The sequence below is a fragment of the Ursus americanus genome, chromosome 1 (assembly GCF_024610735.1).
Source record: "Ursus americanus isolate L20-20 chromosome 1, mUrsAme1.1.p, whole genome shotgun sequence".
NCBI lineage: Eukaryota > Metazoa > Chordata > Mammalia > Carnivora > Ursidae > Ursus > Ursus americanus.
The window spans coordinates 73,313,071-73,457,249 of NC_142127.1; the positions used below are offsets into that span (position 1 = coordinate 73,313,071).

General features: G+C 39.0%; 1 protein-coding gene and 1 non-coding gene across 2 annotated transcripts; both read right to left on the reverse strand.

Moving 5' to 3' along the window:
- Positions 1–3,824: 3,824 nt before the first annotated feature.
- Positions 3,825–118,251, reverse strand: FTCDNL1 (formiminotransferase cyclodeaminase N-terminal like). Its single transcript, XM_087862405.1, has 4 exons — positions 117,692–118,251; positions 116,185–116,315; positions 113,407–113,508; positions 3,825–4,693 (listed from the first exon to the last, which is right to left on the reverse strand). The coding sequence occupies exons 1-4, from the start codon at positions 117,718–117,720 to the stop codon at positions 4,680–4,682; spliced, it is 276 nt and encodes a 91-aa protein (XP_087718531.1). The 5' UTR covers positions 117,721–118,251; the 3' UTR covers positions 3,825–4,679.
- Positions 69,973–70,045, reverse strand: TRNAR-CCU (transfer RNA arginine (anticodon CCU)). Its single transcript has one exon. It is a non-coding gene; the product is annotated as a tRNA-Arg (tRNA).
- Positions 118,252–144,179: the final 25,928 nt, after the last annotated feature.

Genomic DNA, 144,179 nt, shown 5'->3' on the forward strand with positions numbered 1-144,179 from the left:
AAGATGTATTTTAAAAGTAATACCACAAGTTGATGGATTGAATAGGAGATATGGAGGGGAAAAGTAAAGAATATATCCTAGGGCTTTTGTCTGGACAGCTGACAGAATGTAAGTACTGTGTGCTGAGATAGTACTGGGGGAAGTGAGTGAGAATCAAGAATTCGGGCATCTTAAGTTTCCAGTGGCTTTTAATACACATTTATGAATTTCATAGTTTTGAATGCTATTATAAATTATATTATGCTTTTTATTTCAATTTCTAATTGTTTAGTTCCAGAATATGAAATCATACCTCATTTTTATACATTGATCTTGTGTCCTGCTACCTTGCTAAACTCACTAATTAGTTCTACTAAGTTTTTTATAGATTCCTTAGGATTTTCAATATAGATAATCATGTCATCTATAAGTAAAAGCAGTTTTGTCTAGTCTGGTATGTATGCTTCTTATTTCTTTTTCTTGTCTTATTACTCTGGTTAGGACCTCCAATACAATGTTGAATTGGCGTTCTGTGAGTGTACATATTTGCCCTGTTCTCTATTTTAAAGGGAAAGCACTCAGCGTGATGTTGTAGAGTCTGTGTAGATGCCTTTAGCAGGTTGATCAATTTTCCTTCTGTGTCATTTGGTTCCTCAAAGAAGTAGATGCCAAGATGGGATTAGATGTGCAAGAGATTTACTGGGTGGGGGTGAGAATGCCTGTGAAAGATAAAGGGGGAGGAAGTGAAGTAGTCAGGAAAGACTTCATATCTGCTGTAGGTTTGACATCTGTGAAAGGAGAGTAGGAAGTACTGGTCTCTAACCAAGTGATATGAACCAAACCAAACCTTCACACTTGACAGGTCTGAGCTCTTGGTAACAATACTTTTCTCAGGTGAGGATTGCTGCCCATGTCCGTTAACAGTTACAACAGGGTAAAGGAGTAGCAAGCTGTGCCTAAGTGGATCAGCTGGGTTCCACATGTTAGACAGCTAAATATTTGAGTCTGACTCTGGAACTCAGAGGAGAAGTCTAGTCTGAAGCTATAAATCTGGGAGTCATGTGGTATAAATGTTTCTCCAGAATTGATTACACTGTATGGAGACAGGGCTCCTTTCAAACCTCAAGGCAGCTGGGAGAGATTTGTGGGGTGGACCCAGACAGTAGCCCCAACAGGAAAAAAATTTTAAATATATATTATTTCTACCTATGGTATTACAGAGTGATATGAAGAATAGAGCAAAAGGCTAAGTCCTGAACATTCTAATATTTAGCAATTGGGAGAAAAGGGAAAACTCAATCAAGGGAACTAAGAAGCAGCATTCATGTAGTAGGAGGAAACCAGGAGAGCATGGTATATTGAAGGCCAAGTCGCTAAGATGTTTTAAGAAGGCTACAGTGATAAAATGGTGTTAGAGGTTAAATAAGACGAGGGTGAGAACTGAACACTGGATCGGGCTAAATGTAGAGTTGGTAATCCAGCAAGAGCATTTTCAGTGAAACGGTAAGAGAAGTGAGGGAAGGAAGCAGACAGGTTGTCATGAAGAGGAGCAGAGAAGGCACCTAGAAAAGAGGCGAGATGGGTGAGAAGATGGGTGAAATAGGTGATGGGGATTAAGGACTGCACTTGTCATGATAAGCACCGAGTGAGGTATGGAACTGTTGAATTACTCTATTGTACACTCAAAACTAATATAACACTGTATGTTAACTAACTGGAACTAAAATAAAAACTTTAAGAAAAGAATAAAGGAAATAGGATGAATTTTTTTTTAAAGACAAGCGTTCTTTTGCGGTCATTCACAGGCATGTGCAGAATGGTGAAAATTTTGAGTGGCCCAATGTGTCCATTGCTACTTGAGGTGAACAAGGCAACACGCTGCATCTTGTTTCAGCTCTGACACTGTAAATAAGTGTCCTTTCACAGCCTATGTGGTGCCACAGTTTTCACATTTTTGTGGTTTTTGTTGGTGATTTCACTGTTTAAAATATCTCTCAATTGTAGTGCTAAAGTGCTGTCTAGTGTTCCTAAGAGAAAGAAGACTGTTACGTACCTTATGCAGAAAGTATGTGTTAGATATGCTTCATTCAGGCCTGAGTTATAGTTCTGTTGGCCATGAGTTCAAAGTTAATGAACCAACAACATATTTCACATAAAATGTCTTTAAAAAGGAACACAGCATACGACAAAGTTATGTGTTAACCAGTTGACAACAATGTTGTGACCAGAAATTCACAAGACCCTAACCCTGTATTCCCCCTAAGAGCAGTGATTTAGTGGTTGCTAAGTAGAAATGACTCTATAGAACGTAACTGTTGCAAATTTCTGAGAATTGACTTATTTCTTTAGAAGAAAGTACAGTATAGTACAAAAGGCACTAGACCAAGAATTTTGACACTGGTTCTAGTTCTAATTCTTCCAATAACTAGGGAGCCTTCAACGAAAACTCTGGCCTCACTTGGTTTCTTCATCTATGAATGGAACTCTTTAAATTAAATTTTGCCAAGGCCCCTGAAGCCCTAGCATTCTATGACCTTGACTCATCAGGAAGGAAATTCCCAATGATAGTCACTTCCCAAGAAAGTGTCTTCTGCTTTAGATCAAACCTCCTCACTCTGTAAGAGGGGTGAGAGAGGGAATAATGTTCTTATAATAAGACAAATGAGCACCATGTTCTAGAGAGTGCCACAGAGATAAAATAAAATACACTGATTTTAAAAAACTGGGAAGTTTTCCCAGGAAAAGAGTTGCTTATGTCTTTGGAAGTCATATCAAAATAACCCCCACATGTTAACAGTACATGTCACATTAAGAAATAGATATTAATGAGGGATTTTAAAAGAAAACAGTCACAGTAGGTTTAAATAGGGTGCAGCCTTCTGATGACAGCTTTGAATACAGAGTGCCAAAATGCAGCCAGACTGAGTGAGGTATGGGCACATTACTAAAAATACAAGGAATACAAAGAGTACGGTAAGGTGGCAACCTGAATTCACACTCAGGGTTTTTAATATCAGAAGCAAGAAAGTCATTTGCAACTCTTTGCTAAAGGATGAGGTTCTGCTAAGTGTTAAGAATACAGGCCCATATGTGTAATGACAGAAGGTGAATATCTTACGGGGGGGTGTGAGGGGGCAGGGAGGGGATTGAAAAATGAAACAAATTCTCTGCATAATTTGGCTTTTTTTTCTTTATTAGAAAAACATTTATAACAGTAACTTGAAAATCAGGAATACAATTTTTTAAAAATAGTTTTTCCCTGAGTAGCCTTTGGTGCTTCGTGTGGACTTCGATACTGGGTTGTAGGGGATCTACGCCCCATCAAGGATTATACAGGACTGGTTGTACAGGACTATACCATTTTGCAGCACCTGAAGTGAGGTTTACCAGCTGGTCTGCGTGGGTCAGAATGCTAGCAGGAAATTGACGGCAAAAATCAAACTGGGATAGTCTCAGGATGGTTTTTAAAGGGACCATTTAAAAAATGGTGTGGGGAAACCACAAAGAATTGGGTAGTCCCCCCTAGGACTAGTAACAGTGAAACTGTTGCCACCCTTCTTCAGAAAGGACCAGGGGAAAGGTGGGCTTCCAGATCCTGGGTTTCCAGACATTGAAATTAATGAGTCGTGGTGAGGAGATCACCTTGGGAGGAGCGGTGACAACTGGTAAATCACCAGCCAGCCCCAGACAAGTCAACAGGAAGGGAACTAAAGAATATATATCTCAATGGTACCTGCCTCCCACCTCCCAATGGAGGCCACCTCCTTGACCGTTGCTCACTGCACAACCAGAAGCCAGAGAGCAAGAGGCCCTGATGATGTGGCCCAGCCAGGAGGATCCAAAAAAAAAAAAAAAAAAAAAAAAAATCCCAGGCAGAATTAGCAGATTACTTTCAAGGTAGAGGTAGTCTGAATACACATTTTGGTTAAAAAAAAAAAAAAGAATGAAAATGTATATCCAACCAAAGCTAAAAATCAATATCCCTGAATGAACCTTAGAGATGCAACAGTAAATCTGAATTTTTTTCAAAATTGTTTAATTTTCAAAAAATTTTTAGTCAAATTCTAATAGGGCAAAAGAAACAATTATTCAGAACTGTCAGCTACTAACTTGCTCCTGCTGTCACTGTAGCATTTGGGATATTAAATTGGCATTCACTTCAACTGGCACTTTTAATAATGTCACTAATCTTTTATACACAAAAAAATATATAGTTCAGAAGAATATTTTGTGTAGCGGGTTTTCTAGAAGAAACCAGATACCTACATTGTACTGTTATCCTTCATCTTCAAAAACTTAACAATGGTTAGCAAACAATAGAAATCATTTCAGTAACTTTTAAAACAATTTATAGTCTCTATATTATGTTTCCAGGGCTGCCATAGCAAAGTTCCGCAGACCAGGTGGCTTAAAACAACACTGATTTCTTGTCTCACACTTCCGGGGGCTCAAAGTTGGAAATCAAGGTGTTGGCAGGGCCACTCTGAGTCTCTGCGGAGATTCCTTCCTTGCCTCTTCCTCGCTCCTGGTGGTGACAGTCAATCCACGGTGTTCTAGGCTTGCAGGCACATCTCTCCAATCTCTGCCTCTGTTGTCGGCTGGCCTTCTTCCCTCCCGTGATTCCATTTTCATATGGTCTTCTTATAAGGACACTAGTCATACCGGATTAAGGGCCCATCCTACTGCAGTATGACATCGTCTTAACTAATTACATCTGCAATGATGCGATTTCCAAACAAGGTCACATTCTGAGGGTTAGGATTTCAAAATATCTTTTTTTTTTTTTAACTGGAAGTTTGCACCTCTTAATCTCTTTCACCTATTTCACCCATTCCCCCATCCCCTCCCCTCTGGCGACCACCAATTTGTTCTCTGTATTTATGAACGTGTTTCTATTTTTGTTTGTTCGTTTGCTTCGTCTTTTAAATTCAATATATATGTGAAATCACATGATATTTGTCTTTCTCTGTCTGACTTATTTCATTTAATATAATATCCTCTAGGTCCACGCATGTTGCAAATGGCAATATTTCTTTCTCAAAATATCTTTTTGGGAGACACAATTCAGCCTGTACTAGTGCAATCAACTCAAAATAATAGGGAATTGCTTCTTAAAGCACTCTTTAATGAAGTTTTGTAGCACAGTAGAACAAATGTGTTTAGAGTTCCCCATTTTTCACTCATTTCTCTCCTTTTTGTCAACCTTAAAAATTCTTTTTTTTTTTCTTTAAAGATTTTATTTATTTATTTAACAGAGAGACAGCCAGCGAGAGAGGGAACACAGGCAGGGGGAGTGGGAGAGGAAGAAGCAGGCTCCCAGGGTAGGAGCCTGATGTGGGGCTCGATCCCAGGACTCTGGGATCACGCCCTGAGCTGAAGGCAGATGCTTAATGACTGAGCCACCCAGGTGCCCCAATCTTAAAAATCCTTTATTGTGTCTGGACCTTGAATTTAAATTGTCATGGGCACTATTCTATCTGATTTAGATTTTTCTTCATGTAAAAATTTCAGTTTACAATACTTTCATATCTAGTCAAGATGGAATACAGGGATCATATTTATCCTTCTGCTTAAAATGTCTAAAACACCAGACAAAACATATAAAACACTCTTCGAGACACTGGGTATCAGGCAGCAAAGGACAATGATCATTAATATATGGGAAACACATACAGGGAGCCCTACAATTGACCCAGCTTACAGCTTACATAGCACAGGGAAAGAGAAGCCGGGCAATGCCCAGAGATCTGCCAGAGGAGAGGAGACGGGGCTGGAAGTTCTCTACCACACACCCTCTCCTAATGGTACTATTAACTCTCAATTTCTTTGCCTCCTTCTCTAAATATTTGAAAGTTCTTGGTAATTGTCTTTAACAGTTTTAACATTTATTCGTACTATCACTACTAATCATTAGTGTGACATCTTAGCCTTGTAGTAATTATTGCACATTTACACTTTGATAGAATTTCAAAATACAAGAAAACATTTTTCTTACTAAAAGTTATACCTAAAAAAAAAATTTATACCCCAAATGCTTACTTATATTTGAAAGGACTGAGATATTAGCAATAATCTGAATGACATGCCTTGCTTGTGATACCATTATTAGCTGATTAAAGAGACTTACCCAAGCACATGACTATTGATCATGCAAAGTTCAGGGATGCCAGAAATGACATTGAAATCTCATTTATTTTGACTTTCAGTAGCTGAAACCAAAACCTCACAGTGGAGTTGGGCCAAATACCAAGACTAAATCAAAGTATGGTATATCCTAACCAAGGAATGAGAATCATATTGACTTTGGACATCAAAATAATTGAATGCTAGAAGTCAATGGAACCATATTTTAAGAAGTCTGAAGGGAAACTATTTTTGAATTTAGAATTCTACAAAACTCAGACTAACAATTTTAAGAATAAAAATGAAGATATGTTCATGTATGCAATGATTCAAATGGTTCGCCTCTCATGTCCACTTCCTGAAAACATTAAGGATACACTCCAGCAATGCAAAGAAAAAATCCAAAAAAGGTAGAGCTGTAGGAGTCAAGGAACAATAAAACAAATCAACGGTTGAAGGAAAAATAATCCTAAAATGAGCTGTGTATCTGGTTCCAAAAACACTATTTCCAAAATTAACCATCAGTAGTATTTGTCTTCTGTTAACACCAGACATGAGTAAAATATTAAATACAACTATGATAATTAAATAAAGTGTAAATGTTACCAATTATGGCAGGGCAAAAGTAATGGTAAAACTAAGAGAAGTCGAAGGAAGAAAGCAGAGGGGACAGAGGAGAGATGAAGGCAAGTGGGGGAGGTTAATTTCTTAAGAAAATTTTAACAAATTCAAATTTGATAGATCAAGAAAGAGGCTAAAGTAATTTTATAGAAAATGGTAAGGTAAACAACAGAATTTACTCTCCTTCCCAGATGTCACATTTCCTCAATAAAAATGGAAACGACATCCTCTAATCATGCACATCACCATACAGACTGCAGAAAAGATTTTAAAAGTCACCTGAATCTCATTTTAGTAATTTAGTGCCCCTTATTTTAATGTCAAACTTTCCAAATATTTGATGCTAAACCTCCAAAATAGAAATCATTTGTAAAAATGCACAAGTAAACACTGCTAAGCGGTTTGACTGTCATTGTAGGCAGTCTTTCTGTCCTGGCATTGAAGGGGACATGAAAGCTCTTCTCTTCCCAAAATACAGCCACTGTTGATTCCCAGATCTCACTGCGGCAGCACTACTCCTGTGAACCTAGCAGTAAAAATGCAAATCCAACAAGCCTATCAACCATCCATACCTAAGAGTAAGTTGAGTTCTCCAAAAAGACAATTTAAAGTTGATAGTGGGGGTGGGGCACCTGGGTGGTTCATGCGGTTGAGCTCCCAACTCTTGGTTTCTGCTCAGATCAGATCTCGTGATCCTGAGATGGAGCCCCGCATTGGCTCTGCACTCCGCAAGGAGTTGGCTTCAGATTCTCTCTCCCTCTCCCACCCACATGCACACTCTCTCATAAATAAATAAATAAATAAATAAATAAATTAATTAATAATCTTTTTTAAAAAGTAAAATAAAGTTGCTAGCAGGAAAGTCTCCAGGTGAGAGAAGGCTTGGCTGAGGAGTGCTGGGAAGGCTGAGGGGCCAGGAAGGCTGGAGGGCCATGGAGCATATAACTGCCCCCCCCACCCCCAGGCACGAAAGGCCACAGATGTGGGAATGGGCAGGCTCAGCTTGTACAGGGTAGTGGAACAGAAACATGGATGCTTGAGTCTCACTGAAGCCATCACACCTTCCCTGGATATCCGTCTTCAACATTTTTTTTTCCTAAGTGGGAAATACATCTCTATCTCATTTGAGTGGCTGTTATTTTGTGTTGTGCCATAGGCAGCCACACCTAAACCTATCTGATACAGAGGAAATGATCTCCTTCAATCATCCTAGCAATGCTAGGAGGTATGTAGTCTCATTACCTTCACTTTACAGATGAGCACACTGAGGCACAGAGAGGTTAAGTTACTTGTCTAAGGAACAGAGCTGAGAAGAGGTATTACCAAAAGGGCCAGGATAGTGGAAAAGAGTAGAAAAGGCTGACAGGTGTGGCTACCAGAGTAAGGACACAGGAATGGGTCCCTAAACCAGCAGATTCATCCACACCCAAAACTGTGTCATCTCTACTGCACGTTTTGTCCATGGAATATTAGTCTTGAATTGCCTGAAGTCTTGAGAAACTTAATACTACAAGTAAAATGGGACCCTCAACTACACAGCCCGTAGAAACGAAAAAAAGCTAGAAGCAACATAACAGATTTCAGAGCAGAGAAGCAGCAGCCTCAGGACACTCTGGATAATTGAGGGTTCCCTTTTAATTCAAGATTGAGCACAAAACACTATTTTCACTCTCCTTTCAAAACCTTATCAATTCCCGTTTTCCTGCTTAACTAAGTAAAATGAGGATAGTGGAACTTTTATTTGACAAATGATAATCCAGAAATTGCTCCAGCCATTACACTGGATAAAATTATCTTGGGAATTCAGAGGCCTGTATCCCAGGCCTATGTTGACCACTGATGCGCTCCCAATTTTAGACATTGCAACCGACATCCTGAATCTCTGTTTCCTCATTTGTTAATAAAGACGGTTGAACGAGATATTTTCTAAGGCCTTTTCTAGTCCTAATTGTCAATGATTCTGAATGTGATTATATCATGCATAAATGAAGAAAAAGTAGAAGGTTTTTGTTCTTTGTAATTTCCTGTGATGAAGCTGTTTAATGGACCCTGTTACCTGGCCTCTTCGTACCGTGAAACAGCAGAGTGCAGTAAAAACAAGTGAGATTGATGGAGGCTCCTGATTATTTAGGAGCTGCTTAAATAGGACTTTATTATAATACTATTTACCATGAGGCCTAAGAAAATTGGTGGGATTAGAGTTACAGCCCTAATAATTTGCCTTTATAGATTTAACCTGAAATAACAGGCTGAAAGGACAAATAAAATTAGCAGTTTCCTGAATAATTCCTGGATAAATGTAAGTATAAAATCCTGTTGAAAAAAAAAGCAACAAGTTGGTAGCTCTGGTTCAAAACAGGCAGAAAGGGAAATGGGTAGGATTACTTGGACCTAATTAAGGGCTTGGCAAAGTTCTGGCTCCTGTTGTTTGCCTTACCTCAAAGCTGTTCTGTTCCTTTTCTTTCAGTGTTGGGTGTCCGAGTGACAAATGTCTTTCTTAGTGGGCAAGCTCCCTCATGTGGAACTTTGCCAGGTATCCAGTAATAAGCAAAATGGTGTGTGGGGGGGGGTGGCCCTCTTAGGAGTCCAACAGAGAATATGAATTTAGCTTGTGTCCTTAACACAATCTTATCCATCCATCCATCCATCCATCCATCCATCCATCCAAGTACCTTCCTTTTGGTAGCATCTATCTAGGGGCTGTGAAACACAAAAATATTTAGAAGCTGTAGAAGATACTGTTCTCTCTCATCAAGGAAATGACTGCCTATATCAATGATATTTCAGCTTCCTATATCGACAGAAGGGTGTTTTTAGAAAATGTTGTTTTTGCATTTGCATATTGGTTTAGGACTAATTTTGACAATTTTAACATTCATCCCTGTCCTTTATCTTTGCTTCCCAAACCTACATCATTGTGTTTCTTTTTCTTTTTTTTTTTTCAGCTTTCTCCAATATTTCTTTAGAATTGCTCAGAAGAGGGGTGTCTGGATGGCTCAGTCAGTTAAGCATCTGCCTTTGGCTCAGGTCATGATCCCAGGGTCCTGGGATTGAGTCCTGCATCAGGCTCCCTGCTCAGCGTGAGCCTGCTTCTCCCTCTCCTCCCCACTTGTGCTCTCTTTTGCTATCTCTGTCACTATCTGTCCCTCTCTCTCAAATCAATCAATCAATCAATAAATAAAATCTTTTAAAAAAATAGAATTGCTCAGAAGAGAGAGACTCTCACAGCATGACACGGGGAGATTTTTTGCTTCCTCAGGCATGGCAAAGCCTATTTTCATTTTCATTTCATAGAAAAATATTACAACCAACAAGTTCTGTTTCCAAGTCTTTATAAAAGCACCTTTCTACTAAGAGGAAACAAACTTCAGTGGTGACGCAGACGTAACTGGTTAGCACTAGCTCATTCCTATGAGGTAATGAAGGCAAGGAGGGCAAGACTTGACTTAGAGCTCTACAAACAGGAATCTTCACTTCCAGGGCAGGACAAATTAAACCTACTTTATCACTTCCAGCGCTTGTCAACAGTGCCTGCACATCCTTGCCCATTTTCAAGGACAAGATCCTGATTACAAATGCAGCCAGAAGATCTACAACTGACACTCTAACATGCTCCTCTGTGAACCACGGAAAAGAGGCCGGCAGCAAAGGCTGTAGCAACACCATCATCCCTGGATTCATTGCTCAAAACATTCTCTTAATTCTCCTGCAAAAACGGCCTAACAAGAGGCGCCTGGATGGCTCAGTTAGTTGAGCCTCCGACTCTTGGTTTCAGCTCAGGTCATGATATCAGGTTCATGAGACTGAGCTCTGCATTGGGCTCCTGCTCAGCAGGGAGTCTGCTTCCCCTCTCTCTCCCTCTGCCTCTCCCCCCACTCATTGCACTCTCTCCATCTCAAATCAATCAATCGATCTTTTTTTAAAGTGGCCTAACAAAATGTTTCCAAAGAACTTTTGAATTGTATGATGCTAATGAAGCTGTCCTTGAGTTCTTAGTTACCTGCAGTAAAAACTGGACAAGACTGGTGAATGTAGAAGAACGTTACAGCATAGTATGAAATTGGATTTGGCCGGTAAGTTACTATGCACTTTAGTTTTCTGGGGCAGCCATAACAAATTACCACAAACTGGTAACAAAGCTTAAAACAGCAGAAATTTATTCTCTCATAGTTCTGAAGGGCGTAAACCCAAAATCAAGCTGTTAGCAGGGCTGTGATCCCTCCAAAGTCTCCAAAGGAGAATCCTTCCTTGCCTCTTCTAGCTTCTAGGGGCTCCAGGTGTTCACTGACTTGTGGTATACCTCCAGTCTCTGCTTCTGTCTTCACATGGTCTCCTTCTCTGTACCTTTTCCTCTTCTCTTCTCTTCTCTTCTCTTCTCATATGAGGACATTTGCCATTGGATTTAAAATCCAACCAAAACCGGGATGATTTCATCTTGAGATCCCTAACTTAATGATATCTGCAAAGACCCTTGTTCCAAATAAGGTAATGTTCATAGGTTCCAGGTAGACATGTCTTTTGGGGGCCACCATTCAACCCACTACACTATATTATTCTTTTAATTGGATCTTATCCACTTCAGAAAGCTTTGTACTGGGTGTTACTTGAGGTCTTCCTGCTCTTTAAGATAAATATGTGATTTGCTAGAATCCTAATTCCATGCCCTGGGGAAGTCTAATCCCTCCTGGGGCTTCTGCAAATTCCTAGAATGGGGTGAGAGGGATGGGCAATAATCTTCATGCACCTTTCAGTTCCTGAGTTGTTTTAATGTCTATTGTTCCTTTCCCTTACCTTGTTGATCCAGAAACAGAATTTGATCTAGTTCTTCAACTAAAAACAGCCAAGGGGCGCCTGGGTGGCACAGTCATTAAGCGTCTGCCTTCGGTTCAGGGCGTGATCCCAGCGTTCTGGGATCAAGCCCCACATCAGGCTTCTCCGCTGGAAGCCTGCTTCTTCCTCTCCCACTCCCCCTGCTTGTGTTCCCTCTCTTGCTGCCTGTCTCTGTCAAATAAATAAATAAAAATCTTAAAAAAAAAAAAACAGCCAAGATTCTTAGATTTTAGGGGATTATAAATAACAGGGGGTAGAACACAGGAAGGCAAATCCCTTTAAATTGAATATAAGAAATTCCTGTTCTCTGGGCGCCTGGGTGGCAGAGCGGTTAGGCGTCTGCCTTCGGCTCAGGGCGTGATCCCGGCGTTATGGGATCGAGCCCCACATCAGGCTCCTTCACTATGAGCCTGCTTCTTCCTCTCCCACTCCCCCTGCCTGTGTTCCCTCTCTCGCTGGCTGTCTCTATCTCTGTCGAATAAATAAATAAAATCTTAAAAAAAAAAAAAAAAGAAATTCCTGTTCTTAAATTCTTCAGCCACATTCACCTGGGACTTGGCTATCATCCCTCTCCTCTCTCTTCAATACCTGCTCATTCCTATTTATTTCTTAGGAGGACAGCTTCATTATCTACTTTCCTCCTTCAGCAAGGCTTGCCCGTAGCGACTTACCTTTGGCCCTGGAGTCTTATTGAACTAGTTTCCTTTTAGGAATAGTCCCAACCTGAGAAAAATTCTGGTATTAGCTATCAAGATCCCAATCCCCTCTGGGGCGCCTGGGTGGCACAGCGGTTAAGTGTCTGCCTTCGGCTCAGGGCGTGATCCCGGCGTTATGGGATCGAGCCCCACATCAGGCTCCTCTGCTATGAGCCTGCTTCTTCCTCTCCCACTCCCCCTGCTTGTGTTCCCTCTCTCGCTGGCTGTCTCTATCTCTGTCGAATAAATAAATAAAATCTTAAAAAAAAAAAAAAAAGATCCCAATCCCCTCTTCCCTGCCTACTATAAATCATTTAAGATCTATTAGAAAAGACCTTCAAGATATTTTTTTTTAAGTTGCATAACAACTAGGAATCAAACTTCTGTGGTAACACTGGAAAACTGCTAATGAACCTTACTACTTTTATTTATACAATTTATTCCACAGCTGCTATTTAGACAATAGAAAAGAAGAGAGGAGAAGTGCAAAAGAAGAGTCTGTATGACGGACAAGAGGAGTTGCCACCATGATCCTCTTGAATCTGATCTGTAATTTGATCACACTAAGGGTGGACTGATTCCCCCATTTAACAATATGAAGCCACAAGTCACTTTCTTCTTTTCTCCAAAGAAAGTGTGAGCCTCTACCTAAGTTTATGAGCTGCAATACTCAGAGTGACAGTAATGAGCAGCAGGACACGACTGATTAATATGTGCTGATTTCCCAGGCTTCCAGCAGCCCTAGACTATCATGTGCTGAAAATGCAAACCCCAGCATGGATTTGTCCCTCCAGATACTTGGGGAGGGGCTAAGAAGGGAAAGACATGAGGAAGCAGCTGTTGCCGAAAATGTGGGTAGACTCTACAGTACTGAGGGTTAAGGCAATCAAGGCCACTGAGAAAACAATCTTTGCTTCCACAGTCAACTACTTTGGGATGAAATGATAGAACAGATAGTTGTCTGGAAAATAAAAACTGGAACATATAAAGAAGATAACTTAAGTAAACCTTTTAAAGAACACAGGTCTGGGGTCACCTGGGTGGTTCAGTCAGTCAAGCATCTGCCTTCGGCTTAGGTCATGATCCCAGGGTCCTGGGATCAAGCCCTATGGGGCTCCCTGCTCAGCTGGGAGTCTGCTTCTCCCTTTCCCTCTGCCCCTCCCCACCTCGTGCTCTCTTTCTCTCTTAAATATATAAAATGTTAAAAAAAAAAAAAAAAGGAACACAGGTCTGACACGTGAATGTATATTTCTAGGATTAGGCTGATTTCAAAGTCCATCCATTACTCAAGTCATGACCCACTGATGCTGACGGAATTGTAGCCTAAAAGAAGATGAAGGAATGAAGCAGCAGACTTCAACAGCCAACCCACCAGAAAGAATTTATTTCCAGAGAACCATAGTTAAAAGATGAAGAAAAAGAAGTTAGGAACAATGCAATTAAATAAATTATTTGGATTCTCACATTTCATCCGTTTGTTAAAATACAAATAGTGCCCCCTAGGAATTTTGAGTTTTGCTGAACCAATTACAATAGCATAAGCTAAGGGCTTAAAGAGAATTTTGAGCAAGTAAGTTCTCCACCAGGAAAGAAGGAAAGACCCCTGAGAAGTCTTCTATGTTGGCTCCTTGCCATTAGATAAGAGCACTGGTCCTTAGAGAGGAGAAACAAATTTGCTCTTAAGGCTCCAGAGGGGGAATCCACAGTTATCCTGGATGTAACAATTCTCTTGCTAACTCATGTTCACAAGTCACACCTTCTGCTCTGTCAGTGTGGACAGACAAGGGTGATTTTCACAGTTAGAACAGTCTCATGTTCACTCTCAACCCCATTGTAATCTTTCTTCCTAGCCCTTATTTTTGACTTCTCTAGTCTTTTAGCCTCCTTGAATTGCTCCATTATGTTCTGCACATTTCACCCTAACTGTGAATACCAAATATGAGTTGTCCTCCAGGAAATTTCTTTAGGCCACCACAAGTGGTTAACACTCCTCGTCTCCTAAACAAGAAGTTAAAGAGTCAAAGGAACTTGGGAAATTCTTGTCTTAGTCAATTCCACAAATATTTATCAAGTACTCATACATGCAAGACACTGTGCTAGGTTCTAGATAAGGGAGAAACAGATATTTGTAATAACACAAAAGTTAAAACAATCTTACATGCAATGGTTAAGCGATCTCTGCTGCATCCATTCTTGGAATGTTATGGGTCAGTTACAAATCAGGCAGATTTACAACTATTGACATGATCGTGTTTCCAGGACATACCGCTGAATGACATGGATAAGTTGCAGAACAAAAGTAATAAAGCTAACACTTATATAGGTCTTGTCATATGCACACAAAACAATACTACTTCAACAGTCATATACGTAAATACAAAGAAAAGGAAAAGTTCTCAAAAAACATATCCCGAACAACTAAACGCATGATTATGGTTACCCAGGAGACTGAGATTAGAAGTGATCAAGGGAAAATTACCTTCCTCCATACTGCCTGGTTGTTTTTTATAGCCAAGGGAATTTATGTATTTACTCAGTAATTAATAACTTTTATTTAAAGGATTAGTAAAAGTCATGGCTCTTCACTTCAAATTGTCCATAACTGAGCTGGGGTGGGGGTGAGGAAGAGGAGAGGGGAGCTATTCAATCTAATCCACAAAGCTGTGCTGGGCAGAACAGTACCTGGGTCAGGTGAGGGGTACAGTTTATTACAAAGAAGGACAGAGAGCATCCCCCAACAATGGCTTCTCTGCAAAGATGTTGTTTGACATGAGCTTGAAAGATGGGGAGGAAGCAAATGTCAGGATGCTGGAGCTGGCGGGCATTTTAAGATAAGGATAGCAGGAGAAGAAGCTAATGGGCAGTAAAGAGAAAGGCAGGCAGCGCTTAATTTGACCGAAGACGGGAACCTTAGAAGGTCTGTGAGCAAGGGATTGATCTAATTAGGGATGCAGCTGAGGAATGCTAATTCTGCTGCCGTGTGAGGTGCCTCTGACTGGACAGAGGCCGAACAACCCGAGCAAGAGCACCTCTCCAAAAAGGTAGCGACAGGAAGAGAGAGAAGAGAGATGGCTGAGAAGTACAAGTTACGGGATCTCGGTAAGAGAAATGGCAGAATCTAAGAAGATGCCAAGGCATGAAGCCCAAAAGAGCATCACTGAACATTTAAATGTGAAATATTCAGAAATATGTCTCATAAATGGAGCTACTGCATCTACGAAAGCAGAGAGAGAGATGGCAGTTGAAAACCACACATGACAAAAGTTAGAAACCATCACTGTCAGGAGCTGAAAGCAGATCTGTAGGACAGTAAGTGGCCGTTTCTTCCTGCTCTGTCTGCCAAAGCACAGCTACTTAAAGTGATGGTCCACGGACCAGTGGGGGTCCGTGAGCTGTTTGTCAGCCTTGTGTGAGGATACAGGAATTGAAATTAAGAGAAAGTATTCAGAAACTCTTTTACCAATTTAAAAAAGAGTAACTTTATGTTTACTTGCTCTAATAACTCTTAAAATTGCACTTATATTTTTGCATGTCTTTCAAGTTTCATTTTTCTAGCAATTCATTTTATTGTATTCTATAGAAGTTTCAACTCACAATAGATTGAAGGGGGAAAAAAACTCTTTCACCAAAAATAGTTTGAGAAGTACCAATATAGATATACTTCACACTGAAAAGATTTAATAGTTTTTATTTGTTATTTCATTTTATCCTGAAAAATATCTTCAAATAAGTACTGGAAGTCCGTTTTCCCCAGTTTTACATGAGGAAAGACCCAGTCCTAGAGGGATTTTATAAATTATCACCAAATTACAGAAAAATGCAGGGGGGTGGGTGAGGGAAGGAGAGCAGGTCTAGAAAGCTGGGTTTCTGACTCTGAGCTAAAGAATTTTTAGTATTCTAGGTTCCAGAATTTCCAGTATGGTATAGGCCGAAATTGCTTTTTAGAAGACAGATGAACCATTTTGCTTTATAAAACATGCAACCTGTACTGCAGGGTTCTCAGCAACAAATTTAAGATACCATTGGATAGAGGCAAAAAGTTTCCAACTTTTACTTTCTTTAACTCAAGGATTTCAGATGAATTTCAAATAGCTAAGGCTGGGATCAACCAATATTTCAATGAATTACTAATGATATTATAGTAGGTGGGATATTTGGAGATGATCAAACTTCCCCAAATATCCCCTTTTCAGATAAACTTTTAGAGTTGATATTTAACTTAAAAGTTATCTTTAAATCAAATTATTCTTCTTATTTTTGCTCTGGGCCTAACAAATCTGGATGACACACCATCATCAAAGGCTGTGAACGTGTTGGTATTTCGCACAGCACCGGAATGACTGGTTCCTGAAAATATAGAATTATAAAGTTCAAATTTTGTTTATTCTCAGAAACTGTGAGAAAAAGGATAGTTTGCTGGAGGATTCACCAAGCTCCTAGACAATGAGAGAATTCCAGTAAAATAACATTCTGATGAACTAGGTGTAAGTGAACTAGGGATATGTAGATTAGATTTCTTTCTTTCTTTCTTTCTTTCTTTCTTTCTTTCTTTCTTTCTTTCTTTCTTTCTTTCAAGATTAAATTTCTTTTGAAACACACACGGTTTTTTAAAATTACATGAAGTTGCTTGGCAAATGTGTTAAATGGATACGCCAACCCCCAAATGTTTGACAGACAGTTGAGGCCAATACAAAAGCTCTGCTTGGTCATTCCTTCCCTCCAGGTATTAACCACAAAGGTATTTTAGACCTCCACCAAGGCTACAGGAATCTAGAATATTCTTAAGCTACTTTACTAGTCAAACAAACCCCATCAACTTGTGCAAAAACTGATCATTTCTCGGGGAAATGGGTCCTAAATTTGAGACACAGAAACTCTAAGAAAGGCTTCATTTTTAAAGGGCAATTGACTGTAGGACTGAATAACATAATCCTAATTTTGACTCTTCAGCTGATCAAATGTTGGTCGAGAGATGGAGGAAAACTACACGCCACGTCATTCATGCCGCACTTCCTTGCAAGCGCACCAACATTAGTGAAACAGATGAAATAAACGCTCAGCTTTATGAGATTCAGTGTACATAAAAGCATCTTACAGACTAAATGGTTGGTTTGATTTATCCAATAGTGAATATTACTCTGCTTTTTTTTTTTTTTACATGTGTATAACAAATTAAAGTTTACAGCTTAAATTATTATCGGGTCCTATTCCATGCTTCCTTGGTTCTTCCCTAGACATATCTTTAGTGACAGGCAGGAGGCATTTGTATCTGTCCCTCAGGTAAGATCTTCTTCTACAGAAATAGGCAAAGAAAACAGAAAATTCGCAAGTGGAAGAGCTCTTGTTTGTCTTTTCATGTTTGGTAGTGAAAGCATATGATACGCTATTTGTGGTTTCTTCTCTCACCGAAAACTGGAGATTTTGAAGACAGCATTCTCATCGGCCGCACTCGCCCCTCCATTGTAATTCCTAGCATTGCTCCAGGCGGAAAGAAGGCACTCAGTATCTGGTGAATATTTACAAATGAATAAAGCAGACCCAGAAGAACTCGCATCTATTTTTCTCTCAGAGACTCACATACGACTGGACAAATCCATCATCTGGTTATGTACACCGCCTTCCAATAGCCTTTCCTTTCACGGCTCTGAATTCATTCAGAATGTTCCAAGATTTCCTGCCCAGCAAAGTTGTTGGAATAACCAGTGCCAACGCTGAATAGCTTTGAGGCTATTGGGAAGTGAGTGGGACAGAAGACATTTTTATCAGTCAAACAGCTCCAGCGGCAACTGCCTTTAAAAAGTGCTTTCTGATAAGTAAAGCTCCCCAAGCCCTGAGGCACTTAAACATTGATCTGTAAATATTTAACAGTGATAAAGAGATAAGCGGAGGTGAGTGGAATCATCCTGCTGATCTTTACATAGCAAAGAGACTAACCACCTGACTCTTAAAAACATTCCTCAGCTTTTGAGTCGGCTGCCTTGCAATGCTTCCCCGAGCCTCCTTGGATCACTGACCTGCCCTAGCCAACCTTAAACAAATACTGGTTTGTCCTCTGGCCTCCAACTTGTTCTTCCAGAACCATGGGGGGGATACTTGACTTGCTTATTGGCTTTAGAACTCACAAATGTGGATGCTAACCTTGACTTTCCTGGTAGAAGAAAATCTTCTCAAGTGTTATCAGCAGCATTTTCCCTTAAATGTGTAAATACCAGTATGCCTATGTCCTTTACTTTGTCTTTACCACTGTATTACAGATTCAGTCCATTATTTAATCCATTCAGCTGCCTTCACAGAGGAATAACAACATTTTAACCTGCTTAGATTTGATTAGGGAAGAAGCACATGCCCTTTCCGCAGAGTCACGCCTGGTGTTGATTTTTATAGCAAAAAACTGGACTAATGTCCCTTAGCATCACAGTGGTGGCATCGCTTCAATCAAAGGCTGTGTCTGCACTGCCGCAAAAGATTCAGATGCCCACTCACTCAGTTCAGACAACCAATCAACCGAGTCAAATAAACAGTCCGGGAAAATAGATGATTTGACTGAGTTCAATGGTTGGTTGACTGACCTGATTAATTCAGTTCAAAGCAGTCATCCAGGGGCCCCTTGGTATCCGTACTGCCTCCTGATGGAACGAATGCTGACCACAACGGACACAGAGAAATACAGGACTGTCTGGCAGAAGGTGATTGGCTGCCAGACTGCTTGACCATAGTACCTGAATGGTCATGGAATAAACCTCCAAACCAGCAACTCAGCTGTGTTCTCCACCCTCTCCAAGGGCTGTGAAGTCCTGGGGAAGGGTGGGAACTCTGGAAACGAGACTGCCTGGGGTGAAATCTCCACTTTGTCGCTTAGCACCTTTCTGACCTGGAGGTACCTAACTGCTCTCTGCCCACAATCTACAATTTGAACATAATATGACTTATCTTAAAGGGTCCGGGTGTTGGATGGATCAGTGAGGTAACATAAAGCACTTAGTAAGTGCTCAATAAATGTTTGCCCCTGTTTTTGTTATTATTATTTAACAGAAAGAAACTTCAAACCAGACAGAGACTTCACAGTATGATCAGAATTTCCCAGCACCTCGGATGTTTTTAAATTTGAAATAATGTATTTCCCAGCAAAGACATTTTCATTTGCCAATAAATATCTTATTTTTCCAGAGTTCTCTAGGTACTCATAGTTTATGCTGGATATATAATATCGACAGAAAGGTTATCTGGAATTATCCTATGGAAAACATTCATATTGGCTCCAAATGACCAGAAATCTTGTGCTAACTGAAATGTATCATCTTTTAGGAATAGGCAGAAAAAATACACTTTGGGTGCTGGGCCTGGGGCCACTGTGTCTCCGAGGTGCAGGGGTGACTTCACAAGGGTGCAGTCTGTGTGGTTTCGTGGCACCCCACGCTCAGAAGGCCCTGCGCTTGGTTTAAGGTGCCACTGTTGTCAATTTGAAATTCTTGATAACTTTTGAACAAGGGTCCTGAGGATTATTTAGATGGTCCAGTCAGGGTGTGACCTGTTATTGGTAGCTAGGATTCTAGAGTGATTCATGCACATCCATAGATCGGAGCCCTTCTGTTAGAAGATTTTAAGAAAATATTGATTAGCTCAGCTGCTATGATACTTGTAGCTGAGATATGAGTTATCCTGTGGTTATTATCCATGAAGGAGCTGCTTCAGATGCCCATGACTGGCTCACAATACAGGCTTGTTAGAGCGACAGAGCGCCTCGGTCAAGCCCTTCACCGGGTTCTCAGACCAGGGGAGGCTGACAAGCAGGAGTGACTTGCAGTCATTTCCCTCATGCGTGATTCCACTCGTGTCAGCTCATTATTCAAAAATGTATTTTGAATAATCTCAAGAGCCTAGAAGTATCTCATTCCAAACACCAGCATAAAGATTTGGATTCTCTGTCCTTCATCCGGCTTTCCTTAGTTCACATCTCATTCTTACACTCTTGACATGATCTCTGTATTATTTTCCTACAGCATGCGATAAAAACCACTGTTTTAGTTGTTTGATTTTTACTGTGTGATTAGTCTAGGGATGACAGAGAGAAAAGCACGTAAAGCATTATTTTATTTGAAAGCCAGAAGCACATAATGTTTATTAATAAAGAGCCTGGTTTACATAGATTTTATTATTATTGAGCATAAAATGGTTTATATTACAAGCAAGGGTGAAATTACTAACTAATTAGCCTGTGAAGATCATGTTTAATGGAATAGATAAATCTAGGGTGTTGCTTTTTTTGCAAACCTTAAGGGTCTGATTCATTAAACATGTACATATGCAGCCTTTATGCTGAAACAGGGGACTGTGATATACAATTCAAGGTCAAATGCTTCATTTTGTGTTCCTCAAAGTCCAAAATCTAGGGCTTTAAATTCCTTAATTCTTACGGTAGTCAGTTTCTTTACACAGCTGCCTTAGTGTGAACACTGAATTCAACTATAAATGATGGCAATTGAAAAAAGCAAAAGTGAAGAATTTAGGGGCCAAATTCTCACTCTCTCGCTCTCTCTCTTTGGGTACTACAGCTTAAAACCCACTTAACTCTTCCAAAGGAACTTTGTTTCTATTAACTTAGAGGATTGCACAATCTTTGTCAACACACCATTCTCATATATTTCAGTTAAATTTTGTAATGGCACCATAAAATGTGTCAGGCATTGCCATAAACTATCAGTCAGAGGAAGCACCAATTGTATGGGAAAATTACTAGAAACCATGTCTTAGAAGGAAGAAAAAAGCAAAATTCTTCAAGAACTTGGAAAAATAATCCTCAATGTTTCCCTATGATGTGTGTTTCTCATTTTAATAAAAATAAAGACCGTGTGTTTTAAGTCAGATTTCAGGGTTTGAAGCAGTGTGGCTCCTTTAATCTCCTGACGAATGCTGGTTCCTCAAGGCCACTGCAGAGCAGCTAGCCTTCCCTCTCTCCCTGCCCCCCGCTGCTCTGGAGTGGGGGTGTTGGTACCCACTGGGGTTAATGCGGCACAGATACACGTGCATGCTGCCATTTCTTTACTTTCAGAAGACGTTCTACGGGTCTAACTTAGAGGATATTGGGTCTGTCGTATATTACATCATTAGTTAAAAGTTGACTCGCCACATATCCTGAATCTAGTCCTTTCATTCAAAATCCAAGTCAGCACAGGTGAACAATTCACTTCTGTTCTGGGAGGCTAGAATGTGCTTGTTTGAAAGAACCAAGGAGCCTCAGCTGACTGAATGATCGATACCAAGTCGTCTCTCGGTTGTCTCTTGCTTGTTTGAACAGCCTTAGGGAGACTACAATAAGCAAAATCAAACCCAAACGAGAAACCCATGTAGCTGCTATGATAATACTGGAGGGATTCTGAGTTACCCTGTGACCATCCCAACAACCCCAAAGGATTAAAACATTATTCACAACGATGATAAGGCTGCACACTGCCATAAAGCCTCCAATGTTCCGTTTTATGTAAGTGCTTTGCTTTAATGTTGGAACTAAGAGCAAATCTAGACTTACCAAGCCATTGGTTTGTATTCAGGAAATTTGTGTTTAGGAAGAACCTCGAATGTTTGCTCTGGAGGGCCTGGGATTTTTGGACACGGGCGGGAGTTTGCAGGCTCAGTGAGTTGGGCCGGCCAAGTTCACATCATTTAAAGATGAACACTGCCCCCTGCTGGACAAAGGCCACATTACTTCCCAAAGAACTATGCTTAAGGGTGAAAAAGCACACTACAACTGGGGAATTAATTTTGATTTTTTTCATCTTTCTTCAGTTCTTAGCTTGACAACTAAATTCAGAAGAATTGTAACTTCAGAGAACCATTATTGCATTTCAAGACAATTTGCTTTATCTTATTCTTGCTACTCAGCCCATTATTATGAACTACCAGTCCTGGCAGAGATGTACTCAAATGAAACAATAAGAAAAACAAAGGCAGCCACTGTGGTAACTGGGGGGCTTTTGAGATAGAACAGGGAATGGAAAAGAGAACTCTGCAAAAGGTTTTGATGGTTGGTAGTTCGGCTGTCGTCAGTTACACCACCGAAAGCTAGAGAGAACCCAAGCTAAATTACAGTGCTCAAGAGAGCTCACAAACATCTGAATCGCTTTATTTTCTAACCATACGTTTTCCCCTAAACTGAGCACCATGACAGAGCTGCCCTGAAGAGTGTGTGGAGCCCAGGTCTTAAGGAGGGGTGAGAACACTACAAGGACACACCATGACATGCCCTCACCCCAACTCCCTTCCTGCTTCCTGGGCTAAACTGAAGTGGGATGAACTCCTCCGGGAACTGCAAGGGAGGAAAGTCCTGGAAACGAAGAGCTGCCTGCTCACCTCACCACCTCAAAGGCAGTGCATTTCGTAGAACCTCTGGGAGCCCTCTTTGGGGAGGAAAACGTGTGGATCAGTGGCTGAGGGACCCTGGAAAGGACAGCTCAGGGTCATCTGACAGGGAGCCCACAGTGTGGGGAGAGGCAATAAGAAACTACTCTCGATTTTGAAAGTCCAATTGTGCAGACTGAGCAAACACGCCACTAGAAGACAAGACGAAGGCCTGCTTTTATTGAGTGGTTCAGCAAATGTTACTGAATGCCCACTATGTACCAGGTTCCTACAGCGTTTAACGAGGACACATTTTGGTAGTTCTGTATAACTCACAAAGTACTTTAACACCATTCTATCGACACAACAACTCCTGGAGACAGGAATGAACTCCCCTACACAAGTGAAGAAATTTGGATTTAAAAAGATTAAATACCTTGCTTATGGTCATGCAGTTAGTAGGTGGCATAGACCCTGTGCTCATCCTACCTTATACATCTCTAGAGATGACAGAGCTCTGCTTCTCAAAGTCACCCTATCAACCTGTGTAAAGATAGAGAGAGAGAGAGAGAGAGAGAGGGAGAGAGCACGCACAATGTGCTACACCAAATAATCAAATAATTCTATTAAATATTCACCCAATTTGTTGATAAATTCCCTATAAGAAGTAGCACTGGCCTTGAAAGCATCAGCACGCTTTGTAAGTAAGAACTAATTCAATATTTTTTTAATCAGCAATCCCTTTGGATTATGTGACATATTTACTGCTGAGTTTCAGAATAATATTATACCTATAGAACAAATTATTATATTCCCTTAAAAACATCTTTCCTTCAGGGGCGCCTGGGCGGATCAGTCAGTTAAGCGTCCAACTCTTGGTTTCGTCTCAGGTCATGATCTCAAGGTCCTGGGATCAAGCCCCTCATCCATCCATCAGGCTCCCGGTTCAGCAGGGAGTCTACTTCTCCCTCTCTCTCTGCCCCTCCCCATGCTTGTGCTGTCTCTCTCTCTCTCTCAAATAAATAAAATCTTTAAAAAATAAAAAAAAATATAAAGTTTAAAAAAGATTCTCTCTCTCTCCCTCTACCCCTCTCCCCACCCCTACCTCTTCCTCTCTTAAAAAAAAAAAAAAGTCTTTCCTTCATAGATGCTAACCCTAAATAAAATATGATAATGTGTCACTCCCCTCCTTAAAATTATTCATTATTCTCTGGAACTGAATGTTAATAGATGCTCAATATAAGAAGTATTCTAAGATCATGTTAGTTTAGAGAAAGCTTCATTTTATATCCCCCCCTTGGTATACTAATAGCTCTAAAAAAATCCTACAGTAAGAACTATTTAATTTCGTTATACCGAACATTTCTCAAACTTATTGGGCCACAGAATTTTATTAACAGAAAATCTACTAACATATCAAGGAACCTGGGAAATGCAGCTTAGGGAATACTGGCTTTCATGATAAGAATCCAGACTCTTCAGCTTAGCACACAAACCTTTCATAAACCAATATCTGCCCACCCTCTCCAGCCTCAATTCCTACCAGTTCCCTCCACGTGCCCTACCATGGACCCAGCTGTTTGCTGTTTCTTGAATTTGTCTTGTTCTCTCCTGCCTACATGTCTTTAAAAAGTGCGGGTCCTTCTGCCTGGAGCATCTTTGGACTTCCTTTTCCACCTGGCTGCCTCCTAGCCATTCTTTCAAGCCTCAGAGCAACTCTTCTCCTCACTGAAGAGCCCTACTTCCCTAACTTCCCCCAGGAAGATTCCGACACTGCCCCTTCCATATCTGCGGCTTTGTGGGTATCTCCCTCCACTTAACCCATCAGTGTGTATTTTTTTCCTCTGTTTCCCCATTAGCTCTTCCAGACACCCAAAGTACTTCTGTTCCCCAGGACTTATCATGATGGCTGGAACACTCATGGAGCCATGCCTGGTGAATTTGTTCTGGGATTTCCTTCTTTATTTAATGTTGTTTCTTTATTATTTTTTTCCTTCATGAAATTACACAAAGTAATTTCATCTCCTCTTAAAAGTCTTGGTGATATTGTTAATGATAATAATAGCTACTATTTATTGAGTGTTTACTATGTGCCAAGCTCCACACTAATTATTTTTACTGGACTAGCTTGTTCAATTATCACAGACATAGTACATGAATACATGATTATCTCCCTTTTACAAATCTGGGAATCAAGGCACATGGAAGTTAAGCAATTTATTCAAGGTCACACAACAGGTGAATGCAGAGCTAGGATTCGTACCCAAAGATTCTCTTAGCTCCTATGTTATAGTATGCTCATGTGTCTATTCAAACATGGGAAAATTCATTACAATAGAAGTAGAAAAAATAAGGCATGAGTTTTCCTCCAGTTCACCAGGGAGGAGAGGGGAGAATCAGATATCCATGGTGCAGAGTAGGAGGGTCACAGCAGCACCACAAACAGGTCTCACAAAAAGCCACCTGTCAGCTTCTAGGGGGAAGAAAAGAGAGCACTGAAAAAAATATTAGAAATACTATTTATTTCTTAAAAATGAAGCAGCCTTCAGGGGTTGCCTCCAGTGCCAGAGGGAAGCTCATCTCTGATTAAACTTTCTGCTGTTCTATGACTGGAGATGAAGGGAATGTCAATGGCAGCTGTATTAACAGTAGTTGGGAACACAGTCATGTGGCAGTAATAACCACAATGACCAACCCAACAGCTCAGATGTGTCTGTCCCCACCCCTGCAGTTGCCCCTTTACAGTGGGGAAACTGAGGCTCGGTGAACCCAGTCACTGCTCAAGGTCATCCAGTTAGTAACACAGTTGAGCTCAAGTCTAGGTCTAACCCAAAAGCCCTTGGAAAGATTCCAAGAAAACCAAGCAGTCTTTTAAAAGCCCACTAGGATTTTAGCTACTTCTGTGATACTATAGTTTGTTTTGTATTTGTTCTTGAATTTTAGCCAAAACCAGACCGACATCTCTTGACAGAGAATATTAAGCTTATCTCTACTGTTGTTCACATAATGCACGAATTCATTGAACACTTGTCCACTGACTGATTAAATGAGGCCCAAGCACAAACGTGTTTGTCGACTGGCTGGAAGCCCTCTGTGACTTTCAGGTGGCTGGCAAAGTCATCTGGGGAGAAGGCCCCAGGCATTTACAAGACCACATTGGAACCCAGGCGCTTCCCCTGCCTCTGCCTCCAACTGGCTGCAAACATTCATTAAGTCTCTTCTCTGGGTCTGCAGCACCTTATTAACAAAATGAGGATATAGATTTCTCTGAGGGTCCTTCCAGCTCTAAATTTCTAGAGTGAGATTTTCAGCATTGAAAGGAACAGGAATTTCCCTAAGGATGCTGACATTACTGGTAACTAATTTGCATTTTGGGTAGTTTACATAAGAATTTGAAAGCCTAAGTACCAGGTTTCCAGTATATAACTTGGCTTTTAAAATAAACGAATAAAGAAATAGATGGGCTCTCTTCCTAATTAACATGCTTGTTGCCTAGGCTTTCCAACCATAAAGCAGGCCTCAGGCTTTATATCTATCTTGTGGCATAACTGACTGCCACAATTCAATAGTAGTAACAGTGCTTTAAATAGGAGCCAGAGATCACAGAAATGCCTTACACTGCCACCACCTTCACACATGACAAAATCCTTAATTTTTAATGCCTCTGCTTTAGGAAAACTCTCCTTGGTTGGGCCACAGAGATGCCCCTGGATGCAGGTGTCTTCACTTCAATCTGAGAGTGGACTGTTGTAACCCCTGTCATGGACCAAAGTGTGTCCCCCCGGAATTTATGCCGAAACCCTAACTTCAATGTGACTGTATTTGAAACAGGGCCCTTATAGAGCTAATTAGTGTTAAATAAGACAAGGACAGAGTGCTCGTCCTATAGGACTGGTCTTCTTCTAAGAGGAGAAAAACACCAGAGATCTTCCTCTGGATATGGCAAGAAGGTGACCGTCTGCCAGCCAGGAAGAGAGACCTCAGGAGAAACCAACCCCACCCACGCCTTGGTTTTAGAACTGCAAGAAAATAAATTCCTATTGTTTCAGCCACCCAGTCTGGGGCACTTTGTGAGGGCAGCCCTAGCAGAGTAATCCATCCCCTGAAAACCAACATTTTGATACCCCTAAAATAACTTCCATTTTTATTCAGGATAACTTGTTTTTCTTATTCCTGAACTTAAGGACTGAAGCAAAATTTGTCAATTCTCCTACCGTTATCTCATTTCTTTCCTCTATCACCACAGCCGTTTGGGGGGGGGGGTAAAGGTTTGATTGTCCTAGAAGAGCTCCCAATAGTATCACAGTTCCAGAGACAGGAAAATGCCCAGTCCTCACAAGGGCCCCTCCATTTTGTCCTGAGAGAATGGTGACTTGCCTCTCAGCTAGCAGCATCTCCAGAGAGATCATGGAAACATGGCCACCTAGGGCACTAGGACCCAGAATTTCCTACAAGTTTATGGGTACCAACCTATCTGCCATGTTCCCACATGCCAATCTACTGCTTTGCCTGAGGACAAAAAAAAAAAAAAAAAAAGGCAGGCCATCTCTCCCCTGCCATGTACAGGTGTCCTGATACTCTTCCACCCGCTCTATCATTCAACAAATATTTACGAACGCCTTCTGTGTGCCGGGCACTGTCTTCAGGGACTTGGAAGATTACAGTGAACGACGTAAGCAAAAGTCCCATCTTCATGGAGTTTACATCCTCATGTAAACCCTTCTGATGAAATAATTTCTAATGGAGCAAAAACACTTTTATTTGATCTTAACACTGCTCTTTGTTTTTCCCAAGGTGCCTTTTCCTACTCTATGGCAGGTTTCTGCCTTTAACCATTTTCTTGATCTGCTCTCCCATTTCCTTAAGAAAGGAATAACGTTACTGTAAGTCCATTTTACCAACAGGGATGTTAAAGGACAAAAGGTAATTGAATCTACTTTTCCCAAAGCACTCACACACCTCATATCAGCGCAAGATTTGGGAACTAGGATTTCTAAAGTCTGGCGTACAAATTAGCCACCAGAAAGCAAAGCACAAGAGCTTCATATTCTTAGTTTCTACTTAAGTCCTGTAGTGGCAGTCAAAATACAAACGAAATTCCCCATAACTTCTCCATGGGGACCCTTCTTGGCTGATTTCGTATAACTCCACTGCACTGGTTCAGACAAAATCAACCAAGGTCATGGCAGTGAAATGCATATTGCACGCTGATTGGGGAACCTGGATGGGAGTTACAAGCATGAACTCAAAGCCAGAACACTGAATTTACTCTGCAATTATTTTATTTTTGACTATAGCAAGTCTCAATCAAAGTGCTATCCTGGGCTCAAAGCACTGTTTTCTAAAAACATCTAAAAGCCAACTTATACTTACGTGTAAAATGTACATATTAAATATAAATGATTCAGCAACATGGATCAGATTTTACATGGTATAAAAAAAATATCTTCTTTAAAGTTAACCAACCAAGAAATTACCTTTATCATATTTATGAATGTGTTTGAAGATAAAGTCTTTTTTCCTTTACCAAAATTCGTTGACAACTGTCAGTATCCCAAGATTTTATGTTAAAGTGGAACAATTCTCTAGGCTGCGGTTACTACCCTTTGTACCTTCTATTCTTTCTTAATTCTTCTGACGGTCATCACATTGCCAGTTCACCATCGCCAAAACTAATACAGTGACAGGAATGCCAGTGAAAGGCAGGGGCAGGGGAGTATGCTTGGGGGTCAAAACAGGATGGAGTTTAATTCCAAGAAATTTATCTTAGAGAAGTTACCTAGACTTAGCCTTCTTCCATGGAGGGACAAATAAGAATAAGTTCTTGGACTGGGTGTACAGGGTCAAGCCAATCTGGTCACTATGGCAAAGCTTAATATCCATGCCACAAGGGCCAGATCACCAGAGAAACCCAAGTCCTTGTCCTTGGACTGCTAGGAGGTCAGCAGCTAATGTACAGATGAAGCCAGACTGGTAGGCATACAAAACAACAGGCACTTTTAAAAACACTACGATTTAGCCACCATACTTCAAGCTGTTTTTCAAAATCAGTTATAATCTTCCTACCAAACGCTCAGAATCTCTTGAACACAAGCAGAAGCCCTAAAGCCTCATGACTGAGACAATGGAAAACAACCTCCACTGAGAATCCCAAGTAGATAGCTAAGGCCTCCCACAAGCAAGGTGTTCTTTGCGTTTATTTTTCTTTGGGAAATCAAATGAAAAGACTCCATTCCCAGCATGCCAGTTAAGGAAGAGAGAATGTTCCTTGTGTTCTGCCAATTCGACGTCCTTCTTAAATCCCTTTCCCTCACTCATCTCGCACTCCCTTAAACCTGTCGGGCCGCCAAGGTCAGATTCAGATTGGTGTGCTTCTGCATTCTGCTGGGCCAGTGTTGGCATGGGGAACATCCTGTTTCAAATAAAAAGGTTTATTCAAGAAAAATAAAATCCTCATAAAGCTCCTTGGACATCAGATGACTCTTACAAAACAACAATTTGATGAATTAAGTGTAAATGAATCAGAAACATGTGTATTAGATTTCCCTCAGAAAACGCATGGGCTTAAATACTCAGAGGAAAGTGCTTGGGAAAACATATTCTGAATTTTCCTGAACCCAAAATGTTTGAAAAATAATCGCAAACTTACTTGACAACTTCCCCAGCCCAGGTCAAGTCGAGTGATAAATACATGTATATAGGTATAGCGCACGGTCCCAGAGACGTTTACAGTTCTGCTGCCCAGGATCCTAACTATGGTATATGGAGTGTGCCGTGAAGACAGGCTGGGAGGCCTCAGGCTTGTCTGTGTTCCCACTCACACAGGGTTTGTTTTTGTTTGGTTTTTCATATGAGAGAAGAACGTTGTAAAGATTTCCACCACCACTCACCCACCCCCTTCGAATCATTTTATTCCCATCGCTGAAACCCTCGGGGAGAATCTACTGTGTGTGACAAAGAAATATGTCTTTTCTCTGTGTTACAGACCTTGGATTGCATCCAGGGCCCCCTTTTCCCCGGAGGCCAGCTCTCATGGTTTATGATTTGCATTTCACTGCCATACACTGCACCCAGCGAGAAGTAGTCTGAACCAGCAGAATGACGAGAGCTAAAAGTAGCAAGCAAGAACTCTCCATTTTCCAGTGCATTCTGCGGAGTCTGCACTGCCAGAAATTGAAAGCCAAATTCGATTTAAAATTTATACAAGCAAAGAACATCAACACGAGCACACTCAGACTCTCTTCTCTTCCCCTTTCCCAAGACCCTTCTTGGCCTGGGAACTTCTAATTTATGTGTAATTTAATTTTGGATTGCTAATTATTATCTTTTTCTGTTTCCCCCTACTCACATTTAATCTTGTCATTTACTCTCACAAGGTCCTTATTTTCCTGAGCTCTCTTTACCCATGAATCTTTCACTTGCAAAATGGAACAAAGTCAACTTCTGGAATGTGAACAATATGAATTTGAAAGAGGAAGCAGAGGGCTCAAGAAGAGTATAGTCCAATATTTGGAGGGAAAAATTCAATTTAGAAGGTATTAAGATACATAAAATATAGTCTATATAGGGAAGGAAAATCTATTCATCCTGTCCTGTACATCATCCTTCTTATAAGTGGTAATAAAAGAGTCACAAGAAAGATTTTTCTTTTAATGAAGTCATCTCTGCTAGCGCTACAAAATAAAACTTCTATTTTGATAACAGAATTCTCTAACTATACATTTGTTTTCTGAACAGATACCAAAACATCTCCATGGGGGAGGAAGTCTTACCAGCATCTCCAAATAAAAAGTAATCTGCTGCTTCTCCTATTTTCCTATCTTTGTTAAAGGGAACCTCCTCTTCCTACACCCCATGTCCCAGAGGCCATAAAGAGTGATCATTTTCTACATTCTTCCTTTAGTTATTTAGTTCATCCCTGAATCCTTCTACCCCTAATCTATATGTCAGTCCATCATCTACACTGCAACCCTAGAGATAGTTCTGAACACAAACCCGAGTGGGTCCCTGCCCTGCTAAAATCCTCCCTTGTCTTCTATTATAGGGGATGGTGGTTCTCAAGGGTCAAGGGGAGGATGGAAAAGAATTACCCAGATCTTCCCAGGAAACTTTTATACTCTGCACCATTTCTGCAATAACTGTTCTTCCTCCTTCTTGACTGGGCAATGCTGTGAGAGTTTGAAAGGGACCTGGGAAGGTTTCTAGTTCATTCGGAGGTAGTCTCTTCTCCCCTTCCTGCCCATATTCCCATCTCCCCCACCACCAAACCCTCTGGCCTGGAGGATGAAGTCCAAACTCCCTAGGGCACAGGAGGCCTTGTAGGAGCTGGGGCCTAACAGACATTCCCTGCCCCTCTGCCTTGCACAGTACCCCATTGCAGTCATCCCAAGCTCCTTGCCCATCCAGACTCTCCATGTTTCCATATTAATAGTGCCTGCATTTCTCTCAGAAATGCTCTTTCTTTCCTAGCTATTTCCCTTTTCTCTATCAAGCCTCATTTACTTCTATTGGAAGGGTCTCCTTCATCACCTGGGCCCCATTGGCCCTTCTCACAAGTGTGTTGCCTATCTTTTTCCCAGTCTGGGACTTTCTGAGACCAGATCTTATGAGTCTTTGTTCCCCCAGTAGATGCTTGATGTTTTTTGAATGACTAGATGCACTCATGTGCAAATAAACAGGTGAAGGAAATCATGGTTGTCAGGGCTACTTGAGTGGATGCATATATGTTTTGCATATATGTGGTAATATTTGTGGTAATATTATATTATTACCACAAATATTGTGGTAATATTGTATTATTATATAATCAATCCACTTGGGCCACTAAATTACCAGAAATAACCAGATTATGGTACAACTGAACTAGTTATTTTGGTTATCTTAACATGTAAATGAGATTTAGCCATTTGCTGACTGAATCTCATATGAAATGAACTCTCTCCCTAATAAAGAGTATGTACCTACTATTACGAATTTAAAAATGCTAACATTTATTTATTGACTGCTTACTATACACTGGGCAGTGTCTTAAGGGTCTTATGTGCACCAATTTATTTAGTCTCACAAAAACTGTAAAAGGCACATGCTTTTATAGTGCCCATTTGACAGATGAGAAAGCTGCCCACAGGTCCCCCACAGATGCCAGCAGGACATGCACAGCCCGTGTTCTCACCCACTAGACTATACTTTCTCTCAGGACACAAGTGGGTATTGTGTGGTTTCTACTAGAAACAGCGAATGATATTTTCCAAAGTAGAGCCATAATTAAACTATCTTTAGCTTCCAACTTATATTCAGATCAAAAAAGACACCACAAATCCCAGTTGCTCTGTCACTAGATCCTGGTACTTCCATTGGTCAGTTTATTCATAATACATAACACACCAAAAATCAGGCAGGAAAAAGTTTCCAACTTGACCAAACTGATTTTTCCCCCATTCCCCCATAAAAACTGTTTCTGAGGTGACCATAACTTAATCATTATCTGGAGAGCAAAAAATATGGGTGTTCCGCAGCTTCAAGGACACTGGGTGCCAGAAATAAGCAAAAAAATGTACTGCAGGGCCGCACAGAATCCCAAGTGAACAGGAGAGGCAGGGAGGGGCCCAGGGACTCTGAAATGGACAGAGTGCCAGGGGCTGACTGTCCACGCATCTGTTCTCCCCTCAAAATCTGAACTTTTGAATAAAAGCTACTACTTACATGCCTGTCAGTATTGTTTATCCAAGACAGGAACTGGACTGAAAGGAGGTGAAAAATTTACTTGCAGTCATGCCATCTTTTGCTAGCTATTCCTTTTGTAACCGTGTCCTATGTTATAATTACTACAAAATAACAATGAAAATTAAATCAATAATAGTTCCTCTTTCATAAATGGTAGAAAGGAAACTTTGACTTCTTCCTATCCTCACCTTCATGGGTCCTACCTACTTCTGAGTGAGTTAAGAGAGAGAGAGAGAAAGACCCCACCCCACCCTCAGTTGAGCCTTCTGGGCTACCAGGAAACCCTATTTCCTTGGCGACTGAATTCTATGCCTAGCTCCTCAGTGGAAAGTGGACCCTTTAACCTCCCTTCACCTCTATCTCTCCATCCACAAAGATCTGAAATAATGCAGGCCACCTGCTTCCCTCACAGGAGAGGTGAGAATCAATGACATTAGGTTAACTCAGTCAGCTTTCTGAAGGGCTCAGGGAATTTGGAACAAGAGACTCTGCTTGGACATCAAATATGGTTTCCTAATCAAAGGACTTGGTCTGCCCATATATCCTCAGAAACAGGGGCACTGGAACACCAGCTTTTCGATTTGATTTTTGAAATGGTGCCCAAAAGAGAAGAGGACAAGACATGACTGAAGGATATGATCGCGGCAACCCTTCTGGTGACTGTCCATTCAACATCTGTCTGAGGGGAGGTGATTACGGGCCCTCAGATTGTCGAGTCCATTATCATTAGCGCATTATTTGGTGCTGAATGCGTTCAAAGGACAGGTCAGGCCACAGATGTCTTTGTTAAATGCAGAGTAACCCCCACTATCCACCCTCCCACTCCAGGCTATGGTAGTGAACCATGGGGCATTTCCCCCCTGCTGCCTACTCTGCCTCTGCTAACATCCACCCCTGGCCCCCATCCCTCATTTAAGAGTTCACAAACTGTTCCTGCCAGTTTAAGCAAAAAATGTTCTGAGAGGTAACAGGGCCACGGTAATTAATTTTGTTCCTTGACTGGAAGGTGAAAAGCTTTTTATTATGTAAATTATAAATGTCCTGAAGGGAAACTTTATCTCCCTCTCACCAATGAGCCCATCAGGCTGCCTGAATCAGGATTTTTTTTTTTATGTTTATTAGTCTAGGGGGGCCAGTTAGGACGTTTCATAGCTTCTAAGTGCTGACATTTATCTATTGCTTTCAAATAAGCCTAGTGGCAGGGAGCCACGGGCGGATCAGTGAATATAGGGGTGGGGGGGCATTCTGTCCACAGACCGGCAGAGAGCAAAGGAGCACCCTCTGAGCGTGCAGGCAGAGTGGGAGCCTGCACTTCCTCCCACAGGGAGGGCTCCTGTCTCTTTCTCCACCCCTGCCCCACCCCCATCTACCCTGCCCAATCTTCCTCCCCTGGGATTCCTCCTCTTGTATCTCATCTGTGCCTCACCACTGCCACCTTGGAGCTGTGCTCACAGCAGGACCTCCCCAGGACCTGCTCTTTCCTCTATACCCCACCAGCATTCCCAGGCATACTACTTCTGCTCTTTGGGGACTATCCGTGCTCTCAAAAGAACAGTGGAACTTTTCTCCCCCAGAGGAACAAATTTGTACACTACGATGGCTATGTGTTATGCCTCACCTTGGCTAGGCCATGGTGCCCAGATTATGGGGTTAAACATTCTGCATGTTTCTTTCTGTGAGGTTGTTTTGGGATGAGATTTACATTTAAATTAGTGGGTTTTGAGTAAAGCAGTTTGCCCTCTGTAATGTCAGTGGCCTCATTCAATTAATTGAGGGCCTGAATAGAACAAAAGACTTACTACCTCCCCTGCGCAAAAAGGAATTCTGCAGCAGATGGCCTTTGGACTTGAACTGCAAGACTCTTCCCTAGGTCTCCAGGCCGCTGGTCCACATTGCAGACTGGGGACATGCAGCCTCCATAATCACATGCCAACTCCTTAAAAATCTATCTATGTATAGATAGAGATAGGAGATCCAGATAGAGTAGACAGAGAGAGAGAGATCCTATTGGTTCTGTTTCTCTGGAGAACACTGATGGATATACATGCCAACGACAATGTAGACCACAAACACCACTCCACTCCAGAAAGTGAGGGTATATGATAGTGATACCAGGACCTAACAGGCCCCGAGAAAGGGTAAGCTTTAGCTTTCCTACATTACACAGTAACATTTCTTGATCCATAGATGGGCTATTGGATAACACATCTGTGGCTACAGAGTACAGCAGAAAGTGGATGGAAAAGAAGCAAGAAGAGGTGAGATGAGCATTTCCTAACTAGTATAGATTTGAGTGCAGGCTCTGCATCCTCTGCTTAAAAAGTAATAAATCTATCTCATTGATAGATAGACGGCACAAGTTCATAAGAAGCTTATCGGGAGAATTCCATCCTCTATCAGCACAATGGTCTAGGTACATGGCGATGGGTGAAATATGCCTTGCTTTCCTAGAGCTTATAGTCTAGTGAAGAATTCAGGTATTAAACAAATAAAGTCACATATAAATGTATATCATGATATCTGCTGAATCCCATTAGAGGAAATAAACCTGTTTTGTTGTAGAGTGACAAGTCAGGAAAGGCATCGCTGAAAAGACATTTTAAAGGAACCGAAAAACAAACAAGGAGTTGTCCACACTGGGGAGAGCACTTCCGGCCAGGCACCAGCAGAGGGGAGCTCCTGGGCAGGAAAGATCTCACTAAAGAGCAGAAGGGGAGACGGGCTGGAGTGCAGAGACCTTGGAGTGGGGTATGGTGGGCCAGGCTACACCACACAGGCGCTTGTCTGCCCAGCAGAGCAAGTCGTGTTTTCTCCAAGTTCAGTGAAAAGCCTGTGAAGTATTTTTAAGCACAGGAGTGACATTTTCCTAATTTATATTTGTAGAAATTATTTTGGCTACCTCTGTGTGGAAAATGGATTGGGGAGTAACATGGCAAGATCAACATGATGGCATTCTCTCTTCTTTAAAAAAAAAAACAAAACAAAAAAAACAAAACAAAAAAAAACCATGGGGCTCAAACTCGCCACCATGAGATTAGGATATGATGAGCCCTGGGTGTTATATGCAACTAACCAAAAACTATTGATGTACTATATATTGGCTAATAGAATTAAAAAAAAAAAAAAAAAGACCTAAGCTGAGGTCAAGAGTCAGATACTTAACCAACTGAGCCACCCAGGCACCCTGACGGCATTCTCTTTTCAGTCTCTTCTCCAACTAAATAAGGGAAAACCTGTATTTACCTTCTTCCCCTTGGCTTGATGCCTTTCAAGCAGAGAGATTCTTGTTTACAGGAGATAGATTTAACTGAATATAATTTAAAAATGGAGAGAACAAAAGCCATTAGGGGCTAAATACTGAAAAAAATTTGTGGGGGTGGGGGGAAAGGGTTGCTAGTAAGATACTAACTTGGGGCTTTTCTACTTTTTTTAAGAGCGGCTTTCCAGGGATAGGGAAGCAGGGAGAAGGGAAAAGGAGATTTAAAGCTATTACTATGGATTATGATGGGATCTTTTTGTATCTATCAAGAAAAGTGAGTTAAGGATCTGAGTTATTTAGTCATTACTGTTGATTGTTGGACAGTGCTTCCTTGGACCCACCATCCGTCCAGGACTGAACTATGTAGGGTTGTAAATTTGTAAAGGGTTGTTACTTTACAAAGGGTTGCTTAAGCACCCAACAGGAGAGCTTGGACTTGGCTGTGACAGAGCAAGGCCTGGGGACCTTCTTGTGATGGTGGAGACAAGAAGCAGAAGAGGAAGCAGAGCTGATAGTGTCCCCAAATAGAGGTTCTCCCTTTCTTCCATAGTGATAACACTTTTATCTCTCAGCATTTGGGTACCCAGAATACAGACTTTAATGCCCAGCTTCTTCTGGAATTGAGTGTGACCACATGGCCGAATTATGGCTAATAGGTGAGTGGAGGGAACAAATGCAACTTCCAGAACATACCCAAAAGGGAAGTGGTGTACCTTCTCCTGGGCCCTTTTCTCCATTTCCATGGACTGCACTGTGGGTATAGTGGTAAGCCATCTGGGATGACAGGATACAGGCAGCATACCAGGGGTGGTGGAGCTGAAGACAGAAGGAGCCTAGGTATTTGACACCATGGTTCCCACACCCCACCAGGCCAAAATGGCTAATGCTTGGACTTGTATGTAAGAAAGAAATTACCTCTTAATTAGGCCATCATTTTAAGCCATTGCCTAACTAATACAAGTTGTACTCTAGGGAGCCTCCAGTACCTTAAAATTTCCCCATACCCTCCCATCCTAGAGGTGGGGGGTTAAAGAACAAGGGTAGAATCCTCCCACAACCCTGTTCATAGACTGGAGGATTTGGGAGACCCGTGACTGTGCCCTGAAGTTTAGACAAGCAGTCATTTACAAAATGAGTCCATGTTCTATAACCACTTCCTTAGTGTCAATTAATTAAAAATTAAAACATACACATACAACTTAAAAAAAAATTCCCCGTATCTCTTTTTTAAAAACAGTTTAAATGCTTTTAGTGTTAGAAAGTTCCACTCAGGCTTTGGAAATCTCTGCAAAAGACATTCTCAGATGGTCGAAACTGGGAAATCCATCATATAGAACATGATATCTGAGTAAAAGGACCTTAGTTTTACTAGTAGCCCCATAAGTGACATCAGAGTTAGGCAGCCTCAGCACTTTAATGCTCTGTCCTTCCATTTCACATTTCGAAAAGAGGGGAACAATAGCAACTTTCCTAAAGAAATATTGTGAGGATTATAGCATCATAGAGACATAGGGTAAAAGCAGACGTCGCCAGGAGCCTGGTCCAAACGCCATCCAACGCCTGTTTCCCCTCCATCACTTCCTTGATGAGAAGGCTGCCATCTGCTCAGAGGCTGTTTCCAGGTGATAGACCTCACTATTATTCTACTTAGCACACTTGATACGTAAAACAGTAAAAATGTACTGGAAGCAATGCCTTTCCTCTGTCACACTGTTTTTCTGTAGAGAGGACATGAAAAAGAAAAGCAGTGTGGCACAGTGAAGGGAGGACGGACTTTGAAGCCAGAAGGATCTAGCCTTGAACTTCAGGTTCGCCACTTATGTGACCTCGGGCAAGTCACTCAATGTGACTCCTTTCAGCTTCCACTTCCTAAGTTATTGCAATGGGTGTTTTAGGGATCACAAATCAACATAAAGTGATACATAGTACCTGCGTGTGGCAATTACTTAATTATTACATGGCTGCTGTTGCTGTTACCGTCCTTTTATCATTATCAGCATTATGGTCATTGTAGGGGCAGTATGGCTAGACTGCCTAGGTACAAATCCCAGCTCTGCCATTGACCACCAGTGTGACCCCGGGTAAGTCACTTAATTTCTGTGTGCCTCCATTTCCTCATCTGTAGATGAAGAGTGATAATAATACATCACATCACACATTTCCTGTGAGGGTTAGGTCTACACAAAGATGCACAGCACTTTGAACAGGGTTTTAGTAATAGTAAGCATTATATGTGCACCTGGGTGGCTCAGTCAGTTAAGTGTCCGACTCTTGATTTCAGCCCAGGTTTTCAGGGTTGTGAGATTGAGCCCTGAGTTGGGCTCTGTGCTCAGCGGGGAGTCTGCTTGAGGATTCTCTCTCCCCCTCTCCCTCTGCTTTTCCCCCTCTCTAAAAAATAAAATAAAAAATAATAATAATTTTTAAAATAGTAAGCATTATATACATATCAGCTTCAGTTATTATTAAGGAGCAACAACTTACAAAATGAGAAGACCTATTATCCAGGAAGTGAGTAGAACCCTTCACATGTTCAAAAATAAAATTAGACATGACTGATTTAGAAGAACAGTTGCACAGAGTCAACTCTTAAATGTATGGTAAATGAAGAAGATCTCAAATGTGGATACTTTGGAACAGTGCCTAAAAGAAAAACCTCTTACGCTTGTCCTTTAGAGTACGTTTGCTTCTCTAAATATGCATTTCATTTTGGTAATATTAAGTGTCTTCAACATGAAGCACTAGCACAGGGAAAAGGAACAATCTGAGGTTTTAAGTGGGTAGATGGAAGTTTAATGTGTGTAAGTTTTCTGGATATATTTTAAATAAAATGACAGAAATTTTTCATTTAAGAATCTTCTCTTATAGTTTTCCCATTGCTAACTGAGCTAAAAACCCCAGGAGAAGCCATGCTGACAGTGCACGGGAGTGGGCACCTGGCTTCCTCCAGTCTGGGCCGCATTCCTCCACCAACCAGCTGGGGGGATTTAAGTGTGTCACTTAACATCTCTGAGCCTGTTTCCTTATGTGCAGAATGAGGGCTTAATTAGAACTCTGAGCTCCCTGCACCTCCTCACATTCTAAGATCCTCCATTAACCTGACCAGATACACGGTAGCAGGCGTGCAGCGCTGCCTGGTTTTAGCGATAACTTTCCTAGGTTTCTTATTCCGTGCACTACCAAGTAATCTCAACATGTTAAGAGTATTTTATCGTAGAGATCTACAAATGAAAGGATATCGTGTCAGTCACAGTAAGCTAAGTTGTGCTGCAGTAAAACTCCCAAGTATCTCAGTGGCTTTCAACAACTCAGTTTTGTTTTCTCTAACACTATGTGTCCATCAAGGCACAGCCATTGAGCTACCCCACGTCTCCATTCCAGGACCTAGGCTGATGGAGCGGTCTCTCTCTGGGCATTGCTGCTCTTCTGGCAGAAGGAGAAGAAACACTCCAAACAAGCTGGCTCTTAAAACTACTGTACGGGAGTTACACACATCGCTTCTGCCCACATTTTATTGGCCAAAGCAAGTCACATGGTTTCTCCTGACTTCAACAAAGAGGGGATGAATAATCAATCCACCCACGGGGAAAAGCATGGCAGGGAAAGAAAATAGAAAGTGACAAACACTAGTACAATCTACTACAGATGTCAATGGAGAATTTATCTCCTGAATTGGAAAATGATTTGCTCCTAAATGGAAGGAAGAAGAACCATCTCTTTGTCGAGGGGAAACATCTAGACAAGAGTATTTGGAACCCAAATGCACAGATATAAGAACACATCTAGGAAATCACTAGCAGAGGAAGCAGTTTCTTTTTTGCTGTTTTGTGAGAAAGTGAATGCCAAACAAAGGGGGAAAACAAGGAAAGGGGTGCTGTTAGGGATGGGGGGAGAGATTAGGAGCTAGGGAAACCCAGACTTGGAGAGATGACACCATTTTCTGCAGCTCCAGGCGCTTCCAGCTAATGACTGTGTGCAAGCAAAATGTGAATGCAAAGGATGCCAGCAAGTACATAAAAGGCAGAGAAAGAAGGATCAACATGTTTTGCTGCCATTTCCAGGAAAGAAATGGTGTCCCCAGCAGCCTCCCACAGTAGATGACCAGAAAAAAAAAGCAAACACAAATAACACTCATTGAAAATCCGAGTCGTGACTACTGTGTTTCACAGCACATCCTCCCTCCAATCCTGGCTGCAAACCAGCCCAGCCACTTGAAGCAGCGTTGGCAGCGCTGCTCTCTCTTGGCACCGGCTACGCATGGCAGCTGGATGGCTTGTAGTCAGTGTAGTTCTGCAGCTGGTGGTGGTGGCAATTGGCAAAAACTAACTGTCCAGATGGGCATTAAATTTTCTTTAATGTTTATAATATGTCAAAAGAGAATAATCCTATGTCAAAGTGGCTTAGAACTTTTACTCAGGAGTTTACAGAAATTCCTTTTTGACAAGACAGAGGTTGCTTTATTTCAACTACATATGTGGGTTGTCTTCCCTTAAAGGTCGGGTGCTCCTCCACAGTGGAGTCTCCTTTGGCTCAACGAGGTGGGGGGAAGTCCAACCTACCCCTTTCTCAGGTTCTCCACACTCTGTTGATCGTCAACCCACATTTAGCAGTATGGTCACAGGATCTGAACTGAGGGTCCAACAGGAAAATAATGCTTTATTCTGGAATTTGTATAATCCTCAGAGGGACCAGTACCATTCAGGTAACGTTATAAAATCAGGAATAAAGTAGTAACTGCATTGTATAGAAGAAAGAATACTGGGCAAAACATTTTCAGACATATAAGACAAGCAAGGAATTAATATCTGAAATATATAAATTTAAATTGCTATAAATCAATGAGAAAAACAAACCAACAACCTATTTTTAAAATGTGCCTAGGGTATAACTTGCAATTCACAGAAGAGGAGATTCAGATGGCCCGTACGTTATAAAATGGTGATCAACCTCACTAGTGATCAGGGAAAAGCAAGATATCCTGCTCCCCAAACACACTGAGGACAAGCTAGAGACTGTCAGTATCGAGAGTGGTGAGCACGTGAGGAAACGAGTACTCTCACAGCTGGGGGAATAACCAAATAGAGCAGTATAGCCACTTCGGAGGATAATTTCTCAGTAGCTAGAAGTTAAAAATACTCAAGCCCATGACCCAGTAAATCCTTCTTCATATCCACCTCCTCCCCCCCCCCCCATCCAAGAGCACTCACAGATGTACAGAGAAAGCCTATGCACTAACATTCATTACAGCAGGATGACTCAAAAGTGTGGTTTGTGGACCTCCAGCATTCCCCGAGAGCTTGTTAGAAATGTTAGAAATGAGGTCGAGGGCCCATCCCAGAACCACTGAGTATGTGGGGATGGGGCGCCTCTGAAGGTTCTGTGCCACCACTAAACTTCGAGAAGTGCTGTCATAACACTGTTTGTAAGGAAGGAAAATGGAAACGATCCATCTGTCCATCACACGCCATGGCTTCTTTATATTTCAGAAAATTACCCAGCAGTTTAAAAGAATGGGGCAGATACATGCCGATCCAGAAAAATACCCAAGATAGACCTATTGCAGAACCACATGTAAATTCTAATGTTAACCATGTTTTTCAAAAACTACAGAACAATATCATCTATTTCTACACACACATTTCCACATACATGTGTACATGTATGCATATGCATAAACACTCAGCAAAATGTCTGGAGAATATACGTCAATTGATAATAGCGTTTGTTCTGGGAGGGATAATAGGATTGGGAGGGCAGTCAAGGAAGACTATAATTCTTCTACCTTCTGGTTTTTCTAAGAAGAACTTATATATGTACGATTTGTGGCACTGTATTTTTAGCTGGAGATCTAGGTTCTAGACCCAGTCTGGGCAGGACCCAGTTGTGTTGTCTTAAGCAAGTGCCAGCCTACCTGACTTCAGCTTCTTAACCTGCTAAACCAGAAACTGGGCAAGTTAATCCCAGAGTCCTTTTACTCAGCTTTATCACGCTATGATTCTTGCCAGAGTTGTCTGAGTGTGAAAATCAGGTTGCTTAATAAATCTGACCAAAGAAATAAAGAGGCACATGCATATCTTGTGGCCCTAGAGGAACTAGTTAATAATCATTTCCACATGTCATCTTAGGACAAATGACTTACATGAGATTTCCTGTGTTTAAATATCACTGTGGCTATGAGAAGCTCTTTATTTTTAAAGTAAAAGTTTAGAGACCTGGTCAACTGCTCCCCAAAATTTTCCAAGGGCTTGGATTTTAACTCAATCTTCAGGACTCTGGTTCCAGTAGCATCAGTGTGTAAAAATAAATAATATGACTGCCCTACAGGATGGATTGGCTCAGATGCTAATCACACATGTGGTGAGCATGTAATTACATGGGGCACATAGATGATGTCAGACTGAAGAGCTACAGGGAAAGTCAGTATCATGTTTCCATCCTAACAGAAAAACTAGAAATTTGTGTCACTCACTCGCATTTTTCAGTTTTATATGTCACTTTTTTAAAATTAAGAAAGAGAAGTCACTTGTATCATGTATGAATCTGGATTGGTTTTGACCAAGATACAGAGAAATCTAAATAAACCAGAATTCCCATGGAGGGGGGGGGGAGAGAGAGAGAGAGAGAGAGAGAGAGAGAGAGGGAGAGATCAATATTGATAAAATAGGAATTAAAAAAAATTATACTAAAAAGCAAAGAATAAGGCAAAACTAATTACAAAACTCAATCAACTTTGCCCCTTAAGAGAAAGTCCTGCTTCCTTGATCAAATGCAGTATTCAGACATAGCAGTGAACCAGAAAGAGCTTTAGAGACCATTAACAACCCCTGTCATTTTATAACCAGTTAATGATAAATTGGGGACTAGAATCCAGTTTTCCTGTCTCTTCAGCCACAGATCCTTCCTGAGTGTAGACAGCACACACATGAATGCCTTTAGCACCTGTACGCAAGTGGATGAGTCAAACCAATTTCATGAGGCAGCTACTTTTGAAAAAGAGTTAAATGCCTTTCATTGTATATCTTTAAAGTTAATTTTTAAGAAGATTCATGGAGGAAAACATTCTTTTATAAATGTAAATAGTATACCTATTATTAGAACTTAGTAATTTTGGATATGGAACAATTTTCTATTAGTCTTTAAAAATAAATAAAACGATACAAGGTGCTGGTTACTCTCCATGAACCATCCTAGACCCACTTTCCATCCTTCTCTGCTCGGCTGTGGTTCCTGGAAGCTGACCTCCACAGCAGGCTTCCCTGCCTACAGACTTCTGCTGGGTTTGTCCAGTGGGAATAAGGCAGGAGAGATTAGTATTTGGAGGAGAAAGCAAAGTGGGTGCCTTAGCCCTCGGCACCCCAGCCCCCGTTCCTGCCCCACCTCCTCACTACCTTGCTGGAAGTGGCCACCTGGAAGTCCCTCTTTCAAGGCTCTAAGCTCTCTCCAGACTTGGTAACAACGGTCCCTGAGTCCCTCACCATCCCTTAGTGGTGTCCTTATCGGTGTCCAGCTCATATCCCTGTAACCAGTCCCTTCACAAAACCCTTTTCAGTTAATTCCTTAAATGCACCATCAGTTTCCTGCCAGGACCCTCACTGCTCACTGCTCAGAGTAATAAGAAGCCTGTAGGTATCTATGAATACTGGGATAAAGCCAGCAACTGGCAAATGAAGTCCCATGCCATCCCTGAAAAAATCCTGGCTCGGGACACATTAGGTCTTGTGCAATTCAAATCTGCCTCTCTTCATGTTCTTCCCCTGTGTTGGGAGAGGCCACCTGCCAGGGACCTGAGAATCTGAGGAGTTCTTGCTGGGTGTGTGGAGAATGCAATGGCCTGGCCACTCTGGACCCAGGTCAGTTGGATGAGATAATGTCTCTCTCTAGGACAAACAGCAATCTCACTTCCCACTTATTACAAATAGAGGGTTCCTGAGCTCAGTGTTCCTTGTCTGGACACAAACCCACTCAGTACTCTGCATCCATCTGGTCCATCTATGTTGCCCCAATGGGATGTGGGGAACAAAGGGAACTGTTCATACTGCTTGCTGTGCTGAGTCTGGCCCAGAAGTCTTATGTCTTCATCAGCATCCATGAAATAATGTTGTAAGTAAAGGGTAAAATCTCAAATCCTGACATCCTCATGTATTGCACTTGGCCACACTGGCTTCTTGCCTTCTGAGGCACATAGCTGAGTCTTGTCTGTAGGATTTTGTACTTTCCATTCCCTTTTTGTGGACTGCTCAGTCCAAAGGTCTTTACATGACCAGTTCTGACTTTTCTCAAGCCTCAGATCACTTGTCATCTTCTCAAAGAGGCCTTCCTTCACCATCTAATCAAGACTCACTGGATCCCCCACCCATTTTATTTTCTTCTTAACATTTTTCACACTGTCACATTATTTTTCAGTTATGTGTTTGTTTAATGCCTATCTTTCCTCCACTAAAATGTAAGGTCCAGGAGAAGTGGTGTCTTTTTGGTCTTATTCTCTATATCCCCAGAACATAGCATAGTTCCTGCCCCCAGAGAAGTAGCACAAATGGATATTTGGTGAGTAAATGAATAATTAAATGAATAAATGGAATAAGGGAACTTCTACAATGTTATACTTTATTAATTATACATTCTTTGACTTTTAGGTGTCTCATCTCTACAGTGGTGGTAAGAAAGTAATATGCTTTCTGTCAGATATATTATATTGTATTATATGTAACATATAATTGTATATTTATATATAACAAATTTCATCTTATGTGTTACATATAACAATCAAATGAGATAATATAACAATATTCTGAAATCTGTGAAGTACAATAGCATTCCTATAAAATGCAAGGTTCAATTTTAACATGAATGAATACATGTGGGGTCAACCTTAATATTTTCTGTTATACATTTACAGAGAGAACATAATAGTCACTAGATGCATGTTCAACTCAGAAAGGGGGTGCTGGAGAAATGAAGGCGTGAGAGAGGCATTTCTCAACACGTCTAGTTCTAAGTAATAACACATCAGTGTCTTCTAACCAAAAAGCACTGCTAAGGGCCCATCCAGCTCTAAGTCACCACAATTACAGAGACATCCTGCAGAGATGACAGGGCTCCAGTGACTTCCAGAGCTTTACCCTCACTAATGAGGTAGATTCCACCAGCCCTTCAGGAAAACCAGGCTCACTGCCCGGTGCTCCATCTGGGGCTTGGAATGTTCACACTCTCCTCTCCCCCAGCATGACTCGTCTGTACAGTTTTGCAAAGCCTCCTGCCATGTGGATCATTTGCATCCCTATGCTATAAAACAAGTCTGATACAATATTACAAGGTGGAAGAGGGCAGAAGTCTTCCTGCTTTAGATATTTATATATAGCCCCCAACAACTGGAGATTCACTGGGGGGGTCTCCACAGAAGAAATGATGGTGACCTCCTCAGCTTCCTTTCAGCTCCCTCCTCCCCTTTTCCCAACGCTCCATTTAGTCACTTCTGTTCCCTGCCTGCATCTGCCTGGCCTCCCACCCATTTTTGGTGGTCCTATCCAGGGATGGGGCATCCTAAAAATCTGAACATAGAGACCATACGGTAGGAAAAAGCCTCATGCACTGCTGAGGAGTAGTTAGAAAAACCTCCAAATGTTGATACCAGTGACTTCATGAATACAAGGTTTTATGGTTAGATCGGAGAAATCCCTGTGAAGATTTGAAGTAAATTATGTGTAAGAGAACTTTCCTCATCTGTTAGGTGACACAGTTGGAGTATCTATTTAACAAATACTGCCAGAGCATACACTAGGTGCCAGGCAGCGTCCAATATGACAGATGCTATTAAACATCACCAAATTATTAAATATTACTTTGCTTAATCCTCACAAAACCCCTTGGAGGCAAGCACTGTTATTCCCCCATTCTAGAGATGAAAAATTTGAGGCACACAGAAGTCAAGTAACCTGCCCGAAGTCACACAGATGACAAAGCAGCAGACCTGGGTTCTGACCCCTGGCAGCCTGGTTTTCAGGGGCCATCTCTCAGCTGTTGTGCCATATGGCCACCTAGATTATCACCAAATCTCATATTGCGCTAACATTCATGATTTGGCTCCCTCGGTGCCTTAGTTTCTGGTATATTCTAACACGTCTAATATTCATAAAATAGATTATTTGGTCAGAGTCCCTCTATCTTATACGCCTGCTTTCTGGATTAGTGTGGGAGACGGGAGAGGGATTCCACTGTCATTTAGAATTCAGAAGTACTGAAAGCTACCGCTTTTCAGGGCCCAGCAAAGTCAGCCTGCTATTTATCAGAGAACTTATTGTGGATACATTAAAGAAAATGTCCCCAGTGGACCCAGGCATGTGGATCCTGGAATCCGGATGTGCCTTCTGTTGTGACAGCTCTGACTACACATGGGACCTTCAAAAACCCTGGTCCATGCCCACCAGCTCTTTCCGGGCCCCACCTTCCCCATCCCCCTCACTAGCCCTGAGACTTTCTCCAACCTGGACACGCAGCACTGGTGAAGTTCTCCTGTGTCATCTAAGTACAACTCTGGGAGCAGCCCAAGGCCCAACAATATGCCTCGGTGTCACTCATGGTTAAACGGCCCACATCTAGGCCTCCCTTCTCCTGTCTCAACACCCAGATCAGCAAGATACAGTCCCAAAAATATTTAATAGCAAAAAGCATTAAATAACAGGATGAGGCATGATAAGCAGGCAACGCGCAGAGGATTTTTAGGGCAATGAAACTATTCTGTATAACACTGTCAGGGTGGACACATAACTCTACACACTTGTCCAGATCCACAGAAAGTACAACACCAAGAGGGAACCCTACTGGGAGCTCCGGCCTCTGAGTGATGACGATGTGTCAGTGGCTTCATCATGGGAACAAATGGACCACTCTGATGCTGGATGCTGATAGTGGGGGAGGCTGGGGAGTGTGTTGGGCAGGCGGAATGTGCGAACTCGGTGCTTTCCCCTCAATTTTTCCACAAACCTAAAACTTCTCTAAAAAAACTGAAATCTATTTAAAAAATAACAACATGAGTTTCTATTTCAATCTCCTGAAGAAGAGGCAAAAAGAAAATCCCACCCTAAAACTACAACCACATGGCACCTCTTTTGTGTCTACCCTAAGACCGCAGCCCGCTGCAGTTCTCCTGCCTTGTCTTCGGGTCCCCTTCTCATCCTCTGTCCCTCTCTGTTTCTCTTTCTACTTACAAATCCACACACAGACATTCACACACAGACACACACAGAGCAACAGGTAAGTCACGTTAGCTTTTCTCACATAAGCCCACTTAGCTTCTCTCTTTACAGTTTTCCTTGTGCCCCTTATTCCCGTTCAACAAAGTACAGACAACCTGGATGGGGCCTACATGAAACCCTCCTTCACATGTCTAGCTGGAAATGCTGTTAATGCAATAAGGTAGCATTATAAGTGCAAATTTGAATTTAAAATTGCACATTGTACAAAAAACTGTGTGATTTTAAAACAGCACAATTTTAGTAACACTAAGAGCTTGGCTTTACACAGATTTTGAAATAATGTGTATCCCTCGCAAATAAACATTTATAAAGATTACCTTAAAATTGATAAAATGAATAAACTGTAAACCGAATTTAGCCATTGCCATGGCTTTAGCCACAGGAGCCTATGAACGGAAACACCCACCATCCTCTGGCCTGACTTGTGGCCTTCAACTACGGCAGCTGAGAATTCCATAAGGGCATTGGATGCAGCTTTTGATGAAACGAGGAAGATTGCTGTTATACTCTAATAATTTTGTTCCTGCTATATAACTTCGGTATCATGGCTATGCAGATAATCACAACACACTAAATTACAGCTTTCATATGGAATTCAAGATTTCATTTTCTACTAAAAGTGTTAGGTATGTTCCAAAGAAAGATAATGTATCCATGTTCAGAACCATGCTTTTCCAGCATATGCGGCCCTGAACTGAAGCGCTGACTTGCCGGTTCATGATGCGTCTGCTAAGTGTACAGTCTGTAGAGAAGTACTTTCCATTGTTCAATAACATGTCCTATTTAATTGCTCTAGTATTGAATAACAATCCCTAAAGAATTTTCACTTCCAGCAATAGTTTCTGACTTTCCTTTGGTGTCTAGACAATAATGATTTACTGAAATGTGTGGGGAGTAACATAAGAAAAGTCCTCAAAAATATTTCATATTTATAGTTAGTGGACTTAGGGGGAGGGAAGACAAAACAAAGCAACATTATGCATTGCTACTAAGTGTCCAGATCAAAATAATTTTGATAGAAATATGATTTAATGATCAAAAACCCCCATGTAAATGAGTTATATTTGATCAAGATGACAACGCCAGGGTCAGAGGTGAGAAGTCTATGAAGTCAAAATACTTTTCTATTAAAAGTTCAAAGTAAAGCAACAAGTAATCCTCAAGAAACAAAAAGTTCCAGAAAATTTGATTCTTTTCCACACCGGGTACCATCTTTTCCATAAGTATTCATAAATAAACTTTTCAACTACAGTTTTCAGAGAACCTTGGAAACTGAGGGTTCAGAAGCCCTTGGAGTCCAATCTTTCACTCCACATCTGAATCTTTAGCCACCAAGCATTAGTGGGACCCTCGGAGTCTACTTGAACCCCTCTTGATACCACTCTACTCCATTTGAGGTAGCTTGGTTGGAATTACGCTGCACCAGGTGACATTAACTCAACGCTGTAGGATAATCAAAGAACTGCACTCATTCATATTTGCACAATCTAAACTTTAAAGCCTCCCGACAGTACAGCCCAAATTTTGGTGACTTTGAAAGAACATTTCCAAAATAAGAAATTTCTCAAATGACAATATTAGTTGAGTTCTGTTTAACCTGAAACATAGATATTTAACATTTGGCCCATTTTCTAAGCTTGGCAAGCAAGGTGTGATGTCTTACTACTGCACTTTCAACAGAGTATAGACCTCCAGGGGGAGGGAAAGAAGACGTCAAGCGTGGCAATGGATTACACTGACTCCAGGACATACTCCAGAAATTGTGAGTTCTTAACAAAAACAAACACCAACCCTGCATAATAGATTGAATTGTCATTTGGTTCATATACTTGCATGCCAAAAAATTCTTAATATAAAATTCTTAAGCCACCATAAGAATTCCATACATCCGACCGCCTATCATCATCGAATTAAAGGAGCAGCAGAGTAAAGAGGTCTTCTACATTGTTTTGTGTTCTTATACATTATTACATTTACCACCTTCCAGACAGACAGAAGTCTTTTACAGTCATCTCAAAGCCTTTCTGAAGGAAGAAGCTCCAACCCCACTTAGTTTTACTAGCCCAAGAAAAATCACAAAGAAGGTAAACTTGCCTTTGACATTTTTTCATCTTCCCCTTTTGAGATTAGTTTTTCTCGTTTGGAAATCAGAGAGAAGAGCATTTAAGGAAGGAGAGGGAGACCAGTTAAAGAGTAATGGCAGGTGTTTGGTGCTAAGAAATGCCCAGAGAAGGCAGGCCCTCCACGGAGCACCAGGTGTATCACGGAGCTCTGGAGGCCTGCCAGGACTAGTTCTCGGGTGAAAAGTGAGAAGTCGACTTGTATCAGTATTTGTTAAGGCTCCAGCATTCCTTCCCCGCTTCACACACACTCGGCTCTGGAGACGGGGGTACGAAGGAAAAGGGACGAGTGGTGTTAGAGCTTGCCCCTCCAAAAAGGGAAGGTCTGAATGGTGGGGCAAGGTGAGCACTCTTGCCACAGCCAGGAAACACCCAGAAGTGTTCTCCAGAGTTTTTCACACGTGCCCAAACTCCTTGAACAATCTGCTGTGGTCCTGCAATCCAGGGACACTGCTCAGTGGCCGCAGGTGCACAATGCCCCTTCCTGACTTTCCACACTCCCTACAGAGAGTTCTCCAGCATTCCTTTGCTTTGTACTTGTGTATCTGTGAATGCTCTCACGGTCCCTGGCTTTGCTGGAGATCTGTTTGCTTTACAGAATCCACTTTCACCCTTTCCCAACTGTGGCCCAGAATTTTTCTATACCATTCCCTGCCACTCTAATAGTAGTTCTAGTGACTCTGTGTCTTATTAGCAAAAAATTCACCTCTTCATACTTGGATCCTTAGTATATTCTTTCCCTTTTAAAGACAGCATTTATTGGTTCCACTCATGAAAGACGATTTTCCTAAGCCCCCCAGAGCTATTACCTATTCATGCATTATCCCGTACCTACCACTTTAAAAATTTACCACTCAGACAAGGACTGGAGTCTGTTCTTCCCTGCATATCTGGGATGGGGAGAATAGAGCCCTTTACCTCTTTACTTCAATATTCTCAGAAAAACCCAACCTAACACAGAGTATTCTGGCCATTGTCTGCAGCTTCACTCACAGCTACATGCTGAACAGAAACGGGATCAATGACCCACAGTTAAAATGATACACTCTGAACCACAAGGAGCACCTGGCAGACAGCCAGAGAACTGCACAGGGCCACGAGCCCTCATTCTGCCGTGGAATCCCGCATCTTTCTAGGTTGAAACACTGGAGTTCTGAATATTCAGACCAAATGCAAACGCACAGTGCACATGCCCAGTGAAGGAGCCGACCTCCTCTCAATTCCCTGACTTTCACGTGCGAGGGACCCTGGATATGCAGTTGTGAATGTATTCCCTACTCTGATGGGGAATGGGAGGCATGTGCATTAACCACCTGAACTTGAACCAGACACAAATGTCAAGATGAGCACTTTATTACACCATTCAGTGTAGTCACACAAGTCAACGTCAGGACAGCAGAGAACAAGAGAGTGATGGAGCACTGTGGCCCATGACAAGACATCACCGTGTGGGTTTCAGACAATGAGTGCGCCATCCCTTCCTGTGTTGGATACATCATTTAGTGCAACACTTTTATTACTACAAAGGAGGCTCCACATAAAAATGTCAGCAGCATCCAGTTGACTCATGGAATTGAGAACTGCATTAGCTGCCGATTTAAATTAATTTTGCTTCTTGAACCATGAAAAATAGTTCTTTGAACAAGAATTCATGACAAATACACATGTGTAAAAGGCTTTTAATCATAATTATTTTAAATACATAAAACACGGTTTAAGACTCTCAGCCTCATTAATTTCTTATGGTATAAAAGAACAAAAACAGTAAATGAGAGAAGTATAAGTCATAATTTAAATGTATTACACATGGTCATTTAGCTCATTAAATGAAAAGATTCTTTGTAAACTCTGGGCTATGGAATAGTTCTGCATTAGCCAAAGACGAGGAGCAATGTTACAATTTTCTTATTGAGAACCAATGTTTTATGTCATTTAGACCTACAATTCAAACAGCAGAATCGGAATAATGTAATCATTTCATAATACCTTGGACTTCCTCTTTCAGAGCACTTAACTCTGCAGAGTCCCAAAGAGCAGGGGTCACATTCCCAAGACACGGCACACAGTAAGGTCTTAGTAAATATCTCAGAGGAAATGGCCTTAGGTCCCTCTGGGAAAAGTACAGATGAGCCACTGCCACGTATATTTGCCATGGTGTTGTGGATCCTTCCTTCCAGGGACTTGGCCTCCCATCTCAGGTCTGAGAGCTGGCCCATGTCCAGACACTGGTAAGGGATTGTGACTTCTTGGGGGGATGCTTGTCCTCAGCCTCCTTGATCTCTTTTTACCGTATAGACTGAAAGATTCCTTTGCTGAGATTATCTAGCTGTGTTGTAGTAATCATTTCCATGGTTCCACATGGATCACATCTCCCTGCCTATTACTACCACCTTGCAACCTAGAAAGGAGGATGGCCAGCTGGAGACCCAGGGAAAAGTTGATGCTGAGGTTCAAGTCTGAAGGTGGCCTGCTGGCAGAATTCCCTCCTCTTCAAGGAAGGCCAGTCATTTTCTATTCAAGTCTTCAACTGACTGGATGAGGCCCGCACACATTATGGAGGACACTGTTTTACTCAAAGTCTACTGATTTAAATGTTACTTTCATGTTTAAAATACCTTCACAGAAACATCTAGAATAATGTTTGACAAAATCTCTGGATACTGTGGCCTAGTCAAGTTGACACAAGAAATTAAATATCATGCTTATATGATGAGCAATTCTGTGGGGAACAGGGCTCCAAAGCAGATCCAAAAATCACGTGAGAGAGTCTGGAAAAGGGACTGGCTTGGGATCTCAATGGTGGTGAGGGGGTGGGGCCAGGGTGAGGGTTCCCACAGTCAAAGGTTTGCATGGTTTGATCCTCCCTCCAGCACCAAAGGAGGTAGCACACAGACTTCCTTAACATGGATGTCTAGATGTGGGGTGCAAGGGAAAGAGAGAGGGGTGAAGCTTAAAATATGTTAGCAATTACACATCAGGAAATGGGAGTCAGACTGTGTTACAAAAGGGAATGCAGATTTTAACCAATTCAATGTTTAAGAAAGTAAGAGGTAGCAAACTCAGAGGAAGAAATATTAACCAAAGTAAATTTAAATCCTACTAGATGAAAACTGCAAACATGAGCCACTTAAAAAGGAAGTCCACTTGAAGCTTCCACTACACACAGTGGAAACTAACCCAGGGTATTGGGGCACCTGGGTGGTTCAGTCAGTTAAGTGTCTGCCTTCAGCTCAGGTCATGATCCCAGGGTCCTTGGATGGAGCCCCACGGTGGGCTCGCTGCTCGGCCGAGAGCCTGCTCCTCCCTCTCCTCCCCACTTGTGCTCTCTCTCGCTATCTCTGTCGCTATCTCTATCTCTCTCTCTCTTTCTAAATAAATAAAAAATAAAAAGAAAGAACCCAGGGTATCATAGCTGGCAACTGGAATGCAGCCAGGCAGTACATTTCTAGGTCTAGAGAGGAGCTAGGCCAGATCTCCCTAACACAACGATTCTTGTTCTCTCCATATTGAGAGCATTTTTGATGGAGCAACAACCTAAAAGCCAGTATGTTCCTAGGTGGGGAGGAATGAAAAAATTGGGAATGTAGTAGAAGTGTACAAAAATGGAGAAAATCTCCAACCAGTGGGATTACCCAGAAAACTCCCATATAGTCTCTAACTTTGCAGAGAACCATTTTGTATTTCACATTACTTAAGGTAAAATATCAGTGCCCTCCATTCCAAGTGTCTAAGAGCACCTGAGAGCACTTTAGGCCCCTTTAAGCCATTACAAGACTTCAGTGCTGCCTTCCAGGGAGCCAGGAGGGTGGTGAAATCAACAAGCCTATAAATTAAGTCATGAGTCTTATTTTCCCAGCAAAGCAAGTTCAGAATGTACCACATAATTCTCCAGGCTTGACATACCTCCATTAAAGGGGATGCCCACTGAGTGTGGGATTACAAAAAGAAATTACAGATTTTCTAATAAATGCTTCAAACTGCCAAGAAAATCTGGTTCTCAGGATATTTTTTTCCTTTGCGGCTGAAAATAAACATGTTCATTGCTTTATAGTTTCCTGAAATGATGACATTCTAGTGTAATTGCAAATTCTTGTGACAGGCAAACAACTTCTACTGACTGCAATGATCTATGAAGTGCATTTATAATGGTTCAGAGTGGCCTTATCAGTAGACACCAGTATCAAGTAATCATCACAACAATTTTTTTGCTAAAAAGCACTTGGTCATGTATTTTCCCATCACATTATAACTAAAAACTTTTGCTCAATTTTTTATTTTTCCAATGCTCAGTCTTAAATGACACCTCTGCAAGTTCATGAGTACAAAGATGGACAGTAAAACAAAGACTGAACATAGTACTGCTTTCCTTATTATTTAAGAGAAAGTCTAAATGAAATATCCACTACTACAGTCAAATCATAGCTACACGGAGAATGAGGGTTTTTTTTTTTTTTCGGTAAGTTGGCTAAATCATCTGAGCCAAAGATTTCATTAATGTTCTCAAGTAAAATTTCAAGGCGAGAACTATGAAGTTGAAGTGAAACATATTCTAGAAGTGTTATTTGGTATGCCAAGGAATCTAAACTTCCCAAATTTACTGGACAATATGTAAATGTTCTTGCCAATTATCTAGGGCGGGCGTAAACACTTCATATGGAAGATCTACCCATCACCCACATTCACACTCACGATTCCAATCTATAGTCCTCTCTTGGACCAAAGAGATGCTGGAGGCTTCGGGGTCTGCTATTTGATAGCAGAACAACAGCCCAAACGTGTTGGCTGGGTCCTGCAGCATCTTCGGGATACAACTCCTCTCCTTCCACAGGCCCAGAACTTCCCTCGCCAGGTTTCGCTGTAAATCACCACATTACTGGTCTAGCAGCCTGTGGGCAGGCAGGGTATACATTCTAAGTGGGGTGCATATTGGGCTGCAAAAAAGACTGCATCGTGTTCAAGGGAGAAGGGGATGCCAACCTTGGACAGGAAGGAATGGACCATTTCCACAGGGCTAAAGAGTGCAGATTAATATGGGGATTCAAGATTTTCAAGTGTATCACCCCATAGGTCTCTATTCCAAATCTCAGGGTCCCATTCATTCCCAGCCAGGGCCCTAACCTCAACGCATCCAAACTCTCAGGGTTGATGAATCTGTGTGATGTTCCACAGCCCTTATTAGTTAGGTTCAGGTTCTGATCCTTAGCCTTTTCTGCCCTCCTACTATAGGAGATGAGAGCGTCCCTACATGCTAGCAACTAGGCTCACTTGGTGAATAATTACCCTCTAAACATTGCTCCAATGTACCCTGATATATTGTTCCAATGTATCAATGGCTCCCAGCAATCTGATTCCCAAATCCTTGTAATTACTACTCTCAAATTCCAACGGTGCATTCATCTACACATATTCCTTCCCTGCTCACCACTAGGTAAAGTGTATGAACTGCACCAAAACCGTATGCCAGAGGGCTATCAGTACGCCATCTAACACCAGCAATGGGGGTCCTCACTGTCAACCAGTGGCACATGAATCAGCTCCAAAATCTCTGTTGTAGATTGTGTTCTTTGGGAAATAGACTCTGAGACTCTGGGACTTGCATGCAAGGGGTTTATTGAGGAACACTGTCAGAAACACTGTCAGGGGTAAAGGCAGCGGGATTAGGCAGAGGGAGTTTAAACGTCCTGCAGTTGCAGTGGAGGCCTCAGCCCATCCACTGGGGTTAGAAGAGGGAACTGGAGCCAGGAAGCTCCCTCAGAGTTGCTCCAGTTGAAGCAAGGAGGCCAGGGCTTGGTAGCACATGCCAGCCAGTGGTTGTGTAGGTTCTTCCCAAGGAGGAAGCGTGACTTGGGCAAGGCAACTCTGTTTGTCTGGGGACAATTCCCAGGAAGAAACTCATCTGTGAGCTATGAGCAACCACCTGTCCTAGCAGCTGGGAACCGAGGGTTCCTGAAAGGGAGCCATGAGTGGGTCAGCACCTACTATGCGATTGAAGAGGGGTGGGTAGCCTGAGAACAGTTAGAACACACAGAACACATGCCCAGCTAGCTAGAAGTGATGGAGAAGCCTGATATTCATTTGAACAAAAATAATAAAAGTACTTAAGGCCATTCATCTGAAGCTCAAAACTAGGATTTCCCAACTATATAATGACATGGCAAGGTTGCTCACCACTGTTTCCTCTTTCATGTTCCCCAGCTTATCTCTTCTCTGTTCTGCTTCTTTCACTGTTAAAGCATATTCTTGTGTATTTTCACAGATCTCAAATGTAAGTCATGTGAATTATTATATATCATCAGATACTTTTCTTTCTATAAAGGTCTCTGAATCCTCAAAGATTCTTAAGTTGTAGTACTTTTCATTTATAACCTGCATATTATTTCAAATTACATTTTTGTAAGGTTTTAGCTATTACTGGCAGTAATTCACATGATGGGATTTAATCACCAATAGAACAATAATGTTGCCCTAAACAATTTTTGTGTTACACCCCTGATTGGGTAGTTGTACAATGACCACAGGCATGAATATTGTCTCAATTCTTGTCTAGGACAATAGGCTGCCTCCAGCCTTATTCATAGTATATAGTTGGGGGGAGGGGTATGGTGGCTCCAGAACTTTTAAAGAGGATGTCACTTAACCTGTGTCCCAGCTGCCACATCACTTGATTAAAGTTTACATTTTTTTTTTTTGGCTCTTAAGTATTTATATATATTCCCACTTAGCCCTAGAGACCTCTGAACTTTCGGAATCCCAATTCCATATTTTTATTTGTGACACAGTTACTACCAATATTAAATGACATCTAACTGGATTCTGAGTATCACAAGATCATCTGAGTCTACAGTCACAATTTATAAAACGATCCTTCCTACAATACCTATTTAATATACATTTGCCATGTTTCCTTTTTTTTAAGATTTTATTTTATTTTTGAGAGAGAGAGAGAGAGAGAGAGAGAGAGAGAACGCGTGCACACGAGCATGAGCGGAAGAGGAGGGGCAGAGGGAGAAGCGGACTCGCAGCTGAGCAGGGAGCCGGACTGGGGACTTGATCCCATGATTCCAAGGTCATGACCTGAGCCAAAGACAGACGCTTAACTGACTGAGCCACCCAGGCACCCTATACATTTGCCATATTTCATCAATTTTAAGGTACATATTTCTTCACACTTTAATGTCTCTGAAATCAGGGTATGTCATCAAATTGCTGTCAGCCAGCTGTCAGTCTTGAAACATTACCATTGTTTGCACACTGTATTAATTTTCTATTGCTGCTGTAACAAACTGCCACGGGCTTTTGAGTCTAAAATGGGTCTCTCTGGGCTAAAATCAAGGTGTTGGCAGAACAGTATTCCTTATGAAGGCCCTGGAAAAATGCCTGTGCCAGTTTCTAGAGGCTGCTCTCTTTCCTTGGCTCATGGTCCTCTTCCTCCACCTTCAAAACAGGTCAAATTCCTCTCACATTGCATCACTCTGACTTCCTATTCCACTTCCCTCTCACGCATTTGCAAATCTTTTGATTAGGGTGGGTCCACAGGATAATCAAGGAAAATCTCCATATTTTTAAGGTCGATGTACTAAGAAGCTTAATTCTATCTTCAGTGTTAACTCCCTTTGGCCATGTAACCTATTCACAGGTTCCAGGGATTAGGACGCAGATAGCTTTGGTGGCCATCACTCTGCATACTGTACAGTGTATATCAAAACACGCAGAACTGGTGTCAGAGGTTTGGAAGAACATCTCAGAGACAATATTGAAGCATTCTCTTAAAATATTCTGCTTTTCCAAGACACTTAATGTCACAGAGTATATTATGTGGGGGGGGGGGGAGTGAATACCAATGATTATGATCTGAAGGTGACTCAGAAAAGTCACACTCTGTCTAGGAAGAAGTTTGGGGGAATAGCTCATCTAATTTATTACATTTATCCATTCCATTTTATCTATGCACAAGAATAATGTATAATTAAAAATCTCTATCTAAAGAAGTCCAAAAGCACTCAATGACTCCATCAAACATAATTACATTTGTATCATAGGAGTCCCAGAAGAAGAAGAGAGAGAGGGGTGCCTGGGTGGCACAGCGGTTAAGCGTCTGCCTTTGGCTCAGGGTGTGATCTCGGCGTTATGGGATTGAGCCCCACATCAGGCTCCTCCGCTATGAGCCTGCCTCTTCCTCTCCCACTCCCCCTGCTTGTGTTCCCTCTCTCACTGGCTGTCTCTATCTCTGTCGAATAAATAAAATCTTAAAAAAAAAAGAGAGAGAGAGAGAAAAGGGAGCAGAAAATTTATTTGAAGAAAAACAGCTTCCCTAACCTGCGGAAGGAAACAGACATCCAGATCCAGGAGGCACAGCATCAAAATCAACAAAACCAGACCTACACCAAGACATATTGTAATTAAATTTGCAAAATACAGTGATAAAGAAAGTCTTTTTAAAAGATTTATTTATTTATTTATTTATTTATTTATTTATTTATTTATTTTAGAGAGAGAGAGAAAGAGAGTGGGGGAGAGGGGCAGAGGGAGAGAGAGAATCTCAAGTAGACTCCCCCCTGAGCACGGAGCCCAACAAGGGGCTCAATCCCACAACCCTGAGATCATGACCTGAGCCAAAATCAAGAGTTGGTCACCTAACAGACTGAGCCACCCAAGGGCCCCAAGAAAAATTCTTAAAAGAAGCAAGACAGGGGTGCCTCAGTGGTTCAGTCAGTTATGGGTCCAACTCTTGATTTTGGCTCAGGTCATGATCTCAGAGTCATGGGATCAAGCCCAGGTTGGGCTCCATGCTCACCAGGGAGTCTGCTTGAGATTCTCTCTCTCCCTCTCTCTCTGCCCATCCCCCTGCACACTCTCTCTCTTTAAAATAAATAAATAAAAAGCTTAAAAAAAAAAAAAGAGCAGCAAGACAAAAGAAGTCAGTAACTTACAAGGAAAAACCATAAGGCTAGCAGGAGATTTTTCAACAGGAACTTGCAAGCCAGAAGGAAACAGTATGATACATTCAAAGTGCTGAATGGGAAAAATCTGCAGCCAGGGATACTCTATCCAGCAAGGCTATCATTCAGAATAGAAGGAGAGGTAAAGAGTTTCCCAGACAAACAAAAACTTAAGGGAGTTTGTGACCACTAAATCAGCCCTGCAAAAATATTATAGGAGACTCTTTAAGCGGAAAGGGGAGACCAAAAGTAACAGTATAAAGGTGGGAAAAACAGAAACAGAAAAAAATACTATTTCTGTAAAAAAATAAGTCAAGGAGCTCACCAAAAAAGATATAAAATATAATAACATATACCTAAAACATGGGGAGGAGAGGAGAAAAGAATGTATTCAAACTTAAACAAGCATCTGCTTAATGTAGACTGCTATATGCAGAAGAGGTTATAAACAAACCTAATGGTAACCATATATCAAAACCACTAATAAACATGCAAAGAATAAAGAGAAAGAAATCCAAATATATCACTAAAGAAAATGAGCAAAACATAAAACAGAGAAAGACAAGAAAGGATTAGAGAAAAGCTCCAGAAAACAACTACAAATAATAAAATGGCAATAAAGACATATCTATCGGTAATTACTTTGAATGTCAAAGGGCTAAATGCTCCAATCAAAAGACATAGAGTATCAGAATGGATTAAAAAAAGAAACAAGACCCATCTATATGCTGCCAACAAGACCTAAAGACACATGCAGACTGAAAGTGAGGGGATGGAGAAACATTTATCATGCAAATGGATGTTGAAAGAAAGCCTGAGTAGCAATACTTATATCCAACAATCTAGACTTTAAAACAAAGACTGTAACAAGAAACAAAGAAGGACACTATATAATAATAAAGGGGAACAATCCAACAAGAAGATATAACAATTGTAAATATTTATGCACCCAATGTGGAAGCACCCAAATACATAAAACAATAACGAACATAAAGGAACTAATCGATAGTTATACAATAATAGTAGAGGACTTTAATACTCTACCTACATCAATGGACAGATCATCTAAGCAGAAAATCAACAAGGAAACAATGGCTTTGCATGACACACTGGACTACATGGACTGAACAGATATATTCAGAACATCCCACTCTAAAACAGCAGAATACACATTCTTTTCAACTGCATATGGAACATTCTCCAGAATAGATCACATATTAGGCCACAAAACAGGCCTCAACAAATTCAAGATCGAAGTCATACCATGCACCTTTTCTGACTACAACACTATGAAACCAGAAGTCAACCACAAGAAAAAAATCTAGAAAGACTACAAATAAATGGAGGTTAAATAACATGCTACTGAACAATGAATGGGTCATCCAGGAAGTAAAATAAGAAATAAAAAATATATGGAAACAAATGAAAATGAAAATGCAACAGTCCAAAACCTTTCGGATGCAGCAAAAACAGTTCTAAGAGGGAACTACATAGCAATAGAGGCCTACCTCAAGAAGCAAGAACAATCTCAAATAAACAACCTAACCTTATACCTAAAGGAGCTAGAACAACAAACAAAGCCCAAAGACAGCAGAAGGAAGGAAATAAATGATAAAGAAACTGAAACAAAAATAAAGACAAACAAACAAACAAACAAAACAGACCAAAGAAGCCAGAAGCTGATTCCTGGAAAAAAATAATAAAGTTGATAAACCTCTAGCCTGACTTATCAAAAAGAAAAGAGGATCCAAATAAATAAAATCACAAATGAGAGAGAGAAATCACAACCAACACCACAGAAATACAAATAATTAAAAGAGAATATTATGAAAACCTATATGCCAACAAATTGAACAACCTAGAAGAAAAGAATAAACACCTAGAAAAATATAAATTACCAAAACTGAAACAGAAAGACATAGAAAACTTGAACAGATCAATAACCAGCAAGGAAATTGAATCAGTAATCAAAAAACTCCCAACAAACTAAAGTCAAGAACCACATGACTCACAGAATTCTACCAAACATTTAAGGACTTAATACCTATTCTTTTTAAACGATTCCAAAAAATAGAAAAGGAAGGAAAACTTCCAAATTCATTCTATGAGGCCATTATAACCCTGATAAAAGCCAAAACCAGATAAAAATATCACCAAAAAAGAGAACTACAGGCCAACATCCCTGATGAACTAGATGAAAAAATTCTCAATAAAATACTAGCAAACTGAATCCAACAACACATTAAAAAAATCATTTGCCACAATCAGGCGGGATTTATTCCTGGGTTGCAAAGGTGGTTCAATATTCACAAACCAATCAATGTGATACATCACATGAATAAAAGAAAGGATAAGAACTATATGATCATTTCAATAGATGCAGAAAAAGCATCTGATAAAGTACAACACCCATTCATGACAAAAACCCTCAACAAAGTAGGTTTAGAAGGACTATAACTCAACATAATAAAGGTCATATATAAAAAACCCACGGCTAATATTATCCTAAATGGGGAAAAACCGAGACCTTTCCCCTATAGTAAGGAACAAGACAGGGATGTTCACTCTTACCACTTTTATTGACCATAGTACTAGAAGGCCTAGCCACAGCAATCAGACCACAAAAAGAAATAAAAAGCATCCAATTCAGCAAGGAAGAAGTAAAAGTTTCACTATATGTAGATGACATGATACTATACATAGAAAACTTGAAACAATCCACCAAAAAACTTCCAGAATTGATAAACAAATTCAGTAAAGTCACATGATACAAAAGCAATGTACAGAAATCGCTAGCATTTCTATATACTAATAATAAAGCACCACAATGAGAAATGCCATTTACAACTGCACCAAAAACAGTCAGATACCCAGGAATAAACCTAATCAAAGAGGTGAAAGACATGTACTCTGAAAACTATAAAACACTGGTGAAAGAAATTAAAGATAACACAAAGAAATGGAAAGACATTCCATGCTCATGAAATAGAAGAACAGATATTGTTAAAACTTCTATACCAACCCAAAGCAATCTACACTTTTAATGCAATCCCTATCAAAACACCAACAGCATTTTTCACAGAACTAGAACAAACAATCCTAAAATTTGCATGGAACCACAAAAAAACCTTAAATAGCCAAAGCAACCTTAAAAAAGAAAACCAAAGCTGGAGGCATCACAGTTCCAGACTTCAAGTTATATTACAAAGCTGTAGTAATCAAAACAGTATGGTACTGGCACAAAAATCATAGATCAATGAAGCAGAATAGAAAACCCAGAAATGAATCCACACTTATATGGTCAATTAATCTTTCATAAAGCAGGAAAGAATATCCATGGGAAAAAGAATATTTCTTCAACAAATGGTGTTGGGAAAACTGGACAGCAACATGGAAAAGAATGAAACTGCACCACTTTCTTACACCATACACAAAAATAAGCTCAAAATGTATTGAAGACCTAAATGTGAGACCTGAAACCATAAAAATCCTAGAAGAGAACACAGGCAGTAAATTCTTTGACACTGGCGATAGCAAACTTCTTTCCAGATAGGGAGGCAAGGGAAACAAAATAAAAAATAAAGTATTGTGACTACATCAAAATAAAAAGCTTTTGCACTGCAAAGGAAACAATCAACAAAACTAAAAGACAACCTATGGAATGGGAGAAGATATTGGCAAATAACATGTCTGATAAAAGGTTAGTGTCCAAAATATATAAAGAACTTATAAAACTCAACACCCCAAAAATAAATAATCCAATTAAAATATGAGAAGACATGGATAGACATTTTTCCAAAGAAGACATACCAATGGCCAACATACACATGAAAAGATGCTCAATATCACTCATAATCAGGGAAATGCAAATCAAAACTACAGTGAGATATCACCTCACACCTGTCAGCATGGTTAAAATCAGCAAAACAAGAAACAACAGGTGTTGGTGGGGATGTGGAGAGAGGGGAACCTTTTTGCACTGTTGATGGGAATGCAAACTGGTACAGCCACTGTGGAAAACAGTATGGAGTTTCCTCGAAGAGTTGAAAATAGAACTACCCTATGATCCAGCAATTGCACTACTAGGTATTTACCCAAAGAATACGAAAATAATAATTCAAAGTGATACATGCACCCCTATGTTTATAACAGCATTATCTACAATAGCCAAATTATGGAAGCAGCCCAAATGTCCATTGACCAATGAATGACTAAAGATGTGGTATATATATATACAATAGAATATTACTCAGCCATAAAAAGAATGAAATCTTGCAATGACATGGATGGAGCTCGACAGTATTATGCTAAGTGATATAAGCAGTTAGAGAAAGACAAATACCATATGATTTCACTCATATGTGGAATTTAAGAAACAAAACAAATGACTAAAGGGAGAAAAGAGAGAGAGAGAGGCAAACCAAGAAATAGACTCTTAACTATAGAGAGCAAACTGATTGTCACCAGAAGGCGGTGTTGGGGGAATGGGTTAAATAGGTGATGGGACCCAAGAAACGCACTTGTTGTGATGAGCACAGGGTCGTGTATGCAAGTGTTGAATCCCTGTATTGTACACCTGAAACTAATATTACACTGTATGCTAACCAACTGGAATTTAAATAAAAACTTAAAAAATAAAAATAAAATAAAGAAATAAAGAAGTCCAAAAGCAATCTCTACGTAAGTACAAAATAAAAATTCTAAGTGTTAAGAAGTATTGGGTCACTGAATTATATAACTGGCAAATTTTTTTTCCATAGTACAGAAAATAATGTTATGACCTAGATTCAATGGTATCTTAGATTGAATAAAACACAGTACGCATCCACAGACAGCCTTTTCATATTGACACAAAAATATAAATTATATGAATGTAAATGTACACATTTATATTTTTCCAAGGACATAATTTTGTCTTGTATGCCTGTGGTTATAGTGTCATTACCACCAAATGTAACAGGATTATAAGCACTGCTTTTTTTTTATGTCTTGTAAGGAATTTGATTACTGCATTAAATAATAAGAGCCAAAACATTATGAAAAGGTAACATGAACACAAGTTTGCAGATAAGGTTCATAAATACAAGGGCTAAGATGCTATAAGAAGGAGAATGTAAACAGTGTCCTGTAAAAGACAGAAGGTTATTTTTCTCTCACGTAATAGTGCTAAAGTGAGAGGCCCTGGCAGGGATGCAGCTTCTCCCGCAGGACTATTCAGGGACCAGCTTCTTTCCAGCCTGTTGCTCTGCCCTCCCCTAGGACAGCCCTGCCCTTGGCAAGAAGCAGGAGCTGGCAGAACTGTACTTTATCTGAAGAAAAGGCAAAGAGAGGAATTCTAGGGAAAGGGACTTTTTTTTTTTTTTTTAAGTAGAAATTTTAACAGGGCATACGCTATAATCACAATACAATAAAATTAAAAGTAAATAAGAGAAGGGTGACCCAAATCATCTTAACAAGTTGGGACATCTAGAAATACTGTCTTAAATAAGCCTTAAGTAAACCCTGAAGATGAAGTAAAAAGAGAAACTAGAAACCATTGGGTCATAAAGACTATGAGATGTAGCAGGATCTTTGCAGGAGAAAATTTAAGGCTTTAAATTATTTGTTTTTACAGAAAAAAAAGCTTAAAAATAGAGAAGTGATCCCTCTAAAAAAAAGGGGGGGGGGAATAACCAGAATAAACCTGGAGAAACTAGGAAGAAAGAATGAACAATAACAACAGGTGAAATTAATAAAATAGAACACACAATGTAAAGGATAAATACATCATAAAAAGTTCTTCTTTGAAAAGACCTAAAATGTGATTTAAAAAAAAAATTCAAAACCTTGATTAAAGATAAAGGAAAGATAGCCAAGAAAAAAAAAAGCAAAAAGATGTTTAATAACCACAGATACAAAGAGATAAAAAATTATAAGAATACTGTATATAATTCCATAGAAAAAGAGTTTGAAAATCTAAAGGAAATGGATGGCTTCCTAAATGATTATAAATCACCAAATCAACCTAAAGAGTAAAAACTTGAATATGGCAATTACCACAGAAAGTACTATCATTTTGAAAGAGTCACCAGGGCAAAATGGCTTTATCCAATCTTTAAACAATTATAGTTGTGAACTTAAATTAGTCTAGACTACAGAAAAAGATGAAAGCTCTCAAATTTATTTCATAAAGAGGCAGAAACTTAATATCAAAACCTAGTAAAGATGGTAATACAAGGAAAAAAACTATAGATCAATTTCACTATGAATATAGGCAAAAGTCTCAACAAAGCAATTGCAAAAATAAAATCAACTTGCCAAAGAACTAGTATAGTATGACCAAGGATGGTTTACCCAATTCGGAATGCAAGGTGGCTTAATGGTAGGAAATCTATCAAAGCAATTCCTCACATCTACACATTAAAGAAGAAAAATCATTAAAAACATTAATAAATGTCAAAATGTTATTTGATATGACTCCGAAGTCCTCTCCAATTATAAAAACTAAGGATAACAGCAATAGAAAATAACTTACAGTACATGCTTATAAAAAAATCAAGAGCATATATTATTCTAAATAGAAAACATTGCCACCACCTTAATTAAAATTAGGAACATAGCAGATATGCTCAGTATGTTCATTATTATTTACTGTCTTGGTGATTTTTAAGGAAAATAAATAGCTGACCTAAATATTGGACAAGAAGATGTAAAACTGTGTATTTTGTGGGTAACATGAATGCATGGCCAGGAGCCTATGAGAACGCAAGTTAAGAAAAAAACTCGGGGGTGCCAGGGAGGCTTAGTCAGTTACATGTCTGACTCTTGATCTCGGCTCAGGTCATGATCTCAGGGTCATGAGATCAAGCCCCAAATGGGGCTCTGCGCGGAGCATCGAGTCTGCTTGAGAGTTTCTCTTGCCCTCTCCCTCTTCCCCTCCCCCATAGCTTGCACTCTCTCTCTAAAAATAAAAAAACTTCAAAATTAACAAAATTGGCAAGACAGCTGGATATAAAATAAATATCTAAGTATCAACATCTTTTCTTCAGTTAGGGATCTAAAAATGAAAAAAATACTCTATTTGCAATTGCAACAATAAAATACATAGAATAAATTTTCCTAGAAAAATGCAGGACCTGTATGAAGAGGACAATAACACTACTGAAAGATATCAAATAAGGTCTGGCTAGTGGAAGGACATACCAAGTTCTTGGTTGGAAAGACTTAAACCATAAAAATGTCAATTATATCTTCTAATGTCATTCAATTAGAATTTCAACAGGGTTTATTTTGGGGCAGTGAGAGAGGGATTAGATCATTTTATTTTAAAATATTTTTGAAGAGTTATGAAAAAAAATTTTAAACTTGTGTATAGCATAAAATGCCTGAAAGGCAAAGAAAGCCAACAATGGATATAGAAAAAAACATATTTGCATCAGAGATGATATACAAAGGGATATATATAATATACAAAAAGATCTCACAATTTGATATTTTTAAAGGTAAATCTAATAAGTGGGCAAGGATATGAATACACAATTCTAAAACAGATATAATTTTTCAATAAACATATCCTTTAAACTCATCCAACAATGAAACTTTACACCTATGAGAGGAGAAAAACTAATGAGAATTATAATATTTATCGCTGGTAAGGACACGGGGAAAAGATACTTGCAAATACTGCTAGGTATAAATGTAATGTGTTACAGTTCCTTTGGAAAGTAATATGGTAACTTCTATAAAAGTTTAAAATACATAATATATTCTTTGACATTACAGTCCCAACTTCTTCAAATCTATCCCACAGAAATAACACCACCACCAGTAAGTGAGGACATACGTATAATGATTTTTATTGAAGCATTATTCATAGAAGGAAAAAAAATGGAAACAAAGTAGTTAAATAAATTATGGCCCATTCACAGCATGGAGTATTAAGTAGCCATTAAAAGGAATAAATAGGAGCTACTGTATATCAATTAATTTGGAAGGATTTCCATGAAATCCTGCTTTGTTTCTGTACACACATATATAGGTCTGTATATAACTGTATGAAAATGGAGGGAAAAAAAATAAAAGACTACACACCATTTGTTAATACAGATTACTGGGATGGGGTAGGAAGAAAGGAAAGAAGGGATGTAGGAGTCCAGCAAAAAGAAAAAGAGAAAAAGAAGACTTTAAGAATGTGTAATATGATCAAATTATACATTTATGTTAAGTTATAAAACTGTATGTGTGTATACACTTTTTTAATAGGAAAATTTAAACGTCACCTATTGGATTGTGATTGAAAAAACATGTAACTGAATTAAGACCCAGGGGAAAGACAACATCATAAAGCACTACAATTTAGTCACTATGGTAACTTGCAAAGTATTTTTGCAGAGCTGTTCTCACAGCTCCCACACGTACAATCAAAACAAATATGCTAAACACTAAACTTTAAAGAGAATTGGTCATTTTATGTGTTGTATTAACACATTTAATAGTGTCATTGTACATAATGTGAAATTTATGTTAAATCCATATAATATTATATAGTCAGGACCATCTATTTTGTTTACTTTGATGACTGGTTTCCAAAGGACTAATAGTATAAAGAAGAACTTTTGATGCAACAGTACAAAGTAAGGAAAGAGACCACAAGCAAAGGTAAGGTGTCCCTTTCAAATACACACATATACACACATCCATGTATGTCTATATACCTATTTACATATACTATATGGCACAGTGTATGCTATATTTGTATATACTATCAGCTTTTAACAATCCTATCCCTTAGGTATGTTAATTTCCATAATGGTACTAAAAGAATGAACTATGCTACCCCCATTTATGTATATAAATGATGTGGAGTGATTTCAATTATGAACTTTGACTTTTTTCTCCTTACAATCTTATACATAAAAAAAATGCACTGCAAATTTTCTTGAAAAGGAAAAACCCAAAAATAATCTAAAAAGGATAGAAGATGATATTTGGGGAAAATTATTTTTTTTCTATTATACTTGATGAACTGTTATCAATTTTCACAAATACTTGAAATAGTAAGTCCCAAAGCAGTTGTGCAACAAAGTCTCATAAAGTAGTAGGTCTTTTGGTAAATTTAGAAATAGTTGATACTAGATGAATCACAGACCTGACCCCTGAAACAAATAATACATTATATGTTAATTTAAAAATAAAAAAAAAGAAAGTACAAGGAGGATTATTTCCCACCAGAGATCTCACTTCTGTCCAACTATATCTGATACTCTCTTTGCGTGAAAGTCCCTGTCTCCTTCTTCAAATTTTACCTCCTCTTTCAAGAAGCCTTCCAGACTCCCTCCACTAGAGAATTTTTTGCTTTCTATCTATCCTCACTTACTACTGGTACTATAATGAGTGGTTTGCATATTCTTCCCCCTGCTTGGCTGTGAGCATCTTAAGGGGAAAAAAAAATAAGGTCTGGCCCTTTCTGGCCCTTCTGTGTTGACTGCACACATGCTTATCAATGGCCCATTTCTGTATCACTTATTTTCCATTTCTGTGTTCTTGCTCATATTTCATTACTTAATATTCTCAACCTTTTCAGCAATCTGTGTTTCCTACAAAACTGTTTGTCTTTCCCTCGGATGTTTTCTTGTCTCTACAGTCCATTTATGCCCAGCATAGAGATTTATCTCCTTCTTGTGTCCACACACGGCTTGAAATTGCTCTCTAATTACTCCATATGTGCATATTTCATATCCAAAGCAAGATCCTAAACAGAAATCATGGGGACTATCTAAAATTTTTCAAATATCCTAGTACCAAGCATAAGTAATTTCATCATTGATTCTGGTTAAATTAAGGAACACACCCTTTTCCCCTCCTCTCTCTAGATTCTCATTGTACCATCAAATATGTTATTAAATTTATAATTTTCTGATTTGTATTTAATGGATGGATTAGGGAGCACACACACAAAGACAATGACTTCAAAATGCATCTGGCATCATACAATGGCGACAGCAGACCCTGGGAAAGTGATGAAATACGCCTTTCTCTACCACCCCAGAAGAGAAGCCAAGCTCTGTCTTCCTCGAGACAGCCCTTGCTCCTAACTGCCACACTTGTACATGGGGAACTCACATCTCCAACTGCCTGCAAGTATCTCCTTAGAAACATGATGAAACTATTCTGGAAATGATACATGAGGTCGAAAGAAATAATAAAAAACCAGGTGAAATATGAAAAACAAATAACCTAAGGCATAATTCTTGTCTAGTCTTCCAGAGAAACCCTCTGAGAGTTGTTGCGAGTTGCCTGGGAATAGCTATGGGAGGGGGATATATACTTGACAAGGAACTGACAGGAACTTAAAATATATATGAACATTCATCCTCAATCTTAAAAATAATAAAATTACCAAAAACAAACTAGAGAATAAAGGGGGGATAAAGTATTTTAAGTTTGGTGTAGTGTATTTATATAGACATTTTGCCCTTGTGAATCTCTACCACAAAGTCTTAGCTACTCTTCAAAGCTAATCATGATTTCATTACAAAGACAATTAAAACTCTAAGCCAGTTTTTGATATAGACTTTTTCATTAAAAAAAAAAGCAACAACAGAGTCCAGTATCAAGATGTATGTGTAGCACACACGAAAGAAGGCAGGGTCTGAATAGCTGTGGGAATGATATTTATTCCCCCTAAACATATGGCATTGACATCAAGAACTTAAAACTACTTGGGCCAAGACCTAAAACCAGCTGTAATGTGAATCTGCTAAAGAAGTAGAGAAAATTGCTGTTTTGCATTAAACTTCAGTTTCTTTCCAGAGCTATTATTTTAACAGATACTCATTATGTGTGCACTTCACTTCGTTATCACTTCTTCCTCTGCAAGGTTAGTTCAAAGTGTAGGACCAAAATCTTACAGAAAGCAGCAGCATAGAGAGTAAGATCTGTATCTCTAATTAAGCCGGTAGAAGATAACTTTTCCATACATCAATGTTCAAGTGAATCAGTAGTCCAGCTGATGCATCTTAAATAGATAGAAATCTTTACACTTCATCACTGAAAATACAGATGCCCTGAAAAGCGTATGGTTCTGGATAAATAATGATGGATATTAATCTTATCATCTATTTGAATAGGGATTAGTAAAGTTGAGAGCTGGCAAATTTTTAATACATTTTCAAAGCTGCTTAAAGGAGCTGTTGGTTTTTACTCATAATAGTGGGCTGGCTATATCTCCGTAGAAGATCCAGCATTCCTAATAAAGTACATAAAAGTTTAAAAATAAAAAAGCTTTGTGGCCAAAGCAAATAGTTCTCATTTGAGAGGAGAAAGGAGCCACGCATCATGGGGATCAGTGGCCCTACGTGTCCAAACTTACAAGATAATAGTCACGTTTCCACTTCTCTGTGATAGAAAATCTTGCTTTAATGAAGCCAACCAGAGGTTGGTAGCAATTTATTTTTCTGAATTTTTCCAGTATAAAATTCAGCCTTTCTCACTAGTTAAGAACATCAATATCTGTCACATTTAGACGCTATTTAAAAAATCTGTTCATGTTGCCATTTTCCCATGCATTTTACCCTCTTGGAGAGACAATGGCATGCACAGAGGGACTCCGGTATAGGACTGACCCCAGATCATATGCTGGCTCCACCATGCAAAGCTCTGTGGGCCTGAGCAAGTCAGTCAATTCGGTTAAGCATCAGTTTCCTTATTAGAGAAAGAACATCATAAAAATTTTGACCCAGACTGTTACAAAATGCCCAACTCAGTACCTACCATACAAGGTACTCAATAAATAGTAGATGATAAAACTGTTTTTCCAGGATGGTATGTACTGAAGAATACTCTCGTAAGTTGTCTCTTACCCACTTGTTACGCTACATCAGACATGATCGCTGAATAGGAGGTGACTAGAGGGGAGGGTTTTGCCTGCTTTATTCTAGCTGTCTTACTGCCTTGCCTTTCTTTGCTTACTAGCACACTCTGTTCTTTCTGTCCTGTCTCTGCTCAAAAGGCATCTTATCAATGAGACCTTCTCTGACCACCTTACAAAAAGGCAAACACACTCCAGGCCTGATTTTTTCCTTTTTCTTTTCTTTCTCTTTTTTTTTAAAGTAAGCTCTATGCCCAACACGGGGCTTGAACTCAAAACCCTGAGATCAGGAGTCACAAGCTCTACCAACTGAGCCAGTCAGGCCCCCCTCAGACCTGACTTTTAAACAAGACTAAAAATAATCTTACTCTTTCTATTCTTATGTGCTACTTACCAACTTCTGACAATTTTTCTATTTCCTTGTTTATTTGGAGACTATGGTTAGGCAGCAAGCTCCCTGAGGGCAGGGAGCTCTGCTTTTTAGACATACAATAGATCCTCAATAGTTACTGAAAAAATACTTTTCTGGAAAGAATAAGCTGCCTTATTCTGGAAATGCCAGAAGACTGGCACCTCTTCCAAATCCCCTGTTGGATCTCCTTCAAAGATGGAGACTTTCTGTGCTCGCCTTCAGGACAAAAATGACAATGCAGCTTGAGGAATGCTTGTCCCTCTGATCTGTCAGTGCACTCGTCTATACCCACTGTCACTCATTCTTCTCTTACTTGTTTGGATAAGTGCCATCTCTTCTAATTTCAAGTTTTTAGGGAAAAAGCACCATGTCTATGTAACTCTCTACCACCACTAACTTTTAGGTGCTTAGCAAATGTTGAGAGGTGATGATCTTTGCTTTGTGGAAGACATGCAGCCCTCTCAATTTGGGCCTTAAGGACAATCTCTAATTTCTAGAAATGGTACATAACACGTTGGGAGGTATCTTCAATCTCTTCCAGAGATTTATGTTATGAAAAGGATACAGCAGAACATGTGGAAATGATTTTAAATTAAGTGATTTAAAAATTTTAAACAGGATTAAAAATGATTTTTTTACAGTTTTTGTTACTATTATTTAAAAATCTTGTATAAGTTTGTCATGATGACAATAAAAACAATGAATATATCAAATAATTCAGAAAAACCAACATTTCATCTGAATTATTTAGAACGTTGCACCAAACTGCTACTTTCCTACGTGTCATATTAAATAATGAACTAAAAAAATCAATAGTAATCAAAATATACTCATTTATGGACTTATCCCCAAACTGAAGCATATTTCCCTAGCAAATAGTACCATCACTGGAGTTAAAATATGTGAACTATATTTATAACACTCACAAATTGTATACTACTTAAAATTGACTTTATTGAATTACAATTAAGAGACTATTGACCTTCTGGATGTTGAGTGCACTTGGTTTTAACTTTAAACAATCAACTCTAGGTCAGTCATTTCTTCAAGTCGATGTCCAGATTTTAATGGATAATTGAAGATTTCAGGTCACATACTCATAAGCTGATTAATTGTGATTGACACAGTCCCTGCTGCTAAAGTCTGGATCAATGGCAAATTTACTCATATCACTAAATTTGTTCATGCAGTGGTTTCCTTTTGTTAAGTACTATCTTTTAAAAAACACACACACACAGCCCAAATGCCCTTCTGGCTCAGAAAACAAGCAGTAAATACTTAAAAGCCTTTTAAATGCCTAATCCGTTACAAAGCAAACTGTACTAAATTGTGGGAGTATCCGCTTTAAGCCCTGACTGACCAACTCCGCACCATGAGATCTAAATGTTAGCAGTACTACTCCCTCTTCTTGCAGCTTCTCAGGGAACTGGCACTAAATATTCCAGAAAAAAAAAGTAAAACAAAAACAAATGCTACATTTTCTCTTATTAAATATTAGGATCACAACCACAATTGCAGCAATAGAACATTATTGATGTGTAGTATGTAAGCTCATAAGATGCAGCAATCATTTTTAATGAGAAATATAATATTGAATAGTGATGAAAGATACACTTTCTATTTCATTTTCAATCTATGCTCATTAACAATAGTGGAGGCTAAATCTTATTTAAGTAGAAATGAATTTCAACATACAGGATGAATGAATCAATTTATACCACAGGTGAAATTCCATGAGATAAACATATATTTACTCGAAGTAAGTAGAAAACTACATATTCTACTGTCTGGGTAGGAATACCTGAAATTTCATGCAATTTTGAATGCTTTAATTCTTTTTTTATTTACTAAAAAGTCACACACCCAAAATGCTATTTTAAAATCAAAGAAATCTGTTCTGAATCTCATTTTACTATTTAATAGAGCAGCTGAAAAATGACTTAAAGATGTGGCCATATGGTGTGAAAATCCAGAATCAAGGAAAGAATGAGATACTATAAACATGCAAAAAGCAATAAAAGGAGGCAACTCTGAGCTCAGTTAATGAAAAGCTGATGATGGAGACTGTCTTTTATTGATGACATTTGAGGACAGTGACTCACTGGTGTTTTCCAAAACACGAATTCTGCATTTCAAGTGTTTGAGAGATTCAGCTAAGTCTCTTTCCCTCTGCCTGGGATTGTTTGTACAGAAAGACTCCATAGAATAAATTACTGAACCTTCCAGCACAGCTCAATTAACTGAATAAAGCAGGGAGAGAAAGCTCCAATCTGGTAGCCACAGAACAGAACCTGGCATCATTTTTGCTTAAAGAGTTTACAAGTGGATCATGGGGCATTTAAAAGACAGCCTGAATTTAAGAGCAGAGATGACAGGAAGAGGTGTGAGCACTCAAGCTCACACTTCATCCTCTGCTAATGTTTCCACGGGAAGTCAGAGTCAGGTGTTTGCACTCTGGAGTCATTTTACTGCCTGTCTTTATGAAGAATTTTGGTGTCTCCACCCCGTTTCCCCAACATCACACATAAGCTGAGCCAAATTTTGTGTTCCCTAGAAGTTCCAAACAGCTCCTTCCTTTAAATACACCTTGGCAACGTAAGTCGACTTCATGTAAGAAAACCTCAGGTCAGTTGATAAGTGATGAAACCATCTACGCCTAGAGAGCTGTCTAGTTCTGACCCAACATGAGGGCTCTGAATTCAGTTATTTGTACATTAATTTATTCAACAAAACTTTTCTGATGCCAGACATTGGAATTACCAAGGCGAACAAAGCAGTCTCTGTTCTGAAAGAGCTCACAGTCTAGCAAGGAAAACACCCTTGCAAACAAAATTTATAATAAATGCATTAAGTACACCAGCCAAGGTGCATAACGTTTTCAGAGAAGACTTCCGAATTGGGGAATGCTACGGGTTCTGCTGAGTTATAGTTTACTCATGTCCACAGAGCAATTTTAGATTTAACTTCTCAGGAAACATGTGGATGCTTTAAAGCATCTGAGACGTTTCCCTTGCATCCTTGAAAATGTGACCCTTCCCAGCCAACCCTTCCTCTTAATTCCAGCATGTGGGTGGCAGAGAGAGATCAGAAGGGACTGCTCTGAGGTTGACTTGCAGAACAAGGAACTTAAGACTCTGCCCCTTGGCTCTCCCAAACCACTTGGTGACAAGACAACAATAAAGGAAGAATAATGCTAACAGTCGCAGGGTTTGCTTACACATTAACAACTAACTATTGCGCTCAACCATACATGATCCCACAGTCAAATAAGTCAGTAGCTGGGGAAGTTGGGAAAACCACAACGAAAAGGCTGAAAGCCCCACAGTGTACCAATGGTGTTTTCATACAAATAGATGACATCCTCATCAGTTGCAAGTGCTGAAAACACAAAGAATGACTGAAAGATAGGAGGGGTGGGCATCTGAGAAAGGAAAGAGATGTTTTTGAGAGTGAGAGGAAATCCTGACACACCAACCTGACCCCTTTCTCCCAAATCTCTAGGTCTCCTTTCAGCTAATGCTCCCTCCTGCCTGGGGAATCTGGCCTCATTCCAGTGGCAGTGCCCTAATGTGCTACACCAAAAATAAAACAAAGGATACCATTCATCTTATTTTTCAACAACTGGTTTCTTAGTTTGGAAGAAAAACTTGGCAATCATAAAGCTAAGTTTTTTATTTTTATATATTTTCTTCTTAGTGTCAAAATAAACTGAAGAGAAAAAAAATTGCCCAATGGTAAGAAAAGAAAAATACACAAAACCCTTCAGAGCTTAGTCGGCCACACACTGCCATTCGACTGACACCAAAGTGTGGAATGCAACACTCTCAAACTCTCCCAGTCCAAAGAGCCGCCTGCCTTCTGCTTCCGTAAGATGTGGCTACTTAGGGAAATTCAAATAGGCTCCCAGTGTTAACTATGTTGCATATTTACTTTAATCAAAGTGACATTTCCCAGATGGTGTCATCCAGAAAACCTCATCTGAAATGGGGAGCATAAGAGAACTAAGTCGCACATTCCAGGGAAAATTGGATACAGGTGTTTCCCCATTTTAAGATGACTCAGTTTACGAAAATACAGAACTATGAAATGGATGCACTTATGGCCTGAAAACCACCATACCTACCACCTTGGAAATGGGTACCTGGGACCCAAAATGGGTACCAGACATCTGTAGGAGGGAGTGAATGAGTAAATAATAACAGCTCTCCAGGACCAACTGCAGAACCCTAACTCTCTCGGGGATGAATTCTGAGCCTAGTGTTTTGTGTTCCCGGACGCCTCCTCTGCCTGGGAGGAGGAAAAGTGAGCAAATGTGTGAAGCATGAAGCTGTTCTAAGGTGCCTCTGAAAATTAGTAAACCTACAGGAACTAATTCACCCACTATACCCCATGTTGTAAACAAAACAGCTTCCTTCATGGAGGCTGAAGCACAGTGATGACATTCTCTTTAATAATTCAATAACTGTGATATAGGCTATGAAAGAAAGGACAGAGAAGCATGATGGAGCATATAACCTAACCTGGTGGTCTTACAAGACCTTTTCAAGGAAACGTCTCATTGCTTCAGAAACTAGAGAACAACGTGTAAAAACCATGAACTGTAGAAAGGCCAGACCTAAACCCGGTCCTACAACCTACCAGCTGTATGGCCTCAACGTAACCTCTCTGAACCTGTTTCTGAGCCTGTATATCAGGAATAATATCAATCTCAGATGGATGTTGTGAAGATTAAATAAGATAATGTAGGAGTCAAATAACCCACATGTATTCAGCGCCCAGGTGCAGGTCCAGGTTCGGCCAGGCCTGAAGCTTGTACAATGTTGAGTGCCATCTTTAAGAAAAATAATCATATGGTGACAGATGTTACTGGACTTGCTGTGGTGATCATTTTACAACATATACAAATATCAAACCAATACATTATACAAGTGAAACATAATGTCATGTCAATCAAACCTCAAAAATAAATGAAAAATAAAAAATAAGCTCATAAGTGAATTTAGAATCAGAAAATAAATCACAATAAATTACACATTTTTAAAAGCAGAGAAATATTATCATTATTTTAAATTCCTAAAAAAATAACATGACATTTTTATGAATTATTCTATAATACTTCTCTACATGTTTTCCACATTTTTATGGCTGCATACCTTTTGATCACCTATTCAAATGACAATGATTTGTCATTTATATAAAGAGACTATAAAGCGAATTCATTCTTTTTTCTAGAATGGTTGATAGAAATCCATTTATAATTATTAATGTTTGAAATGCAACTTCCCACACAGGCACACTTGCTCTTTGTAGTTCTTTTTTTTTTTTTTTTAAAGATTTTATTTATTTATTTGACAGATAGAGACAGCCAGCGAGAGAGGGAACACAAGCAGGGGGAGTGGGAGAGGAAGAAGCAGGCTCATAGCAGAGGAGCCTGATGTGGGGCTCGATCCCATAACGCCAGGATCACGCCCTGAGCCGAAGGCAGACGCTTAACCGCTGTGCCACCCAGGCGCCCCCGCTCTTTGTAGTTCTAACAGAGATTTGTTTCCTCCAAAAAACAGGAATTTTGAGCAGTTCTATTTCATATGATTATCATGAAAAAAGGAAATAACCTAGTGGATTTACAGTTGCATACACTACATGAACACATATATTTCTGCAGGACAGAGTTTCTGTTTTGGATAGGCATTATTAAGAACCACATCCTTTGCTTACAGTTTTATGCTACTAATAATTGGAAAGATTTTCCACAGACTAGCCTGTTTTTCCTCCTGAATCTTGTTTTTCCTCCACAATTTATGTATTTCTGGTGCTGGCACCAGAGAACACATTCATTTGTGACAACCCTCTGGCCCTGCTTTGTGGTGAACCATCACAGAGGGTGAGAGGATTCCCGGAGGCCATTCCTCCACTGGAAGACTTGGCACTAACTTAACTATGTATGGAAGGGACTATGAACCACATACATACATCCTGCTAAATCCAAATTATTCCCAGCTCAACTTCCCCTGTAACTGGGTCCAAAAACGCCCATGGCCACTCCTAGAACCAGCTATGTAATTTGTGGGACCTGGTGCAAATGAAAATGAGGGTCCTCCTAAAATGATTCGGAATCTCAGAGACAGCAGAGCACTTATGCCAAGCACAGGATGCCGTGCCGCTGCCCAGGCTGCACACCCGTGAAGCTGGCCCTGGTCACTCTACTGCCACCAGTCAGGAGAGGACATTTAATGGAGAAGTATAATTGGAAAGAGACAGCAGTTTCAATAGACTATGGCTAAAATAGCATGCGTTTGCCAGTTTTACAAAATCATACAATCTTATGAGCTTATTGCCTGGGCCTGTCCCAAGCCTCACAAGGGCTTCATGCAAGTGATGGTACCTGTGGCTTATGTGTCTTCAGCATCAGGGGAAATTGGCAGCACTAAAACATAGTAGGTGCTCAATAAATACTGTGAACGACGCCTAAGAGACTGTGCCGTCTAGCCAACAAGACAATGAGAGATGAATAAAACACTGCCACAACTCAATGTGTCAAGTCCAAAAAACATTACTGCATAAAATGTGGGGATGTAAAATCACAACAAAAGAAATAACCCAAGTGACTCTATCCAGTCAGGCAGTCAGTTCTGGGGTATCGGCTGCACAAGCCAAACCCACCTGGTCCTAGCTGCAGTTTTGGCACCATCTGGTGGCAATTTTCCTCCCTGATTTAAACACCGAAAGGGACTATTTTAGATCTGGAATCGTGGCTGACTTGGCTCTTTCAGGACAGTGGGAGTGATTTAAGGAATCTCCTAATTAATTGTAGCAAGTTTTGTGCCTCAATCTGAGAAATTCAGTGGGGAGAAATCTAAGGCTGTGAGCTTCATCCTCTGCTTCCTTGCTCGATGAGGCAGGACTGTGTCCGGTAGCACAGAGTCAGGCCTGCATAGGAGGCAATGATAGTCCAGGGGAAGAAGCTATGAAACTAGATGCTGATGCGTCTTCCAGATACAGGAAGGAATAAATGGGCAAGAATTCAGTATATTCTAACTGTGTAAAAGACAGATCTGGATGAAATTTTAAGTGAGAAGAGAGTGTAGAAGTATTGGAAAGAGTCTAAGGTCTGGAAGAAATGTCAGGATTCTGAGGTGCACTATCCTACAGAAGCACCATAGAAGGGGAGGATCAACCAACTGGATGTCCAAATCTAACTGGATCACAAGAAACTACAGACAAGAGCTGACTAGGCCTAAGAGGAGAGGCCTGGAGCTCTGAGGATCTGGGTTCAAGGGTACTGTGTTCAGGGTTAGAGCAGCGACATGAATCTACAGGATATGAGATATGGTAAGAAGAGGCTGCTGGTCGACCCAGTGGGCTAAAAAGAATGTGGGGAATTTTATTACTTTACAGGCACCTACTCCAGAGAGTTGGGATAATCACATTAGAGCACCTGACACTTACTAGGAACTCAATAGAAGGTAGCCACAACTAATGATGCTAAAAGAGTTCACTAAAGACTTCTGTTCCCATCTGTTTCTATTTTATCTTCTTTTACCCTTGTGAAATATTGGTGTGGATATGTTGAAGGAAGATGAACTATGAAACACAAGTTTGGGATAGCGAGTAATACCAATTACCAAAAATTTCTTTACACTCACTAGAAACGATATAGTTTTATAACAGTAGGTCATTACTAGACTATATCAGTAACAATGATGACTTTTTTCCAAACAAGTTGGTCTCCATGAAAATATAGGCAGCTAAGAAGTTAGGAAACAGTGTCTGGCTTCATATGGGGTTTCCTAAGAAAAAGCTAATAGGATGCTACACAGAAGCTTTGGAAAAGGTGTTTGGCTGGGAGCCTACCATCAGCTAAAAAGTATCATCTACCTGACAGGGGAAGATGGGTACAAAGGAAAGACACATAACAATTATAACAGAAAAGAATTTAAGTTTTAAAATTATATTAGTCTACACTTTTAATTGTAGAATAAGCTATTACATGAAAGGCATTCATTTGAAAACTCCTCCCGATAGTTTACCATAATACTTCTCACCCTACCCCAGATCAATATTCAGACTCCCTATTAGCTGAAGGAACAGCTAGACTGTCAAAGGGAACATAGGAAATAATGAAATTTTGAGAATAAAATGTTAATGAGAAAAGGAAGGTGAGTAATCTTCAATGGGCTGTTTTTAATTAAACTATACTCAAGCTGAATATTTTCTGCCTTATTCTCCCTTCCTTCAATTCAGTCTACTGAGAGATTTATTTCTGACAGGATTCAGTCAGGGAAACAGAAACCCCATTAAGTATTTCAAAAGAGATAACATAAAAAATTGGTCAACCAAAAGTTGTTGGAGAACTAAAAGAGCAAAGACAGAATACGGTGCTGCGGACCCACAAGGGCAGGCAGCAGTACGCCCTAAGGCTGCAGGTACAAAGCGGGGAGGCTGGGGCTCTCAGAGCCTAGAAGCTAGAGGAGAGCCCTTGCCAAGTGCCCAGAGCCGGGGCTCAGCGGCTGCGGGGGCTTCTGAGGAACAGGATGAGGTCTGTTCTGAAAGTGTCAGGAAAAATGCTGGAACCTGGAAGCAGGAGCTACTGTCAGTTCAAGAGTCACTGTTGCGGTGGGGCTGCCAGAAGCAGGGTGCAAAGAGGAGCGCACAAGCCCCTGTCGTCCTGCAAGTCTGCAGCCTCCCCATCCAGCACCCCGGACTGGACTGGCAGAGCCTAACAGGAAAGCAGCTGGCCAGGAAGGAAGAGGGCTTGCAGAGTTCCAGAGGTATAAAGCCGCGTATGGAAGGGTGGGCGTGTGGCTGAGAGACAATAGCTGGACGACGCACACACTACACATTTAGAAAGAGAAATTTATTCCATGTTTAGGTCTCTGACTCACATCTTAATTTACAACAAACTAATTTGCCTCAAAATACTGCAAACAGGGACAAAAGAAGTGGTGGGGTTATCCAATGTCAGACAGAGTCCAACAGAACCACACTCGCCAGGACCTTTTCTTATGCCTTAGAGAAGTATTCTCATTTTGTCCTAATTGTTCTTACCTATGAAAAATGGGCTCCTACGAAGCCATATACAGGCCTGCTTAAAACAATAAGCTTTTCTAACCCCCGAGCACAACATACTCCGGGAGCATGGTCTGGATGCTTATCAAACAAGTTCCCGAGCTGTTCTCTGAAGTTTCTGGGCAAGTACAAACAACAGAGTCAAATAAATGCCTTTTAAAAGCAAGGCAGTGGAGCACGTACCCTGTCAGTGAGATCCTCATATCCCCACAGAATAAACAGTAACATGAGAATATTTATACTAAACAAAATTGTATATCAAGCCTGCTTTGGCTCAGCCAGAGGGAATGATAAATTCCTTGCAGATCTCTCATAGAGTGGTCCTTTGTGGGCCATGGACGCCACTTCCAAGACAGTACAAACCAATTACAGAGCAAGTCTTTTCATTATGTTGAAGAATGAAAATATCACCACCACCCCCCGCCATTTTGTTTTATTTTGCAGTTATATTTTAGTTAGCCCACCCCCTGCCCCTTATGTTGAAATAATTTTAATTTATTGTTGAGTCAAGCCCAAATTCAGGTTGGAAACAAATGACAGCCCTCCCCGCAATAATGACATCAAGAGTCCTTATCACCCTCATAACCGAGCTTTCTGCTTTCCTTGTCCTTCTAAGAAACTAAACGTTTAAGTTTAAAGTGGGATAGAGGAAAAACACCAAAGAGTTGATAAACTGTAAAATCTATTTGCCCACATGGATTTTGTTCTATTCACAACTGGCACAAGTCACAGGCAAAGCCCTCTGGTAGGAGCCGGAGGTTAGACAGACTAGGAAGCCGCACTCCATACAATGTCCACTTTGTGGTCCACTGAAGAGAAAAGTACTGCCGAAACATTTCCACAAACTGTCAGTTTGTTTTTAAGAGGCCAGTAGAGAGAAGGTTAATATGAGTCAGGGTATTTCTTAGCTCATTTTGTCAGATTTTCTCAACCTAACTTGGTAATCTTTAGTTGTTACAGATCCATTCCAACTACTTCCGCCAGCTCCCTCATAGAAAGAGCTAGTGATACATACTGCATCTGTCCATAGGGTAAACCTTCAGGAACTCACAGCTGTTTCAGATTTTCTAAAGAACCACGGTGGGGCAAGGGAGATGGGGAAGGAAGAGAGAAAGACAATGGAAAGAAAAGGGGAATTAGAGTATGAACGGGAGGTAAGAAATGTGATTTTGCTGGTTTTGAAAATTATTTATTTAACAGAAATAGTAAATTATTGCTTTTAAATAGACAGCTGAATCAAAGGCCAAATTTAATTAACTCTATTTTAAACCATTAACTAAACCTCACATGCAGTGCCAGAGTCCATCATAACAGATTAAAAGGGAAAAAACAGTCTTATGTGTTTGTATACTTCAACAGATATTAGAAATTTGCCAAGATTTTCTTTAGAAATTATCTTACTCACATGTTTTAACTCTGTAAAATTTATATATACTTTTTTAGTAATTAATTGTGGTAAAATATACATACCATAAAATTTACCATTTTAACCGTTTTTAAGTACAGTTCAGCAGCATTTAGTATTCACACTGATGTACAACCATCACCACCATCCATTTCCAGAACTTTTTTCAACTTCAAAAACCAAAACTTGGTACCCATTAAATGGGTGTTTGGCTTTATGTAGGCCTTACTTGAAGCCAGTGGCCTGGAATGGAGTGATAGGAACCTGAAGAGGCTAATTCATATAACCGGCAAACCAATCAACTCCTCCGACAGCCCCAAATGACTCAGTGGCATCAGGTGCTTTTACCCTCTCTCCTCTGTTTACTCTTGATGCCCAAAACTGAACCAAAGCTCTACAACAGATCTGCAAGAGTATGAATAATATATTCGTTTCCGCACTACAGTCTACCAAGTATTTCCATTTTATTCCCCCAGAATACAGCCCTTGATCAAGGCGGGAACTATTTTCCCTACTTAATAGGTAATGGAACTATGACTACATGGAGGGTGAGAGCAAGGACCAAAACCCACGTTCTCTAATCCAGTGCTCACCCTAGTAGGCCATGTGGCCTCTACCAAAGTAAGAGAAGAACGAAGCGTTTCTGCTTCTCAGCTCTCACAGACTGAGAAACTGGCCCATCTAAATGGACAGCATTTGCTCTCTTCACCACAGCAATTAAACTTTTTTATGACTGGAAACCACACTCAGTCCACCATTTCTCTATCTTTGTTGTATTTATATTGACAGTGAAAAGAAAACACCCACAGAATCACAATTCTGGAACAAAATTAATGCAATCATATTCAAGAGTCAAATGTAAGTTAAAAAAAAGATTGGTGAATAAATTCTATAAAAAGATTGAGTTCAACCTCTTTTTTATTCTTTTACTCATTAAAATAAATTCACATTATCTGTTCTTACTAGACAAGACTATAATCTTTCTTGCTAAACAAAATCTATGGAAAAAATTCATTTCTTTGTGCCTTATGGAGAGAAAGCACCTTGTCCTAAAGCAATAAAAATACTAAGGATTTACATAAAATTGCCAGAATCAACAAGTGGCTTCTTTTAGTTCACAAAGAGGCTACATATTTTGATTTCTTTCAAATAAAATTCTTCTACTGATACCCTTCTCTTTGCTCAAAAGCAATACATTCCCTAAACCTTCAGATTTTCCATTTAAATTCCAAAAAAGATAAACACAATTCCTTGAAGTCATGCCCAATACCACCATTCCATCTCCCTATATAAACATTAAAAAATTAGACAAGTCTAGCTTTTGGAGTTACCTCTAAAATGAACAATAGGTCATCAAAAAAGTAGGAAGGTAAAAACAGACAATCATGCTTTGAAAAAGGAATTTTATTTTCTAATTCTCCCCACACTTCAGTCACTTATTACTTGATCTTTTAAAGTGTACGTTTTAAAAAATGATTACTCAAAAACTGAGAATTGAATACAGACCTTGGGAATAAAGAGCTCAGGAAAATCAAGTAAGTTGAATCCATTTTTAGGTTTGTTCACGATCATTAAGGGTAGTTCAGCAACCATGGCCATTTTATCTATCCAATTCAGGAAGCCTTCTAATGTACACAAGGACATCAACTTGATACAGAGTAGGTTCTCATGAAGTTTTAACAACTAGAATACCTTAGGGTGATTACAGTCTATACACACCTGTTTTTGTTGAACAGAGAATTTTCCACCACACAGCTACAACCAAGCTCTTTGTATCCTCCTTTCATCTTCATTGACCAAAAGAAAACTTTGTCATGATTTTAAATTCCTTAAAATTTAAGTGAAGCCTTAGATTGGATCACATGAAAATACCTTCCTCCCCATAACTTCCAGAATTCCCCAATACTTTCTTTTATAGCATATTCGGCACAGTTCTTGCATTCTTGGGGTGTAAATCCCAATTAATGCTCTTCCCATAGTATCAATTCCCTGATCACTCACCAACTTTTTAACTTGAGCTTCTATATAATGAGGATACATAAGAAAAATGATCCCAAGGTCACTGTAAGCCATGTATTGAGAGTCTTCTGAGGTTTCTGTAGCTTCTGGGTCTCCAAAACGCTCTACATTGCAAGCTATCTCAATTTTCCCTTCATGAGAAAAAGTCATTGTTTGGACACCCTTAAATCCATTGGCATTTGAGCCCCGAATAGCACTCGGGATTTCTTTTCCCAAAGCCAAGTCTTGAGAGTCTATGGTAACACTGCAGCTCATCACATATGGACGATGCCTACATCATTAGAAGAGCGAGTTAATCAAGCAAAGCAAAAGCCTCATTTTTGAAGAAGCCTCATTTTTGAAGATTCTATCCTTTAGCCAATTTCAATCCAAGGAACTTCCTTTACTTTATTTAAAAACAGTCAAATATTCCTCATTATCAACTCCACAATTTTCTAAAGGTCATTTATTTGTTTGTTTATATATAACAGAGCTATATTTGAGCTAAGGCAGATACTTTTATCTACTCTAAAAGTACCTGAAAGACACTTTTTCTAGAATAGTTAAGAAGAGCCCAGACCTTCCAAAATATCAACAGAGAAAGGAAAGCACACTTGATAACTAAATATCAACAGCAGCAAAAACCCTTGGCCTTTCATGCATGTCCAAGACCATTTCCACACAGGTTGAAATTCGGTGCCAAGCCTCAGGGTCAGGGGCATAGGAGTAATCACACTATGTACCCATCCTCCTCCCCAAATATACACCTGTCACCACAGAGTTACGTTAACATCTGATTCAAATTAATCTCAACAATAGTCTTGACTAGGAAAAAAGGTTTCTAAAAAGTGACATAAGGCCTTGGAATTGGGAAGGGCAAAGACACTTGTGTCTCATGACAATGTGGATTTGGCAGGCTTTGGAGTATTATGTATACCTTCTTCGGTATAACCTGTTGGAGGCACCTCTTTCTTCCTTTTCCAGCTTCCCAAGGGACTGGGACTGTCACTGCCACTCTAGAGTCCTGTTACTCTAGAGCCCAAGGGCAAATGTCCCGATTTTCCCTGCCTCAGGGATGGTGTAGCTCATGTTACATAAATAGCCCTGCTCTAATTATAGTTTACATTATAAGATGGACAACTTGGTTAAATTAGCATTGGTATAAAAAGCTTAGGTTTGCAATTTCTCCATTTTGGGGGAACTTAACATTTCTAAAAGCAAAGTTAACTAGAGATTGATGGGGGATAAAAGGCTGACCTCATCTTCAGCATATGACAATTCCTTAGCTACTACTTCAACATTATTTTACTGCCATCGCCTTCCCTTGCTACTTTCAAACTTATTACTCATGATGTCAGTCTCCATCAGAGATATCCTGCTGAGTTCACTTTCTCCCAGACAGCCGTGGTTTGGGGGTTTTGCTGCCTAGCCTGTGTACTTTCATACTAATAGACGTTTTACGGAAAATCAGCACACGGAAACCACATATCATCTTTTTCCCACACATGTACATAATGAAACATTTCAACTCCCGAAGCTGGGCCTCCTCCTACTGGGAATTCTGCAGGAATGAATCAGATTACATTTCTCCATAATGCTGATTTCAAAAAAATTAAATTTCCTAACAGTCAATACATCTCTCTCTCATAATTTCATATACCAATCACTTACTCTAAATATCTTTGAGAATTATATCGGTTTTAACATATCACAGAGTACAATTGGAAATTTTTTTGTCAATGCTAATGTCATTCATTAACAAAATATCCAAGCATGGTTTCTCTCTCCTCTGCCCCTCAACAGGTAATGTTACAAATAGTCCTATTTCCTCAAAGCTGATATACATACCCTACTCTGACTCAAGAAGTGGCCTCATCTTTACCATATTCCCAACAAATAGTTGGATCACACTCAGATTTTACTAAGGAGTATATATGTACTGGGTTATAGTAAGAACAACTATTCAAAATACATATTGTGCCTATTGTGCTTTGCTATTCTAGAACTTTGATCTGCCAATCAACATTCAGATATTCACATGTAGTTTATCCCACTGGGGAAGCAAGTTTCCTTTTTTGTGTTGTTGTTTTTAAGATTTTATTTATTTGAGAGAGAGACAGAGAGAGCACGAGCAGGGATGGGGGTGTGGGGAGCAGAGGGAGAGGAAAAGGGATAAGCAGAGTCCCCACTGAGCACAGAGCCTGATACAGGGCCATTGGGTTCTATCCTAGGGTTCTGAGGACGTGCCCTGAGCTAAAGTCAGATGTTTAACTGACTGAGCCACCAGGTACCCTAGGGAAGCAAGTCACTTTCAACAGAAATTCCTTCATAGAAACCCAGTGCTCTTCCTTCCCACAGTACAGTGTGGCATGGGCCATTCCATTCCGTATAGCCATGGGACTTTTCCTAAATCTCCCACCCAGTAAATTCTAAAGGGCCTTTTATCACCACATGCCTAATAACTACCCCTATCTTTTTTTAAGAGAGTGGGGGTGAGGGGCAGAAGGAGAGGGAAAGAGAGAATCTTAAGCAGGCTCCACACCCTGAGCAGGGCTTGATCTCACCACCCTGAGATCGTGAGCTGAGCAGAACTCAAAAGTCAGCGATGCTTAACTGACTAAGCCACCCAGGCATCCCAATAACTATCTTTTCTAGAATTTGTAAAGTTGATCATTTGTGCTAATAAATGAATTCATTGCCTAAGATAAATTATTAAAAATTTAAGAAGTTTAGATGTTAAGCCTAAAGTGCTAGAGTTCCATAAAGGATACACTTGTCCCAACACTGATTTACTTAATTAAAATAAAACCCTATTTTAAAAATTCCTACAAAAGCATAGTTTAAAGTTAACTCTGAGAAAAATAAAATTAAACATCAGAAATAGCTTTTACATTCTTTTTAACTAAAATAAGAGGTAACCACTTAAACAATACAGAATGATCATTTTTGTATATGCCCTTGTTATTTGTATTTTAAATTACGTTAAACTTTAGTTACACAGTAATTTATTTTGTTTTAGTGCTTTACCTTATTCAAGCAGTGAATACAGAGACATTCAATGAATCTGAGAAGTTTCTGAGCTAATCAGGTAGTAGTTTCTTCCCTGTGGGGTTATGAGGCCACGGCCCATTTCTCCCTTGAAAAAAAGAGCAAGAAAGAGGGAGAAAAAACAACAACAACAACAAAAAACCCTGCTTTCTGCACAAAGGCATGCTTTCCAATTTCCTCCACTTAATCCTTCCCAAGTCCAGCACCAATATGGTGATCCAATTCTGAAGAATCAAATTCTTTAAATTCGCTTAAATTCAGCAGTCCCATTGACCTTATTCAAATGCTGAATTTGATTTTTTATGCTAATTTAAACTTAGTGAGAATTTTTAAATAAGGGAGATAATTAATCCCAGCAAATCGTATTTCTAGTTAAATGTCACAATTAAAGTAATTTCATTTTTTGCTCTAAAATTAGAAACCTGATGTGAAAGTTTGTTTCTCAGTTTGCGGTTTCGCTCCGCTCCTGCCTCCCGCAGATTGGCACTGGGCTGCTCTGGCGGCAGCATGAATCTCCTCACTGCAAAGCTGAAATTCCAATTTTATTCCAACGCAACTGTCAAAACGCCCTGAAGCAAGCTAAAAACAAGGAAAAAAATCTTTGGTATGATTTCACTTTCCATGTGTTCTTTAATGAAAAATTTATCATTCTAAATATTGGTGTTTACTCCTAGTTAAATACTTTTTTTTTTTATCAAAAAGAAAAAGAAACTGAGATTCAGTTGCTATTATTTCACAGGGAAATATAACAGGCCTGATGTTTTCCTGACAATTCTGTTATTTTCTTGTGTGGAAACACTGTATTTATCATATACTGTATGGCTGGTGATTCAGATATTGTAGAGACCTTATGGTGAACTGATATAGATGTAAACTCTTTATGCCAGATTGTTTAAGCAGAAAAAACCCAAATGCACTTAATTAACATCTGATGTGTAGCTTTTGCAAACACAAATGCAATATTTGTGTTTGAGCACTGGCAGTAATGACTGTGAACTATGCTATTAATGTCTGGTTTAAAGATGCTTGTGGTAGGACCATGTCTGGAATAACACAAATAAAAAACTGCATTCAGACAAAACAATAGTGAAGAGCCCATTAGAAAAATGAAAAAGCAGTACTCAGAAGAAACACATGTATTTTTTTCCCTTTAGATCAAAATTATTTTCAAAAATAGTTCCAGGCACCATCATCTTCAATCAATTAAAGGTGAAAAAATTCTATATATTTTCCTCTACAGAAAGATCTTCATTTTAAGGGGTCAAAAGTTGCTTAGGGATGTCTTTAGAAGTTCCATTTATTTTATTAAGCTACTCTTTGATGGGTAGTATCAAAACATGCACAAGGAAAGAGTCAAGATGGTGTTTCGGAGTATTTTGCATTTTTATATTTGAAGAGAGAACTTCAAATTTGTGGATTGCGTTACAGTTTGAATAAAGAGAGAGACTCTTGTGGACCGAGGTGCAACTCCCTCACTAAATACGTTTTTACTGAAATCCTGCTGGGTGCCAAGAACCATGCAGATTCCTGGGCATAAAAACACAAAGAAGGTTAAAATAAGATAAAACCTAGCCTAAGTGTGGTCTTTGTTTCAGAGTAACTAACACAGTAACAAACAGACTCGGAACTCAAGTTCAAAAACATAAATAGTTATTACACCAAAAGCAATTAGTCATCGTTATATATCGGTACTTTACATTTTTGAGAACATGTACTAAAGGGAAACCACAGCTGAAACAGGACATTTGATGACTAAAGCCATAAAACTCAAACATAATTGCTAAGTCTGATGCTCCCATGGCAGGAAGAATGCAGGACTCTTATGCATGTGGCTGGATCCACAGAAAATAAAGCTAAGTGAGAATCTTATGGCCCTGGGCTGGGAGTGGCTTCCCATGGGTCTGAATTCAAGGTCCACCTCTTGAGGACACTGCCTCTGCTTAGCCGTCTTCCTGCAAAATGACTAAGATGCTTTCCTGCTCTGTGAGGAATTGGGAGCCTCAATTTCTCAACTTTGAACCCCTCCGAGTAACAATAACTAAGAAAGGAAATTAGAGAGGTAGGTACACATTAGCATTATCAGGGCATGAAGCCAGCCCAGGTGAGGGGGAAACCTCAGGTGACTTGCCTGCTCCCAGGTATTCCATAGCAGAACAGCTCCCTTCACCAGTTCATGCGGAGACCAGACCTAAGTCCTTCACATTTTAATCACAGGTTACATACTTAATTACACATTGAGACCTTCATCTTCCATCATCCCAACTAAATTTACAAACAAACACAGAAAATTATGAAAACAGGTTCTTTAAAACAAGACTCATTTGGGGATGCCTGGGTGGCTCAGCCGGTTAAACATCTGCCTTCAGCTCAGGTCATGATCCCAGGGTCCTGAGATCGAGTCCCGCATCAGGCTCTTTGCTCAGCAGGGAGCCTGCTTCTCCCTCTGCCTGCCGCTCCCACTGCTTGTGTGCGCTCTCTCTCTGACAAATAAATAGATAATTCTTTTTAAAAACCCACAAGACTCATTCTAAAATTAGAAATTATTTCTCAAAGGCTAGGTAAATTTTTCGTGTGGACTAAATTGGGTTATTCAACATCAAGAAAACTGCCTGATGCTGCGCTTCTTATTTACAAAGAGCAAAGTAAGCAGGGGCAGCTCTCAGGAACCCGTTTAAATAACTAGATGGAAGTTCCTGATTCCAAGATGTACCAATTCCCTCCAACGACAATTCCTGAGGCACCATATGAAACTACAGCTCAGAGAATTGTCCTTGTATTTTTAAACAAATGATGCATATATGCAAAGCCAGTCATACAACATATCATCCAGGAGTGTTTAAATTATCTCACAAATGTTTAGGGTTTTTAAATATATATGTATAAAGTATTTATTTATAGACCTAAAAGTATCAACTATTACTGCTTCGCTCTTATTTACGTTCCCTATGAGCCGGCCAACTACAAACTTTCGAAAGGAATTTGGCTTAAAAGATTTTGTGTGTTTGGCACTAACTAGGGCTGTTAATCATTTCTGAACTCATTTTTTTCTTTTCTGTTTATCATATTCTTCGGGAACTTCAAAACGGAAACCCGTTCCCTCGTAAGTCCTGCCTTCACTCAGGCACTACGTAGGACAGTGAGCTAGACGTGTTCAGCTGAGAGCCCCGAACACTTCTATTTAATTTTTTTAAGAAAAAAAAAATAAACACAGCAACAATGTGTTGAGGCTTTTCTGTTTTATTGGGAGGAGTGAAAAAATATGCTGCGAAACACTGATGTAACTTTAAAAAGTGAGAAAAGTATATAAAGCTGTTCAATCTAAAAACAAGGAAGGAAATTGCCATTGTTTGGAACTAAATTCACTGAAAAACTAGATGAATAACATCTACCCTAATTACAAAAGTGTTAAAAATTCTACTTCAATAGATATTACTGTAAAAAAATTAAAGCATTTACTCCTTCCCACATAAAATTTTTTTAAAAAAGGGAGAACTCACACAAGCATAGTCACCTAAGATTTCAGTTAATCATATTCCTTAAATTTGAATTACAATCTGGTTTGTGAAATATTAGAAACTGTTTATTCACATCCCTTATTCACTGTTCCTCCTTGAAACATTTTATTTTTCTGCTATTAGCATCTGCTTCCAGCCCTGTCCAGGCCACCTTGGCTACTCTTGTAATTTTCAAGTTTTTTCACAAACTAAGATTTCTTTTTTTTTTTTTAAGATTTATTTATTTATTTATTTATTTATTTATTCGACAGAGATAGAGACAGCCAGCGAGAAAGGGAACACAAGCAGGGGGAGTGGGAGAGGAAGAAGCAGGCTCATAGCGAAAGAGCCTGATGTGGGGCTCGATCCTGGATCGCCGGGATCACACCCTGAGCCGAAGGCAGACGCTTAACCGCTGTGCCACCCAGGCGCCCCACAAACTAAGATTTCTACCACTTGTCAGGTGATAGTAGCAAAAAAAGACATGGGGAGAAGAGTTGTGCTAGTTTTTCCTTCTTATCTTGAATCTTCCATCTAACCCAAACTGAATGAATGCACCGAAACCCAGGTTTTATAAAACTGACCATTGCAAAACCTTAATAATTATCCTTTATGAAGATGATAGAAAATAATCACAAAATTGATTCAGAGAAATTGTGAAAGTAATTTGGAAGCATTAAGAATTTAAAAATGTTTTTCTTATAAATGTATGAGATAAATAAAATACATACACATATATTTTACAATACTGAAATCATACTGTTCATACTACTTTATATTCTTTGGCCTTGACACTGGCTATCCGCTCTTCCTAAGACTCTTCACATCTTCACATGGCTAACAGTCTTACCCCTTCAAGTCTTTGTTCCAATGTTGCCTTCACAATGATGTCTACTTTGGATTATCTCTTTTTTTTTTTAAGATTTATTTATTTATTTGAGAGAGAGTGCATGAGCTGGGGGTGGGGCAGAGGGAAAGAGAGAGAGAATCTCCAGCAGACTCCACGCTGAAGAGGGAGCCCAATGCAGGGCTCAATCTCACGACCTTGCGATCACGACCTGAGCCAAAATCAAGAGTCAGATGCTTAACCAACTGAGCCACCCAGGCGGCCCCGGATTATCCCATTTAAAATCAAAATTCACTGCTTGACTGAGGGTTTTAGAGGGGAGGGGAGTGGGAGGATGGGCTAGCCCGGTGAAGGGTATTAAGGAGGGCACATATTGCATGGAACACTGGGTGTTACACGCAAACAATGAATCATGGAACACTACATAAAAAGCTAATGATGTACTGTATGGTGACTAACATATCATAATAAAAATAAATAAATAAATAAAAATGAAAAAAAATCATAATTCACCTCCATCCTAGAACTCATGATGATGCCCCTTATCCTGTTCAATTTTTCTTTTGCCTATACCACCAATCATTTTTCTATCACACTATATAATTCATTATTTTTTAAGCTTGTTATTTATCATCTGTCTTTTTACTCCCTCGCCACTGGACTATAAATTCAGGGCACGTAAATTCTATTTTGCACAGTGATGATAGTGCCTGGCACATACGAGGTACGTAATAAATATTTGTCACCTTAATCCATTAATTACAAATCCTCTCTCTACATTGTATTGTATTTTCCATATCGCTAAAAATTCTTCCAAAACTTCACACTTAATTGCTTGTACAACGATCGTTCATATGGATATGCTATAATCTATTTAACCATTCCCAAATCCAGAACATTTACAATGTTTCCAGTATCCATGGTCATAAGTAACGCTTTGATAAACATACTTGTAGACAAGTACATGCACCTTTTATGATTTCCCTGGGATTTATCACTAGAACTGGAATTCCTGCAAGGCAGTTCTATGCATTTTGAGAGCTGTTGATACATATCACTGACTCGCTTCCAGGAGGTTTTTTTTTATACTACCACTAGCAGTATGAGTGCCTCTAAAGACATCTTTCCCAGAATTACACATTACCTTTAAAATACCATCTTTAAACATTTTTGTGCCAATTTTGGCATCTTAAAGTTTTAATTTAGGATTTGCAGATGTTTACGAAATTATTCATGTAAATCACAGCTCTCTGTGTGGAGTAAAATAAAGAAGAAATTAGAAATCCCGAAGGGTTGTCCATTTCAAATCAAACTCTGTAGAATAGGTGAGGATGGAGTAGAGACACAGATTATCTCAACCATAAGCAATTCTCTCATAAGCCGGGGAAGCAATATGCACTTTGGCTTCAACAAGTACAAACCAAGTTTGTTCCTAAGAGACTTAATATGACATTGAATTCAGATTTACTTTTACTATCATGTTAAAGTTCTTCCCAAATACTGACCCATTCATTCTCACTGCACTACAAAAACAAGAATTCAGCTTTTCAAGGGTTTGCTTAACCTAATGCTAAAGCCAGTTCTTCTGTCCCCCAATACTGGTAACCCTATTTCTAACTCCTGTGCACCTGACCAATCCCAGTCACCTGGCATAGCAATGACTTGGTCTGCGGTGCATTCCTTCAGGCTTAAGTGAGCTCAAATTAGAAACCAGGAAACAGATTTCTGGAAGTTAGAAAACTTACACTTCTACATTTGTGAGACAAATTGTGGGAAAATATGTGAGGTTCAAATTGGCAGGGCGCAATCAGTTTCTTCCTTTTTTCCATAACTAAATACTGAAAAACATTTATAATCACTCTTTAATAAATCTCTCCACAGTGGATTTTAAAAATGCCCGTTAGGGCACTTGGATGGCTCAGTCAGTTGGGTTTCTGCCTTCAGCTCAGGTCATGATCTCAGGGTCCTGGGATCGAGTCCCTCTATCGGGCTCCCTGCTCCTCGGGGAATCTGCTTCTCCCTCTCCCTCTGCCTGCCTCTACCCCCTGCTCATGCTCTCTCTATCTCTGTCTCAAGTAAATAATAAATAAAGTCTTTTTTTAAAAAATGGCCCTTTAGTATCATATCTGGTACTTAATAGACATGATTTCAACTTCACAGTCTTGTGAGTGAGATAAAATTATTATGTCCACTTTATAGATATGGGAACTGAGGCTTAATGAGATTAATGGTCAATACACAACCAGGCCAAGATTTGAGCATAGCCTCACAGCCTATGCTTTTTTCACTGTTCTACTGTACTAGATTGTAGATATCATTTGTTTGAGAGCAGAATTCTGCACAAGGCCTATATATAACCGCAGCAGAGCTGTGCCGCAAGGAAATGTGCCAGCCCACCTCTTGCTCCTTGGGTATCTAGTGATAACTGCTAGGTAGGTATTAACTACCAAAATGTTACCTAATGTGATTTAATTTGTGACCCTCACAGAAGATAATTGAGAATGGAAGAATTAAGTCTCAAATAAATGGCACTGGGCTGGAGACGTGCAGGGAACAGGGGCTGGGTTTTGAAGAGGGGCACTGCCTTTTCCTAAGTTCAGCCCTAAGCACAGGGGATGACTAGAGTAGCAGAAAGAGGCAAGAGTTGGTCAGATCCAAGGAAAGAAATATCATTCCCAGTGTTTGTTCTCTCTGTTCTAGGAGCTTGTTGCCTAGAAAAGCTTTTTGCCAGGGTGGCTCTAGAACTGATTTCAAAGCCGTAAGCATCCACTTGGCCACTCTGGATGTTCAAGTACTGAAAGGTTTTCCTACCAGCTCAAAGTAGCCTCTGCTCAGGTCCCTACCCCTCAAGTGTCCCCATCACACACCAGGATACAACCTCACACTCGTAGACATAGCAGCAGACCCCCAGGCACCTTCCCCAGTGTCAGGAGCTGCAACCATTCTCCTCACTGGCCATGCCGCAGGGCTCATTAAAGATCCCGAATATCACCTTTGGGGGCTCTCATCGAATATATTACCAGGGCGTCTAGCTTCTCCGGTCAGCTTATAAAGGCATGGGTGAGAGCAAAAGCTAAGAGAAGACCCTCACCTGATTCGAGGAGCTACCCCAGTTGTAAACCTTTCTGCTGATGTGGGAGAGACCAACTGAAGGGGATCTCAGGATGCTGATAAGTTTAAAAACAAAAGCAGGACAAAAACATACTGAGAACCTGTTAAACCATATCTTTGGGTGGGCAGGTGTTGCTCCCAGGTCAGATTCAAGAGCACTGAAATCCCTCCCCGTAAACCAGTCCAGTCACTTCCTTCTCTGGACAAGACCGCACTTCTCAGGCAGGTGGGCCTCACCAAGGAGAAACACACTACAGTCAGAGATATGCAGGACCAAATTCTCAGCAAGGACCGTGAACAGGGAGAAATTTTAACAAAATTAAATTGAAATCAAACCCAATAAAAAAGTAAAACATAATTTTTTGTGATAAAACACATTTAACATAAAATCTACCATTTTAAACAATTCTAAGAGTACATTAAGTATCCTCCCATCACTGTGTAACCATCGCCACTCTACCATATAATTAATATAATTTTTAAAAATCAAAGTTTGGGTATAATTAATTTTCCCTTGAAGTTAGTCTCATGATAAAAGTTTGTCTTTGTACAAGGAGGCTAAAATCTCCAACACATTACAAATCTAGTTTCACATGGAAAATTCATCACAAGAATCAACGAAATTGGTGCCTTCAATTTTTAAATAATTTTATAACAGCACCAAATTGTGTATATTGTTAAGAAAAATAAAAAGTTAAGAGTAAAAGGGCCAGATCTGCAATTGGAACCTGTAGCTATATGTACTATTAAATTAAAATTTTCATTAAAGTAATTGGAAAGGAAAAAGTGAAATTGTCGCTATTTGCAGATGACATGATATTATATATAGAAAACCCTAAAGACTCCATCAAAAAATTGTTAGAACTAATAAGGAAAATCAATAAAGTTGCAGGATGCAAAATCAATACACAAAAAGCTGTTTCATTTCTATACACTAATAATGAACTATCAAAAAGAAAAATAAAGAAAACAACCCTGTTTATAATTGTACCCAATAAAATACCTAGGAATAAATTTAGCCAATAAAATGTATATTGAAAATGAGACATCAATGAAAGAAACTGAAGACAATACACAAAAATAGAAAAGATATTCCATGCCCATGGATTGGTAGAATCAACATTCTTAAAATATCCATACTACCCAAAGCAATCTACAGATTCAATGTAATCCCTATCAAAATTCCAACTGCATTTTTCACAGAAATAGAATACATGATCCTAAAATTTGTATGAAACTACAAAAACCTTGATAGCCAAAAAATCTTAAGAAGAAGAACAAAGAAGAACAAAGCTAAAGCCATCATGCTCCCTGATTTCAAACCATATTACAAAGCTATGGTAATTAAAACAGTATAGTATTGGCATAAAAATAGACACATGTATCAAGGGAACAGAATAGAGAGCCCAGAAATAAACTCACACATATATGGTCAATTAATTTAGGACAAAGGAGCCAAGAACATACAATGGAGAAAGAACAGTCTCTTAAATGGAGCTGGAAAAAATGGACAGCCACATGCAAAAGAATGAAACTAGAGCACTGTTTTGCTCCATACATAAAAACCAACTCAAAATGGATTAAAGACTTGAATGTGGGGTGTCCGGGTGACCCAGTCGGTGGGGTGCCTGGGTGACTCAGTCAGTTGAGTGTCTGACTCTTGGTTTCGGTCTCCGCTAAGGTCATGATCTCATGGGTCATGGGATTGAGCCCTGAGACGGGCTGCACGCTCAGCAAGGAGTCTGCTTGAAGATTCTCCCCCCCACGGCCCTCCCCCAACTCACAACAGCACTCCCTCCCACCCTCTAAAATAAATAAGTCTTAAAAAAAAAAAAAAAAAGACTTGAATGTAAGACCTGAAACCATAGAATTTCTAAAAGAAAACTTAGGTAAGTTCCTTGATGTAGGTCCTAGCAATGATTTTTTTGAATCTGACACCAAAAGCAAAAGCAATGAAAGCAAACATAAAGTGGACTATATCATACTAAAAAGCTCTGAACAGCAAAGAAACCCATCAACAAAATGAAAAGGTAACCTACCAAATGGGAGAAAATACTTGCAAATCATGTATCTGAAAAGGGACTAATATCCGAAATAAATAAGGAATTCACACGGCTCATAGCAAAAAAAAAAATCTAATTTAAAAATGGGCAGAAGATCTGAAGAGACATTTTCCAAAGAAGAGTTACAGATGGCCAACAGGCACATAGAAAGATGCTCAACATCATCAATCATCAGGGAAATGCAAATCAAACCACAATGAGAAATCACCTCACACCTGTCAGAATGGCTATCATCAAAACAGCAAGAAACAACAAGTGCTGGCGAGGATGTGGAGAAAAGGGAACCCTTGTGCACTATTGGTAGGAATATAATTTAGTGCAGTGCTCCCTTTGGCAGCACATATACTAAAATTGGAATATAATTTAGTGAGGCCACTATGGAAAACAGTATGGAGGTTCCTCAAAAAATTAAAAATAGGACTGCCATAAGATACAGCAATTCCACTTCTGGGTATTTATTCGAAAAAAATGAAAACACTAACTTGAAATGATATCTGCACACACCCCCCTCTTCATTGCAGCATTATTTATAATAGCCAAGACATGGAAGCAACCTAAGTGTCCACTGATGGATGAATGGATAAAGAAATAGTGTCCGATACACACACACATGTACTATTTTTCAGCCATATAAAAGAAGGAAATCTTGCCATTTGCAACAATGTGGATGGACCTCAAGGGCATTATGCTAAGTGAAATACATCAGACAGAGAAAAACAACAAACACATATGATCTCTCTTGTATGTGGACTCCATCTAAAACAAACAAACACCAAACAAACAAAAAACAAGCACATAGATACAGAGAACACATTGGTGGCTGTCAGAGGTGGAGTGTGGGGGAGTGGAAGAAATAGGAGTCAAAAGGTAAAAATAAAAAATAAAATTTAAATACATAAATAAAATATAATTAAAAATTAAGTTAAATGTGGCAGTAGCCACATTTCAAGTGTTAGTAATCACACATGGCTAGTAGTCTTCCTATTGGACAGTGTAGACATAGAACATTTCCATCATCACAGGAAGTTCTATTGGGTAAACACTAAACCAGATATTCTGTAAGGAAGTCCAATATTTCAACATTATTGGAGGCTACTCTGAATGACAACTTGTTTTCATCCTCTTCCTCCATTCCCCATATCTGGATTTTCTGTCTCTAACCTTATCTTCCAAGGCAGATTACAGAATTGCTTTCCAATCTTTTCTGGAGAACTGCCCCAGAAGACTTCTGTTTGCTGCTGATGGCATCTTTTTATGGGTCTAATTACAGTCCCCTGTAAGCAAGGATAGAGATAACATACGCGTGTGTGTGTCTGTGTGTCTGTGTGTGTGTCTGTGTGATGTATAAAATTTAGGTATTTAGAGAATTGTGGCATTGCCTTGGGGTGGCAGGAGTGTGGGCCTTCTTTATTCGAAGGTACATTATGGAACAGCAGAGGCTAACTACGATGGGCTTCTAGCCACAATAAGCACAGGAAGTCTAACCAACTGCAATTTTAGGGTTTGTTATTTGTTTTCTGTTTCTAACGTAGACTGCCATGTTGATGGGAGGGGTAAACTGTGGAGGATACTAAAAAACATTTTGTTCTCCTGGGTTGTATGAAATCTTGGGAAATGCTCTTTCTTTGAGTCAGGTTAGGACTCCAGCATTGGAAACTCATGATGTTGTACACACCACAAAGAAAATCTCCCACATTTACTAAGTGATCTCTGCTTCTTTGACAGTACATTAAGATACTCCAGGACACAGCCGGTGGGTGGGGCCAGATGCCTGGGACATGTACAGCCAACTGAGGTTTAGGAACTGTAAAATAACGTTTAGGCGGTTAGCTAAATTCTCCCCTCAAATCTGGAATGCCAGGGGGTGGGCATTGCAAGAACATTTAGGAGAGTTAGGATATTAAGACATCGTAACATCTGACAACTCTCCAAATTGTTCTGATCACCTGTACCTGCTCCACCATAACTCAAAACGACTCACACTTTGGCTGCTGCAGGAGCCTAAAGCACAAACTGTGATGCCTAAAAAGTCTCCTACTGAATAGTGTGACATATTTTCTGGCTTTGCCCAGCTCTCTGCCTATCCAGGCCAGCACCTCCATTCGGAACTATAGTTCTGGAGCACTGCATAAGTTTATAAGAATGTCTGCAAAGAAGGATTTTTGGAGCCTGGTAACCTAAAGGGCAAAGCAGTGGGAGATATCTGCAGTAGCGACCCCCAGCTGTTAGTCAGCAATGGGGGCTCAAGGGCAAGGGTGCACTTTGGTTTAGTGCAAATCGCATATGCTTTTTTGAAGCCATAAGATATCAGTTTGAATACCATTTCTGCTCCTTAATAGCTATTTGGGATCTTGAACAATTCACTTGACATCTCTGAGCTTCAACTTCTCTGTCTGTAAAATTAAAAAAAAAAAAATGTTTTAAAGCTTCCTCTAAAGCACCAACTCCTTATCTAGAAATTTGGCAATTAAAAGGAGTAGGAAAAAAGCGTTTATCCTGCCTTTCCTGTAAAAACTGTGTTTCGGGGTAGCTAGAGAGCCAGAACTGAGGAAAGATTTTTTTAACAGAAAAAATCCAACTACTAAATGTGCAAGTAATGAAATAATTAGAAAATCATCATTTTACAGCCCCTAAGAAATAATTGTTTCAGACAAAAATCAACAATAGATGAAACCCTCATGAAAAGCCAACTAGGACCAAAGGCAATTCATCTTTGAATCACCAGAACTGAGATAACCAAACATTATCAGTTCCTGTTACAGTGCATATAAAGCTCTAAGCCTACCTTCAAAGAATTTTTGCCAAAAAAAAAAAAAAAAATTGAGCTTCAAATCAATCAAGCCTCTAAATCTAACTTAAATTTTATAAAAAATATGAGAGATGAAGATAGAAATTAAATGATACCACAAGGGAGTAAACAAGCAGATTCAGGACAACTGACCCAGTTTCCGTAACCAGTAAGGGCTGGAAGAAAGGGGGAGGGCAATGCAGAGGGACTGGTCTAGATCAACACTGGTAGAGATACAATGAATCAATGCTGTGCATGGAGATCCAGATTCAAATAAGCCCATCACAGGAAGACATGTGCCCGGATTATACACGGGATACTAGATGGTGCCAGAGAATTCTCATCTTGCTGGGTGTGATGACACTGTGGTTATATAAGAGCATGTCCGTAGTGCTTAGCAACATATATTAAATACTAGGGGTGAAATGAAATGATCTTTGGAACTTGCTTTAAAATACATTAGTAAAATCAAAGGAAAAGAAAGGAGGAGGAGGAAGGTGAGAAAAATAAAAGAAGTAAAGAAAAAAAAGAAAGTAAAGAAATGACTCCATAGAATGAATGAAGAAATTAAGCTTAAATAAGCTAAGAAAAGCACCTGGCACGCAGCCCGCTGCACGGTACTCAGTAGACGTTAGCTTCCTTTCCCCTTGGCAAGCCCACACCACTGATCTGAATTCCGAAAGTTCTGAATACCTTCCTGGACTGCTATGTCCGCACCTACTAGAAACCGGATATTTTAACAACGCTCCTCTTCCATTATGTCTTCTACACAAAATCAGGATGGAAGGAATCCAACTTAAGTTTTGTTTTTTAATGAAGCCAGAAAAGGAAATATTTCATTATTCAAGTACAATGAAAAGACAACCAAAGCCAAAATGATAGTTAGTAATAGAGATAGTACGCTACACTCTTCACATTCAAGGAAATAACATTTATGTTTCTAATAATTGCAACTTAAGGGCCCATGGCAGGTGGGTATTTGTAATTTTGCTGAAAAGTAAATTTAGATTGCCTGTATTTTAAAGAAAAGCATCAAATTTAGTCAGAAGCTTACTAGCAAGTTATTTTATTTGTGAAGTAAATTACATATTCAAAAGAGCTAGTTTTAATTTTATCATTTTATTTTTACAATTAATCTACGTTAAAATCACCCCACGTAACTTCAAATGCTCACATCCTGCAAATCAAACAGGCCTTTTGCAGAAGATAAAAATTCTGCACACTTCAAGCTCAACCCAGTGGGAACTGACTCATTGGTTTTCAGGTAAGTGGGTTATTATTTAAAACAACAGCTCTGTGTGCATTTTCTGTAAAGCCACCACTCCTTCTCGAGTGAAGTCAAATGCTTCCAGAGCAGGGACTTTTAGCACTTGCAATGAACCCAAAAACCCAGAACGTCTGTACTAAGAATCCCTACTTCCTGTTTGTGCTCTCCGTCCACTAATATTCATTTCTCTCTCTCTCTCTCTCTCTTGTTCACAGAGTGTTTTACAGCTTTTATAGGATATAACATCAAATCTAATCTACTTGTATTATATAGTTAATTGTGGACTTTCGCTCCTCCATCTAGGTTTCATACTCCCTGAGGCAGTGCCTTGAAGTTAATCAACATTTGTTAGGTTGAATGAATTGAATTTGGTTCCTAAGCCCTTTGCAGGTATTGGATACTGCAAACCCGAAAGAGAGGGGTCCATTCCAAACATACAAATGACAGTAAGGGGTCACTATGCTAACAAAGTGAGAAACCATGGGATCCATTTTCCACCAGTATTTTCATGTTTTCTAAGCTGTCCTCAGAACACTAGTCCCATCAGCAGCCATCAAAGCCACCTGTCTCTGAGGGGCTACTTGAATCATTCAGTACTATCAGACAAGGCAAACATCTGAATCACCTTGTGCAGAGAGTATGATGTCACCGTGCTGTCTTGAAACAGGCAAAGCAAAACTCTGCAGCTTCCTAAATTGCACTCTACTAAAAAGCAATATTTTTTCATTTTTCTTCCCTTTTTGACGATCTTTTCCCACCATCATTAACAATTCTGATCTTTCCATTTTCACTAGGTTTACTTTGAAAAGGCTGATAAATGACAATATTTTTCAATATATTTTTAACCCTCATGGTTGGCTGACTTTATTTACTCAAAAATGATTTTTAGCCATTTCTATACACATACATTTATTCTCTAAGTCTCAAATTTAGAGATTTCTATGAGTTTGCTTATACCTCTTTGCAAAAAGAGGACTATGCGATGAGCTGTACCTCCATGCAATGAGAAGCTTAAGCTTTCTCTGAGCCTATAACAGACAAAAGTGTGGCCGAAATGTAGTATTTCAAGAGAAGATACAATAAAGTTGTATGTAAAGACAGTAGTTAAGAATCTGCTCAATTAAATGGATATGCCTGCCTTATACTAATACACACTTCATGCCTACAGTGGTATTTACTATTGTCCTTTTCCCTTCTGCTTTTGTTTCTTTTAGGAGCAATTTAGGACTTCTGATATAAATGGAGTTAAAATTTAACCGTTAAACAGACTTGCATTTCTGCAGCTCGAGGATTGTAATGATGAGCCCACTTTTGTTACACTTTCAATAGCAGCCAAAAGGCACAACTAGAAGAAAACTCAGGTCTGTCATTCCCTTCTCTCCAGGAACAGATAAATTTTCTTTCATCTGACCCATGGTATGATATGTGGTTTATTATTATTATTTATTATTATTATTATTTTTAAACCAGAATTCTAGTGATACTCAAACAAGAATCAAATTTTTTCATAAGTACATAGCAATCAAAAAGAGTATTTTTCAACCCTGTCACCTCATACCCAATAACAAGTAAAGGGAAAGCAGCACAGAATCTGAAAATTAAACGGTGCTAGACTTGAAATCTTACAAGCGTCCTCTAGTTTCAGTCTAGCTCTCTTAATATAGCCAAGATTTTTGTTTAGTTGATTTTTTTATTTATGTATTTTTTAATTAGAAGGGAAAAAAAAAAAGATTCTCTACCAGAAGCCATAAAAATCTCTCAGACGGTAAAACAGATAGCCCTAAAAGTTTTTGCCTAAATTCATACACATACCTAAAATAAAGCTGGCCCATTCATCTCACTCAGTCCTTTAAAAGAGAAGTCATTTGAAAAAGCAGCATAGTAGTGTGATGCCGCACTGCCTCTAATTAAGTGCAGACCAGGAAAAAATTATTCTTGGTTCAATCCATGGTGGGGGGCGGGGGTGAGTGTGTGTGGAAATTTCTCTCTTTGCAATTCAAGATTATTTTAAAGATAGACCATTTCTTTTCCAATATCTTCATCAAACAGAGCTGTTAAGAATTGTCTCCCAACCATCCATCCCCAAAGAGCACGAAGTACCCAGTGTTCACCCCATATGCTCGGCTTTGAAGTGTGAAGCTGGGACGTCCCACTAGACTCTGCAGCCGCCATCAAAGCCATCTCACTACGACCAGCACTGAGAGTTAGAGCGCGGGGCCCTAACCGCTCCAACACAAACACTGCATTAACAAAGCAACCACAAGATTCCTCCCCCACACGGCTAGAACTTGAAGAAATGTTTACCATATGTACACATGCACGAGATACGGAAATTTATTATGCTAGAACATCACTGAGAAGTACATTAAACATGCTGACTAGAACTGGATGTTATTCTAAGGGACTGAAAAAAAATAAAATGCAGCTGATCTTTATGATGAAAGAACAGAAACATCAGGCTGAAAAATGAGATCAAGTGCAATTTCTAAATTGTATTTCTACTGACACAGTCTGTTGCCTGTTCTTTCTTGAAGTAGCAGAGAACAATTTGGGGGGGAAACAAAACTCTATGGCACATCTCTGGATGCTACTGTTTACTCTGTCATATTTCATTTTTAAAGGACAAATAAGCTTACAAATAATGATACATTGACAAAAGCATCTATGATTCAAAATGAATAGGATTTACCAAGAAAAAATAATTACACTTGTGTCTCTGAGTTGTCAATTTATCATTGGCATGGCGGTAAAAAATAAAGTGCAAAGAAAAAACTTGTTACATGCTATGGAAATGAGGTAATGAAGAAATGAGGGTAAACACTTCATTGATTTTTATGTAAAAATTAATCTGTCAAAATATTTTAAAATCTTTGTACCTAATGACTCCATTCATTTAGAGAAATTCTTGCATTTGTACACAAGAAAGACTATTCAAGAATGTTCACTGCTGCATTATTTGTAGGAGGGAAATTTGAGAAATAATCTGAATGTCCACAAATAAAGACATGTATGTATATGCGTATACAAATAGTGATATATTCATACTATGATACTATATAGCAACTAAAAGGCATAAACTAGAACTATATGTAATACCAAGGATAGATTTCCAAGATATCTTGCTAAATGAAAAAGTTCTATTTTGATAGCATTTATATTACAAACACACACAAGCAATACTATATTGGGTTTATGAGTATATACATATATGTAAACAAAAGCATGGGGAAAATTCTGAATTCAGACTGCACATTATATCCTCACACTATAACCTGGCAGGGGGTGGTTGGGAACCAGGAATGGGGATAATGGTCAGAGGTGAACTTTAACCTTACATGGAACACTTGAAATTTTGAAAAAGAGAATTAATAAGAAGTCCTAGGCAAGGTCTAATAAATAAAAAGTTGTGTGGATCCTTCACTCTGCTGCTGTCTTGATGGAAAAACATGAGCTTCTTAATATTTCTAGGCCTGTTTTTCAGCTATAGAATGAAAAAATTCACCTATCCTCTATCTTTATTAGAAACATTAAGAATTATAGGCCTCCAAATTCTTCATATATCATATACTTTCATGGAGAAATAGGTATCCATGAAAATATATAGTATATTAGTAGTTTTGGGGTACATTTTATATGTGTTTTCACATCCAAGAATCCAAGAATTTTGTTATTTCCTTGTATACAACATATACTTTTATAGAGACATACATGCAAAACTTGTTATTCCCATGTAGGGCATATGCTGAGATAATTACCACTTACTGCAGACATGATATCACTCATTGAAAGAATTATACTTTCCTGAGTGCCCTAGCATATGTTACTTGTGTTGTATTCAGTAATATGAATGTTTTAATCTGTCCTGTGGTGTTCTCCAATTGTTTTGGGTATGGATTCCATTGCCCCATCTTTCTTAGGGGAAGGTACTCCATTACACTTGCCTGATAGTCACAATAGCATCACCATGTAAATGGAAAGATAACAGGCACTCCAATACTATCTGGATGTTCACAAATACCTCTTCATGTAGCTTCATATCATTTGTCTGAAATAGGCACTGAATATTATTTTGCAAAGAAGAACCAACAGGAAGAAGCTGTCTGCTATAGAACTTAGAATTTTAGAGCTGAAAGCACTTTAGAGATCTCCTGCTCAAGAGGTTTTCAAACATCTTGTCCTGCAATCCTTTTTCTCAAAAGGCACCTTATTTGGAATCCTGGTAACACAAAAGGGAGACCAGGGATCCACTTCCTTTATGGAGGAGGGCAATCGCCTGGGCCCCCAATGCTCAGCACCCTGACCCACAAGGCCACAGAGAATCGCTACAGTGACAGCCACTTACTGGCGGAAAGCAGTGTACAAGGACCTTTATATACAGGCATGACTTCTCATAATCCTCCTGGCAGGATGATACTATCCCCCACTGAATAGAGCAAAACCAAAAAATGACTATAAAAGAGACTAAAAAATTTTCCTAACATCAGCTGGCAAATAGGTAGCAGATCTGAAATTTGAACTCAGATTTATTCAGCTCCAAAATCCTTATTTTGACCACTTACGATTTGGCTTTCCTGTCTAGCCACCCAATGTGATATGATCCTTTAGTTTATGCTGATCAAAAAAACACAGCATATATGCATACATCTGTCATGTGTATGTGGGATAGAATTGGGCCTGTCACTTTCTTAAGATTCTCCCTCTTAGTAAGGACCTCTCACTCTCTTTCAGGGGGCTACTGAGAAGCTGGGGCTGCCCCAAAGAAGAGTTCAGAATGTGACTTTATTTGGGAATAGGGTCACCGTAGATAAAATTAGTTAAGATGAAGTCATATACAGGAGTAGGGTGGGGTCCTAATTCAAAATGACTGGTGTCCCCCTAAAACAAAAAATAATTGATCTAATTAATAACAATGTTATAACCATATGTTGTTGTCATTACTATTATCACATGCTCCATGTCTCCTGAAGAAGCACACCCCACTTAACCAATGGAGAACAGGTAGATCGGCTGGTGGATCCATAAGGGTATGGACAGACTTGGATTGATGTAGCTCATTTTACAGGCCCATCAATGTCACTAGCATCACTATGTCGTTTCTTCAGAATTTTCTAATCTTAGTGACTTTGACATTGGTAGTCACTACAAATGCTAGGAAGCAGGGATAAAAAAGAAAAGAAACTCAGGAAAAGAATTGCCAAGGTCAGGGGGCCCCTGGGTGGCTCAGTCAGTTGAGCATCTGACTCTCGATTTTAGCTCAGGTCACAATATCAGAGTCATGAAGTCAAGCCCCGAGTTGGGCTCATGCTCAATGCAGAGTCTGCTTGTCCCTTTCCCTCTGCTCCTCCCCCCACTCACACATGCACACTCTCTCCCTCTCATAAACAAATAAATAAATAAAATCTTAAAAAAAAAAAAAAAAAAAAAGAATTTCCAAGATCCAGAGACCTGGGCTCAAAAAGTTAACTTTGATATCAGTGACCTGTTATAAATCCGTTATTAGGTTCACATTCTCTGAAACACCATCAGCAATCACATAAAATCAATCTCTGGGTATTATAAGGAACTACTCAAAATCAGAAAACCTAGAGCCCTTAAATTTTGAGAGGCCCCCAGGGCTGCATTTACTAGTAAGTAGTGAATGTTAATGTCTCCCACAATGACCCATGGCTTCATCATAAAGTATTCTGAGATCCTTTAGAGGTGCGGTGGGAGGCCTCCCAATTTTTAACTTTAAATCTTATAAGTGACTTCTAGATTAGGGAAGAATTATAAGAAGTATGCAGTCAGGCAGCAAAGATTTCATGCACTCAACCCATTCATCCCAAGATTCTTATAATATGGTCATTTTTTTGGTCAATATTTGAGATAAATCCTATTCAATATGCTTCAAGAGTGAAACAGGGAAGGAGGGAGAGTTAATACAAGGATGTGTTATCAAGCTAGTCATCATTGTGAGAAACTGGGTCTTGGCCTTGCTGGAATGGGCCTCAGAATTGTCCATCTCAAGGACAAAAGATGAGAGTATGCATCTACCAGCTCAGGTCCCTCCCTGGTCATGGCTTGCCCCATGGGGTAACTTGCTTGGACTTCAGGTTACCGCAGAGTCAAAGCGAAAGAAAAGAGTGCAGGTTTTTCAAGTATGGTTGGGTTCATCCATAATTGCTGTGGAAGAACAAATTAGTTTATCCCACTTCAACCATTTGGCCTTATCCTTCCTCATTAGTACCTCTGTTTATATTAGTAGATATAATCCTGTTGCACTTATTAAACCTGTAGTAATATGCATTTACTGGTAATTCACCTTTGTAGTTAAAATGTACTAAATCAATCTTAATATTTTAAGTACTTTCCTAATGCACAATCCCTTGTTTTTTCAGTTTTCTTAAATACAGTGCCAGTATCCTTAAAATTCTCAAACTAAATGCTACGCCCTAAAACTATTTTAACATATGCTCATAAAAACAACCACTGTTTTTAATGCTATGGCAATGAGGGCATTGCTGATGGTGGAGAGAATTATATCAGAACCCAGCATCTAAATTGACTAATCTCAACCAAATCCAGGGCTGTTTCATAAGACAATCTCCATAGCAACTAGAGAATCAGGGTAGAAAATTCTTGAAGTGGAAAGTTGTGCCTGATTTGCCAGATCAGCCCATGTTTTGACAATCTGTAATAAGGTAATCAAAGGGTCTCAAGACTATCACACAAGTGTTGACATCGTGTGAATCTGTCATGGCATGTGTCCTCCAAGTTATAAAAATACTCAAAAAAAATCTAACAAGGCTGATATTTCTAATCAAATTCATTAATGTTTTATATACTTTGAGGTAAATCAAAAAATAAAAATCAATCATGTAGGAGCTATTTCTTTATTCATGTAACTTACTTAGCTAGTACTTCATCTTCCCAGTCTTCTAAATAATGTCAATTTAGATGGCATTGTACAAACATTATTTCATCTAATTAGTGACATAAAACAAAAAGCAGGTTTCCATATCATTTATAAAATTCATAGCTATTGTCCAGACTTTTAAGGCCGAATGTTATGAGCCTAATGTAAGGTAAGCCCATTGTCACTGGCAAATCGTAGGGAGAACTTGCCTGAGCACCTTCTGCGCTGACCCCTCCCCCACATTTTTACTTAATCCTTCTCATGAAGATTTATGTGTGAATGGGAAACAGGGTCATGTTTCAGAAACACTGGCTCCCACATGTAAAAACACTGAGCAAGGAAGAAGGGAAGAACATACAGGAAGCAGTATAACCCACTGCAATCCTTCAGAGAAAAATGCTTATAAAAAATTTATAAAAGCCCAGAAACTGAGACTAAGTATCTTCAATATTGAGTTGGACATCAGACAAAAGAATATGTTCCTGTAAACTTACCACTGATACCAAATTAGGCGAATTAAGTGTTCCTGAATGATCCAAATTAATTAAAAATCATTGAGAAGAATTACAGAAGTAGGGACTTCCAAGTAAAGATGAGAGTATGGATCCTTATGTTTGCTTTCACTGCTTCCCAAAATCCCAGGAAAAAGACAGGAAAGGGATACTTTTTAAAAGCAAGGACTCACTCAAACAAATGGAAGAGAAATGGAAAAGGAGGCAATAGCACTGGAACTTGGAAAACAGATATATGAGTGGTAGGTGATTTAGCAGACCCAAGGCAGCAAGAGGAAGAGCAAAGAAGCAACCTGACTTATGCCACACTTGACAATGATCAGAAATGGCAGCCTCACTCTGGAAGGGAAGATAGAGGCAAAGCTCAAAACAGGGAGGCTCGTGGAAAGTCTGTTTAAGCAGCAGTTAGATGCTACCCAACCTCCACATAGATAGGCAAGTGCCCTGCCCCCACCCTGGCTGAAGACACACGAGGCATCTGGCACCGAGGCATCTGGCACCAAGGCATCTGGGCTGGGGAATACTGGGCACAGCTGAGGGCAGGGATGAGTAATGAAAAGAGGGGAGCTAAAAGAATACTTACAAACTAAATGCTGAGACTCTATCAGCCCTCTTCTACAATTCATTTCCTAAAACATGGACATCTGTGTCTACCCTCCAGGCTGAAGACTGGAAGATCCTTCTCTAAGGAACTTGAACAGCCCAAGAGGAAAGACCAAAAGAATACTGACAAAGTGGGTTCCCCAAAGAAATGATCTAGTCAGAGGAGTCTACAGCTGACAAACTCCACCTATATACTAAGAGTATTCATTCAGTCTTTTGGTGTCCACTCTTAGAGTAAGCAGCTAACCAAAAATCATCAGATATCCAAGGAAAGCCTTTAAAACAAACAAGCAACTTGGGGGTGACAGTGGGGGTAGAGATTGAAAAACAGACACAATGCAGGAAGAAGAAAATATCAAAAATTATCCATTGATACTGCATTCATGAGATATGGTCAGGATGTTATTTCAAATAATAAGATAAAAGGACCATTCAGAGAGTGTATAAAAGCATTTGGAAACGAATAATAGAAGAAATGAAAGATTTACTGAAGGCTTGGCATATAGAGGAAATTTGCCAGAAAGTATTATAAAAATATAAAGTGATGGGGAAAACAAAGAAAATAAGTGTAGAGAACCAGTACAAGAGTTCCAATATCCAAATATTGGAGATTCCAGAAAGAACTGAGAAAATGGAAGAAATCATCAATGGGGTAATTCAAGACTTGTCTGGCACCAAGGAACAAGATGTCAAGGACTCAAAAGGCCTAACACATATCCAGCATAATAAATGAAAACAGACCCATACAAAGGTGCATCACAGAAACTTCAGAACACTAGGAACAAAGTGAAGATCTTACAAGCTTCCAGAGAGAAATGACAGCTCACACACAAAGATTAGGAATCATAATGCCTTTAGAGGTCTCAATAGTAACATAAAAATAAGAATTCAATAATACAGTGTCTTCAAAATAAAGGAATTATTATTTCTAACCTAGAATTTTATACCTAGCCAAACTAACAAGTGTGATGCTAGAATAATAGCATTTTCAGACATGCAAGGTCTCAAAAATATACTCCCTCCTTCCTTTTTAAAGGAAGCTAATAGAAGATACGTTCCTCTAAAACAAGGACATAAACTAAGGGGGACAAAAAAAAAAAAAAAAGAAGATATGAAATTTAGGAACCAGTGGAACCAGTGTATCCAACATGGAGAGAGATGCAGGGAACACCCAAGATGATAGTTAAGGGAGATTCCATGATGACAGTTATCCTCAACAAATTGAGGGCAACCAGTCCTAATTGGAACAGGTCAGAGAGGTCTAGAATATGGTTCTTTAAGAAGATGAAACTGATAGAACATTCAATACATGGAATGTTTTATCTAAATGCATGGAGAGACGCTATTATTAACAGACAAGTTGGGGTTAAGCCATTGATTGGCATATAAAAAACTAAGTAAACAAACAATCAAAAAGATAATGATCTATTTCAGCCAAAAGAAAAAGTTGTGCAGAAAGGGTAAAATAATAACAATATTCTAAATACTTCATTGTGAATAATGTTTACATAGTTATAATAATGTAACCACTAAATATTTATCCAAATTTTGACATAACTATTTGGAGAAGAGGGAGGATTAGGAAGAGGGTGTGAGTGTGTGCATGCTGGGGGTCATGGGTGGGTGGTGAAAGGAAGCTAAATTTTCAACTTCTGCAGGGAGAAGTCAATAGACAATGCCTAAAACTAAAAAAACCAAGAAGCACAATATGAGTTGGTATTTAGATATCTGGAGTTTAATCCTAAATGGTAAGACAAGAGAGTTGAAAGCACTTGGAGCTGGAGAGAAGGAAATTAAAGTGATAGGGAAAAGGGAGTTATGTAGGTACTTAGGGTTTTGGGAACAAACCCTGTGAAACAGTCAACTTTCAGCCACATGTGCATTTCATTTGGATAATAACAAAGAGGAAAAAGGAGGAAAGAGGAGAGAGAGGTAAGGACACAGGGAGGAAAAGGAAAAGAAAAAATTTTAGAGACATAATACAGATAAAAATGAAAGATAGGCTGAGAGATCAAATGTGGTTTTTACTGAAAAGGAAAACAAAGTCCAAACATTTTTGGAAAAGTATAAGCTTTAAATAAATACAGACTAGATCTCTGTGTCTCCTAGCTCTCTATTTTATATCTAATTGCCAAATGGCAGCATATAAAAAAGTATTCAATGGTCTTTCCTCCCAAATCCCCTTTCTTCCATCATTTGTAAGTGATGACACTTTCATACCACTACTTTGTTCCCAGCCGCTCCCCCCCCACAAAACATCCCATTGGTTCTCTCCATTCTCTCCACTTTATTATCTAGGGCACCATCACATTTCCAAACTGGTCTGCCTGCTTCCTGTCCATCCTTTAACATGCAGACAGAGTAAGCTTTCTAAAATTCAAAGCCAATCACAGCACTCTTGCTTAAAACTCTTCTGTGGTTCTCACTGCCTTTAGGATAAGGTTTGAACTCCTTAACCTGGCATATATGACTTCATGTTCTGACCTCTACTACCTCTGAAGCTTCATTTTTTAACATGCCCAGGAATGCCTCTCTCATCCCACCCCATCTCTAAGTTCCAGCCTGCCACACTGAAGTCCTTTGCAGGTCCTCAAACCCAGGATGCTCTCACATCTGAGCCTCCACATCGCTGTGCCCATTAGCCTAAAAGTTCTTCAACGAAAATTATATGCAAAAGTATGTGTGTCTGTGCCGATGTATGCATACACAAATGAACATGCATAAAACTTGCAAATGATTTTGACATTATTTATAAGGCCCCTGAACACCAATTTTGGACCCTACTTTAAGAACACATTCCTTAAGTTATAAGCAAGCTTACAGCTGCTATAAAAAAGTTCTGAAACACATTATTCAGAATATTTGCATATAAAGCATACATGAATTACACATATCAATATTAGCTATTTTTCATGTCACTGGAATGTTCTCCATTGCCCTTCCTCCCAAAGAAAGTTGGTTAAATGATTATCCTAAAGTTAGTTTCTGTGAGAAGCAGCTGCCTTAAGTGAAAAACATCCCTTCACTGTTCTGAGAACAGCAAGATCCTAGAATTTGAATACTTCTACCTCAAAAGAATGCCTGAGCATGCTGTTAAGACAAAAACAAAAACAAAAACCTTTAAAAAAATTGAATGATATTAGATGAACAGCTGTGTAGAAAGGGGAATGTAAAAATAAAAACTGCATGTTGCAGCATCAAAATAGTAACCATATACAGTATGACTGTTTTTAATCAGATGAAGATTGAAGCTATTACATTTCAAATCAAATGTTATAAATTAGTTCAAGAATGCAGCTGAGCTCTCATTTAATTAGAAATGTCCATGTTTAAATCATGAGGTACAGTAGCTGCCAATGAAGCAAAAGGGCAAGGGGAGGGAGAAATACTGTGTCCAGACCCTCCGATTGTCAACTGTCTCCTACGCAGGATGAACATCTGGGGGTGGACTAGTCCTGATGTAATGAAGAACTTCATGTACTAGTTAATTTGAGATTTAATGTAATTGAACATAATTGTTTCGAAGACAATTAAAATCATTATTCTGGTCTAGACAATTCTGAACTCTTCATTTTTGTGTGAACCGTATTTTCCCCCCACGCTGAATTTTAGCCCTTTTTGGGTAAAAAAGTACAGCAAATTTGGGGCCAGGATTCCCCTGGGAAATAATCTTTGATTGTCAAGTCACATTAAAATGCAGCGTAAGCAGTGAGGTGCTCCTCTGGAAACAAGTCTCTTTTCCTCTCGCTAGTACCTGTTGTAGCTCAGCCAGAGTCCAAATCTACAGCGCCAACGTTAGACAAGCCAGCGTCCAATAAAACTGAGGCAACATCACACAGGGATTTCGGAGGTCACACAGAGAAGGATGCAATTATCCTAAGGCGGACTTTCCCCCAAAGGTTATGGGCCTCTGCATCTCGTAATTAACCACGCTACAGCTAGACAGTGCAGGCGAAAGGTCTTCCTCTTCTCCCAATTTGCCTAATTCAAAAACACCTCAAGTGACACAGCTCAAATTTTCCAAATTAAACTCACCCCTGGGGCTGAAATCAAGCATGTGACAGTTCAGTTCTAAAGCAAATCTTAAAAAGAGTTGTGCATAGGGAAAGAAAGAAAAAAAATCAGAGGAAAAAGGGGTAGGAGTTAACATTTAAGTGGTTTTTCAACCTCATCATTACCCCTGCTCAAGAAAATAGGACACAGATGGGCAAAACACACCATTGTTCTGCCCTGAAGAGCCTAAGGAACTCCTTAGAAACTACTGTTGTTTCTCATGATCTATGGTGAATCTGTAAGGGACAAAGTGGTTGATCTGCCCCATCCCACGGCATTTAGAGTTCCACAGTGTTGTTGGGTGGAAAGTGGAAAGATAAGTCACAGAGGCACGGTATGCACTGCAACCCATGAGATCCTATTGTTGATGTAAGTCTTCAAGGTCAGCTCTTCCCAGGGAGTTGAGGAATGATTATATTATTACAAACTGTTCTGAGTTGTGAAAAGTGGTTTCCAGTCAGGAAGGACACACTTCCCTAAACCTTCTCTTACTTCTGGCCACAGCTCCACACTCGTTCCCTTGGACACCAGAGAGAAGGTAAATGGGAAAGAGGTTCACTGCTCCCAGGCAAGAGAGGATCCCCTCTCGAACCTGCAGAGTGATAGACTTAAAGGCCTCCAACCTGGCAACCAGAAGAGAATTGCTTTAAAATGTGAAATTGTAAACAGCAATCACTAAACTTTTACTTGCATCTGAAGAAGTAGCTATAATTTTACTGAAGCACTAGTTGTTTTTCTTTTGCAATCTGTATAGGAGGTTTTTTAGCAAATAAAGAAAAATAAAAGATCCAACCATCTCCCTGCACCTCACCTCCCAATTGTCATAAAGTTTCACATTTCTGCCAGCTCTTTATTCCCAAATTTGGAGGAATTATGCAATGTTCATTGGTCTTAAACAACTTTATATTTTTCAGTTGGTTACTTTAATTTTTTTCAATTTTATCAAATTAATCTGATAAAATCCCGTGTTATTTTCAGAGTGCTTTATGAATAATGACATTAAAATATACACACATAGGGGCGCCTGGGTGGCACAGCGGTTAAGTGTCTGCCTTCGGCTCAGGGCGTGATCCCGGCGTTATGGGATCGAGCCCCACATCAGGCTCTTCCGCTATGAGCCTGCTTCTTCCTCTCCCACTCCCCCTGCTTGTGTTCCCTCTCTCGCTGGCTGTCTCTATCTCTGTCAAATAAATAAATAAAATCTTTAAAAAATAAAATAAAACAAAATATACATACATACATTTTTCTGAAGCATAAGTATTTGATTTTGCTCTTGTTCATAATTAGATTTTTTTATTGAATCATTATATCTACGTACATATTATAGACTATACTAGATATATACTATATAGTATATAGGATAGACTATACTATACACCTATACTACTACTACTCTGAGTTTTCATTAATGCAGTATGACCATTTTAGCAATAGCAATAAACAACATGGAAGCAAATTTTACGTCCTATGATTAACATTCAAGATAATCTGTCCTACGTTTGCTAGAAGTTATCAGTCAGCTCTTTGCTCTCCAAATAGGCCTTTTGAAGGAAGAAACTCTGCTAAGTTGAAATCAGGTTTATTTGAAAATATTTTGAACCCTTTACTAAACAATATTAAGATAATATAGCTTTTCTTAAAACAATTACGATCCTTCCAGTTCAAGTTGTCCTATTAAACCCGACAACATCCCAGAGACATGGAGTTCATTTCATTTCAACCCATGAACTAACTTAAGATTTTAGGGTCCTGACCCAAAACACAACTGTTTGGTATATTTCATTCCATTCCATCTTATCAGTGAAATCAAGGTTGACTTCAACACTATTACTTCACAGGTTAAAACTACAAAAGGTTTCCTTAACCACATAAGATATGGGATCATCATCTTCAGTGAAAGAATATTATTAAATCTTGGACCCCAACGTTCATTTCAATAAAGAGGAAATGGGAAATGTTTGAGATATACATGTTCAGAAGAATAATGAAATGAAGTTTTGGAGTACACTCTCTCGAGTATTCAGATTTATACAGGAAATCAATGATTAAAGAGCATTCAGGTCTACCTGAAGCTTATCCTTCATCAAAAGGCATATACAAAAACAAAGAAACTGAAATCTTACCTAACTCATTAATAGAAGCTGCTATAGTAATGACTGATCTGATGTAGTCTTGATCAGAAAATGAAAATACATTGAGCATTGATACTTCAGGATATTCCTGCCCTGCAAAGAAAACAACACATACATGCAAGAATTTTTTTTTCTGTGATGAAATCCTAATCATCTATTTCTTCTGATACAATTAAATTTAGCTTGATAGAAAAATTCTGGGATTTGACCTCTGCAGTGACATTGACTAATCATGAAATTCACTGGTAGTAATGTCTACTTCTTACAGCATTACTATATAACCAGATTATAGTTATAACTAGATATGTTATCTAGTTAGAACAGTTCAGAGGCTCAGTTCAGAGGCCAGCATTTGGTGTCTATGACAGATCATCTCTTGGACTTGCTACTGGGCTTGGCAAAGTTCTCTCAACTCAGTTTAAGATGGTAGCCTCTTCTTTCAATTGCCAAATCACACCACTCTAAATTCTGGTCCTTCTCAATCTCATCCTCTAGGCTTTGTCAATTTTTCCTTCCAAAACCCACAAATCAAACTGCCTGGATCAAAATCTGACATCTGGAAAAGCTAAGATAGGCCAATTAGTGCCTGAAGCACAGGTTCCTGGGATGAATGCACCTGTCTGTTAGAACCTGTTCTGTCTCCACCATCTCCTTTTCAGAGGCCACCAACAGCCTTCAGATGTTAACGACTTCCAGCTTTTGGTGGCTTGTGACTCACTCGAATGTGTAACCTGAAGGAGAAAGCTGCCATACACTTGTATGGCACCCGCGCATTACCCCAAAGTTATTTTTAAAGTTTACAAGCCTGGTTCAGCCTCCTTAAAAGTCCCCCTTAAGCCTACAAAAGCAAATTCAAAGTGAAGGACAAAAGTTTTCAGGCAGTAATTAAACCGTTAGCTATGCTATTATACCTTTGTTGCCCTGTCCCCTGGCAGTCTAACAATTAATCTTTTCAGAAGAGAGGAAAAATAAGTTACACACAGGAACTACAGAGTTTATAGCAGCCCTACGCTATTAATTTTAATAACATGAAAAGATAAACATATGTCACTCACTCATAGCCAAATGAGCATCTACAGAGCCCTGCCCTGGTGTACGTCTAAAATTTATAACTCAGGTTCCTTTACCTAAGACATTTTAGGCTATTTAAATATTTTCATATTGCTTAATCAGAAAAAATACAGATGACATAATTTTATTCCACTCATTTAAAAATAAATGCATTTAAAATATTTGTAAAACATCAGGTCATTTTCTTAGCTAGTGCCACCTTCCCTCATCTTTAAAACCATAAAAGATGAAGCAAGAACAAGACTATACAACCTCTTATTTTATGTATTTTTTCAACATACTCTAGCTCCTGGAAGAAAAGAGATGATTTTATTTTTTTATCCTAAATCTTCCTCTGAAAAGCTTTTATTCTCAGTTTCACATGATACAATTGAATCAAATGCTAAAAGAATGAAACACTCTCTCCTGCAATTTCTTAAGCATGCATAGAGAAAAAAAATTACTGCTGGCAGGAGGAACTGTCAGTATGAATCTCAGCAGAAGTAAATTGTTTGGTATTTGTAATGGAGTATAATAGCTATAATTCCACTTGAGCTGCTGCCACTAATAAGCTGATAAAAACTGTGAGTTGAGACCCAAGTGTCCATCAGTAGATGGCTTCCACAAATGTCTCTGCACAGTCACTTAATCACAGAGACAGGTAACCCAATCCCATTAGAGGTACTGTGTCTGACAATGAGGGGCCCAAGCTGGCTCTTCCCACAAAGAGAATGCAAAAGCACAGCTGCATACTGATTCCAGGAGTTTTCTTATCAGTAATTATTAGGAATTTTCTAAGACGTTTCCATCTCCTGCAAAGTTGTAAGACAGTAACTTCAATGTGCTCATGATTAGAAATGGGCTAGGGAAAAATACATCTTGCTCGTGAAAAGTAGTCACCAAATCAAAACTGACTCAGAAATTAAAATATACTGTCTCGAATGCTTTAAGATTGTGACCCTAATGCTCACCTGTTGCCAAAAAGTTGATTTAATAACAAAGCATTTCTACTTAAATGATTAGAAGTCCGAATACACTGTGTTTTGTATGTGTGTGTGTGAAAACAAAAACAACTGGTATCCAGAACTGTGTGTCATCACATGAACATTTTAACAAAGGTAAAATAAACAGTAATATCTCTCATTGGAAATACTGGCCCAGGGAGTAAGGAGGCTTGAGGTCCAGTCTTCTGAATTGCTGAGTGATCTTACACACATCACTTAAATGCAATTGCCTACGAGTTTTTATATGGAGAAAATGGAGTAGAAATAATAATGTTGTAATGAAAGCATGGGCTTTGCTGGCAGGAGAGCTTTGAAAAGTAGCTGGTATTTGGCAAGTTTATTTTTTATTTAACCTGTTGAATAAAAAGCATAATGTACAATTATGCTCATTCTTTTAATGATCAAATGGCCCACGAGGGAAACATTACACCTTTATGTAAATACATCCTCCTTAGGAGCCTGAACTCCTGAACAATGTTCATCTCAGACACTCTTCTCCAACGTGAATAAGTACACTGCGGAGCTTTTGGAAAGAGCACATGTGCACATATGAGTAACTGATCTATCTCAGTATCCTGAGTTTTGCAGAGGCTGTAACAGCCCAAGAACAAGAAGGAAAGTCTAAGAAGAAAGAAGAGTGTTCTATAGCACTGTCTGCAGAATACAAAAACCACTGTACTCATACATATTCGCTTCAATTGTCTGTTGTTCCTACCATTTTCTTTTTTTTCAAGAAGAGCTGCTTTTGCTATGTTCTCAACAACGTATTTTCTTCTGGCTTCTGAAATATTTAGTAAACAAGCAGCCAAACGGAGCCCCAGTCTGGAAGAAGACATGGTGATTTTTCTAGAATAAGAGAAAAATTATTGTTCATTTTGGTCTCTATGGCTCATTCATATTTTCATGTTCATTAACCATAAAGAAATTACAGTTTTTTGGAAACCAGGCAGTCATAATATGAACACTTCACTATTTTATTCCTGGAGAACACCTAAAGGAAGAAATCCTCAGATTGGGTCAACCAGGAAACCACGTGTATGTTGTCATGCACATATGAACCTACAAACATAGTGACAATACTAGAAAATACAGGGCAAGTTACTCATCCTGAATTGTCATATAAATGAAAATATTTGTTAAAGTATTTTATTCCCTTTTAAACATCATCTTCCTTAGAGTATCCCTGTTTACAAGGTCTATCCTACTTACCAAATAAGCTTGATCCTCTTGTTAAATGAAACTTACTAGGCAAATGTAGATAAGAGAAATGAAGAAGATTCTTATAAAAACCACTTTTCTGGCAAAAAGAAAAGATATCTCTATGGGCCATGCTATAAGCAATATATGAACAAATAAAAGGGACTAATTTAAGTGCTGTAAGTAACAACTATTTGACTAAATTACTCTCATAGTTTAATCCCCAAAGTTCCTTATCAGTTTAAAAGATCAGGCCATATTTTGGTCTCTTTTAAATATTATAACTAGATATGGCCCTCATGAATTCATTCAACAAATTATTTCATAAGGGTTATTTTGTGTCAGGCAATGTTCTCAGGGTGGGGAATACTGCAGTGAATGGTGTCCAGGTTTGAGACAAACGTTAAGCTTATGAGTTTAAGCTAAACTGTGCTCTGGTGCAAATAGCAGTACTGTCGATGCATAAATCCTCTGGCTTCTGTTCACTAGGATTGTTCATTGGCCTAATCGTCCTAACCTACAGGGAATGCAGGGCTCCGTGGCTAGTTTAGGTTTCGAAGCAACTTTTCATATTGTGACCATCATCTCATGATTGAAAAGTCATAAAAATATGGTCATTAGGTTTTTGTAGACATTAATAACATCGTTGTAATAAAGCAGCTCAGACCTCTCTCATTTCTATGTAAACAAAAAATTGCTTTACACAAGGGGTGTGGGCGTCTTCTGGCTTTCATTTGTTTTCAGTGTGTTTATGTAGCTTAATTGTCTCATCAGGCACTTTCCCAACATAATTATGCTTTTTAACAAATGGTGTTTATGGCAACCCCTAACAGTGCAAAAGAAAGGATTAGTTTCATCCTCTCATTCCACATTTTGATTCCCTGTGGACAGTTAAATCACACAAAGATGGTGTTAGAAAAATCTACCTTCACAGCAAAAACTGAAATTAGCGGCCACCAGGCTTTTGGAGAGCAGTCAGGCTTGTTAGCAAAAAGGGTAAGTGTTTCTTTGCCTCTTCCACTTACAAAGTAACCCAGAGCAACCTCGCAAACATTCAGTGGTTTGGAAGAAAGCGCTCCTGGTCCGCCCATCCCTCCAATCACAGTTCGATTACTTCCGGCCATAAACCAAAAACCTGCCTCCCGGGGAGGAACTAGCAGGGCCAGCGCGGAATGGAGCAGTTCGCGACAGTTCCGCCAGATCACCTGCCTCCTGCGCACGCACCGCCGTTCGCGCTTTTAGGGCCGCAAAATAGGCTCGCCGAGGGGGCGGTAGCGCGTGCAGCGGTTGGAACCCGCCGCTGGGACTCCCTGCGTGGCCCCGCCCCGGTTCCGGTGTGGTGTGGCTCAGGGCCACGTGGGCCGAAGGCTACCCCGAGGAACTCGGCGCGGCCCTGGGGCAATCCCCCGCCGCCCCGCGAGGCCCGCCGGGAGCAGCGTCTGCGAGCCGCGGGACCCGGCTGCGAGGGACGGCCGGCGAGGGGACTGCCCGGGACCGGCTCTCGAGCCGGCGCTGGCGCCCGCAGCTCCGCACTGGGGAGGGAACCGACCTGCGCGCGCGGAGGGGCAGCGGGATAGGACGGCGCGGAGCCGGGGTCGCCGCGCGTGACGCGCGCAGCTTCCGCCGCCGGCCCCGCCCCCCGGACGCCCCGCTCGCGCGGCAGTCCGCCGCGCTTCGCCCTGAGAACGCTCGGCGGGTCGCTTCCTGGCCTGTCCCCGGCTGCCCCGCACCCCCGCAGCCCGGCGGCCCCGAAAGCTTAACATTCTGCTTGGAGTTGCCTCCTCGCCCCCTCTTCTTTAGCTTGGGATTCTCCACAGTTGTCTCTTGTAAATTAATGACTTTTTAAAAGGGCATTAGAACCTAATGATGAGGTCATTACCCATTAATCATACACCCAGCAGGGGGCTCTTTGGCGCACACGCAGACGCACCCTTCTAGTAAAGTCTGTCCTGGGAAATACTGCCCGCAAGCGCTTGTGAGTAGGAGCTGGACCCACCCCAGGACAAAAGCAGTACTAGCACCTGCCCGTTCACTCGAAGTTACAAGCAGTATGAACCAGGCATTAAGCATTTCCCTTTTTTCTAGGCCAGTGAACCTTGAGAACACATTTCCCCTACAAAAACCTGGTTTTTTAAAAAATATATATAGCAAGGATTAAATGTCACCATTTTGATCCAATTTCTTCCTGAAGTGAAATAATCACTAAATAACTACTTTGACAGAATAAATTAATTTTTAAATCTATTTTTTATTTTCTAATTATACTTTTTAAACACAGATTTGAGGAAATTAACATTTATGTGGACATTTGGTTTCTAGCCTAATGTGGCATAAAAATAAGTAACATAATGAGTGTTAAAAAAAATCAGGTTCATGATGCTTCTCACATCATCATCATTGTACTTAGATGTCACAACAGTATTATGTGCGATTGTGTCAGATCCAGCCTTCTCCATCTCGGAGTGTTGGCAGGTAGGAGGGTTGTTGGCAAGAGGAGGGGTGTTAACCTCAGGATCCTGGATTCATTCCAAGGCTGGTAATTACATTCTGCCAGCCAAAATTCATCCCATAATTTTAATTGGATAAATCCTTTCTGGCCTAAGCTACTGCTATGCCTGTCAAACTGTTGCCACATTTCACCCCAGAGGTGTCTGTGTTTTAGTTGCAAGAATCAGTCCCTTTGAGGTTGGCTTATCAATTTAAATCCTCAAAGTGCTTTGGGATCCTGTGGAATTAAATATATATTTAGGTATTTTTTCTACGGAATGTGCCATAGAAATGTGTAAAATAGACATATACCCATGTTAATGCCTGAGAACCAATACCCATCTAATGTCAGCAGATAATTTCAAAATAATTTAACTAGGTGGATGTCCCTAACTTTCTCTTCTGTCCTTTTGAGAGCTTTTACTGACCATAGCATTAGCTTCCAGGTTACAAAAAGTACTTCAGTGTCCAACATTTCCTTCCAAGGGAAGACAGTGGAACTGAAGGCCCTGTATCTCACCCTTCCAAACAGTCCTATGAGACTACTTGCTACAATGGAAGACATAGTAACATTACATCTGGTGTTATCTGTCCTTCCAGAGAAAACAGTGTGACACGTAGGGGCTCGTGGTTCTAGCTGTAACAACTGCTAGAACTAAAGCTTCTTCCCACGTCTCCTAATTCTCTCTGTGAGAACGTCTTTCCCTTTACAGGGCTGCTGCGGTGTTAAGATAACATTTCTGAAAGCATCAACACCCAGCGCTCAGTAAACCTTAATCCCTTTCTCCACTCAGCTGAGGTCAGACAGAAATGGAGAGAAGGCAGGGTCCCAGTGCTCTTTGTGGACGAGGGCAGCATCTGCTCCTGCCTCAGGAGTGTAAGCATGTCTTTTAGGAAAAGACAAGGAAACGGATACCAGCAAGTCTGATGAAAAGTTCAGCAGTAAAATTGAAAGTCTCATTTTGCTCTTTTCAAGAATTGAAAAGTATGGGATGGCTGGGTGGCTCAGTTGGTTAAGCGTCTGCCTTCAGCTCAGGGCATGATCCTAGGGTCCTGGGACTGAGTCCCACATCGGGCTCCCTGCCAGGGGGGAATCTGCTTCTCTCTCTGCCTGCTGCTCCCCCTGCTTGTGCTCTGTATTTCTCTCTCTCTTTCTGACAAATAAAATCTTAAAAAAAAAAAAAAAAAAAGAATTGAAAAATACCCTTGGTGTTACTTTTGCTCAGTCACATGTAAGCCTGCCTTTTTTGTTATTTAAAAGAGCTCTATGTCACATTTACAATGTGTGAGCATCAAACCTCTCATTAGTTAACTTAGCATGCTTTGGGGGAGTTTTTCATACATTTTGGGTGAATGTGTTATTCTGACTACATGTTTCTCCTGCTAAGTCCACATTCAGGGACTTTGATCGTTAGAGTTCCTGTCCAAAACCAAATAAGCACTGAAAGAGAGCATAGCTACAAGTCCCAGTGTCAATTTTATCTGTGAGACCTGTTTCCTAACACTCCCATGGGTCCTTGTGAGACGAAGATAGTTTTCTATACCCTTTATTCTCATTTTTGCAGCCAGAAAAGCATAGGTCTTACAGGAGCTTCCCTGGCCCATCAGAGCTGAGGTGTATAAAAGGGAGAGGTTGTGCTCTAGTTTGGCTCCGCAGAGCTACGGGAACAGAGCACTCAGGCGCTGCTTGAGCAGGCCCGGGATCAGGGTGAGGGAGTGAGGCATTCACCTCACATGCAAAATTTAAGTGGGTGCCAAAAAACTTGGTAATGCAGTATCCTCAGAAGTCAAAATTAATGCAAAATAAGAAATCCGTGGTGAACAAAATAACAACATTTTAAGTAAAGACAGAAACCTACCCCATACTTGTCCAACCCGGTCACCCTCCGCTCACCCTGATCCCTGCCCTGTGGTTGCGTTCCCCTTTGTACCAGTCTGTTCCTGATTGAAGGGTTACGAGAAAACTGCACCACTCTGCCCTGCCTGCATCCTTTCTTTGGGCCCCCAAAATGGGCAACAAAACCAGAAATGTCAAGGGTAGAAATTTCCAAGCCAGTGGTTACATATAATTTATAGTCTGTTCAAGAGTTCTCTAGACCTCCATATAGGGGAGAATTGGCCAACTTATCTCAAGAGAAGGCAAACCCTTATTAGAACAAGCAAAAGAATCAACTCTATTAACTAAATACATTTCCTTACCTATTATCTGACACATGTCAAAATATGGTAATTAGAAGCTTTCCTATTGCACTTAGGAATTTTGAAATAATGTTTTAAAGACCATTTTAAATTAATGCTACAAGTCTGTTTTCTATCTTCATATTCCAGCACTTACCTCTGTTCAGGAAAACATGAGAATTCCCCTTAGAAAGACAGAAATCTAATTCCTTTAAAAAAAAAAACATTATTTAAGCGAGAGAGAGAGAGAGACAGAGAGCGAGCACGAGCAGAGAGAGGGACAGAGGGAGAGGGAGAGAATCCTCAAGCAGAACCCCTGCCGAGCATGGAGCCTGACTCAGGGCTCAATCCCAGGACCTGAGATCACGACCCGAGCCAAAATCAAGAGTCAGCTGCTGAACCAGAAATCTGATTCCTAATGCAATTTTTTTTTCTTTGAAGATTTTACTTTCACCCTCTTTTTGCCTTATATCAGATTTCATTCTGCATTCTTTCTTCATGAAATGTAAAAAGATTTTATTTCTTCTTTCATGTAAATGTGGTCTAATAAATGAATAATTTCAAAAAGTGACTTTAGTTATCATTCCAGGACAAGTTAAATACAGAAGTGGTTTTAATTACTTGTTTAAAACTGTTTGAATCATGTGATATTATGAAATATCTGTTCTATTAGTCATTTTCTAAAACAGCAATTGGGTTTCACTGCTGCCATTTTTAGTTTGTAGTTATGCTCGTAATTTATTTTAAATGAGTAAAAGGAGCTTCATGTCCAGAAAGAACTTATAACAACTAACAGAAATACCTCCATTTCCCATACACTGCTGCCTTAATTGTGGGAAACAATCTCCAGCCATTTTTGTCTTAATGAAGGAAGAAAAAAACTCACAAGATTTCCAGAATTAACCTTCTTCACCTACATTTTTGGGAAATGTCTTTCTCTTTACACAATATGATTTGGTTGGCTGAATTTATCATAAAAGACCAGTAGACTAGAATGTAAGCATAGTTATTATCTTCAGCTGGAATCACTTGTTATGCATTCTGTTCAATCATACTAGGAATATCTCAGTAACTAGCCAAAAATTAAAAGTTTACAACCTATCCCCACCTTAATTTATTCTTTGCCTTTTTATACCATGTACACCATGTTTTATACCATATATACCTTTTATTCCATGTGGTCAGTCAGTTGTGCATTCCTTTATTATGGAACCTAGGCATTGAATGGAATGAAGTGTCTCCTAGGGCCTCTCTCCAACGCTGTTTTTTTTATAGCTATTAGTCATATTGCAGATGAAAAACAATTCCTAAAATAGACTTTGCATTTTTGCTGAAAATTTGTTTTTAACTTATGGGACTACATTAGAATTATTCTTAAAACTAAAATTCACAAAATGTATCTTATTATATCCAGAAAAATGCTGGGTATGTTCAGAAACATCTTCCCCTAAGTAACATGAATTTTGGTTGTGTCGTGAAGTTTTGTCAAGAAATATTTACTTTAAAATGCCCACCACTGGGTGATGACTGCCAATTTTCATTAAGAAAGATAATATATCTTGTGACAATCCCAGTAGTGGCCAGTCATGCTCTGTGCAACTGTAGGCACTTCTGTATTGCTGTCATTTAATGTCCCATGTAAATGCAAGAGAATGTCAACTCTTATTGATACCAGGAGAGTAACCTCCTATAGGCACAGGATTCAGAGACCTTGGACAGAAGCATTCTTGTGATGTCTGCATGTCCTGATTCACATGTGTATTCAGAACCATTCCTTTCTTTGAAAATGAGCCCTTTGGGAGAGAACCAGTTCTGCTCTTGGTCAGATCTCTAAGCTCTGTCTCTGCAGGACGTTCAGACTGAAGGTTCCAATGATGTTTTTCTTGCTGATTTGTCTTGTGTTGCATATCTTAGTGTTTGAAGGGATTCACTTTTTAAATGTAATTTTTCATTACATTTAAATAGAAAGTGTCTAATTTCTTAAGAACAAGTGAGCAAGATTAATTTGTTGGTGCTGTTGTTCTTAATGTTATCTTTATCCTACCTGTGCCTCTCAGTTATTACGCAACTCTTTTAGCTTGAAGTTCTCCGTTTTTTGGAGAAGATTTGAAAATACAAATTCATAGAAGTTCAGGTCAGAAAAGACCTCAAAGATCATCTGGCACCTCATCATAACCTTTGTTCAAATGATGTCTGATCTTAACAAAAAGACAATAGGGGTGGAAGCGGAGTTTGTGATGAAGCAGGGGGAGGGGTGGGCGCCGCGGGACACCCCCACTCTTTGCCCCTGCCACTACTTCTTCCATGGCCCCTCCCTGAACCCTAAAGTGCCTCTGAAAACCACCAACTAGCTCAACCACTTTTCTGGGGCTTGAAATCCTTTTTTACCACAGCATATAAAGTTCTCATCTTTTGAAGATTAACTATCTTGAAACAAGTCTATGATGCCATCTCAAAACACGAGCACTGTGAAAAATCCACACTACTTTAAATTATTGGGTTTTAATGATAATTTCTGTGGTGGAAAGTAAACATGAACGGATATTCAAATCTGAAATGATCCGTCAAAGGTCTTCATTAATACTCAAGGAAGTATGATACAGAAACCCGGAAGGATCGTGATTGGGGGAAAGAAGAAAAAAGGGTTCAAAAAGATGCAATCAGACTGTTATAGTGAGACAACAAGTGAGGATGAGAGTGGCTTAGTTCCTGTCTCCCAGATCAGTTCAGAAGGCTGTAACACAGCTCTGCCTTTCCCAGTGCCTCTGTCAACTTTACCATCGATATTTTCACGTTTCTATTTGGGGTACAATGATGGCAGTGTTTTGCCACAGGAGATTTCTGTATTCTATTTAGATATGGGGCCCATTTTTCTTTTCTACCTTCCCCATCCAGTTTTTTTTCTTTTATCTCATGGTATGTCATTTGATTTATGGGCTAAATTCGGAATGACAGCAGAACTGGACTAGAACAGGGGTTTTAGCTACCTATATTTTAAAGCTGAATTTAAATTACAAATATAAAATATTAAATGAGAAATATAGTATTAAAAATACATTTTATAAATCATAATCAAATTATATCAAATATTCAGTTGATAACTACAAATTTTACTCAAGTAAAATTCAAACAATTGTTAATCTTTGGAGTCTCTTCATTTATTAATGTACAATATAAAAGACCCCAGTGTTTTATTTCCCTAAAACATTCATATTTTTTTAAATTTAGTTTTTATCTTTTTAAAGATTTTATTTATTTATTTGATGGAGAAAGAGAGCACAAGCAGAGGGAGTGGCAGGCAGGGCAGAGGGACGCAGAGGGAGAAGGAGAAGCAGGCTCCCCACTGAGCAAGGAGCCCAACGCTGGGCTCAAGCCCAGGACGCTGACATCACAACCTGAGCTGAAGGCAGAAGCTTAACGGACTGAGCCACCCAGGTGCCCCAAAACACTCATATTTTTAAAGTAATTACTCAAATTATAAAACAGATGTTAAATTTCTTATATCTAGTTAGTTTGTCTAAAATTTATTGATAAAAGCAGAGAAGGTTAAGGAAAAAATATTTTAAAAATCTATCCCAGGTACAACCAAAAGTAGTTATTGACATAGGAATTAACCAATTGGAAGACTATACTCTCCAGAATAACTTGATCTTCTCAAGTATGTCCAAACACCAAATAATATACTAATAGGAATATATTATATTTTGTTCATTATAATGAAAGCACATATCTGCGACAACACAACTTAGTGTATAAAGATATTTTCTTTATAGATATTGTGATTTTTACTGATAGTTGTAATATCAGTGTAAAAATATACAGCATTTAATATATCTAATGGATTGAGTTCAAAATTACAAAATGTAATTTTATAACTAAAGGCAACCTGAAACATATCTCATCAAATACTTTAGGGGTGGGAAACCCAGACATAAAGAGGTAAAGTGATTACCACATGTTTAATATCATTTTTCTATTTTAAGTTTTGATTCCTGGAGGGTGAAGTCCAAGGCCCTCCTCAGCAGGACCCCATTCTACCTTTTTAAGAGTTTCACCTTCCCCTTTTCCAACCTCCCTCCCCTCTCTAATTTCATGCCACAGCAGCATACCGCTTTCCGAGCACACTCTGGACTACTGTGTATCTCTGGGTTAGCTTGTGCTTTGCTCAAAATTTCATTCTGTGACCACCATAAACAACCTCCATCCCTGTGAAGCCTTCCTGAATTCTGCCCTCTTCTCCAGTACTTACCATTCTCTTCTGTGTTCTCAGAAAATCCTACATTTAACACTGAAACACTGATCACATATCGTTACAGTATTTCATAAGTGTCTCTCTTCCCTGTAAGATTAAACAGGAGTAGGATAATTTTTGTCTTTTTAATCCCTAGACCTTAGTCTGGTCTAGAATCATACTAGGCATAGTAGATGCTTTGTAAAAATTCATTGAAGGGGTGAATATGTACACACAGAAGTCAATGAATGTGTGAACTAATTAATGAATGAGCAGACAAACCAACAAAGAGTGAACGAATAGGTCAAGTTCCTCAACCTGGGCACCATTAATCTTGGGCAGGATAATTCTTTGTTGTGGGTTAAGTCTTTCCTGTGCATTGTAGGATACTCAGTGGCATCTCTCACCTCTACCCACAGGTACCAGTGGCAGCCCCGTCACCCAAGCTGTTACGATCGAAGATGTCTCCAAAGCATTGCTAAGTATTCCCCCGGGGTTGGAGAACAGCTGAAATACAGGGAAGCCTGGCTGAATGCAGCAATTTCAGGTGGAGGGCAGAGATTAGAACTCTGGTCTCTATTTCAGTCCAGAACTTTCTCCATTACGACTTAGCCCTGCTAAGATCCAAGTTCAGTTCTTAAACTTCTCATAAGACATTTTTAAAACCTGAGACAAATAACAAAATTTCAGAAGTATAATTTTCTGGGACAAAGTATTAAAATAGCAACATTAGGAATAAAGACATGCCTTCCTTATATCAACTAATCTGGCTGACGTTACTTTTTTTTTAAAATGGCATTTACCTGTAGTCGATATTATTAAGTGGTACTTATTTGGCCCCACCTAAAAGTTGCTCCTACAAAGCATATGGTTTTCAAAAATTTTCTAAATGCCACATCATAGCACCATCTTGTGGATTTTAGAGGAATTCACTGATTTCAGTTTAAAATGTCTAGTTACTTCTCCAGAAAAGGAGACAATAAGAATAGAAAAACTATTAAAAAAAAAATTGGGACATTCTTTTCTTATTGAAATGTTCTACCAAACTCTGAATTAGGGACTTCCTAAAGTTTGATTTTGACTTTGGTATTTGGCCAAAATTTCTAGTCGGCTTCAACTACAGCCTCCCTTTAGCCTTTGGAAAATCAAACAGACACATACCCATGTCTTCATCATCCTGTCTGCATCATGCACAGTCAGTAAAGCAGGGGCGTAATGCCAACAAGGAAGGCCATTCTAAGGTTTTGGCTAACATTTGAATATTCACTTTGAATGTACAGACATAACTTGGAACTAAAATTTCCTTATATGCCGGAAGTATTGGAAGAGCAAAGTGTTGCAAAATTAGGGAAGATTGTGAAAGCTGATAATGTTATATAGAAAACAAATAAGAATTTTTAAGTTGTTAAATTGAGAAATAGGGAAATAGATTGACAGAAATATGAATATTTGTGCCTGTACCATCAAACTTTAAAAATTCCATTACTGCATTTTTTACGGTAAAAGTGTAATTGTGATTACATTTCACATTTCTTCCTGTATCCAAGAAGTTCATTCTATGACGATATCTAACTTCAGCCTCTGACAAGCGTTGTAATACTAAGCCGTTTGGCATTCAGCCTAAATATGTATTTATATAAATCTATTCTAAATCTAAAAGGAGAGGACAATGAAAAGAAGGTAATATAAAACATAATAGATTTGAAGTTTCATCTCTTTTTCAAATATGTAAGTTTTCTATTCTGACTTGAAAGAAAATATTCAGCACAAACGACCAGGAGGACCAAATGCTCAGAGAAGTGGGGGAAGCCTACATGGGATTACTGATATGGAAGAAGCATTTCTACTAATCACATCTGCAATTAAATTCTAATTTTATAGACAAAATATTCAATTGGTTACAATTCTTATTTGTTTTTCCCATCCCAAGACGCAATTGCCCTCTCTTCTCCCTGCGAAAAAGTAAGGACAGTCGTACACTAAAAGGTTTTGTTACCTCATCATCTCCTTTGTTCATCTCTTCAAATGGAAACACCAAGAATTGCTAGCCAGGTTCAGTGGGGCGCATTTTGGTATCCAAAGTCCATTCTTCTCTAAGTTTCCTTTATTTCGGAAAATGGGATAAGGCAAGGGTGTTAAAAAGAGAACTTTTCCTGCAGGAACTTTCACGTAATTGTTTTGACCCCAATGTAACTATTTTATGTTACAGGACAGTAGACTACTTTGCTTGCCTGTGTGCCTTAAAATGGAGCCCCAGCAGGTGGAGAATGGCCATGGATTCTAACAACCACGACGGCAATAATTGTTAAGGCGTTTAGGTCCCACATTACCTCTGTAAGAAAATAATCAATGTTATGTATAACACATTTTTTATTTTGAATTGACATAGAGATGTCCCTGATTAGTAATACTGCATAGTGGAAAAAACTCTGGACCAGAGATCAAGAAGCCATGTTTTTATTCCAGCCTATCATCAAGTGTGTAACACTGGACAAATGACTCAGGCTCTCTGCTCCTCTGTTTCCATATCTGTAGAATGAGGGAGTTGGAAGAGGGATTCTATCATGTCCTTTCCAGTTTAATAGGCTAAGTTTCTATGACGTGCCCTATTGGGTAGAAACATACCCCAATCTGCATATTCTTTCTGAGACTGGGTACCAAGGGATCAGTTAAGCAGTGTTGCCCTGCACAGTTTAGGAACCTAACAAGACCATCTCTAACTTCTTCTTCTAGTGATTAGAGGGAAGTTGTTTCTTTTTTTAAACTTTTCTCAGTACCATTTATTTTCCATATATACATCTCTGCTGACAAGTTTCATTTTACTTGTAAATATTTCCTTCAAATTTCAGAAGAGGACTCCTAATTCTACTACTCGAAAACTCTAGTTTCCAATTCTCTGAACTTTCCATATTTTATAGACCACAATCATATATCCTGTCAACAATCTATTCCTGAAGAGGGCCTGCAGAGCATTTACTCCCTGAGGTGTAAGTTTTCCACAATGAAAACAAGATCAGGTCTCACCACATGGTATACTGTTTTCTTGAATATGTACAATAGCCATTATAATTTTAATGATTAGGAAATCCATCTTTATCTTTATTTTCTTATTGTTCTTGTCTTGGTGTAGTTTATTCTGGTTTTGTTAATCTGGTGGGATTTTGGGGGGCATGGGGTGGGGGTGGGGGCGGCTATTACTTCAGGAAATGGCTTGATCTTTCTAAACCTATCATTTTATCCTGACCTGACACAAAAACCATTCCTGTGTAGATGTGATGCTTCTCTGGATGTTTCCCAGCTCCTTTGCTGTTATCGTATTTAATTATGTCTTCCTAGAAACAAGTAAGAACCTCTGAACTTTCTCTTTAATACTATGGCCATTTAACAGATAAATGAACTTACCTTAATCCAACATTTACGTATTCCCAATGATTCAGGTACCTTCTGTTTTCATTGCTGCAATTATCATTTCAGTATTTTATACATTTAATTCAAAGGTAAAACAAAAACATTTGAGAGGAACTTGGTGGGTTCCTTTGTGCTACCTTGATCAAACATGGTTTTGGTAGTGAAAATCCACGTGCAGTATTCACTGGAATCAAAAGTACTTGAGTCTGAGATTTAAATACACATACACACACACACAAGTTATCCATTTGAGAACTGAGATTAGTGTAATAACCTGGAATCTGACGCAATAGGAAATAAGAAGGGATAGCATTTTTTTAATTAAAAAATTATTTTAAGATTTATTTATTTGAGAGAGAGAGAGAGAATGTGAGTGGGAGGGGCAGAGGGAGAGAGAATCTCAAGCAGATTCTGCACTGGGCTCCATTGCACGACCCTGAGATCACGACCTGAGATCACAACCTGAGCCAAAACCAACAGTCAGATGCTTAACAGACTGCACCACCCAGGGGCCCCAAAGGGATAACATTTTTACCTACTGCTAATGTTATACCCTGCACTAACCTGTCACCTACTGAAATAACACACTAACTGCATAGAACCAGAATCCTGAGGCGTCTAACGTTGAACATTAGGCAATAGTTGTGGCAAAGGTAATGAGCCATTTAATCTCAAAGTTAGGCATGGTTTTAAATTTAAGCTATAGACACACCATAATGAACAGTGTTGGGGCAACCAACATAATTCTTTGTTTTTTTTTTCTTTGTTATCGAACATGAAATTATATTCTCAAGTATTCTGGCAAAAATAATCAGTCAAAATATTTTTGGTAAATGAACTTCTTACCATTTGTCTTTATTAATGTCTTTATTAATACCATAACAACTATTTTAGTGTTTTATGGCATTTACTAATGAAAATTCTATTTCTATTTAATATTTAAAGAGAAGATTTTCACATGTTTTTTCTCTTCAAGTTATCATATACACATGTTATTTTTATCTTATTTACAAATTAAGCACATTTAAATTACTAATCTACTTTTAAATTTTAAATGAGAAATGCTTTTTAAAAAAGCAACAGGAATTAGACATCGAATGCCCAAAATATTGAAAACATAATCCCTTTAAAAATATCTACCATCTCTCTCTTCCTCTCCTTCTAATTCAAACTAGTTAGTTTCCTTTGAAGATGTCTTTTGCCAATGTTTCTGCAAACTATTTTTGTTTGAAAATTTCAGGGTGGAATAGTTTTTTAGATGAAGGAAACTGTATTTTCAATTACAGCTTATAAAGTAAAGAAAACCATAAAGTTCCTTTGGCATCAGTTTGACTCAAGGTCAAAATTAGATTTCCTCTTCCTATAATATTTGAATTATAAACCTCTCTTCTTGTAAGTAGATTTGAGAGGTCAGCTGGAAACTGCAATATATTGTATGCATACTAGAGTTATGGTACAATTCGAAGTGAACAGCTCACTTAATTTTGGCCTTCTTCCGTTACAGTAGTGATTTTTCAGTCTTAGTACCAAACATACACTGGGTGGGTTTCAATTGTACAATGATGCTGTTGTATATTTTCTTAATTCAATAACAAGATAGGCTTAAAAATTTTCAGATTAAAACTATTAAAGATTGGAATCATGTATTTTCACATCAGGCTGTGTGGTGATAGTGATAGTTAATAGTGCGAAGGAAGGTATTGGGGTCTACTATGCAACAGATTAAGTGCTATGAGAAAATAAATAAGGTACCTGTGGAGAGATAATTCCTGCCCTTGAGGACCCTGTAATACATGGCTGTTTTTTTAAAGCTTTCAAACCAAACATTTGCAAATCAATCTCAATGAAAATTCTCTTTGAGTAAGAAAGCATGGGAATTGGGCTAGAAAAATTACCTCATTTCCTCTCATCAACTCCTATTTGAATGCATCACATTACTTATGATGATGCCTAAAGATACACTGAGAATTCAAACTCATTTTACCTTAATTACTTAATATATATTAGACTGTTTATTTATGAAGTCACAAATCACTGAGCTGAAAAAGACCTGAATAAAATCCTCTGAAATGGCAGGGAAAAAACATGTGTCCCTTGTTAAAGAATTAGACTTTAAGAGAAACACAGAATCATTAAAGGGTTTGCTATGGTCTGAATATTTGTAACCCCCCGAATCTCATATGTTGAAAACCTAATGCCCAGGGTGATGGTATTAGGAGGTGGAGACTTTGGGGATGATTAGGTCATGAGGGTGGAGTCTTCATGAGTGGGATTAGTGCCCTTACAAAAGGATACAGAAAAGTCTGTAGTCTGTCACCTGGAAGGGGACTTCACAGAACCCAACTACACTGGCATTTTGATTTCAGACTTCCAGTCTCCAGAACTGGGTGAAACAAATTTCTGTTGTTTATAAGCTCCCCAGTCTATGGTATTTTTTTAAAGATATATTTATTTATTTTAGAAGCAGAGAGTAGAGGGAGAGAGAATTTTTTAAGCAGACTGCACCGAGCACAGAGCCAGACCCAGGGCTTGATCTCATGACCCCAGAGATCACAACCTGAGCTGAAACCAAGAGTTGGTCACTTGACCGACTGCGCCACCCAGGCACCCCTGGTATTCTTTAACAGCAGTCTGAATGGACTAAGACAGGGTTGTGAGGCCAGAATCTAAGATTAATTTTATTTGATAAATAAATCTGGCTCATGCTCAAGCAATGAGAATAACACAGAAGCACTACAAAGTAATAAATTCCAGAGCCTGATGAGAGGGCCACACCTAAGTCTTCTGCAAATGGGCAGCAACAGGTAGGTTTGCAAGGCTGTCTTGGTTACTGGTTACCTTCCCACTAATCTCCTTGACTTCCTCAGCCCTCATCCAACTGCGTGGAAAGATGTGCTGAGGACAACTTGGGCTTTGTCCATGCTCCCTAGCTTTCCCCCCAAGATTATTAAAAACCTGATATCAGTGATATGGTAATGATTTCCATCATAATTTATTGCATCTAGAGCTAAAAGTAATTTTTCGTCATGAAGACAAATCTTTTTAAAAATTTTCTTAATCTACATAATGTAAGTAGGCCTAAGATTAGACTACCTACATGTTAGACAATATAATTGTTTATTATGTCATGCTTAAGTGGAGGGTAGTGTGTTTTCTTGACTTTTAACATTTCAAGCACAAAAATAGAGAAGAGTATAAAGGATCTCATGTACCTAGTTTCAACCACTATCAAAGAAGTGAATTTGATTTTATCTATACCTCATCTATTTTTCTTTACCCCCCACCTTAGTCCTAAAAGTATGATTTTATTTAATCTTATTTTAATGTTTTTAAAAGATTTTATTTATTTATTTATTTGAGAGAGAGCATGCGCTCGAGCAGGGGGAGAGGCAGAGGGACAAGCAGACTCCCCACTGAACATGGATCCTGACACAGGGCTCAATCCCAGGACCCTGAGATCATGACCTGAGCCAAAGTCAGATACTTAACCAACTGAGCCACCCAGATGCCCTATCAAAGTATGATTTTAAAGGCAAGCCCAGTTATCATATTTCATCCATAAATTTAAGAAGGGATTTTGATGTCAAGAGATCACTGGTCTCTCGATGACTTACAACTACTTTGGAAAAATTCACTTTGCCCAAGTGGCCATTTGCTCTCAAGAATCCTTGATCCTAGCCACATGTTCTCTCAAACATCTTCAGTGTGTATACTTCCTACACCACTCACTGTCAGTGGTATTACCTTCAGTTTACCCATGATTCTTAATGTTAATATGGCAGTTTGATTTAAAAGGTATCTAGACAAATCACCACTCACCCATTCATCTATTCACTCATTTATTCATTCAATAAGTATTTGTTGTTCTAGACACCAGAGGTACAGTGTTAAGCAAATCAAATAAAGAACTTGTTCTCCAAACTTATTTTCTAGAGTTTTGATAAAAAGGCAATCATTACGTGGAAGAGCACCTCTTTACAGAAGCATTGATGTTCCTGATTGCACTTTATTTTCCCTCTGGGATACTCTTTACACCCTCGCAACAAGCCCACACTTTTTATATAAGGGTTCACAAGTTTTACATATGTCTGTTGCCACCCTGCTCCCCCAGCTCCCACTGCCTGTCCTACAGATTGCTCCAGGAAGGTCTGGAAAAAAATGTGAATGACAAAATAAAGTATTAATAGGGAAAAAAGTAACCTGTGTCTAAAATGCATGGCTTTGAGAATGAAATTTCTAAATAATTACATGACAGCTTTCAGGAAATACGTACGTCTCTACATAAAACTGTATAATTTAGTAACTATGATGTGTTATTTTAAAATGAATGACTGCGCAAAATCAGTCCCCTTACATATCAATCTCTAATTTAAAAAACTGATGTTAAAAGCTATAAAAGTTATCATTGTTTTTTGCAACATGGAATACTATCTAATTCAAATTCCTTTAGAAAGCCATCTATAGTACTTTGAGTTTTTGTTGTTCCAAAATTGACTTTCTCTCTGGACAGGTACTTTATAGAGAAAAACTCAATATCTAAGCACACAATATATACCTGTCCTTAAAAAAAAAAAAGCAAAACAATAAGGAATCATAGAAGTTTTCTCCCTTTTTAAATTCCAATTAATCTGGTTTAAGCTTATTTTTATTTCCTCAGTCAACAAAAACTAAATTGTAATATGCTATAGGGCATCTTCTGCCATTGCTTCCTTACAGATTGAGAATAGAAATGGTTTCTAATTTTAAGGATCGAAAAGATTTAATAACTGGATGAATTATATTTTTAAATTCCCATTAATTTATTTTCAAATGAGGAAAACCCACAACTCTGAGAACTGATTATTATGGGGGGAAAAAAGGCCTTGATTTGTAATTGTACCCAAATATGAAAGCCTACATTTTGTAAGCATAAAGATTACATTCTCTTCAAAAGATTTGCAAATTCTCATAGGCACATAACTTAGAGAATGAGAAGATTGTAATTTGAAAAATTACAGATTTCATTGTTTTTTTGATGTGTGAAACCTATAAACAAATATCAAGAGATTGTATTGCAAGACTGAAAATCCCTTGTTTAGTTTTGTAAGGGACATTGCCCTCTGTGGGTTACAACCCTGACTTAAAAGAAAAATGCAGAGTAATGCAAAAGACACTCTAATCACTGCATCTAATTACAAAGAAGAATAACACAGTAAAAAAATGTAAGTATCCTTGGGCAGGCGTGTGGTCTAGTGGTCAGAGCATGAGATTTCAAGTCGGTAGTCTACATTTCTATTTTAAACACTACTTCTAAATTTCTCCATGACTTTGGGCATGACATGAACTTTATTTTTAAAAACGAATTTGAGATTCATGCTTGATAATTATAAAGTAGTCTTTTAATCCTCTGTTGGAGGTAGAGATCTAATATTATAAAAAATTAACAGAGGGACAGGTGTTTTCTTGACTTGGTGATAAAAAACTTACTTGACAGAAAGTTCAGGTAAATATTAATGAATTCAGAAATGTTTTCTTTCCCATTTGCTGGTAACACTGCTTTGCCCATATGTTATTTCAAAGTTGGTTCAAGGCATTATTTAATAATCAACTCACTGAAATGGTGACTAATTCCGATAGCTTTCCTCTAAATTGCTCCTTTGCTTTTGAGGAATAGTAGTCCTCAATGGAGCCAACGCTGCTCTTTTTATACTAATTGTTATTGTCACTCTAAGGAACTTGTACTCCACCGCGATGTGCCTGCTTTGTATTTTGTTTATGTGTAGTGTTTTTTAAGTGTTCCTCCAAGTGTAATAAGTACAGACAAATTACCATGTAAGTTTTCTTTAAACTACTGCTAGATTTCTAGGGATGAATGTAGGTAAGTGATGCAAATTCTAACATACCTCGATAAATCAGTTAGCACAGTAATTTTCACTGGGGGGATAATTAACATTTGAATCCAAGGAATGTGACCTGACTTAAAGGACTATTCCCTTCCTTCCTTCCTCCCTTCCTCCCTATTTTCCCTTTTCTTTCTTTTCTTTCGTTCTTTCTTTCTTTCTTTTTCTCTTTCTCTTCTTTCTTTCTTTCACTGAGTTTCAGTACTCTATGAATTTTTCTGAGTACAATAATATTCTTGTATGCTTTTTAGTCCTTAGTTTAGCTAAAGAGTATGTTTTATCATGGGGAGAATCTGCCCGGGCTAAAATAGCCAGTATACAAATTAGAAACAAAGAGCAAAACCAGGAGTATCATGGGGTATTAGTATAGCATGCAGTAAGGTTATACAACATGTGGCCAAAATCTCAATTCCACAAGAACCTTCAGTGTCTGATATATTGCACATTTTCCAGGCAAAAAGTGGTTTTTTAAAAACAGCAATTTATCAAGATAATGCCTCATGAAGGGAAATGGAGACCATTATAAGGCAAAGTAAAACAGCTTAAGGAAAATCTTGTTTTATGTTTCCCTGATTAGAAATGCAGTGTCAGAATGCCTTGCTAAAGTACTTAAAGCACGATTATATGGTCTAAATCTCAGGTGAGAAATCACTGAGTTAAAGGATCAAATCCTGACAGGGTCAGTTTGGTCTTCTGGCATTATATAGGAGGAAAATTAGAATTGAGCTTTCATTAAATATGTCCTCTGGGGGGGATCTTCGAATGGAATCCTTGTGTGGTGGCTTGCAGGAGCTCTAATAGCTTCAGAGAATGCCTCTGGATTTTAACATTTATTTATGGTAAATTTAAAAAGGGGGGAATCCAACTTAGAAAGATCATGAAATTAAAGTTATCTATTTTTTAAAACCTGAACACTTAGGAAAATATTAGTAGTTTCTATTTTAAATGCAGAAATTTAGTCCTGCATTAAGTCCACTGAAGTCTCAATTCCCGCTTGGGCCTGTTCAATGCATCTTGCAATCAAAAACAATAACAGGAAAGAGAGTAATTTCTTAAAATTTGCTGCTTTAGTTATAAAACACTAAATTTCCCCTTTTTAAAAATCAAACTATTTGATTCTTCGTGTTCTCTATGTGTTTCCAAATCCAACCCTCCTTTACCTACCCACTCCCTAAATATACAATGGACATAGATTAAAAACAACAACACCTCCTAGGCATGTGATGCTGTCCCTCTGAGAAGGGTAAGGTGGAAAAAAGATTTGTAAACTACGGGAATAAATTCTGCTATAACAGAATTAGGTACAATGGGTCAACTTCTAGAATAGGGAATGTAGGGTTTTCATTTCATTCTTCAGATGTTTTTTTAAGTATCAATTATAATGATAAACTGTAATTCTGTGACTAGCTTAGTTGATACTTGAACTTTCTCCAAGAGTTCATATTTCCCCCCATTAGCCCCAGTTTTATCCAGCATTACAGCATAATACTTGCATTCCAATTCTAAATCTGCTAGAGTACTTTATATGGATATAGGACATTTGGCTTGGTGCAATAAAGCCAGAAACCTGGCTGGAAACTTTGGGAAAACAGAGAGTTCCTTTGTTGTCTCAATGTATTACTCATCCTATAAAATTCAAATTTTGTTCTTGACATAGCAAAGTTATCTCTAAAAGGTGACCATGGAATCAGAAATAATTATTTTTACAGTGGATTTATGTCATTTTCAGCTTGAGTTTATTTCAAATTTGAAGTGTGCTACAAACTGTAGCTAACCTCCTGTTTGATTGTTAACCACAAAACAGAATTTTAATAGTTATAACCGAGAACCTATAAAAATGGTAACATATGCATTAATTATTATTAAAATATTACATTCTCAGTGTTGATTTATGCTTTTGAAATAATACCAAGTATATATAGCTTGGTTAACCTTTACAATCATTAATATTTACATGATCGAATTTTATAAAATCTAGAAAGTAGTTCAGGGTGTTATGGATAGACATTCAGAATCAGGCTTTTCCAACCATCCTCAATATTCAGTTTCCAATTTGTGATTTAAGCCACCACCTTCAATGCACCTCTAATTACTGCATTCATAGTCTGGGTAGCAGGAAGAAAAAAGGAGGCATTTCCTACCCAGAACAATTCAGGGCAACTTTCATGACTAACACGTGATCATGATTCTTTGACATAGCTAGTATATTCATAATTTTTAACTCTTTTGTCATTGTATTTGATTACACATTTTCTACGTTAGAAGATAATTTTCAGGAAAAGGTAAAATCATGATTCTCACATGCAAGCAATCTTGAGAAAGAACAAGGCTGAAGGCATCATACTTCCTGATTTCAAACTAAATTATAAAGCTGTAGTAATCAAAACAATATGGCATTGGCATAAAAACAGACAATAGATTAATGGAACAGAATAGAGAGCCCAAAACTAAACCCATGCATACACAGTCAACCAATTTATGGCAAAGGAATCAATAATAGATAATGGAGAAATAAATGGTCTCTTCAATAAATGTTACTAGGAAAACTGGACAGCCACATGCAAAAGAATGAAACTGAGCCACTATCTTCCACCACACACAAAAATCAGCTCAAAATGGATTAAAGACTTGAACATAAGACCTAAACCATGAAACTCCTGGAAGAAAACACAGGCAGGAAGCTCCTTGACATCAGTCTTCATAATGATTTTTTGGATTTGACACCAAAAGCAAGGCCAACATAAGCAAAAATAAACATGTGGGACTACATCAAATTGAAAAGCTTCTGCACAGAAAAAGAAACCACCAACAAAATGAAAAGATAACCTACTGAATGGGAGAAAATATTTGCAAATTATGTAACTGATAAGGGTTCAATATTCAAAATATATAAAGAACTCCTACAACTCAATAGGAAAAAAACAAACAATCCAATTAAAAACATGGGCAGAGGATCCAAACAGACATTTTCCAAAGAAGACACACAGATGGCCAACAGATACACGAAAAGATATATCACCACAATGAGATGTCACCTCATACCTGTTAGAATGGCTATGGCCAAAAAGATAAGACAGGGTGCCTGGTGGGCTCAGTTTCTACTCTTCATCCTGGGGTTGTAAGTTCAAGCCCCATACTGGGTGTAGAGATTACTTAAAAATAAAGTCTTTATGTATATAAAAAAAAAACAAGAAATAAAGTTTAAATAAGAATGTGGAGAAAAGAAAGCCCTTTTGTGCTGTGGGTGGGAATGTAAATTAGTGCAGCCACTGTGGAAAACAGAATAGACGTTCTTCAGAAAACTAATATAAGAGCTACCAAATAATCCAGCAATTCTGTCTCTGGGTAATTACCCAAAGGAAACAAAAACACTAACTTGAGGGACACCTGGGTGGCTCAGTCGTTAAGTGTCTCCCTTTGGCTCAGGGTGGGATCCCAGTGTCCTGGGATCAAGCCCCACACTGGGCTCCCTGCTCTGCTGGGAGCCTGCTTCTTCCTCTCCCACTCTCCCTGCTTGTGTTCCCTCTCTCGCTGGCTGTCTCTCTCTGTCAAATAAATGAATAAAATCTTTAAAAAAAACAAAACAAAACAAAAAAAACCCCCACTAACTTGAAAAGGTATCTGCATCCCCATGTTCACTGCAACATTATTTACAGTAGTCGAGATATGGAAGCAACCTAAGTGTCTATCGATGGATGAATGGATAAAGAAAACGTGGTACATTTATATAATGGAATATTATTCAGCCATAAGAAAGAAAATCCTACCATTTGCAACAACATGGATGGACTCTGAGGGCATTCTGCTAAGTGAAACAAGTCAGACAGAAAAAGACAAATATCTCTGTTATATGTGGAATCCAAAAAAATAAAAAAATTAAAGTCATAGATACACAGAACAGATTGGTGGTTGCCAATAGAGGCTTGGGGGTGGGTGAAATGGGTAAAGGTGGTTAAAAGTTACAAACTTCCAGTTATAAGATAAATAAGTCCTGGGAATATAATGTTCAGCATGGTGACTATAGTTAATAATATTGCATTATAGATTTGAAAGTTGCTAAGAGAGATTTCTCATTATAAGAAAAAATTTGTAACTATGAGTGGTGATGTACATTAACTAAATTTATTGTGGTGACCGTTTCACAATATATACAAATATCAAATCATTATGTTGTATACCTGAAACTAATAAAATATTCATGTCAATCATATCAATAAAAAAGTTTAAGTTTAATTAATTTATCCGTTTTATAGTTTGCAGTATGAGATTAATATAATCCCATATATATGGTAACATTATTATATCTGATAGTTATTCATGCTACATTTATTATTTTTTTAAGATTTTGTTTATTTATTTGAGAGAGAGTGCATGAGCTGGAAGGGAGGGGCAAAGAAGGAAGGATAAGCAGACTCCCTGCTGAGCCGGGAGCCTGCAGGGCCTATCCGAGGACTCTGGGGATTATGACCTGAGCTGAAGGCCAATGCTTAACCGACTCAGCCACCCAGGCACCCCTATTTATGCTACATTTAAAACACGTGCCATGCCATGGTTCTTAAAATCCAGGGCGATAGAGTCAGACATGGACTCTTTGAGTTACCAGCTTAATGACCTTGGCTCAAATCTCAGTTTCTCTACTATAAAATAGATATAAAAACCTATCTCAATGGATTTTTATGGAATTAAATCAACTAATAACATGTGTATGTAAAAATAGACCACAATACTGGATGCACAGTATGTGCACAAAAAGGATTAGTTACTTCACTACCTTAGGAAGCCGAGCTAGAGTAGAGCAGTGGCTTTTTTCCCTCTCTCAATTTTTCCTTTCCTTCTTCCTTCCTTCCTTCCTTTCTTTCTTTCTTTCTCTCCTTTTCTTTCTTTCTTTCTCTCCTTTTCTTTCTTTCTTTCTTTCTTTCTTTCTTTCTTTCTTTCTTTCTTTCTTTCTTTTTTTTTTCTTTCTTTCTTTTTCTTTCTTTCTTTCTCCCTCCTTCCCTCCCTCCCTCCCCTCCTTTCTTTTTCTCTTTTCTTTCTTTCTTCCTTTCTTTCTTTCTTTCTCTTTCTTTTTCTTTCTTTCTTTTTCTTTCTTTCTTTCTTTCTTTCTTTCTTTCTTTCTTTCTTTCTTTCTTTCTTTTTTCTTTCTTTCTTCTTCCTTCCTTCCTTCCTTCCTTCCTTCCTTCCTTCCTTCCTTCTTTCCTTCCTTCTTTTTTACTTTACTGTGCCTAAGAATGATCTTGGAGTTATTAAAAATGGAGATTTCTGGGCCTTATCTCTTAAAGCTGAATCCTCGGGTTTAGAGCAGAAAAGCGAGCAGGATGACTTTTGATGTAGGTGGTCCCTAGGTCCATCTTGAGGAAGAAGTGGTTCAGGTGATAGTGCAGCAGGTGGTGGCAGGTGTGAGGGCAGCTGCTCTCTGATCTAGCTTGCCTTTCTAACAGACTTAACATATGGCTTAAGGCAAGATACTTCCCTTTTCACCCCTCCTTTGGCCATCTGTAAATGAGAATTTAGAGATCAAGTCTATTGTTTTGGCCCCAGAAGAGACTTTGGTAAGTTTCAAATAATATAATAACTTTTGTAAGTCAATAACTTATAAAGTTAATATATGTGAAGTAATAACTTTTGTTAAATTTTCAAATAATGGCCAAGAAAAGGGGAGTTAAATTTTAAAAAGGAATAAAACCAAGAGAAAATGTATTTGGCAAAAGGCATAAAATTATGTTTGGAATGAGTCAGGACAAAAATTGAAAAGGGACTGGAGACAAGCAAAATAAAGATACAGCAAAAATAAGGGGCAGGTTAGCAACAAAATAACTCAATCTCGGGTGCTTATTTGGGGAATTGGGGAATTAATAGCCACACACTCAGAAAAGGGAAGCAGTTCAAAGGAAAAGCAGCAAAAGGTACAAGCAGAGAAAGAATGAATACATGAGAGGAAAACTGAAGGTCAAATGCAAGAAAAGGAAGGCAAGGGGGTTCCGAAATTTGTCTCTTGCCTAATGATTACCTCAAAATCCACAAAAGAAAAGTCTGCTGAGGGAAAAGAACTAAGCAGAATTTCTGAAGGAAAGAGCACAGAACTTAGAACCTAAAGTGCAATTTGTAGCTGGGAGATTTTTAAGCAGCAAATACCCACACAAGGATTTCACTGAGGGAAATCTGATTATAAAGTCACAAGGGATGGTTTAAGGCTCTTTCACTGACTCAGATGCCAGGATGAAAAACTGACTTTCAGGAATAGACCAATTTTTTAAAAAAATATTTGTGAAGGGAGAGAAGCTTCTGGCTGTTAATGCTATTAAAATAGCATATGGCGTTTCTAAATGAACATATCATTTATAACAAACTGATAGGAAGGGATCACATAAATGGTAAAAATCCTGAAAAAAATTGAATGTAGAAAAAGAAATTATAAAAATGTAATAAAACATCTATATTTATTAGTCTGTGCTTGTCCTCTCTATTTCCTTATATTTCTCTCTCTTTCCATTTCAAGCAGACAGCCATGCTTTGGATTCCCTTTGTCAGGGAAGCTTTGAAGCTATAGTTCCCTTTGTCAGGTTTAATTTAAAAGCAAAAGTTGCATATATTCAAACTCTTTCCATCTTTTGTAAAAGCTAAAATCCATCAAAAATATTATGGTAGAAACCCCATTGGGGAGAGGAGAAAGGGCAAATGGCAAGAAAGGTAGGAACTGTTCCAGCTGGGTTTTGAAATGTTCTACAGGGCTTCTATGGGTGAACAGGACGGCAGTACCTAACAACTGTTGTGCTTTTAATAGCTGCCAATTCATTCAAGTTGTAAATGTAAAACTAATTATTCTGAAGCTTTGAGACACAACTTGGAAATCTAATGAATTCACTTTGTGAATTTTGTAAAATTATGAAGTAGTTCATGCTTACAAAAGAATACATGTATTACATGTGCGTATACACACACATATAAAATGATGCATAGAAAATAATAGACATGATTTAAAGAACAATGAAATAAACATCCTTATAGCTACCACCCAGTTTAAGAAAAGGAACATTACTTTTGAAGCCCTCCAGCCTCTCTGATCATCCTTATCACCTCTTCTAAAAATAACTACCTATTTTAATTTTGTGTTTATAATTCCTTTGCTTTCCATAATAGTTTTATCTACAAATGGGTGTGTATATTCCTAAATCATATTTAGTTTGATACATCTTTGAACTTATATATCATATTTTATATGTGTCTATAATTTGTTTTACTAACATAACATTTCTGACGATCACCTAAGTTACTGCATCTGGTTATAGTTCACTCATTTTTTCACTGTCATATACTATTCCATAATTTGAATAAACAACAATTTATATACCCATCCTTCTGTCAATGGACATTTTGGTTGTTTTCAGTTTTTGTCTTGTAGTATTATTATTATTATTATATTATTATTTTTTATATTATTATTATTATTATTATTAAGAAAGAGAGCATATGTGTGAGCAGAGGGAGGGACAAAAGGAGAAGGAGAGAGAGAATCTCAAGCATGCTCCACATCCAGCCGGGAGCCCGCCAGGGGGCTCCATCTCACAACCATGAGATCATGACCTGAGCCAAAATCAAGAGTGGGACGCTTGACCGACTGAGCCATCCAGGCACCCTGCTATGAACATTCTTAAACACATCTCTTAGTGTATACATGCAAGAATCTTTCTTGCATAAATAACTAGGAGTAGAACCACTAGATTGTAAGGTACACCAAATTGTGTTCCAAAGGACTGCATCACTTTACATTCCCTTAAACAAAGTGGTCTTCCCCAGACTTTTGGTATTGTCAGACTTATTATTCATTACCAGTGTACTGGGAAGTAAAAATCCCTTATAAATCACTTTCATTTATTCTTTGATGAATGTTCAATCAATTAATAAATTCAACAGATTAAAATTCCTTAAAGTTAGCCCCCATTTACATACAAAAAATAAATCTTTTAAACTATATTGACAAATTTAAGATATCTGATTATCTGAGCCACTTTACATGACTGACAAGGCAAACTAACAATTCAACAAGCAAGGTCTAAGATTCATAGCTATTACAAGTCTAATGAACCAAACTCGTGCATGTATCAAATCAGGACTCTCCTACACATTCAAGCACTATTTACAAATTCACCAGTTCTTTTATACATTTCAAATTAAAACCTTAAGTCTAACATCAAATTATCTTTACTTTTCTGATTTAAATTGCAAGGTAACATATCAAATTCTCTTTATCTTTTCAAACACAATAACAAACACAACAGCAATAATTACAAAGATCATTCCTAATCTATTATTATGAAGAGTTTGATTTATTTCATCATTACAATTGACTTCCCTGACTATAGGGCATAATTTACAATCATAGGCGGGCTAGATCAGAGATTCCAAACTGCTGTATGGATCACTGGTTAGAGATTTGGGACCACTGTCAAGATTAGATGTGACTTCCAGGATCATTCTACCAAAGTTATAAGTTAATTCATGGAGTCCTTATTGGGACTTCTGCTTGCTCTATTGATGTTCAGTTTATCTACTGCTGCTTAAAAACTCCCTCAAAACTTAGTGTCTTAAAACAACAACAATTTTATTATATCAGATGATTTTTAAAATCAAATTCAAGCAGGGATTGACTAGGAGGCTTGTCTGCTCCATATAGCTTTGACGAGGCAGCCATTTGGGTGTTGTAAGCTGACTGTTGAGCTGAGTTGAAGGGTCAAAGACAGTGTAACTCACTCATTTTGTCTTAAGGTGGACGTCTAGAAGCCTGGGCTTAGGTGAACCCATTCCCAGGTAGTTTCTCCTGCAGAGTAACCAAACCTCTTACATGGCTGCTCAGGAGGCCCAGACAGAAAGAAGCCCCTGAGCTTTTAATGACTTAGCCTCAGAAGTTCTAGAATGTCACTTCCACCAGATCCCACTGATTAAGGAAGTCACTAAGTCCACTGATTCAAGAAGTGAGCAATTCAACTCCACCTCTCAATGAGAGGAATGTCAAAGAATTTGAGTTATCGTCAATCCACCATGGGTGAGTTCTGCTTGCTATGTCAACCTATGACCCTGTCTAACTCACACTATCCTCTAGAATTTAGTTTCCCAGAAAATCATGTGTGGCTAGATATCTTTTTGAGTTTCACAGTTTCCTAATTTTTGCTGTAAACATCTTTAAAACTTAATCACCTGATCTGGGAAAATAGGATTCTGAACTTCCTACCCAGGTTGCAGTTAATCTCTTAGTAAATGACGACTTCATTTAATTTCATACTCCATCACTACCCCCGATCTGGCTTGTACTGATTTATTTAAATTTTGCTTTTT

What these genes read in the sequence shown, in the direction of transcription:
- FTCDNL1 (XM_087862405.1), bottom strand. Translation starts at nt 117,720, where the DNA reads ATGTTTGCGAGGTTGCTCTGGGTTACTTT. An exon ending in AGGTTGCTCTGGGTTACTTT is followed by an intron (nt 116,316 to 117,691) that starts GTAAGTGGAAGA and finishes CTCTTATTCTAG; the next exon opens with AAAAATCACCATGTCTTCTT. An exon ending in TCTTGAAAAAAAAGAAAATG is followed by an intron (nt 113,509 to 116,184) that starts GTAGGAACAACA and finishes TTTTCTTTGCAG; the next exon opens with GGCAGGAATATCCTGAAGTA.